Below are 144,179 nucleotides of genomic sequence, written 5' to 3' on the forward strand. Positions count from 1 at the left end.
CTTGGCCTAAATATACCTTATCTTATAAATTAATGTTACTACTCTCTAATTAATACTTATCACTGTAAGTGTACGATGCGTTAAGTTAACCTATCATGTTGTTTGTAATTATTTGTTATGCCCATGTTTATCCCCCAACATGGAGCAGACGCTTAAGATAATAAGATAGTTCTTGAAAAGTTCTGTAATACAGGGTGTTTATTACCCCCTGCGGCAGGGGGAATGCCGGGATTGTATAAATATGCAATTCCATTACTAATATTAGACAAAAACCAATCTTTATGTCGGAATGAAAACTAAATTTCTTTTAACAGATCTATTTTAACAGAATAAAAGTAAGCTTTAGAAATAATCGAGGTTTTTGTCACAATGGAGATCATTTGATATTTGCCTAAAATATCTCCCCGTAGTTATCTGTATATCATAGCAGATTCCAATGAAATTTCAACATCACAAACATGCTTTATGTTGGCTAAGTTTATTATCTACGATAGTATAAAATATAAGCTACTTGGGCAAGTCCTTCTATTAACCCTTACATAGAGACCGATATATATATATATATATACCACACATAATTCATAATACAACAAATACAGAACAATATACCATGAGAAGACATTTGTTATGTTATAAAAAATTAAAATAATTGTGCGACAGACATACCAACTATTAATTAAAGGCAAAGAAATATACCCAGTAGCTTCAAGCCTGACGAGTTTATGTAAACAGTTGGAAAACATACACGAAGTTAAAATACTCGATATAATGGTGGACTTTTATTGGTGGATAATTAATATGACAAACTGTGGAAAAGAACTTTAGTTGGCTACGAAGTTTGAAGTGAAAATATGTCTTCTAGAAGGCGTATACAGTTTAATTTTAGAGATGAAAGCATAGCGATTTAGTTATCTTGTGACGTCATTTGATAAAGTAAATTCAACCATGAGGTATTGTTACTGTTGCTAACCTGCTATAATTAATGTTTACCATTACCCCTAAATTCACAAAACATATACCTAATACAATAACGCTTTTCTCTGTACTATAACGTTTTTGCCCGTCCTTTTTCAGCCTAATATTTGGATTGAGATATCATTATAGTAAAAATAATAATAACAAGCCAAATAATCGTGTTGTGGTAGCGCATAGGCAAATCGTGGTAAATCAGGTAATTACCTTTAGGGCTCTATCCTATTTCCGTTTAATTATTTCTTCAGCAAGCTTTCAAAGGTCGAGTACTGCTGACTAAATAGCTTTTTGTTTAGTTTTAAAATGAAAGTAGTGATTTAATACCTGTAATTAAATGTTTAACTATTGTTAGCTTCAAACCAGTGACAAAATAACTTGTTTATTTGGTTATGATTAGGTTATTTTTTGTCAAATGTTTACTCTGATCGTGCTTGTTAAATCTGTATTTTTTATAGTATGTATCTACAATCGGAATATCTTAATATTGTAAATTAAGAGTGTAATTAATATAATAATTATTTTAAACAAACGTTTGTATATTTTACTGTAAAATTATGATGTTCTTGTATAATTAATTTTTAAATTGGTCCCTGTGTTAAACTTACAAACAATTTATATATTAACAGTTGCAATATTAACAAAATGTCAGTAATAACTGATACTAACAACATACTTATCATTTCTTAAATTTATATATTATTTATTATTTCAATGACCATTTGTGACATAGTTTTTCTAGTAATAAACTGGCATAGTTTATAATTCATATTAAAATTAAAAGAATTTCTAAGAAATACAAAATGCCATAACTGTAACTTAGTTTTAGAACGGTGTCTTCTTGTTGAAGCCCTTGTTGAATAAAAAGTAAAATTAATTTCTCTAGACAAATAAACTAGGGCTACTTGAACTTGCTAAAGTAATTAGCAAATTAACTGAAGGAAATAAGGGGATTACAAAGGGCTTGGGTGTCTGGAGTCTAGACTATTAAACTGCCTTGGCTGGCTACGGTCCCCAAACTAGCCTGTCTTGTGACACCCAATACTTGTCGTACCCTACGTTTCCAATTTAAAAACTCACTATAAGTATGAATTAGCCGTGATATTTATAAATTTAATCATATAACGCCTTTTTTACTTTTAAAGTTAAGTCAATTACTTTAAATACTTCCATGTGCGTATGTTTAGTCAAAGGCAAAGCTACCAGATTAAATTATATTTATAGCTGCCATCTACACTATAAAATGACATTCAGAAATTCCACGCTTCTGAACATATGGGTTTATATAAAACCCAGAGAGGTATATCAACTAACAATGTGTGTCAACAAACACCATTCGATATTCTATACAGTTCATTTTAAATTTTTATTGGAAATAGATCTTTACTCAAGTAAAGATAAGGTTATATTATGAACTATGAACGTATTTAGCTGCTTAAAACATCTGTTGATAGTTGTATGTACTTTTTGACATAATCTGCATATTATTAAGTTTCAACATAGTAAAAATACCTCGACTATTAAATTTTTTGATAAAATTGGTTAAAGCACATTTACCTGTTAATAATCAATGGAGACATTTGGTTACTTATTATTTATATAAAATACCGACAAAAATCTAAATTAATTTCAGCTATCGTGTAAAATGTTATGTAAAGGTTATCTAATTTCTTATACGATTTTAATCATTTTCATATCAGTGTTGTATTTAAAACCTAATCTCTAATGACAGCAACAATAATTTCCAAAAAAACTTGAATCACGTTGAATCTAAAATTTTAAGTCATTTTTAAAAGAAATAGTGATTACAAAATGCATGTTCGAGTTCAATGAATTTAAATTTAATTGTTTGGCATTTGAAAACAGGGTTTATAATACCAGTAGAAATCGACATGTGCTTGAACAACAATTCTCATTGGATAGTAAATTTTCATTTGTAATTTAAATGTATTTGTTTCGGTTGTTTGGATGGCTCTTTTAAAACATGATGGTGTAACAATTAACATATTTCAACATGGCCTGTGATACTTTGCAACTAAAAACGTTATGCTCCATTAACATTTACGATCCAATATGTTATAAAAATACTCAATATTTTGTATTATTCCAGTATGGTTTGTTAAATTCGTTTAGGTTTGTTGTACATTTTATTATAAACTGTAAAGTAAATTGATTTCAATTGTAAAATAAAATAAAAAGATAGAAAATGGTTATTGAAGGAAACAGTGGACTGTAATAATTATAATGTTGTTCTTAAATACGTATACAAAAAAAATATGATTTGAATGACACATTGGCAGTAACAGACCATTTAAAATACAGTCTTTTTGAGAATTAAATGTATATAAATTACGTGTTTATACCCTAGCAAAGCAATTTTTTTCCTTATTTTCATAAAATTCATATTTTTGAACAAGAATAGTAATTTTAGAAGTTTATTGCCTCATTTGCATAAACATACATAATGGTACAATAGTATTCGTCAGGAATAGACTCTGTTACAAAAATATAATTGTTTTTTTTTTTTACATCGATTATGATACTCATCAATAGAATCCTATTAATTCCAGACTACTATTGACTACTATTGATTTTCAGACAGTCGGATTAAAATTCTTATTAGGTATATTTCCAAATGCTAAAGTTTACTAATTGAGTAAAATGAATTACCGGTAATGACTTCTGATGAAGCCTACGTGAACGAATGTAGGGTGATGCCTTTTGCATTTTACCTCTTCTTTCTTCGCCACAGTCCTCGGATCGGGGAGTCGTCAAAGTTTCTCCTTTTTAATCCCCTTAGCAGCCTTTCACCTAGCCCAATGATAATGGGTGTAAAGTGTTCTGGTATGGTACATTAAGTTAACCACGGTGTTGTCCATTGTTGAGTAGTATGGTCTTTTAAATAAGGTAATTTTTTTGAGTTTTTTTTTATGTGTTGTGATTTTAAATATTTTTTATTTTGTCTGGTAGGAGATTTATGTTTATATCCTGTGTATGTTGGGGTGTTTCTAAAAAATTGTTGTCTGTGTTGTGGCAGGTTTATATAGTTTTTTTTTGTCTGGTGTTGTGGTTATGATGTTCTACAGTGTTCTAGTAAGTGTGTCCTGAATATTATTCGTAGCACATTCTTCTAAAGGATGAGTAGTCTTACCATGTTATTAGCAGATAATGATCCCACATGCTGCAATTCCGTAACTCGTATGAGAGACTAAGAATGACTTGTAGGCTATTCTGGAAGTTTCTTCGTCGGTTATGGTGCGGATCCGTAAAAAATGCAAAACACAAAATGCTCTTTAATACAAAATTATGCAATTCAATTTAGTTACGCATTAATGAATCGAAATTATAAAATAGCCATACAAACTTAATCTGGTGTAATCTAGCAGCAAAATAAATCCCGTTAATCCTATTGGTTTGAAATTTGATTAAAATACTCGGTGTGCAGTTTTTAGTTAGATGGTAGAATAATGGCCAAGAAAAAGCAGCCCTATTTTAATGGTATATTTTTTAATTACTAACTCATTATTTTAATAGTTGAGTTATTAATCAGCTATACATCTTAAAGATATTGGTTTAAGATAGGTTGGGTACCTATATTCTAACACAACAATAGCATAGTTTTTCAATTGGTATAAAGGGGAAAATATCAGTTTATAGAATATTGGTCATTATAATTTTTCAAAACATTTAAGAAGTTCAGAATAATGATTTAAATTATAAAATATTTAAATAAACCAATATTCAACGACATATTTCCTTAATATCAGTTGTATAACAGAGATATAATTACATATTTGTAGTATTTCTATTTTTACACATTGTTCTTCTAGTAGTTTACAACTACGGATGTTAAAACGATTTCATCCAAGTCTTTTATCTTACAAAAATGATTTAAATATTATAACTACTAAAGTTACACGACTTCTGATAAAGACAAGATAGAGGTGGTTAGTAGTTTAAATCGCAAACTTTATTATCGATGCAGTTAACGACATGAATAGTAAATAAAGTAAACCCGTCTTAAGTAAAGGGTCAAACTACTCACCACAAGAAATTCATTTTCATCTGAAAGTTGTATGAATAAATCTTAAGAGGTACACATTTTCTTTAAGCTATAAAGTCAAGTTTATTGAGCGTAAAAATACAAGGAGTTTGTTTTAGATTAAACATGTATAAAATAAGTTATATTTGAAAAAAAAAAAAAAAAAAAAACTAGGAATGTCTGATGGTATTTGTTTGGTAGAGTATAGGTTTGTCGTGTTATAAAATGGTTAAGCACTACAAGGTAAACCGTTTATGCTTTATAATTGAGCTCGATGATGTGAAGGCATGAATATTGCAGCAGTTGAACAAGTTCCGTTCCATCTGCAAGTGCTCTCAATTATCGCTCGATTGAAGCGATGTTCAAAGTTTAGTCATCATGCATTGATAATAAATACGTAATACGTATTTATTTGAATTCGCCTTTACTAATGTCATGATTAATTTTGTTATTAGTCATGATACGAGATCTCAAGTGGATACAGTAATAAGATAAGGTCCGTACCAGGTGCGTTTGAACAAATCAGAAAAGGCTGATGCATTGTACAAAAGAAATAAAATAAAATAACTGCATGTACTTTTCGATACACTACTGTGAAATGATCTGTTTTCGTTACATGTTAATCAACAGCAAAAATTCATCATTACATTGTTTATTACGGAAAAATAATGTTTAGTATGCAAAAGTAATGTTTACTATCTTTTTTAGATTTTTCCGATGTAAACAAACAAAGATTTGTAATTTTTCACTTGTTTAAATTTTCAACAACCAAAACTGTGCCACCAAGGTAAATAATAACTTTAAATTGAAGGTATAACTTAAAAAGGCTACGAGGTTTGTAATGTTCCTAACTACTGTAAACAATTTTGAATATCTGTTTTAATTAATAAGATAATGAGTCTTTGTAGTGTAGCGAAAAGTAACGTTCAAAACACTAGTGAAGTTATTGACCATTTAAAGCTCGATAAATCTCACACTTCAAACATGGTTTCAAATATGAATTACTCACTTTCTACTCTTGTTATGAAATATACTATTTCCATTTTAAGACATTATTATAGACTAATAATACGTTTTACATAAACACTAAATAGAAACGTTTAAAGTTTTATGAAAATGAAACAGTATTCAACGTGAGTCTCAAGTTCTTGAGATTGAAACATACGTTGATTAAAGTATAAAATCTAAACCATTATGTAAAAAACACCAATTACACTTATTTAGCTAAAAACTTAAAGCTTCTTCTTCTCATATGTGTTTATACAAGGGTAAGCAGATAACTAGGGTGGATAGTGTCTTTTCGGAGCCTCTCCCAAAGAACTGTGGAGTACCTCAAGGGAGTGTACTGGGGCCTCTGTTGTTCATTATTTACACTGCTGACATGGGTGAAGAATTATCTCACTGCTCACTGTTTACGTATGCAGATGATTCGCAACTTCTCTTTCCTTTCAAGCCCACAGATAGCTTGCAAGCACAACAGTTGATAAACCATGATTTGATGAAAATTTCTCACTCGTCTAAGAACCATGGGCTGGCTTTGAATGTTGAGAAGTGCTCGTTATTACATTTCACTAATTCTCGCAGCATGCATTCTTTAATTCACAAACACGATCTCAATTTAGTTCTGGAGAACATGATATTAAAGTCTACTGAGACAATTAAAGTTCTTGGTCTCACAATTGACGTGGATTTAAAATTTGCAAAACAAGTAAAATCAATCGTTCAAAAGGTCATGACTTTGCTCAGTGTGTTTAATAGATTTAGGAAAATACTGGCAGAAGATGTAAAACTACAAATAGTGAAGTCTTTGGTAATGCCTGTCATTAATTATGCTTTGCCTGCCTTTGGTTTCAGTCTGTCAATTGAACTAACTAATTTGATAAATCGTTTACAAAACAATGCATTAAGATTTGTATATGATTTGAGAAAATTTGACCACATATCTTCCTTCAGAAAGCAAAGTGGGATGTTGCCTGTGCAGACGGAATGTTTGTTAGAGACTGTGGCTATTGTTCATAGGGTCACCAACCCAAGCAGACCGACTTATCTGAAAGATAAGTTAAAAATTAGGAGAGATGTGACAGAGAGGAGTACAAGACAGGATGGCCTGCTGCACTTGCCTCGCGTCCAGTTAGAATATGGTAAAAAGGGATTTTCTTTTTTTGCTCCTCAGAAATACAACGAACTGCCAGAAAATGAAAAAAAAACTTAGTTATAAAGCTTTTTGACTGAACTCCAAAAAATGTCTTTTGTAAATATAAGTTAAGGTATTGTTAGTTAATAAGTCATTTATTGTTATTGTAATATTTCTTTTGTATGTATTGACTTGAGTACTTTTGAAAAACAGTATTGTTACTGAAAACCGCTTTAATTAAAAGACGTTTTATTATTATTATTATTACACATTTGGGTTAAAAATCCAGAAGAGACTAAACTTTTATAAACCTAAAACTTGATCAAGTTTTTGCAATAATTGCCAAAATAAATATTATTGGTTTGTTTCTCCTTTTCTTTGTGAAGGATCCAATAAAAAATAACTATGCATTTAAAACCTTAACAGTTATATACAAAATTATCCAAACATAATTTAGATAGTTGCATTTCCTTTCTACGGAAAGTAATCCTTTCTCACTTATCAGAAACGGCTACAGTTAATAATAATTAATAATATCACATGGACATTTTGCACTAGGATAACACAGTTTTGTTGGGAGAAATGAGGAATATCATTCATACAACAGTCGCCTATAAAGTGAAGTTTTTATCGGAACAGCATTAGCTGAGTAATTTGGTATTCGCTCAGAGTTTCCTTAATAAAATATTCTACTAAGGTAAAATCCGCGGGTCTCGCTTCTTAATTTTTTTTGGTGAAGAGGTCGCGCTTGATATGGGTGTGAATTAAAACAAATACCAATTCAAAATATTACTGTTTCATTTGAAAATTTTCCGTAAAAAGTTACAAATAGATAATAACTAATCGTTGATCTAGTTGACTGCCAAAGAACCTGTTTTTAGTGAAAATCGAAACAAATCTACAGAATTAATAATAGACATATTTTCTAGTGAATATTGGACAAACATTTTTCATTAATATTATGTCTAGAAAAAGATTTTGTCGGATATGAAAGCAGAACGTCCTGCATTGTTTTTAAGACAATATTTCTTTCTTAAACAATTACTACTGTAAATTCCCGTGATCGCTGGCAAGGGAGGCATACAGCACAAGCACCGTTGTTACTAACAGGCACAAGACAAATGCTTCTCATTGGTCCACTTAACCAACGCGTCAATCTTGTGCTGATCACTCCCGTATGTTTAGCGATGTCTCACCTGTAAATGTGAATTGTAACGATATCTAATTGATGCAATACGTGTTGCCTCAGATACATGGAATTTATTTCATTATGTCTACTTGCTAAGTTATAGAATTGAAAATTAATGTTCCTTGTAAATAAAATGCAATAACAATATAGATGAATACATTAAGAATTAGTTAGAATATATGCATATTAGGATAACATTAAGAGTGTTCTGTTAAGGATATTTAAGTTATCCATTATGTGTTAAAGTGTAGGACTTAAATAATTTAACCGATATTTATTATTAATGTACATAACAAATAAATGAGCCAATCTTTAAATGTTTTCTATAAAATTCATAATTACTAAAATACCTGAATTGGAATGTTTTTATTCCTTTGTCATGACTATTAATTTAAAGATCCTATGCCACAGTCAGATTGTAACAAAAGAGAACCGTTTATGAAAATTGATTTTACATAGTAGGAGGGCGTTTATTTAATTTTATGGGGTTTTTACTATAATTTTACTATTTATAATATGTAAATGTTAATTACAAATTATTTACATATAAATACTCAGTAAAATGAGCGTTTGTTGTTGGGGATCTCAACATTAACTGTTCGCCAAAGTTAGTTCATGAATATGTCAAACATTTCGGTTCAGTTGAGTCTACCATTGATCTAAATGATCTATTTGATATTGCTTCAATAGCCGAGTGGGGTTAGAGTATATCGTTAAAAAAATTAAAATCGGAATATGGAAATGGAGTAGTTGTTAAACTTATAACTGTAAGCAGACAGCAATAAAATAATAGAATTTGTAATAATATTGTAATGCCCATTTATATTATTTTACACAGAAACCTCAAAAGTAAAACAGGAGTTATGGAGCGCCAGCTGTTTTGTCTGATAGAGCTGTATCCTCCACAACAACGAACAATAAATTCACCTCTTCCTAAGCACGATAGTCCGTGGACATGAAACCTTTTGTTCACTACCTAGTAGTAGTTTATATTATGTCTGAGTTTGTTAATAATCCAATCTTTAAATGTACTTTATGCTTTAGGCGATAAATAAATTTATCCTATCATACATACGATGCACAGCTTTATACGTATGCTAAAAGTATGTTTTATCAGTACCAGTTATAAACAATTATTTCTAGATCCATTCATAGTAAAACTTATTACTTTATGTCATTGTTAAAATTTGTTGTATATATTTACCTTATTTTAGATATAATAATTGACTTTTACATTTAAGCTGAAACAAAACAATCCCGTTTTGTACATTTAAAAATTGTATTAAACTTATATTTCTGCATAACATACTACTCATTTTTAGATACCGTGCATATTTCCTTTTTCTTAGCATTGGTCAAGGGAAATTCTCCAAATTTATGAGTATAGAATAAAAACGTTTACTTATTGAAAAAAAATAATATGTTTGTACACAAAAATTATAATTTAGTACTTTATAGGTTTTTACTGATTTAATGGTGCTTTATCATGCAACTTTAGATCCAGTCATTTTAAAATAAGCATTTTTACATGCAGTTTACGCCAGTAGCCTTTAGCTACACACCTAGATATATATTGAATCTTTAGTTCAATATTATAATATTGTAATATTGTAAAAACATGTAATGAGTATAATGTAAAGTAAATTAAGAAAATTACAAAGCATTAATATTATTTGCAAAAGAAATCATTACGATAAGAAAAAATAGTGGAAACCATTAAAAATTTAAAATAAATTTACCAATTTTTTTAAGTTGGGTGGTTTTTAGGGGTGACGGAGTGGGATTTTCGGAAAACGATCAAGAGTATTTTGTAGAAAATTTAACTTCTGACCATGAAAATCCTTACAAATCTTTGTTAGCTCCTTCTGTTTTCTAGTTATAATTTAAATATGAATAATTAGAATAAAATAATAATAAATATCAATATATTGAATGGGGGTTCTCTTGTGGCAGAAATATTTGAAGATCCAATTGTAAAGTAGCTTATATAAGTTCTGTAATGATAGCTGATAAAATCAATGCAAATCTAGTTAGTAAATAACAAGAAAAATAAATTTCACTATATACTTTTAAGATATGAATATTCACAAGAAAGGTCTAAGATAATAATCATGTATATTTGTTGAGAAACATGAATACAAAACCCTTGTGTAGACTCAAGCATTATGCTGTTTTGTAGATTTTCAATCTTGTTTAGGTAGACATGACCTATGAACCACAGGCATTACAGATACCGAATACAATCATAATATGTCATATTAACGTTTGGCAATGCTAATATTGTAAGACATGTCATCCCATTGTCCCTTCTCACCCTGTGTTTCGTAATAACAACCTGCATAACCATTTTGATTGTAACATACAGCATTGATAGCTTTTGTGTTTGAGTTTATTGCATAGTACAATAGCATTGTACTTTATATTCAAGAGGATTGCATTGTAGGTGATTCGGAAGGTTGGTATGATAGTCTAATGTGCTAACAATATAACATAATTAATTATATACGTAATTAATAATTCCGTGTTTACTTACATTAAAAAAATTATAAACACATTATTAAATGTACCAAATGATTTTAGATCAAGAAGTATAATAACAACAACTTCTGGAAATGCGCAACGTAGAAATCCATATATAAAACTAATCACTAACTTTTGAGAAAACTATAAGCCGCACACCTATTAACAGCAAATTAGAATGGAAGATCTTGATGAGAAACTTCCAAGAAAAATATCAGGTTTACGACAAAAACCTCTCCCGAGGGCACAGACCTCAACGAGTTGAACACATGAATGATTTAGTACTTTGATGTGTTGTTGTATACCTACTAACTGATTGTAGAGGGAATGTCATATAAAATACATTTAAATTATACGTTTAAAAAAAGTCAAATTGTTGTGGCTTGCTTATTTACGAGTGCATTTTGTCCAAATTTTACAACAATATATTAGTTTCACTAAAACCTTACATTTACAAAAAAAAAAAAAAAAAAAAAAAAAAAAATACACCTTATAACCTACACTGTAATAGCAGCAAACCTACATTATATTTATTCATGTCAGTTTTGTTGCCTTTGACCCCTGGCTGCAATATAACAATCAATTTCTGAATATAATAATATTCGCCAGCACTGAAGTAATGTATTTTTCTTTTTATTACAGCACGTTAACAATCCAACACTACTAGACTTGGCATATGACTCTGTTTCCCCTATATTTAGAGGATGTAGTTGCTTGTACTATTTGGAAATGTTCCAGAGTTCTTGTCTCTATATTTCCCTTTCCGAGACATCCTAACTTCTATCATATAATGTTATGATCAGATTTTCAAGCTAAGCCTTTAATTTGTGTAACGTATAGTTTGCCACTAAATTATTCATTTAATATAAAAAAAAATTCTGATCAGTACAAAATATACTTTTTTTTTGTATGAACACTTGTTAACACGATGTTTTTCCTAATTCCCGAATAGATTCCATATTGTAGTAGGCTATATCTTGATACTACAGATTGTCCAGAACTCAAATCAGGTTAAAACGTATCGACTACGTATTGACTACTTTTATTACTTGCTTACTAAGAGAACTTAAAAAAAGAATTGTGTGGCAATAAACAGCTAAGTTGGAGGTTGAATAGGCTTTACTCTGCACATTAGAGAAATGTCTACGCACAAGCCACAGGCGAGTGTGGAAAGTTTCTCGAGTGCACCCATGTTACACATTATATCTTTCTTAGAGTTACTATAAAGCATATAATTAATAAGTTTTATAAACACTAAATAACACGATTTTATGTTAGATTAATTTCAAGCATTGGACGAAATTGGAAACGCTGCACCAGCTGATCGTAGTCGTAATATCTTTAAGTTTTGCCAATTTCTTTTCAAGTGTACACGTATTACGTGCCTTATAAAAGCACCCTGTTTTGTGTTGATTGGTTGGAATACTAGAGTGCGGCAAATTAAATTTCCAACTCATCAATTAGTCACTTGGCGTACTGTTATCAGTGCAAGGAAGCCCACTTTGTCAGATAACTAGGGGAAAGATATTATATTTCATTACTAGTGCTCAGAGTGTTAACAAGAGCTGACTTTTACTCCCTAGGGACTAAAAATACTTTTTACCCCCTAAGAGAGTAAAAAAGCCACTTTAGACCTGCAACGCATGTACAAAAAATGGCTGTTTTTGATGCAGTATGACGACAAATACGTTTATAAGTTTTTAATTTACTTGTTAAAACTCTTTGAATCAAAACTGTTTACAAATTTATGCCGTACAATAAACCATTCTGGTTATGATAAAATATAAACATTGTAATAATTAATACTTATTGCTCCAAAATGTAATTTAAAAACTAAATTGCTTTACGGTGATATATTCGATGGCTATTGATAAGGACTGCCAGGGAACTGTTCTTAAGTAGGCTTAAGTCTAGAGGGTGTTATTTTCACAGGTTGTCATCAAGGTAGCAGGACTTTGGCTGTTTTTATTAAATATTAGTTACGTATGCAGCTCTATGTTAAAAACTGTAGGTATATGGTAAAAACTGGAAAAATGTTTGATGGTAAACTCTTAGGATTTGTTCACATAACGCGTAGCATAACTGTAATGTTTTACAGTTAATTAACTAGTTTTCAAAATCCTCCAACTCTTGATCTATGAACATTAATATATATTTATGTGTATATGTATTAAAAGTATGTAATGTTATACAACAAATCGGATTTTTGATATTTACTTTCAACAAAGCTTTGTGTTAATTTGTATTTGTTTGTCTATGGATGTGTGAATTACAGTGTGGACGGTGAGAAACTTACCGCTACATCCGTGATAACCTCAGAGTACTTAGCTCTAAGCCTCTTAATGGGATGTGGTAACTAGGGTTGGATTACAACTAAGCGTTAATGAGTTCCTAGCCAATGCCAACATTTACCACAAACAGATTACCACGTATATTCAAAAATCCAGGTGACAAATTATACCTTTGGTAATTATGTGCATAGAAAACTCATATGTGTATTATTTACTCATATGTGTACTCGTATTATTTTAAAATATAAATGTGTATACAATTTTAAGCAGAAAGTATGTTTTTCATATCACCTCGAACGAGAAAGCAATCAAAAACAAATCTTAGCTTATCCTGTAATTTTTTATACTTAGTTTTGCAATGCAATTTCACGCAATATTTTATGAGATATTAATTTCAAATGGATGAAAATAAAAACCATAGAGAATTTTACAGCGCATAAAAATAGTTTACACACAACTTCTGACACGTGGATATTTTCGTTTGTTTTTTTATTTAAGATATTACAATAAATTCGATTTATTTGGGGGTTCCACCGTACTGACTATGGTCAAAGCAAAGCAAATAGAACTGGTGGTATATATTATATGGTTAAATATAAGCAGCTGGTCTATTTCAAAACATGATCTTGACCCGCCAGCTCTATTTTTCTATTCTTTTACTTATAAGCAGTTCCTCTTATTATTATTTTAATAATTGCATACATGGTATGAACTTTATAAATAGCCTTTTATATATATTAATCTATTTTTTTCGAAATAGAAATAAACTTGTGTACATGTACTACCTGCGCAAAGGAAATTTAGAAAATTATTGGTTCTGCAAAATACTAACATTGGCAAGAGTATGCCCAGCAAACAACAGTGATAGTTTATCTAAATCATCTGATTCATCGCCAATATCGTTATACTGGCCTGTACAAACCAGCCGATATTGTCATTGGCTGACTGCCAACGCATGTTACATAACTTCGCTGATACTCATTGAGGTAAATTTTGTTTAGAGTAGCCGAGATAACCAAGCTTATCAACCCAGCTTTGAATGTTAAATTAACCTGTATCTTTACAATGAGTAAGTTGGTATCATGTTCATTACTGATGACTGGTTACTTAAAATACTTTTTCCTACAGTTACCAGACAAAGTGGCATTCCTTGTACTGATTATAGCACGCAAAATAGCTAATTGCTGCATGTACTTACTTTTGCCGCACTCATTTACTCTTGCCACACTTCAGGATTACAACTAAAACAACACCAAACAGTGCGTTTTATTAGGAACACGATACGTGTACGCTTGAAAATAAGTTGGCAACACATAAAGATACGATCAGCTGATGCAGCGGGTCCCATTTAGTTTTATTAAGTATTTTTCAGTAAAAGTAACATTAGAAACTAATTACTAGTACTAAAACTTGTAGCATAAATCTTGTAGTATCGTTATTAATTGAACCTTAATTTCGCCAATGTAACATCAACTTTTACTACGTATGTTGGAATTAAAAATACTACATTTCACTTATATTTTCCTAATCTATACCCTTTACAAAGACATTCATATTCCAAAGAAATCTGTCTCTGTACACATTGCTGTTTTAAACATATTTTTACCATACTTGTCTTTTTAGACCCGTCTGACATTTTATAGAATGCATCAGAGTGTTCCAGATAAAAAAAAGGTTTGGAGTGTATTGCAAAAATAAGTAGCAAGCTCTGCTAATTGTAACCTCTTTATGAAGCACGTCTAGGCAAAATGGACAATTGAAACATCAGCCTCTTCCTAGATTGTACTCCAAATAAATTATACCTACCTAAAAAAAAAACTACATGTACAAAACCTTAGTAGTAGCGTTTGTTGACTGTTGTGTAGAAGTCTTCCTAAAATGGCAGCTTTCTCAGTTGAATCTTGAACCTACATTCACCTTGTGGCTGTGGCCCATAGCTAATCATTGAGTATGAGTCAATAATATAAGTGTAATCATTATAAACAGCAGTACTTAAACACTTATAGAAGACCATGCTTTTGAACACTGCAAGTGTGTTAGGACTTTTTATGATGGCTATAATCTGACAAGGCTTAAGAAGTTATTAATGGGCCTGAACGCATAAATGGCCAGAGTCATGGCTCGCCAAACTGGTGTGTTTTGTCAGAAGACAAATGATGAATAAAGATGAGACATTGCAGCCATCCGACCGTTATGTCGGTCTACTGCGCCACACTAACTCCCTTATGTTATCATTTCACTATTGAGTCATTAATATACCACCCACAAATTATCTTCAAAATTCTATAGTAGTACAATGATTGCGTATTTAATATTTTGACATTTGTTAGGTTTGTCAAATTGTAGTGGTGCAGATAGATTTCAATTATCTTTAGGTATAAAATTATAATAGTTATTCATATATGATTACTAATAAATGAATTTCAGAATCTACATTATTTTGTTTTTCATATTAAATTTTTACAAAAAAAAGACAATGAGTGATATTGTCACTAATTTAATAGCAATTTAATACAAATTACAAATATATATTTGTAATACCTTTGTTTAATAACCATGATAACATTTTATTAGAGAGATGTAAAGTCACTGCCCATAACAGTTATTCATTTTATTTATCAAAAGGATAAAAGCCCTTTTTATAATGTTCCATGCCAACAGTAATTGTAAAAATGATTAAAGAATTAATAATTAATAAATTAAATCAAAGCTTTTAACAAATGCTTTGATTTTGAGATATCAAAAGCAGTGTAGTTGTGTTGAACAACTTTTAAATTTAATTGGTTATCAACAAAAATACCTTTGTATGACAATTAATTTATCTACCAAACGGTCAATTTGTTGTTTTTTAAATCTTTTTGAATATTTAAAATTGTTATACACATTTAAAAGGAGCTTGTATTATAATAAACACACGGTTAGAATTTGTCTGCGTACCAACGATAGATGCTTGTTGATTGTTTTAACAAACTACAGTAGCCAATGTTGCTGCGTTCCTGATAGTTTGGGGACTAACTGCAAACACATGCAAATGCCTCTATTTTACAGTATCACCGTGCTATTCCGTTACTGACACTGCCTTTGGAATTTGATGTTACATTGATAAAACAATATATTGGTTCACCTAAGGTTGCCTTTGATTAGTAATTGAGTGACCTCTTCTACTAAGCTCCTATAGAAATTTCTTAAGCTCCTATAGAAATTTCTTAGATCATAAACAAAGTACAATCACAAAGAAAACATCCTTAATTTATAACCTCTAATAGGAACACTATCTTCACCGTAGAAAATGCTCTACTCCTAATATAAGCGTTTAAAAATATTTTTAAAAAATCAAAATATTATCAATCTGGTCTCCTTGGTTGTCCTTAATAAGTCGAAGGATATCTTAAATAACCTTTCTTGGTTGACAAAGTTTTTTATAAAAAACTAACTATGGAATTTTTTTCTATATTGTAGTTATTACTAATGTTGCTAAAATACTTTTTTAAACCTTCTTCATAAGGTTGATCTTATAATTGTTATAAATCTTAAATCTGGATATTATGTAAAAACATTTTAAACATTGAAACTTTTGCAATGTTTTCAATTGGATTTAGGTTTATCATTGACATACCAATTTCTATGAGAATTGATCGTAGTTTTAACGTTGAAAATTTCTTCGTTGATATAGCCAACGTTGAAGTACCAACTCACACTTTGCTAAGAGAAATATTTTGGCGCTTATGTGTATTATTTGGTAAAATATATGCATTTAGGCAATCGAAGTTGTAACGAAAACAACTCATTTCAGTGTATCCCAAAACCATCCCCAACTGAAAGGCCAACTAGTTGATCTCGCAGCAACTTAGATTGGCAATGCAAATTTCATTTTAACCAATTGGGCCTAATAGTAATTCCTTACGGTCATTAATAGACCTACTGATTTGTTTAAAAATGAATCTGAATGTAGCAATGACTAACTTTACGGTTAAATCCACCTTATTGTTGTTACTAAACTTGCTAAATTAAGCTTAAGATAAGCGCTTTTCACAGCTTCACCATAAGTATAAACAATCTTTTAAAGTAATATTAACCTTAAACAACCAATGTTATTAACATAATTTTAATATTTTGACAACATTTCAGCTGTGTAAAGTTAGTTTAAAATATAATGTTCACGTTATATTATTTATAGTAATCTGATAATCAATGAAATTCGAACCCTTAATAAGTTATCGGTGTGGATAAAAACTAACGCAGTTGTATAACAAAACCATATTTATTAACAATATTACCAACTTACGTTTTAAACACATAACTCAGACATTTACTTCACTCTAGCCATAATAACATTACGTACTTCTAAATGAATCGACTATAACACAGTTACTAATGGTCTACCTACGCTACTTGTTTGCACTATTTTGACGGTTAAAATATAGCAAAATTATTTACATATCACATTCAATTAAAAGCTCAAGAGCCAGTCATTTATTTGGTTCTGTCATTTAAGTACATCCTTAATTTACCTGTTATGCTCAATTTTAAAACGGGTTACAAAATTATACGGATCAAAAACGGGGTTTCTTCTGGATGATTGTCCTGTGTAGGTTTTCTATTCAAATAACCATATTCGTGTTACACATCAAAGACGTATCCAAATTCTCCAATCAATATATACTTTCAGTAACAAAAATATATCATAAGAGTATATAAATTATTTTTAAGTGCATGCCTTACCAATATCAATTGTCATATAATTCTACAATTGAGTTTATTTTTCAAACTAAGTCCCACTTGGTAAACAAATTTAAAATATTTTGCACAATATTAAACCATAACTGTATTAATTCAAATTCTGTACAGTTGATCTGTTTCGCAATAACCTGTTGACATATAAACTATGGATAGTTCGGCAGTTGCGGCAGACACGTACATTTGCACCTATACCTGTAGTCACACCAGTGCTCTGTGTAGAGCAGCACTAAGATGCATCGTAGTGGAGATTGGGAGGAAGATCTAGGGGAACTGCCAAACTGCTCCTCTGGAACATGGGGCAACCTGCTTCACTTGCACACTGCGACTTACAACAGGTCTATAAGCATATGTAGGTAAATCCGTTACACATATAGGGCTATATTAAATTAATTCTGAGTGAAATAAACTTCATGTGCTTATATTTTCATTTTTAAACGTCGTTTGATTTTTTTTTTTTGCAATCTACCTAAAACCAAAATGATTAATGATTGCCTGAGGTGTCTAACACCGAATATACGCTGCCATAGCACTTATATGGTTAATCAATATAAACAAGATATGTTTTATCGGACTAAAGTACTTGATCAGATTTCTTAGATTTTACTTCTCTTACTTAAATTAATAATTAATAAGTAGGAATAGGTTTTGACAAAAAACTTTTACAGAAAACATAATGGTTGAATTTTATTATGATAATCAATATTATTAGGCATGTGCCGTTTAGCTTGTGAGTTATAAGTATGAGATTGATAAAAATCACTTCGTCACAAACCGCAATATACTCATGAAGTACAAGTATATTAAGATTATAAAAAGGTATGAAAACCTGATGATGAAGCCAATAGTGTTTCGAAACGCGTAGTCAACAAGACAACCATTGGATTCCTCTGGCAGATCCAATCCATCTTAAAGATCCATTCTACCTTTTTATAATCTAACAACAGTAATCCTGAGGCAAGAAACAACATGAAGACAAGTATATTTACCTGGGACCTGTGTATGTTATTAGGAGGGTGAGGGAGGTCGAAGGAGGCTGGCACGTATGTAGTGCCGGGAACACATTTGGAACACTGGCGCTTCAGAGCAGGCCTTTGTCTAGACCCTCTACACCTCAGTGCGAAACACAGCTCTTCAGCCATCTCAGCACAGAGGGACTGATGTGGCGCCGCCGGCACTGCTCTCTAGATACAACAAAAGTTATTGCAACAACAGTACAACAGTAGTCATGAACAGTAGTTAGGCGGGACCATATCTACAAGGGTGCAAAGCCAAGGCACTGTTCCAAAAGAATGTGCACGAAATATATCCGAAAACTCATTGTTCAAAAGACTTCACTTTAAAAAACCTTTCAGAGTAATTATTTGCTGAGCAAAGCAATCCATGTTACCTGGATCTTGACAGGACTCATGTAGCACAAAACTTGACACATAACTGGGTTTTCTCTCATTTTTACAGAAAGCCGAGACACAATAAATTACGAAAGGTGGTTATGTACTTATTGGCTAGTGCAATCAATTTTTAACAAGTCATATGTATTTAAGTATTTATTCAATGTTTAACACAAAACGTACAGATCTATTCTTTACAGAAAACTATAAAAAAGTGTAGGGAAAAAAGGGAAAAAAACTAAGGAAGAATATCGAAGCATTTGCTTGGTAGCCGTAATTTAAGTTTATATGTTATAAAAAGGTTTTTTGTTACGTAATTAATCCTTACAACAATTAACCTTACAAAAATCAATTCCTTGTTATTTTTGATTTGGCGGGCATTTGTGCCTAGGTTCTCATTTGTAAATCTATGAATTTGTGATCTAGAAGATAGGTTAGTGTAAAATATAAAATATCAGCATCAGATTAAGTTTCTTATCAGTAGGCTAATTTACTTAGGTTACTTATAGATGGATTTAGGCATTAGGAGATACAACAATGCATAAGTTATTAAATTGTGTTTAAATTTAATACTATTCTTAAATAGCATACCGATATAAATTTTAGTAGTTTTCCATTGTTAGATCGTGTGCCCTTATTATCAAAATGTCATGTGATTTGCTATTTAAAATATGATTTGTGTAATATGTACGTAAATCAAAAGAATGTTTCATTACAAGCGATACATGAGCATTTTCTCTTACCCTTTCCATTTGTGTGCTTCTTTTAGAATTGTAACAAAATTCAAAAATTGCTACTATCACGGCTAACGCCAGTCCACATAACAGCACTACAAACACTCCACCTGAAATGAATAAAATATTTATAATAAAAGAAGATGAGAAAAATTTTATTGTAATATAAAGAGTATTAAACAAGTCAAATCAATTTACTTATAAGCTCAAGTCGATGGTCATGTAATGTATGGCAAAACCAATACTAACTACATTGCTTGTTAAAATATTCATGGAAAGCGTATCAAAGGAAAGCTATGTTTCCTAATAAGCAATCTTAATTTGACAGCGGCCTCACCAATATTGGATACGCCAAGCGCATTTGCTTTAGATTCTTTCCCCTTTTCCGTTCTTGTGCAAGTATCCCCTGGGTTTTTCCACCACTTATTGTACAGCATTTGAATTTCTCCCTTTTCTTGTAATTCCAGAATTGCAAGGGAAATCTTGTCTCTCCAAGGAGATCCTGAAACAAACGTTTAAGTCTTTAGAAGAGAGAATCGAGTTCTGAATAAAAATTTCTACTTTAATTATTCTGTAAAATGACTGTTGTGATTGGGTACCAGTTGATCCTTCGGTAAATGTGGCTGTGTTTTATTAAGAAATTTCTCTTTTTAAGATCATATACTTTAAACTAATCATGTACGTAATTATTTGAAATACGATTTAGATCTAAGAGAAATTCAATTATGAAATAATGCAAACCAATGGATTTTAGAGCCTGTTTGGACTTTGAAAGGTTCATGTGGATGAATGTGTGGCTTAAAGTTACAATTCTTGATATTACCAATAATGTAGAAAATAAAATGTAATATAAATTAAGGTTAAAGTTTTAGTTGCTAATATTTTATGAACAGTTCTGCTTTTTATTGTTATAGGAAAACTCCTCGACATGTGGATCGTTATATATTAATATTATTAAAATGTAAAATAACATTAATAAACCTTTTTATAGTATTAACAAATAAACATTCCTTTCAAATAGTTGTCTTCCTGATGTCTCAGAGGACACTTGACGTTGTACTTTTAAAATAGTATGTAGACTCTTGATTACAATATTCGCATAAAATATTATAATTCACAGCATATTTTGGAAACGTTTGACATTTAGTTATCTAACCATAAATAACATTTATATGTTCAATGGTAGTATAAAAAATAAATAACAAATCGAAAATGTGTTTTTAGTGTGATTGTTGTTACTACTATCCTTTTGTTAAACAACTACCCAATAATCATTTCCGTACTTAAATGAAACTCGAGGATCTAAATGGCGGTTTTGCAATATGCATTTTGTTACTCTTATGTTTTTTTTGTTTATCTTAATAAATGAATTGTGTTAACTTTGGTTTAATGGCATACCCATAGGTGTGGCGATGCCGTAGCCTTTAGTATCTAGCAGTCCTCCTATTTGTGTGAGGTTACAGTCGCGCTGTACGATGTAGTCCAGCATCGTGGACTCCATGAGGAACGCGTAGTTTCCCTCCAGAACTCGCCTGATTCCCTCTTCGTACGTCGAGACAAATACTGATGGCTTCTTATTCTCCATAAACCTCCACATCTTCTTGTACGTTTCTATCATTGAGTCCTATAAACATTATAGCTACATTTAGATAGGTTTGTATTAACGATATAAATTATCACTGAAGGCCGAACTTTGATTATAAAATTTACAACTGATGTGAATATTATAATTCCATTATAATTTTATTGGCTCTCTATAGCTACGTATGTTTAACTCATCACTTAAATACCCCAATTACTTCTAGTGAAAACTCAGCCTACTTAGAGATAGTAATACTGTAGTTAATAATATGATGCTAAAGGATGTTTGCAAACACTGCAACTGTTACAACGTCATTGACGAAAGCCCGTCGATTTAAATCCACATTGACTATTTGTGAAGGTTGACAATATTTTCAATATTCTCTGGGGCTCTAACAACATATAAATATTACAAAAAGAAGAATAAAATACCTCCACCACAATAAACTTGCAGACTGAGCAATTTCAAATTTAACTACAAAGACTTTTCCATAAACAAGCCATATTTCTGGTTTACGATATCATTTAAGTTCATCCTACCCTAAACCTTCAAAATTTAATCAAAATCGTACAAAAAGATAATGTTTTTGGCCTCTGGGGACATCAAAATGAAAAGTATATCGGTCCCTGGTCTAGGCCATACTGGTACTTAATTTACAAACTTTTACCTTATATTTGACTAAGTAAACTTAATTTAATTATATGAAATTCATTAAGCTAAGTACAGTTTTGTTGATATTGATGGGTTTTATATTTTTTGCAGTAACTATTATCAATGCTTTAATATTTTATTTTAAGGTATTTGGGATTAAATCTAAACGTACTTTAACCAGCTTACATTGATGAATTTTAGTTTTCTCTAAAGTATGCTAGATAAAGTCGCATTTAGGTCAATTTAATTACTATAATATAATTGTACAATTACCTCGTCACAGCTCCGTAGTTTCCGTATATATTACGGCCGTTTCGGCATCAAAATGCCATCTTCAGATACATACATCCACCGGATTTGGCGTCGTCAAAATTTATACACACACGTAATACGATAACGAACATTTAAAACATAAAAAAACGAAAGACAGGCCTGTCGCGCACATGATGAGTACTTCCGTAATATATACGGAAACTACGGAGCTGTGACGAGGTAATTGTACAATTATATTATAGTCATCAATTCAGCTCAGGGGCTCAACCATGTCTATTGATTCAATTTAATTATTTTAAAAACCAGATGATTTCTCATCACATTGCATTTTAATATTGTTTATTTTAGTTGTCATCCGGAGTAAGGAAAAGTGCAGTCAAAGTAAAATTTTAATTTTCCCTACTATTTGCCTAACCTATATGGGTTGAACAAAACAAAATGTTGGCTTGGATTATTTCGAACTTCTTACTTTAATAAGAATCAGCAGGATGTGGCCCTGCGTAGATTAAATTAACTTAAAAAAAGATTTGTTAAAACAACGTTTTAGATATTCAGTAATTAAATTGAGAGTGGTTTTCAGGTTAGAGATCATATGAGTCATCAGATAAAAATCTATGGACAGAACATATATGCAAACCGCTTTCAAAGTCCATTTTTAAAACCAGCCGAAAGCGTCAAAATCTTTCTGTAGTTTAAGAAGTACCACTTGCTCGCTAGCTGCACAAATAGCTACTACTTACTCTGAAGAAGGTCATAGTAGAGCCACTGTCCAGGGTACCGTATGCGATCTCTGTCTGGCCAGCCAGATCTTCCGCGTTCTCTATGGGAGTGATCATCCTCTCTACAGTGAGGAAGGCTGCCAGATTGGCGGTGTAGGACGAGATGATGATCAGAGTGAAGAACCACCAGATACCTCCCACGATACGAGTAGAAGTCGCCTGCAACAGCCATTATATGCGGACCCTGACACTACTAAGGGGGTCTGGTGAAGATGATGCATTGTATACCTCCCATTGAAACGTATAATGATAATTCTTCTATAAAGATAACTTTGATTTGTCGTTATTTAAACTAAAAGTATAATGTTTTCATTGCGACACACAACATTTCCAAAGTGCTACAGTATTCAAACTTACGAGCAGTTGTTGATATCTTGTGTATTATAGTGATTGTTTTTTATCCTACATTACCAAATACAATTATTTTACCAACCCAAATTGATCTTCTTACAAAAAAATCACAAAAACTGTTTTATTTTACTGTAGATTTTCAAATGGGCTGTCTCACGTATTTACTTGATAATTATTTAAGCAATGACATCTTAGATAGACAGAATCAGCGATAGCTAAGAACCTGAGTTGGTATATTGATCGCCTGGCAATCTACCAACTCTACACTACATTCACTAGTTTGATTTTGGGAAAAGTTACTATTGATTTGACTAAACCTGGTCCAGCTCAGCTGTTCTCAGTTTTCAGTAAATGGAATTGGCTAAAGACCATGCTCTTAGTCTGCAACAAAGCTACACGAGATAGTGAACTATATTTTACACTCTTGTTTCATTCATATTTGGGTTAACATATGCTCAGATAGGGGTATATTTAGATCATAACTGGAAATTATAATAATAATGAGTATTATTATTATTATTATTATTATTATTATTACTTTTTTTAAATATCGTGTTAAGAATGTTTAAAGACGTAAAGGTAAATGTTAGATGACTATACAATGTAATAAGATGATCAATTATCAACTAAAATAAACTGCATATATAAAACTTAGTATTTATCATTGGAAAAAAGCAAGACATTTAGATCAAGGATAGCCATTATAAAGTGCCCCAGACTTATCTCAGAATCAAACTCTCGATCTCATTGCTGCAAAGTAAGCAATTTTACCATTTGGCCATTTAGCTTAAAGATAATACTATAGCTTAAATTATTTCAATGGTTTCAGCTTTAATTCATTAAAGGGCTTATTTATATTGTATTACATTTTAAAGTTATTTCATGAATAACTGTTATCCAATTATAGGTATATCAACAATAATAACATGTTTTCTTAGCCCTCAGGACTGTTTGTAGATTACGTACAATTGTGCATACATCTATTCTATGCCTAGACCACTAAGCCAATACGATATATGGCTACCAATGTCCATGGCGTACCTTTAAGATCATTTAAACTAATGTCTATAAACCATACGGACACACTTACTCCAGACTACTCAAAGAAGATAGAGAAGTTTATGTAGTGATTACTTGGATCAAAATAAGCAAACAAGTTTGTTAAACATGTCCTATCTAGTTTAGTGTCTGTCTGTCTGGATGTGTTTTTTTACAAAAACATTCATAGCGTAAATGGAGGTTTTAACGATTTAACGTAGTTTTAAATAGAGAAAACTGTAGGTACATAAAGCAAGCAAGACTTAAATAAACAGATTTTCAGAAATTAGGACCAATAGGATAAACATTTTTGCAGAATCACAACGCTGTGGGTCAAAACATTAAGGGAGCTATTTATGAATGTGTTTTGTAAAACACATACAGACGCTAAACGAAACGAGATAGGAAATATGTTTATGTAAACCCTTTGCATATTTTATCCTAAGAAATAACCATGGGGTGGAAATTTCCCCACCATATTTGAAAAAAAATTAAATTAAAATGATTTTTTTTTAATTTTAATTGAATTGTTTACACCTTATACAGGGTGGCTGAAAAGTAACTTGCACCCCCCCCCCCCCTTAACTTTTCAACCATTTGAGATATTTGAAATCGGTTTGCGGCAACCTTCTTTGATATAAGGGGCTACAATAATTATGGTCAATTTTGAAAATTTTTCCCTTAGGGGTAGCGGGGGTTAGGGGTAACTCAAAATTTTCAAACAGCAACATAACATACTAATTATTATAGTCGAGTTTGGTATCATTTTGTAGGTCTTGACAAAACATAATAATTAACATAAAGGAAATAGAAATCGGACCAATAATAACAAAATGGCAGTTCAAAATTACTTTAAATAACAATTTTCTTAATCATTTTTAGCTACCATTTCGTTATTATGGTCCGATTTCTATTTCCTTTATGTTAATTGTTATGTTTTGTCAAGACCTACAAAATGATACCAAACTCGACTATACTTGCTATTTGAAAATTTAGTGCTACCCCCTACCCCCGCTACCCCTAAGGGCAAAATTTTCAAAACTTACCAGAATTATTGTAGCCCTTTATATCCAAACAAGTTGCCGCAAACCGATTTCAAGTATCTCTAATAGTTAAAAAGTTAATAAGGGTGCAAGTTAATTTTTTGCTACCCTCATGGTTATTTGGATTTAAAGCGTTTTAGGGCGCTATTTTGTTATTAGTGAGCCGATTTTGATTTTCTTTATGTCAAATTGTCAATTTTTATGTTTTGTCAAGACCTGTAAAATGATACCAAACTCGACTATATTTGTCATTTGAAAATTTTGAGTTACCCCTTACCCCCGCTACCCCTAAGGGCAAAATTTTCAAAATTGACCATAATTCTTGTAGCCCTTCATTTCTAAGAAGTTTGCTGCAAACTGATTTCAAATATCTCAAATGGTTGAAAAGTTAAGGGGGGGTGTACGTTACTTTTCAGCCACCCTGTATATCTCATAGGTATTTATTTTGTGTGTTTTACTAAGGTGTTTAAAAGTGAACTACTGTGTAGGCTACATGTAGTGAATTAACTGATTTTTTATGTGATAACTAATTATCCTCATAACTAATTCACATTACTTATATGATTTCAGTAACTATTCCATTTTGTAACATTCTAAAATCTATGTAATAGAACATAACAAACTACATGACGGCACTTTGAACAAATAAACTAATTTGTAACTACTAATCTTCGTGGTTATTTCATGTGCAAGGCTAAAGATCAGCCATGTAATACAAGAGTACTTATAAATTTACGTTAGTAGCTCTTTTCTAATAATTAATTCTCTCCTATATAGAGCACAAGGCATTTGAAGTCCAAAACAGACAAAACATATATATTACCAAATATTGTTTATGACACATTTCTTTAGTTAGGCATTTGCATGTATAAAAACTAAATGTTAGAAGTGTGTATAATAGCATTAAAGTCATATTAACATGCTTTTATTAAAAAACAAACATATTCCACCGACGTCCATGACACTCGCTCTGTTGCAAGACATTAAATTCAACCGTAGTATAAATGTGACATCGATGCTCACATATAACATTCTAAAATGCTAAGGAATGGTACTGAGAAACGCCTTCAACACTTTCCTCTATATTTATGTAGCCGACACGACACTGGTTTGAATTTACTACCGTGTACCGTAAATTTCTCCGTGTATAAAATTTCAACGCTTGCTATTTGACGTAAACATACTTGTTTTAAATTCTAACGTTTTATGATTTTTTTGTCTAATTTTGTTTTGTTAAAATTCTCAAGGTATAATGCTACGAGTGCCCTTCTTCTTGAATATTTATTTCTACAGGCAAAACTAAGCACCATTGGACCAGAAATGGTGCAACACGAGTACTGCTTGAGAGAACATGCGAAGATAAAGTTGTAGTAAACACGAATGAAGGGGCACTAAAGATAGCAGGAAGTTGCTACGAGACGAAAGTTACAATGAACCATACGGGATATCTCTAACATGATTTACTTTGGTTTAACACGTGCAATACATTGTACAGGACTTATTAGAGATAATGCATTTATTAATTTTCATACCATGCAGCTGTCCACACAGAAAAAATCCCAATGGACAATTTCACAAGCAATGATAGTCTTAAATTTAAAGTAACCCTATTCTTTTAGGTAAGTCACAGACAAATAAGAAATAAGTGAGTAAGTATTCTAAGTACAGGTAAAACAGCGTACAACAGTAGGTTCAGTGTAATGCAGTACCAAACAAATCGTTTAATCCAACAAACGTTGTGCTTATGCCACAAGTCAAAGATGTCAGGATACGATTTCCCTGAAAACCTTGCGAAAATGTAAGAGCATTTTTTTTATTTTACAGAAAATTTGTGTTTTTTTATCAACACAAAACTTATAAACAAAAAAGTAAAAACTAAATATTGAATATGCATGCATAAGGATGTGAACTATAATGGTACTATTTGTGGTTTAATTCAAGCAAATCTCCCTTCAATCTCATTAGATACAAATTGATCTAGCAATAGTGTGCACTATGAAGGAAACCGTGATTAAACAGCTTTTGAGTTTATCAACTGTACATAAGCAATGGTTCCCTATTATGAATCAAATGGTTTACATTTTTGTTAGTCTCAGTACATACTTATGTCAATTATAGTCCAAGATAGAAATATTGCGATACGTGTGCTTCCAACGGCCGCATTTGTTATATAACCTATGGAGACGTATTAGACGTAATAATTTAGTAAACTTCCCATTTGTTATGATTGTACTAGGAAACCGTGGTATTTTAACAAATCTACTTCATGACAATGCTTGAATTTTAAACCATTGGATTTAGAGCGGGGTTAAAATCCAAAACTGAGTAGAACAAGTTTCTTGGTTAAAAATAATCTGGTATGGCATTTATTTAAATTACAGGTTATTTTTTCATAGTTCCATAAACTAAAACAAAATTTGCAAAGTTCATACAAGTAATTAATTCCATATATCTCCCATCACTCTCTTTAAAAACGACACACTCAACTCGCAAATAATTTAAATATTGCTAAAAGATGATGCATAAGAAATAAAAAAAAGACCCTGACAATATCTGTAAAGTTTATACAGTTTACACTTTTACTATTGAGAAAATAATTATTTAAAGTTCTAAACAGTTTATTTAAACTACAGAGCGAAAACGCTTTTGTAATAACTGTAGAATCCTTCCAAAGGTAATTAATTTAGAAATATAACGCTATAGACTATGCATCCATAAAAAATCTACGTAAATTACACAAATTTATACAATTTTGTGGTATTGTTTACCTCTAGACTCTGTCAATAGTCCTGATCATCAGTGTTTTTTTTGTTTCACATGATGTATCTACTTAAATACATCTTATTTAATATATTTCACATAAATATATTTTAAAACGAAAATTCCAGATACTGTTCAAGTTTCCTTGTCGACCAAGCATATTACCACCTCTAAGATAGCTAATCTTATGTAAACATTCTAGATGGTTTCTAATTAAAACTCTAAAACCGTTAAAGCAGACAGCTTTGATAGAATTTTCAAAGAATTAATTAAAAATCCTCCTCCAATGGTTGAAAAGTCTTTATAAACGTTTGAACAGCATATTAGAAACTAATAGCTCAACTCCAGGGAGGTATCAAAGAAGTTGTTATAAAGAAACTTCAATGCCATTAAAAATATGCAATAATTGCATGACACTATCAAAAATAAGTAAACTATTTCGGAATTTTTATTATAGCTAGAAGACTTTTAAGCTATAATTTAATATTTATTAAAAATTAATTAACAATTTAGTATTGAATTTGGACTGGTTAGTAAAATCGATCATAAAGGTTGTCATGCAGGTTTTAATGCAACATAGAGTATGAATCATATTCTTCCATCGATAATAGCATTCGCAACGAGCAAACATGTAAAGTAAAAAATAAAGTAAAATGGCATCCTACTAGTTGAAGGTAAGTTATGATAGCTAGTTTATAAAATAGCAATTACAAATCAAATGATAAGAGTGAACAAGCACAGTTAGGAGAACACTTTTCAAATTAAATTTAATTCAGTTCATATCACAGAGAATTATCAATCTTAGTGGTGCTTATTTTTGCTGAGCAAATTGGTTTGGTTCAAAAATGTATTGCCAAACAACCAGCAAATATAAACGCTTTACATTACTGTTGATAATGCACTTTGCCGATGAAGTTTACATTTACCAATTTACGTAATTTGATCCTATTACGAAAATGCTTTGGATGGATTCTGCCCATCAGCGTACTCTCTATTATTGGTTTTATTGGAATATATACCTTTGGCTTGACATAAAATAAGATAAGTCATTTGCTGTAAGCTAATTACTCTATTGGGTGATAAATATTAACACTATCTATATATATAAAAGGCAAAGCCCTCACTGACTGACTGACTGACTGACTGACTGACTGACTCACTCACTCACTCATCACTAATTCTCCCACTTCCCATTTACCTAGGAGGCTGAAATTTGGTACACTGATTCTTTAGGCATTAAATAGGAAAACTAAGTGGTTTTTATTCTGATCGGACTCTCGGGCTCCGCCCCAGTGGCTCTGGAGTTTCCCATGTTAACCTAATGAGTACTCATATTTAAATGGAATAAATGAATCTTAACAGCTGTTTCAATTAAACAAGTTGGCTTTGTTCTATGATGTTCAATAGCATTAAAGTTACAAGGATTACCAACAGAGTGCAGCACTATTTTTTTTTTTATATTTGACAACAGCTAATTTTAAACCAAAAGGTGAGTGAGCAAAGCGAACGAACTTCAACCCGGAGGCGAGTTAGCGTAGCGAACGAGCTAACCTGAAGGCAAGTGAGCGCAGCGAACGAGCTCCAACTTAAAGGTGAGTGAGCGTAGCGAACGAACTTCAACCAGGATGTGTGAGCGCACCGAACGTGCTTCAACCTAAAGGTGAGTGAGCGTAGCGAACGAACTTCAACCAGGACGTGATTGAGCCACGCGAACGAGCTCACATATGAAGTTAAACGGGGCAAAGCCCGCGGGTACAGCTAGTTGAAACATATGTACAGAACTGTCGAGATTTTTTGCTTTATTTGTTATCAATAAGAATATTACACACGTACGCATATTTGAATGAAGTCAGCAACCACCAAACAGGGAGGTGTCGAATAAGGTTTGTATTCAGTCTAAACTGTCATGTGAAAAAACTTAAATTTTATTTACTGTCAAAACCAGAATAAAAAATAATAATAATTTAGTATGTATAATTTAGTATCTTGTTCCAACTAGTTTACGAGTTATTACAAGTCATATAAACTTCATGATACCTTTTATACTATCGTTTAGGAAGGGGAACTAATTGAAGGAAATAACTTGTTTACGGACATCTTGATAACATTTTCAAAATTCATTTCTTTATGGGCTACTAGAAAACAGTTATTCTCGTTCGCGTTGTTGCATATACAAGTACGTATCAGGTCAATTTAATCCCGTGTCCGGACAAGAATAATATATTTTTCGTAACATACAGCCTTTTTAGTTTGAAAATAAATCAACATTTTTTATAATTAATCTTAACTGGATATTTCCTGTATTTTTTCAGTTTTCAGTTTTAGTTTTAAATCATAAATTAATTTTTTATGAGTAACATTCCAATTGCGTGAAAACTCTTTGAATTAATAACAGCCCAAAAGTTAAGCCACAATTCAGTGGATTTCTAAACAGGTCGTAATATTTATTTTATGTTGACTTAAATTTTTCACAGGGGGTCTTTGTATAACTTATATTTGCTGGTTGTTATGCAAAGTCTTTTCTTTACATTGGACTATTTATAATAGTTTTATGACAATGAAAGCGAAGAGCATTCGTGCACTTTACCTTGGGATTGAGGTCGGATCCTTGCTGCATCAGCGTACCGATCGTGAACCAGAAGCTGTTGGATAGCGAGAACTGGTTTTCTATTAGATCGTTCTCCTGGTCACAGGGGTGTGGGTTGTGCCACTCGTAGGGTGAAAACCTCGCCACAATGAACATGGTGATGGATACGAGCACGTACGCGGCCAGCACGTACAGCCAGATCTCCACGGCCAGTGGGTTCATGAACGAGAACAGTCGCGTCTCTTGCGATGTCGGTACCTGCAACGGACCAACCAGGCTACTGTGAATACAATAGTTAATCACGTAAAAGACCTGTACGTCCATCCAGATGTCCACTGAGTTGATGAAAGGGAAATTCTGTGTGTCTTATGTGGTTATTCGGACCAGCGACTTTAAACGTCACTCACGAGTATACCTAAGTTTGGTTAAAATAACTAAGGCGCGGTTCAATTCGGACCTTAACACTCACGGCAACGCTTAACTTGTAGGTCGAACGGAAAAACAATAACGGAGGTTAAATACGATGGTTTGAAACCCCGTATTCCTATAAAAGTTTAATTTATCGAGACCTGCCGAATTAGGTGTACTACAATTCGAGAAGGGAAAATTAAGATGACAACAAACAAAGACATAAAAAGCATAACTGAAAGCGTACCCTAGGACTGAGCCCAGAACCCTGTCTCAGCAAGGTACCAGTGACAAACCAAAAGCTGTTGGACAGGGTAAAGTTGTTGGTTGGAGTCTTGGGTGGTCGTGGACGGCGCCACTCGTAGGGCGAGAGTCGTGACATAGCGTAGAGCATGAAACATTGCACGAGGTATGCAGCCAGGGCGAGTAACCAAATGTCCAGTGCCAGCGGACCCATGAAGGTGAAGAACGTAGAGGCCTTGTCTGTTGGAACCTACATGTCGACCATAGAGCACAACATGAAAAATTACATCAGTTGGGTGGTCAGTAACGGTATTTCGACGTCCAGCACCAGCAGACCCATCGAGGTGTAGAATGCCTGTTGGAACTTACATGTTTATCTTGTTACATGTTTATTATAGAGCAGAACAAAAAAAAAACTGCATCAGTTACGTGGCAAAAATAATCAGCATGATAAAGGCCATAAAGGTCATTAGGTCCATAGTCTTTTCCTTTAACTTAAAAATAATCAATCTCTTTAAACTAATCTGTACTCTGTTTCCTATTCAAGAAACTACAGTAGTGTGTTTATTCCTAAAAGCAGACCAATATAAGATCTTAATATAACGATCATGAAAAATCACCAGCTAAAAAGGCTAGAAAAAACAGTTATCAAAGCACGTTTGAAATAAAGTGAAAATATATACAGCAGAGGGAGAGTTGCTGCAAGCGCAATAAAGAGAACCTGTTAAAAGGAATATGTTGTAGCACAATTCTCTCCGAGTGCGTTATTGGACTAATAGAATTTGATATTACGATTGGAATAAAAGAAGCGCGTATTGTGCGATACGGTTGCAGTAAAAGCCTGAATTTAAGTTCACATTTCTAAAGTGTAGCTCCGATTAGGGGTTTTTCCATCAACCCAATTGCCCATTTGCTGATGGTTTATTTACTTTTTTGGTTTTAACTAGAGTTAGAAGAGATTATTATTTTTTTTTTTAGGTATAGAATATGAAAATGTTGTATGTATACAAAATTATATATTGTACGGTATTATTAAAAAATTAAAATAAATCATTTCACATTTTTAGTATAATCACGCTAAAAGAATCCATTGTTCAGGATTCACATACTAAAAGTATAAAATATATTTTCCCGATGTCGTTTTTAGTAGACCTGATTATTAGACATGATTTTAGTAAGGCCAGTGTTAGAGGAAATTCCAACATCCTAATACCATAGATTAAAAGAATAGACACTCCATTAATATATGCTATGACTTTGGACATCCAATAATACAAACAGATACCTATTCAATTTGAACTCACCTTAAATAGTATGCTGATCCCAAGGTTCATAAAAGGTTTTGTAAAGTCAATAACGCTCTCTCTGGCATAATTAATTGTCATGGACCCAACTGCTAGATCTGCTTTCTATGGAAAATAACATTTTGAATTAATATTAACTTTTTTTCATTAATTGAATTGAGCCTACAAGTTAAGGCTGGTCATAGAGTTAAGGTAGAAATCTCCAAAATTTTAGAGTTCGGAAAAACACACAATAATGGAATCTAAAATTTCAGACATTATCATTCCTTAGTAAATTATAAACTACAGTAATTGTAACGCATTTAGAACAACAATTGAAACATACTGTATTGCACAATTATACTTAGGAATACGAAACATAAGCAGTTAACCAAATATACAAATACTTTATTAACCAACACATTCTACAACTAGTACCCTGTAAAATATCACAACACACAAGAAACATTAAATCATTCTCGTTTCATCGCACATTTCAAACACAGATTTCCACCACTTCATGTCAAATTGCGTGTGAGTAAATCCCACCACTCGGAATCAAACATTCTGGAATAAGTTTCTCTGACGAAGTATTCGATATTTTAGATCCCTGCAATATTCCGTTTGAGTGATAACGTTATTGCGTCAGACGCGAACGCCAAATTTCCGGAGTGTCGCTCGCGCTGAGCCGACTTCCGTCGACGTGATGAGCGCTTCTCCCTGCCTGACGAGCGAATTGCAATAATTATCAATGCAAAGTCAAATCCTCACTTAAGTGATACGAGTTGAAACTTTCCTCATTACGTTAAAGACGTATAAACAAGTTTTAATGAGCTCTTATTGAATTTACTTTCGACTTTACAAACTTGCAAACTCTGTTTGTATATACATGTAAAACTCGTCTCCAATGGATATTATTTATTCAGAATTCGTTGAAAGTTATGTCATTATTAATTGTTATCTTGTTGCACCGACTTATCCAAGTTGTTTGTGGTATTGTAGTCTGGTGTAATTTAAATTGAATAGATTTTTTTTATGTCCTGTTAAAGTAATCCTCTCTGAGACTTAATGTATCAATAATAAACATAAATGTATACTCTTTTAAGCTATTACTTCGGTTTTTATCCCATAAGGGGGGTTGCCCATGAGGACTCAAACAAAGTTCTTAAATAGCAGCATCGGTCGAGTTTATTACCGTATTAAAGGTCTTAGGTAGTACAACACATTGCCACAAACTCGAAGATTCATTGAATTTGCAATGCTATTGTATGCCGATTGTACGTTAACTCCTTAGAGGGGCACCCGCTAGAATTCGGAAGAAAATCACAAACTCAAGCATAGATCGATATGCATATCAAATTGAAGACCTTAACTATTATAATAGAATGCCGAACATTTGAGCTCAAAAGAACAACGAAGTAAACATTGGCAGCCGTGCAAAGATTCAAAATGTCTGATCCAAGAAATTAAAACGGCTGCCATTTTTTAATCGGGTTTCCGTTCAAGTTTGGGTTTGCGACAGTGTATGCCACCGCGCAAGTTTATTATGAGGTGATACTTAACTTGGCCTTTGCTGCTATTTAAGAATTCTTTCTGAATCCTCGTGTGCTATTCGTAAGCCCTTAAGGGATAAAAAGTAAAAATAGTTTTAAAAAGTAGACATGTATGAATATTATTTATATACCAAATCGCATTACTTTATATAAAACGGATAAAATATATACACCGTTTCGGGACTTTTCAATCATACTGTATACAGTATTAATCAATTGATTAGTTGGCAAGTCTTTGGCTCAGTCGCTAGCGTGACGTACTGAGGGACCGAGGCAGTGAAGTCGTGAGTGTGCGTCCTGGTGCAAGGTTGAAAGTAGTTAATAATCTCATGAAAAAAAATTAAATATAGCATACTATATTTCGGCCGCTTAGAAAGTGACCTCCTCCAGCATTGGTTTAGCATTAGAGCGCAGGTCGTTTTCTAAGCGGCCGTATTAATATTACTTTTGAATTGGTTCGGATTATGCCTAAGCCAAAGAAAACAAGTTAGCTCTCTAAATAACTCTGTTGTAATTTAAACCCGTATCTTTGACAACTATAGCACAATAATGGTGATGCCTCCCATGTCTTAATTGAGCAACGAACTCCAGACGAGACATACCAAATGGTGACACTTAGAATTTTACAATCTATAAATTTCTACAATTCTGACATTGCCGAACGTTCACTGTAACAATTAACCCCAATGTTGTACTATACCTTTTCCATAAGCTGACGAACTATGCCATTCCACTCGCCAGTGTCGGGGTCGTACACACCGTACTTGCCGTCCGGTACCAGCTGGATGCGGTACTCAAACCCTACCATGTCCGCTATCTCCTTCAACAGGTCGATACAGAACCCCTCGAACTTGGGGGTCGTGTCGTTGTCTACGGCACGCATCATCACATACGGGGTCTCCTACGGGTCAAACTAGTACATAGCCTACTGTGCTCACAACAGTTATAATACGGGGTGGCTAAGTTGTAGGTTTAAACAGCACTTACTTCAGTTTATACAATCTACAACACAAAGGTTAAAGCATATTAAAACAACAAGAAAGAAAATAGTATTGTGTCTGGAATCACACAGCCGTCGTGATATTAGATATTGATTCTTGCATGATAGAGATTTGTTTTATATAATCTGGGATGTTGGAGAAACGAAGACGATTCTTTTATACAAGTAGAGAATAGCTATAGCGTAGGTTCAATAAAGGCAGACGATGCAGAGTTTGAGAAATGTATTATATAAAATGTGATTGTATGGAAATTTAGTATCATGAGTTACTAGTGTATACTTTGTGAAAAGTTTAACAAGAATGGTTATGTAGAATGTAAAATGTTTTATATTTATTTGCTTTCAGCATTCATTTAGTAAATGTAGGTTTTCTAAGTCACTGTAAACAAAAATATGATTTTAAATTTCCGCTGTAACTATTATGGAGGAATATAAATAAACTGTTATAGCTTTAGTAAATTCGATTTAGTTTTATAATAAACTATGAAGCTGCTAATTATCTGCTTAGGGTATTATTTTAAATATATACAATTTGGAGTAATAAAAAATATTAGGATAGGAAAAGCAGTAAGTTTCACACAACCTAGATACAACAAAAATACATCAACAACAACAGTGGACCAACGATACAGCGGATAGTGCGAGTAATGTAGGATGTATAGCTGTAGTCATACAGATTATACATGATGTTATACATGTTTCATGAGCTGCAGCACCATGCCATTCCATTCGCCGGTCTCAGCATCCTGCGCCCCGTACTTCCTGTCCGGGACCAGGTCTAGGATATAGTCGAACCCAACTTCCTTGGACACTCTCTCCAGCAAGTCCACACAGAACCCGTAGAACCTAGCGTTGCCTGTGTAGTTCTTGCCGTAATGCATCATCACGTACGGTATCTCCTGCCAGGCAAGTGTGGTTGTACTTGGTGGAGTAACAAGACATATAATAATCATACAAATAGATAGACGTTGGAGAACACCTGGACGCGAGGGATGTTCCAGCTGAATAGTTCTTATCTTTAACAAAATAAATACATTTTATATTAGATTTACACTGCATGCATAGCAAAAAATAAGAACCGAAAGTGGCAAGTATACTGTGTGCAATTGTAATTGTTGCGAAGGGGGGAGAGTGGTCACTGGTTTTTGTATATGGCGCCATTTATAAGTTCTAGAGGAGTGGACGGTACAACACCGTATATTTGGTTAGATGTGTATATGCAAATGACAAGTCTATCACAGAATCATAGCTATTTTCTCGAGTTTATTTTTATTTGGGCCCATGTCATCATGCTCCTCTGCAATTCTCAAGCGTGTTATCGATAACCGAACCGTGATGGATGACTCTTGAGGATGCGGTTTACTAGGAAGTTGATAAATGCATGGTGCCAAGTGATGCTGGGACATGTAATTAAAGACTTTAAGGGAAGGTTTCAAAATTACATGCAAATAACGTACTTAACCTGGCGGACATTGTTTTCCATAAGCAATAGACATCTGAATAACATTTCCAACTATTTTCAGTAAGTAGTGTATTTCTGAAATGATAAGAGTTAACAAGTATTTTAGTGTAAATACAAAAGAGTAATAATTGTAATTTTGAACCGTCGGTCTTTTTGGTAACTTTTAAATAGTTAAATATTCCATACATGTAGTAAATAACCAATATATCATTTAGCTTGATTGAGTTAAACTTTGTTTGGTTTTGTGAACATAAAAACAAAGGAGTTTATTTTTATAATATTTGCAGATTGTATAAAGAAAAATCCGTAAACAAGCAATGTTAAATAATTTATTTTCTTCTGTCTTGGGTTGGACAGCTTTTAGTACTTATTTATGCCGTGTTTATCACTTTGAATTTATCGGTTACCAATAATGTAGGTCTCGAATAAAAATGCGATTTACAAACTTCTACCGACCAGACCTCCCTCGAATAATACGATTGAGCCAACAACCTTTACAAATAGTTTTGACTGTATAAACTCATAAAAATTTCCATTTATAAAAATTTTATCTGAGATGGAACAATTTTAATTAGAGTGATTGTGTCTACGGACAGGGTTGTAAATGTTGTTTAAGTTGTTCATTCATATATACAGCGTTGGTAAAAAGTCTGGAGACCTCCTGTTATTTTTTTAACGACCCGTACTAGAAAAACTAAACTCAGCACACCTTTATTACATGAGTTTAGTTTTTCTAGTACGGGTCGTTAAAAAATTAACAGGGGGTCTCTAGACTTTTTACTAACCCTGTATAAATTCAATAACAATGGTCAATTATACGGTTATTAAATAGATTACTTATAACAAAAATATTACGCATGAATATTTGTTTGTTTACTTAGTACAAGTCCGATTAATATGGATATGATGTTACTTTTAGCAATGTGTACCGTTTCCTCAAATCACTTTTGTTTGTGACATTTTTAGTTTATCATTTAAAGCTTTGGTATACAGCGATCCTTTGAATCTGCATACATTGGCAATGTTAGGCGTGATGAATCCGGATGATATTTGACATAACACCATGATTGTGTGCCTGTTAAATCTCTTTCTCAATCCTGGTGTATCACGGGAATTAATTAGCATCACAAGCGTGTTGCTTGTAATCTGCATTCAGTTTAGATTAGTTATTTAGCACTAATCGGATCATTTAAACGGGAACAAATTAATTTGATTAACGTTGAAAAAGTCAGTTGCATGGTGGAAGGGCTGCATTAATATAAGGGTCATATTATTAAATATTACCTAAAATTAATGTACACTTTAATGTTGTTCATAACCTATCCTGTCTTTGTAATGTCTTTGTAAATATATTTAAACTGAGATTAAAAGGGAATACGTATTGGTCATTACCGAATTGTGTATTCAATAATATAAATTTAAACTATTTATAAGCTTGTTTTTGCCCCAAACTAGGAGGTAGGTTCTGGACGAGAAATGTTTTTTACATTACTTCAGGCTAGTCCCGGAGGGTTGTGGCAATACCACATGGATAAAATCCATTGGTGTTTGGTGGAATTGAAACCCAGGACTACGTCTAGAAACTATGCACCGAAACTTACCAATATTGTGATGACGACTAGAGTAACATTCATGGAGCCAGAATCAAAGAAGGCTCCTTTGTCCGAGATGTTGACTCCACCAGTGGGACTCCATTCCCCCACCTTCACCAGCGAGTGTTGCTTCAGCTTTAGCAGGTCCAGCTTGAACTGGATACGACGCCCTTCCTTAAACTCTATAGGACCACTCAGACCCTTCAGCTCAACCTACAGTTAGAAAAGAAAATTTTGAAATTCTAACTTAGGTACTAAACCTGGATATGATTGTTTACACACCTTTACTATGTAAAATCAACTGAAACAAAAACAAAAGGTTTTCCCTACACTATACATAAAAAAAAAAAAAAAAAAAAAAAAAAAAAAACACTATACAAAATTATTTAGAACATCAGGCGGATTTATTTTTTTCATCTCATATACCAAAAGACTCAGTATAAAGTTATAATAACTTTTAATAGAATGTTATACTTACTACTATACAATAGGGACTGCAGATTTATAAATCAAAAGGAATTGTTATAGAAAAAGTAATCTTAATCTTTCACATTATACTTTAAATATTTCTACCGGAGCAGATCAAAGAATACATCATAGAGCTTAAGATATATGTAACGGCCAAATATATTTTAAGGAACAAATTTTTATAAATACAATTCAGCTATAATTTTGTTTTACTTACAGAGTTTATGTAGTTTATGAGGCTTAGTCCACCGTCCCAAGGCTGTTCAGCTTCACAGGAAACATTGGCTAAGGCGAGGGAGTGGCTCTGCTCTAGCGTCTGCAGTCCGAGGGCAAACACGTGTACAGAATCATACATCAGCGCTGGCTCTGCCTGAAAATGCCATCAATGTACGTATAGCTTTACAGGAAACATTGGCTAAGGCGAGGGAGTGACTCTGCTCTAACGTCTGCAGTCCGAGGGCAAACACGTGTACAGAATCGTACATCAGCGCTGGCTCTGTCTGAAAATGCCATCAATGTACGTATAGCTTTACAGGAAACATTGACTAAGGCGAGGGAGTGACTCTGCTCTAACGTCTGCAGTCCGAGGGCAAACACGTGTACAGAATCGTACATCAGCGCTGGCTCTGCCTGAAAATGCGATCAATGTACGTATAGCTTTACAGGAAACATTGGCTAAGGCGAGGGAGTGACTCTGCTCTAACGTCTGCAGTCCGAGGGCAAACACGTGTACAGAATCGTACATCAGCGCTGGCTCTGCCTGAAAACAACCAACAATGTACGAATTTGAAATAAGCCAGTAAAACAAAATCAACATCATTGTCTGCAATTCGAATAGATTTTTTTAATTATTACAGTATTATCTCAAAAACCCGAAAATTTTTGATCGATACTGGTAGTTGATGCAATACCAGTAAATGTCACTGAATAAGGTTGTTATTGTTGAGTAACATTGTTTTAACAATCTTTATCGCATTGTTATAGATTTAATCACATATTCTATGAAAAACCAGTCAGTTCTACAGAAGTTATAAGCGGGAGGAAAAGCGAACCAATCTATCGAAAAGTATTTCTATCGAAGAGAGAGCTAAAAGACGATGATTAGGTTGATGATTAGGACTGTGAAGCTGAACATTACTGATAATTGAACAATCCCTATCATACAAAGAACCAAACGGAATAGATTTAGTTTTGATGTTTGAAAAAGAAAGTCTTTACCGTTAAATCTTTACTGTCATGTTAGTAGGGATAATTTTACATAAATAATGAGGTGTAAAAAATTCAAACAACAACCTAGCACACATGACTATACAATTCCCAAATATCTCAAGTAAAAAGCACACATTGCAAAGTGAGGCTTATAAGATATAGTAGTATATACAGTATATAAGTATAAGTTAAGGGAATAAAGACTAGCCAAAGCATCGCAATTCTGGGGATACATTTCAATAGCAAATTAAGCTTTGCACAATGCACATATCAGAGGTAATACTCATCGGTTCCATGAAGCTTTCTCTATTAATTATAGCTATTCATTACTGATATACTGACACTAACTATGTTATATTACCTTACCTGTATGATCCTAGATTTGTTTAACAGATTTTGTCCAACAGGTTGGAACTTTTCCATATCTTTCAGTATTTCCATCACTCCAACATCCTCGGCATCCACGATGCGAAATGCAGTCATATTTACGAAATTGTACTTGAAGTCTTCGAGATCAAAAGTTTCTATATCCTGTTAAACAAAAACGATTCAGTTTTAATTCGTTAAAATGTGTCATACAATATACCTACTAAATATATATATTAGTAAAATGACTATAACTATTGAATTACAAAGTAAATTTCTGTTGATGTGAAGAGCGAGCATAACATGTTTAGTTCTTATTCATAAAATAAAATTGAAAACATATATATGCCTATTAGGAAAGTAAATATTTTTAAACTATTTGTTTGTTTTGTTATTGTGCTTGTCTGGCTTTGAGGAGAAGAATTTCGGTTTACACTATTAACAAGTAAAATACGAGGAAAGTAAAGAGAGTTTAAAGTTTCAGAAAAAAATTGTCGTAAACGTGAAATGAAAATATTACCATGTACTCAAGAGTATGAAAATCTCATTTCGTGTTAAACAAGGGTACGGTATCTGTACTTTTAAGCGTCACAAGCGGAGATGACTTGATAATGAAAAAATCTATTAAAGAGATGTTAGAAGGGAAGGCAATATACGGCAGCGTAATAACAAAGTTGTGATAAAGTTAAAAGTTGGGACAACCCAAAACTCTGCCTCACCGCACGGCCCAACTTCAACGGACGGAGTGTTTCGAATTATTCTACAAAAAGTTTATTCGTGTGACAAGGTACGAATATAAATGTGCTAATAAATCAGTTCCGGAAGACTTCCACTGGAAATTCATTTGAGTTCAAACCATTTGCAATTTAAGTATTGTTCAAACTTTGTAGTGGAAATGCAATAACTCAAATCTAATCATAAGTCTTACATTCACTTACAAATGTTGTAAATAAATAGTGATACTTGTAATCGTTCATCTGCAACTGGAGAATCTGAAAACAAATAGAGATTAAAATAAGCTATATTTGAATGTTTTGTTTGGAAAAATTAAGTTCAATAGTTTATTTAATATAAAAACAAAGACCAACTTATTACTACAATATATCTTAAATTATTAAGACACCTAATTTGAAAAAAATTACATATCCTTAAAAAGTGGTCAAATATTACAAATAATTTTTTTTTCTAACATATTCTTTACATAAAAGATTTCAACATTTTTAATCTTAAAGTATGAAGTACTGAGCTTACCCCTCGGAGGAAATGGTGCATGTTTTCTGGCTTGGTGTCCACTATCAGGTTGTGGATTTCCTTTATTTTGATCTCCTTGAGCACAGCTCGATAAGTATCAGGATCTGCTTGTCTCAGGTGAATCTCCACATCTCTCTTGGATGGTGCTCTGACAAGCTCTCGTAGCTTTATAAGCCCTAAACAACAACACGGTTAAATAGGTTAGTGTTAGTTATCAGACTGTTTATCTCTGTGAACATCGATTGTTGATATTCACAGCCAGCACGATAGAGGTGTTTGGCCACAAGGATGATTACGAAATCTCTATATGAGCTAAATATATATCAAAGATATAACAAATAACCCACTTGTAATTTGTTTAATAATTGACCAGGTACAATAATTACACAGAATGGCAATTACCTGGTTATTTGAGTTACTTTACTATCCAATGTATTATGAACACATTGGAACATTCTCCATATGCTTTTCATAAATTTAGTTGATCATTTTTAAAATAGTCGAAATATTTAAAATAAATCATACCTCCACTTCAATCTAAATATCTCTACTATTTTAATGTAATGGGCAAGGTATTCGTTATTTGTGACTCTAACTCCTTTTATGAACATTGAAAAACTGACGTTCTATTTTTTAGCTTAGACATGTTTGGTAAGCCGAAGAAATTGAACAAACACACTTTTCTGATCATTTAGCTGCTAAGATTCTGGAATGTACCTCTCATTTCAGGAGGTATGTCCACATATCAAACAAAGATTTAATGAGTCGTTCTTACTCTCAAAGCAAATGTAAGCACTATTTTATTAAAACTAAAGTCTATACCATTTTTCAAAGGACAGTCCACACCCTGTTCCCGTTACTATTCACGTTGGCCCTCTGTTAAATAGTCTGATGACAATCGGTATCTGGATCCAGCATTGATCCCTCGTGAAAACTTCAGATTTGGAGGTTAATATCTACAACCATTCAACCCCCCGCTGGATTGGTAATCTAATATATTTAGGTACTTAACCATAATCTTGTTCGTAAATAACAGCGACACGTGTCCAGTTGAGGTAGGTCATGACGTCTTGCAGAGCTTTGTTGAGGAGTGGTTGAGAGGGATGTAGGTTGATGGAGAACTCACGATACTCCGCCTCCAGGTCGACCCTGGCCTCCAGGTGTGGGATGTCCAGAGCATCACAGATGGAGTGGATGTGGGCACCCAGCAGAGGATCACTCGGCCCGAACACTGCCTGTACTCCGTACTCCACCTGCTGGCATGCTGATCCATGCATACCATTAGTATACTTAAAAATAGTTGTCTCATAGCTACATGGGAATTGGCAATATCTGGAGTTACAAAGATTTTTATTATATTTATTTTTCCTTGCATAACAAAAACACATTTAACCTATAATCTGCACGTTCCATAATCACTCTATCGCTGTTATTTAACTTAACTAGGAGCTGGAAACTATTCATCGAATAAAACCCTCAGAGAAACAGTACTGTTCCAAAACGTACAAGGGTAAATAAGAAATATTAAGATGTTTAACTAAACGTCAAAAATCCTGTACTTTTGGTTGAATGACGTCAGTCAACAGCTGATTTACAGAACCGCAAATTTTTTTATACCTCTCGAAATATCTCGAAGTCAGAACGGATGAAAAGTTTACGCAATTTAAAATAATAAATGTCATCAGGCTGTCGGATACATTAAATAACAAACCATTTGTCTTTACTTGCACATACTGCGTTATGCCAGTGATGCTTAACCACCTGATGATACAACCACGAGCTTCTCAACGGATCTTTAGCTTGTTTGCTTCATATTTATTACTTGTAAGGTAATGTAACTCATAAATCGTATAATATCTGGTAAGTTATGTAATTTCTGTATATTATTATTACAAATCACTCGATTCATTAAAATATGTTTCGTCTGTTTCATACTGTTTTTACTCTTTCAACCAGTGCCATTTTTAATAAAAGAAACGCTGTAAGGGAAGTTCCGTAAAGCCCCTCAAATACTTTACTCTGTCACCATGGTTCAAGACGTATACCACAAGGATGGCAATACAGCCGAAAATAATATACAACTATAAAGTTTGTAGGAATCATAAAACCGCTGTTTTACCAACCAAATTAAAATTAGGTAATGTCTCCCTCAACATCAGGCCTGACGCCACGTGTGTATGGTGAGTGATGGTTAGAAGTCCATGTTATACAAAGTAAAGGGCTCTTATCACACCTCGTCACTACAAAGTGTCGGTGGCCACAGCGTCTCGCCCTTCACTTTGAGCTACATCAATCGAGGGGAACTAAGTTACTATCAGTAATGTTTCTACTTTCGCAATAGCCTTCGTCCCTTACGCAATTCACTGAAAGGTTTTTCTTCAAAAGGAAACCGATCGATGTAAAGATCATTCAAATAAAATATCAGACATTAAGGTCAATATTGTACAATTTATAGAATCTTTTAAGATAGTCGAATTTCTAAAGTTGAGATATTCGTTTCAGACTGAAGTACTCGACCACATGTCAAAGGTTTTGTTTTATGATTCACATACAATATTTATTCAAAATAGCATATTTTATATCTAACAAAATATTGGCATAAAGAATAATTAAATATCTAGTTCCCTTTAACAAAATAGAAGCCAGTATATGTTGGCCAACACTCTCATTTATTGTATCTGCTAGTCTTAAATTTTAATTGTTTTTCATAACTTTATCTATTCTGATAAACAATCTCGGGAAATATTGTGAGTAAAACCTCGTACGTTGATAAGTAACAGTATAGCTTAAGTATAAATGTGACAGAATATTTTGTCTTCAGCCTTATCCCTTTTTTATTCGGTAAACAGAACTATAATATTATAATGTTTAAGACTAGGAGCTGTTGGAATCGGGTTTTAGGATCAATTTACTAAGGAGCGTTTCTTGCCAAACTCTTGCAGGCTCCCCTATTGTTTCTGTTTTAATATTTAAAAGTTTATAGGATATCGTGGTCAGTCTCATTTCCAAGAGAGATAATCTATGTGTTTTTATGCCCCTCCTTTAATGCAAATTACTGATAGAGAGATTGGAAAAACGGCGCAAGTCAGTGCAAATAACATGGGTTTTGTATTATGTTTAGTTTCTGTTGGTGGGTATGAAATACACGCTTGATATCATATACACGTTGAAAACTATTTATAAGACAGGTTTATACTATTTAATCAAAAGAAGACAATGGATTTTTATCATGCAGCGTTCGTAAATAATCGAACGTATGACCTAAAAAAAATTTAATAGCAGTATCTTCGCATCAACTATCTATAATCTTAGAGGAAAATCAAAACTTCCTCATCGCGATAAAAACAAGATATATGCTTAGTTAGGCTTGCGTCAACATATTAAAAGTAAATATTTTTTGAAACAGTGATCTTAAAGATAATAAAGTGTAAAGACCTTGGATAACAATGCATTTTCAACGAAAAACGTTCATACAAGCATAACAAATTCATGCTAATAAGACAGTATGAAGTTAAAAAAATAAAATATTTAGTGATAAGGAGTATTTAAATGGTGTTTAATCCTGGCCTCAGGGTTTACTACTAGTACCAGTGTTGTTTTTTTTATCGCTACCATAAGAACTCTTACCTTTCTTAGAGGCGTGGAAGCTATCATCCTTCGGCACGTACTGAATGTCATACACCAACGTGGTGTCAGGCAGAAGGTGTTTGTCCTTGTTTATTTTGTACACAGCGTATTTGAATGCCAACTCTGTACTGCTGTCCTTCTGATCCTGTGTGAATATAGCCCCTGGAAAAATAAAAGAACAAAGCTATGAGTGTGGTATATAATGTTACTATATTATACTGAATTTAACTTCCTCCAAATTAAGCCTTTTTTTTCAAAAGTCTGTCATAAGAAGTTATTACAATATTTTCACGTAAAACCCTTTAAAATTGGCATCGCCTGGTTTGCCAAGTACGATAAAAGCATCTAGTATCCGTTTTCAACATGGAATCTTGATAAGATTATGCAATACACAGTGTTTTTACCATCATTGAACTACTTAAAACACTTTAAGTCTTATTAAATAACATGATACGACAGTAGAAATATTTAGAGGACCAGCGCTATAAAATATCTTACTGATTGAGTCATAGTACTAGATTTGGTACATTTTTTATCTCTATTTTTATCATTACAACGTATCGTGCAGCAACCTACAGCAAAAAAAGTCATCGTTTATAATTTAATACCTAAACTTTACATCTATATTTATTATATGCTATCATTAATATTACATAAACGAGTATTGTAGATTATATTTGTTTATTGCAGGAGAAAGGAGAAGCGAACAAATTGTAATGTAAGGCAGGTGAACTATCGCTTGTCAATCGCCTGCCTAGGCATCTTGATCACAATAAGGGACGTGCCCAAGAGCAGACTAGGGCTCATGGTGACGTCATGAGATTGAGATCGATCTCATCTCGGCAAACTAGGGTTCACTAAGGGCTTACTCTAAAGTCTACAAAAATGCATACACATATTGGATCAATGTACTGAATAGGGAAAGTAGTGCTGAATGAGATTCAATCACGACGCCAGTATACCGGGCACCAATACACGTACCATGCATGTAAAGGGATCTATTTAATTGAATTGTACTAAAGTACAAAAATATTCTATTATAATGTACTTAACATTACATATGATATGAAGACTCGTTTTTATATAGAAGAGTGTAAGGTTTAGTATCTTTAAAAATCAAATCGCCGTAGTTCATGTGAGCCACCATTCTACTGATGTAAATGACTTAATTCTGTAAAAAACTTTTTACGAAGTCAAACTGATGGAACGATTTATTTTGAGCTAGGCCTACAGCAACTGTTAAAGCCCATCAACTATATCAGCAATAGATAAGTAAGTAGATAATAAAATGTTTAGATGCTTTACAGCTGGCCTATAAAGTGGGATGTCTACTTTAGCACTCAATAGTCAATATCCATTATTAATGTTTCAGAATAGGTATATATATTAATCTAAAGAAAATAATATAACAATAAAAAAATAATAATAATCGTTTTAAGGACTTACAGTTTTTCGACCCGTTAAACAACTTCGGGCTATTAAATCCATAGTATCGCCATTTTTTGAAAGTACAAAGAAACAATATCACGTTATGTCAAATATAACTAAAATATAATGCTGTAATATTAATTTGGTAGAGAAGTTTGAACGCTCAATACAATTCTAAATATTTGTGATAGCTTATAATATTTAGTTGCCTTGATACTTTCAGAATGCTTATCTTTAGCTATTTTATTGAGCTAAGACGTACAAAGCTACATAATGTAATGAAAACACTTATTTTTAGACAAATATAGATGAAATGAGTAGTATGTATAGCTGGTCTAAAGCTCCAAGCAGTGCAGTCTAGAGATGATGGGTATGAGCCGTGTCTTCTGCCGTCATTAAGGCCATTGTTAAAGGTTACTTGAGCTTTATAGCCTCCAATGGCAAAGGCTCAGGGTACTTATCACAGCGATGCTTGTCCCAACATGAAATATTCACGATTCTTTCAAACTTCTAAAAATGTAAGTCAATTCAAACGGTATAATTGCTAAAATATTTGTTATATTCCCCCTTAGTTCCTTATATTAATTTTATATTATTACATATGGATTATATCACTGTCAGTATTCTTTGGTACCAATGTATAAATATTATATTTATAAAATTCGTGATACTTAAAAAATTATGTTCGGTTAATTTCTGATTTATTGGACAAGGTAAGAATAAAGAGGTAAGATAAGATTTAAACTGAAGGGTATTTTAATTTATAAAATATATTATTTATCAGCATATTACATCATGATAATGTTTATATTATATCATGAAATGTGAAATCAAAATAGCAATTCTTAAGAAAAAACAATCAATATTATAAATGTCTCTAATTTATGAAATTTATTGTAATGATTGTAATATGAAGTATGTCGGCCAAACAAAACGAAAAATCTGAACTTTATTTAAGGAACACCAAGCCCATGCGAAATACTGAAGACCTGAAAATTTAGCCCTTGCTAGCCAAAATATTAATAGAGAACATATTTTCAATTTGGAAAGCCTTAAAATTTAAAATTAATCGTGAAATCTCTACATTTTAAGGCCTGGGAATCTTATTTTATAGAAAGGAAAAAAAAACTGACCAAAATTATTTGCTAAATAATGAAGACGGCCGAATTATGGACTTTGAATTACTAAAACTAATTACATCAAGAACGTTATTATAATATATGAAAAACTCAAAAGATTACTTTTTAAAGATGTTTTTAAATATTTTTCCAATATCCTTTATATCATCTGTTTCAACCTTATTACAAAATTAATTTATTATTAAGTAAATATATACTTTACTATTAATTTTTACCACAGCCTGAAAATGAAAACGTATTTTTCGAAAGCGTTTGTAGAATTAGCATTACATTACGTAAGATAAGTGTAAATAAATCTTACGTTAAAGGTGTTTTGTTTTGACAGCACATTTCACCTTCAGTCCTTGACACAAAGGGCACGTCGTTGTAATTAAAAGCTAGTTTGATCCACGCTTTTGTCTTTAGACCGCTCATCACAGATGATAATGAGGTTACCTCTAACATCAAGCTAGCAAGATAATGTATGTAGCAAAATACTTCAATCTAAGGTGTAAACAAGAATATTGTAGGCTGGATAAAGTGGCTCACCAACGGTAGACCACTCAATTAATTTCAAACGAAATTTAAAATGGAATGTTTGCTATTACATATTTTTATTAATAAATCAAAACACATTTAACTGTAGCTTTACAGTTTTAGAACTGTAAAGCTAAAGTTCGAAGAATTCACAATTTTAAATGTTATCATGTTAGGTAAAAAAGATTTTATCAGCTTCTTTGTTTTAGATGTATCTGTCTTTATTAAATTATATTTTACCTCGGATGACTAATAATGATCATTATTAAAATTGCATGAATCTAACCTAAAAACGGTTTAAGTTTTCAAATGAAAACGGCAAAATCTAGGTAGTATATGTTTTTGTCACATAAAAAAGCTGAATTGTTTTGAAAAGGGCCTTATCTTCTTTTGTTTCCTAAACCAGCCTTTGTGATTCTTTGTTCAATCGACTGTTCCGATCACCCTCATCCACTTGAATCTTTATCCTCTTCCTTGTATTTCCATCATCAGTCTATAAACTCTGCAAGTGATGCCAGTCGTCTCCGACTGAAGTATACATGAGTCGCACTTGGTCATAAATCCATCCATATTATAATTGAAAGTGTATTTTATTTATATTATATTTTATAAACAGATTTTTCATGTTACAATAACCTGTAAATTGTCAAGTAATAGTAATGAAGATAATCACTTTGATTCCAAATCCTGCAATTTAATAAATAGAAGAAAATTACCTGAAAAAATTGCTATCGTTGTTTTATGAACTAAAGTTATTTAAAAAAAAATAATTTCCGTGTTCATCTAATGCTTCTTGAGAGTATTTCCATAAACATAAAAATACCAATACGTTTAATGCTTTGTATAGATGGCAGTGGTATTAATCGAAATGAAATGAAATGAAAATCGTTTAAGTTAGGACCACATGGCCCTTTCTTAACCCACTCTTGACCCGCATACATATAAATATAAATTGCTATTTATACAGGGTGAATAAAAAGTCAAGACCCCCCCATCTAATATTTTTCCAAGTAAATATACAGAGATATCCTTTTGGGGGTCGTGCAATCTTAGCAGGAAGTTTCATTTTATGATTTTGAAATTTTTGAGTCTCCCCCCAAAAGGGGGGATTTGGGGGGTAACACAAATATTTTAAATGTAAACCCCCTTCAAGTGACACCTCATTTTAAAGTGTTTACCAAAACTTAAAGAATGGTGAAAACCAGAGTTCGCTATCTCTTCTCTATCCAAAATGGTAGCCCGTCAAATGTTGTGGAAAATCAATGGTAAAATTGGTTCGTAATTGTAATATTGGCTACCATTTTGGATAGAGAAGAGATAGCGAACTCTGGTTTTCACCATTCTTTAAGTTTTTGTAAACACTTCAAAATGAGGTGTCACTAAAGGGGGGTTTACGTTTAAAATTTTTGAGTGTCCCCCCAAAAGGGAGGATTGGGTGGGCAACTAAAAACTTTTTAATGTAAAACCCTATCAAGTGACACCTCATTTTGAAGTGTTTACAAAACCTTAAAGAATGGTGAAAACCAGAGTTCGCTATCTCTTCTCTATCCAAAATGGTAGCCAATATTACAATTACGAACCAATTTTACCATTGATTTTCCACAACATTTGACGGGCTACCATTTTGGATAGAGAAGAGATAGCGAACTCTGGTTTTCACCATTCTTTAAGTTTTTGTAAACACTTTAAAATGAGGTGTCACTTGAAGGGGGTTTACATTTAAAATATTTGTGTTACCCCCCAAATCCCCCCTTTTGGGGGGAGACTCAAAAATTTCAAAATCATAAAATGAAACTTCCTGCTAAGATTGCACGACCCCCAAAAGGATATCTCTGTATATTTACTTGGAAAAATATTAGATGGGGGGGTCTTGACTTTTTATTCACCCTGTATAAATAGCAATTTATATTTATATGTATGCGGGTCAAGAGTGGGTTAAGAAAGGGCCATGTGGTCCTAACTTAAACGATTTTCATTTCATTTCATTTCGATTAATACCACTGCCATCTATACAAAGCATTAAACGTATTGGTATTTTTATGTTTATGGAAATACTCTCAAGAAGCATTAGATGAACACGGAAATTATTTTTTTTTAAATAACTTTAGTTCATAAAACAACGATAGCAATTTTTTCAGGTAATTTTCTTCTATTTATTAAATTGCAGGATTTGGAATCAAAGTGATTATCTTCATTACTATTACTTGACAATTTACAGGTTATTGTAACATGAAAAATCTGTTTATAAAATATAATATAAATAAAATACACTTTCAATTATAATATGGATGGATTTATGACCAAGTGCGACTCATGTATACTTCAGTCGGAGACGACTGGCATCACTTGCAGAGTTTATAGACTGATGATGGAAATACAAGGAAGAGGATAAAGATTCAAGTGGATGAGGGTGATCGGAACAGTCGATTGAACAAAGAATCACAAAGGCTGGTTTAGGAAACAAAAGAAGATAAGGCCCTTTTCAAAACAATTCAGCTTTTTTATGTGACAAAAACATATACTACCTAGATTTTGCCGTTTTCATTTGAAAACTTAAACCGTTTTTAGGTTAGATTCATGCAATTTTAATAATGATCATTATTAGTCATCCGAGGTAAAATATAATTTAATAAAGACAGATACATCTAAAACAAAGAAGCTGATAAAAACACTTCAAAATGAGGTGTCACTTGATAGGGTTTTACATTAAAAAGTTTTTAGTTGCCCACCCAATCCTCCCTTTTGGGGGGACACTCAAAAATTTTAAACGTAAACCCCCCTTTAGTGACACCTCATTTTGAAGTGTTTACAAAAACTTAAAGAATGGTGAAAACCAGAGTTCGCTATCTCTTCTCTATCCAAAATGGTAACCAATATTACAATTACGAACCAATTTTACCATTGATTTTCCACAACATTTGACGGGCTACCATTTTGGATAGAGAAGAGATAGCGAACTCTGGTTTTCACCATTCTTTAAGTTTTTGTAAACACTTTAAAATGAGGTGTCACTTGAAGGGGGTTTACATTTAAAATATTTGAGTTACCCCCCAAATCCCCCCTTTTGGGGGGACACTCAAAAATTTCCAAATCATAAAAAGAAACTTCCTGCTAAGATTGCACGACCCCCAAAAGGATATCTCTGTATATTTACTTGGAAAAATATTAGATAGGGGGGTCTTGACTTTTTATTCACCCTGTATGCATTCAAATGTGCTATGTTTGAAACATCTTAACATATTAGTACGAATTGTTAAACAATTTGAGAGTTTAATATACATATGTATACTTACTAAAATAATGAAACTGTTATGACAATAAAACATATTTTATTGGACTAGTCTTTCTGTGTGATTAAAACAAAAACATTATAATACAACAAAGACATTTTATGACAAAAAATACGATATTTTTATTTAACAAACTAGCCTTTTTTATTCTTTGCCAATGTACAACCTTAAAATACAAACTGATGTGTGTGTTGAGAAAGAACGAAGGGTAGAACTTTTGAGGTACGCCATTAGGATTCATAAATAGCATTTTCTTTTAAACTGTTATTTTAAAGATAATAGTTTTTTCCTCAATTATGAAATTGTCTGACGGTGGATTTAGGTAAACAAGATTGTTATTCACCCAAGCGCTCTGGAAGGATTCCAAAGCCGGCTTTTTGTGATTTAACTCATGTCGAGTGCCAAGGTTACCTTTCAAATATCACTTCATCACAAACGGAGCATTGTTTAGTGCTTAGGCCCCCTTCAATTAAATATCAGACAAAAACAATGGAAAACATTAAGTTTCTTTAGAACCTTTGTATCAAGACTCCATTTCACCTCTACAGTAACCATGTTACGCTGTCGACCTTTGACCTTCGCTTTAGGCGTCAAAGGGTTTATGTGATGATAATTAACTGCAAATTCATCTTTTTTTGCTAGATTTATAGTATATCTGACTTAATATGCGTAAACAAAATGATTTTCAAAAACTGTTGTAATCCAATTCGTTTTATGGTATACGAATCCAGTATAGCTAAAATTTGACTTGAATTAAAATGTACCTAGAATATATGAAGACCAATGCTTTTCAAAAATCAGATAAAGGAATTTCTTAGTTCATATAAGAGCCAGTCAGTGAAGTGTGGTAAATTTAATATTTAACATTTATATTGTAATCTTCTCTTTTAGTAAAGAAAATTTACTTTAAAAAAAATTCAAAGCTGTATGTTAACAGATTTTAGTTTTTAAGGTATTTTGGGTCGTACAACCATGAAATTACGAAATTCAATCTAGGTTTGCCACATACATTTTATACTGAAAAATAAAAATAATATAAGAGAGTATTAATTATGGAAGGACCTTTTTACACTAAATTTATGCCTTGTGATACTGTAGATCTAAGAACTATAATTGATTAGTTATTGATTGTTATGATTTTAACTGGAGAATTTTTGTCCTCACAGTTGTATGCTATAGTATAAATATTATTATTTTGACTGTACATTTTTTTTTGGGGGGGGGGGGATGGGGCTATTGAGTTTTCTTGTTTCAAGAAACGCAGGAGGCAGTTTGCCTTCACGTTCTTATAATAAGTTTTAGATTTTTAAGTGGAATAATAATGACAATAGCATAACGTGATATTCTGAATATAAGGTAGAGCCAAGCACCATCGAGCCTTTATCATTCACAAATAATTATCCTACCTTCCATTATCGCCATACTAATATATTCCCTTATACATGACCGAACATAGAGTCTTGTCATTGTTCTACCTGCAACATTTAATGCTCGTACCTTATATCACAGCCCCGTCTGTATGGCCGATAGGTATAGGGCCAGAGGCTGACAGTGGGCTATCGCTGTTCATACCAATCGATGGCGTGTTGTTCCTCGAAGCCCACCAAATGTCACGAGCCGGTTATCCTATTACCGCCCCTTGTAGCTTTAACCCCGACATCTGAGGTTATCTTACCACAACTATATACCACAAGCCCGATAAAAAAACACTATCAATATTAGATATCATAAAAAGTATTCAAAATAATATTGTCTTTTTAGGGCTAGAGTTTTACTTGAAGTCCTGTTATCCTCCTTTGGATTTAATGTAAGCAAATATTAAAGAGATTAGGTTGACTATGTTGTCATAAAGATTCAAAGAAAAAATTACTGCATATATCAAACATAAAATAGTGGTTGTAGGTCACTGCTGTCTTTTGATACCATCTATAAAAGTATAAATAAAATGCCCAATAAAATGTCTCATTTGAGAAAGAAACTATAAATCAGTGTGGAGTAGAGGGGCGACCGTGATATCACAGTTTATCAGCAGTAATATATAGCTACAACGTCATGGCGGTTTCAGGCCACACATCCCTCCACACCACACCAACGTTATCTTCCTCGTATCCGATTCAGAACTGATGTAAGTGTTACTACTTTTTGCCCTTTTAAAATCTGTTTACCCGCAGTAAAACTAGCCAATAAACTTGTAAAAGCTTACTATAAATTTATTTTCTAAATGTTAAATTTAAGTATGGTTTATCCGCCGCTCGACAAAATGTGTTTGAATAAACTCTAATGCTAAAAACCAAACAGGTTACCTTTGAAAAATGATTGAATACAATTTATTTTCTAAAATACAATTGTTTTGTAACCGTAAAACAATAAACGATAACCGTAAAAAATTATCCACTAATAACTTGAATGAATCTAGGTAACAGTAGACTGCAATCTTGGTTTTTGCAATTGGTTGTTCATAAAAAATTTCTGTAAATGACACTTTTTCACATTTGAATTTGTTAAAACATTACATGCCTACTTGTTTGTAAAAAACATTCAACGGGGGTTTTCGCAGCATTAATTAACAATCGGGTATGTAATAGTTTTAAAACACAGTTTTTTGTTAACTATTATAGTTTAAAAACGTATACAGCTTTGTATAAATAACGAATAAATGAAGAAATTGAATAAACATTTCTTATAAACAATCCAATACTTTAATAAAAGTGTATACATAATGCATTAGACTCAGTAGCCTAACAAAAATGTAGAAATCTTATCATACTTGCTAAACTTATTGTATAAGCTTAATCTAGGCTATATATTGCATACATATTTTATTTGATCAAATTTGTATGGCTTAGAGTGAAGTAACATTTTGATGCGATTTAGTTAGACGGTGGAAGGAGGATGGAGAGATATCAGAGGATTTTTAAGTTTGAGAGGTCTGGAGAAGACGCGAAATGTCTGGGTTTGGCGCCACATGCTTGGCTCTGTGACAAAACCTTGCTATCCTCTATCAGTTTATACATAAACAATATCTCCACCTGTGCTCTTTATACTAAAATTACTTGTGGGTCTTATCTGCCGGAGTGTTTTAGTTAAAACCATTTAAGTTGTGGAATAATAATTTGAAAATGCATTAGGTATTTTAAACAACATTCGATAAGAATGAAATACACGTCAAAAGAGTGAACATTTTATTGCTTAGAAAAACCATAAAACATTGCTTTACAGTGATTAATACGTTCAGTAATCAATCTATCTATCAATTCCCCACATCAAAACACATTATTTTATGCGATATTCACAAAACGTTATTACCTGTTTTGTATTCAATAATTATTGTACGCTATGACTAACACGTTATTTATCTTACAACAAAATGTAATTTTTCCCATGTGTTTACAAACATTTAATTAGTGTTGATTGGCAACTTTGGGAATTGTGGTAAGGTCAATAAAAAAGAAAAATAACTTTTCATTCGTTAAAACTTATAGAAGAGTCATACCCACTTGTTTACTCAAACGTAATACTTCCACAGTATAAACTGCCATTATTCTTCACATAATATGCTACTGACTCCAATAAAGCCCGGAGCTATATCCCGGGTCATTAACAGCTTTTAACGCTCGGTTCTGGGCTGTGACGCGGTGTTATCTGCTATGGCAACTAACTGGTCATGCAATGGCTGCCCGCCATTGAGTCGGCCTTATTTTATGATTTAAAAAATATAGTATGTGATCTTCAATCTTTTTATCATAAATGAAATTTATTTGTATCCTAATTCAGAATCTTATAATCTCTGGTCTAAGATTTGTTTATGTATTAGAACCGTTAACTACTTTTTTATATATAAATGGCATTTTATTGACTATCAGCAGCATTTTTTTTCTTCAGTACCCTTAAAAGTGGGAGTAAAGTTATAGCTCTATCTAGTTTGGGGTTGGCTGACCAGGATTTGCTTTTTAAATAATGTAATATATAAGACTTACCGTCTTGAAGCGATCCAGTTTTTGTACTCAGTGTACAGCTGTTTCGGCTTCATAAAGCCATCTTCAGCACACTCAGGAACTAGTCCTGTCACAAAATTATTTTGAGTTTTAAAAGCCATACTATAACCAGAGAGAAGGGTTGGCCATGGGATTTCCACCGTCATCTATCTTGGAAGAGGTTTTCTTGAATAACATCGAACAAAATCGCATACTTAAAAACAATAAGTACCATGATAAAATCATTTACTGGAAAAGATATGTGGATGACATCCTGTTTTTGTACAAGGGAAACACCAGGCAGATAAACATACTCAGAAACTACATAAACAGCCTACATCCCAAGTTAAAGTTTACTCAAGAAATAGAGCAGGAATAACAAATAAATTATCTAGATATAACCATCATGAAGCATAACCAGCACCACAAATTTAACATTTACAAGAAACCAATTCACACCGATCAAGTTATTCATGCTGACTCAAACCACCCACATTCCCACAAAACTGCAACATTTAGATTCATGCTAAACCGCATCTTTAAAGAACCACTGTCCAAAGAAGACAAGGATAAAGAGCTCACAACAATTAAGTATATTGCTCAGCAAAATGGCTATAAATCCTCACTTATAGACAGAATATATAGCAATATTCAGTAAAAGCCCCCTAAAGAGATATAGAGCAAGAGATTTGTTACAGTAGAGTATAGTAAGACTGCCGAACAACTAGCTAACCAAGCTTACAAGAATACTCCTGTAACAGTTGCCTTTAGAACAAATAACAATTTATCTAAAGTGCTAAAGCCTCTAGAAGAAAAAAATCCCAGACATAGAAAAACAAGGAGTTTATAAGATAAGATGTGGCAGTTGTGATTCCTTCTATATAGGCCAAACAGGGCGTAAATTCAAGTTAAGGTACAAGGAGCACATAAAAGCAATTGGTTCCAAGCCCAGCCTTCAAAGATCCAACTTTGCAGCACACATCAGGGATTCAATGCATGATTATAAACCAGTTGAAGATTGTTTAGAGGTTCTGGACACATGCAACAAAATAGGCTTGACAGGTTAGAGGAAGTGGAAATATATCGCGCTCACAAATATGACAACCAAAACCTCATCAATGTCCAATCCAATTTTACAGCTAATGTATATATACAAAAATAGACAGAACGGACGAAGACACACAAAAATTATCATGACGGCATTGATGCTCCAGCAACTAGAAAAAATCGAAATTGCTTGTCGTCTGTTGTCTGTCAGTTGAGCACATATAAAAAGTGAGGTTATGTCGCGACATACAAGTAGGGTAGGCCTACCAAAGTTTATGTTTTCATCTCTTGTGTTGTGTAAAATGTTTTGTAAAAAGTTGACATAAACCAGAATGTTCGCATATATATAATGAATTGACCTCTAGAAGAATGTGCTGAAGATGGCTTTATGAAGCCGAAACAGCTTTAAACTGAGTACAAAAACTGGATTGCTTCAAGACGGTGAGTCTTATCTACAACTTTATCTAGTTATTACTTGTATTTAATTGTAAGTTTGTCACCAGCCTGTAAGTAATTTTTAGGATTGAGCTAGATGATAAAGCTCAAGTTACTTTGCAGCCAAACAGAAACATGACAAAATAATCAATAAGCAAAATAAATATCACAATTAACTTAAATAAATAACAATTATAGCATTGTTTATATGATAGCTGTAACTCTAACCAATAAATAAAATACTAGGTAAGTAAGTTTATATCGGAAAAAGGCTATTACATTATGAAATATAATTGAACTTTCCGGTGTAATTTTATGAATATGATAAAAATAAAACTAGGTTTTTTTATTCTTGCAAGCTAATTTCACTAGTTTTCTATTTATTTGTTGACAGCCAATTGAAATACACTGTAGGCCTATATATATTAGTTATTAATTAAAAAGATGCTTACGATTGCTACAATTACGTCACCACTGGTATCTTGGAAGTTAAAAATCTTCATGGTGTTCTTAAATCAAATATAAAATATTATTGGCAACCATTTTGTTCAATTTATTTAATTTAAAATGTACAAAGATCATCAAAGTACGCCATTTTGGCTATAATCTAAACAAGCATAATTTTAAACCTTATGCTCACTATAACAATAAAGGTAAAGCAGTGTTCCAGTGAGGATATTTTAAAAGCCCGGATATGCACTTTAGTTAATGTCGCGGCCTTTTTAATTCAGAGTTTATGAAACAGGGGGAGGGGGTGGTAGTTGTAACAACCACCCTTGCATGGTCATATACATGTTACAACTTTCCAAGCAAGAATACACGTTTGAAAAAATGAGTAGCCTACACTAAAAATCATATAACAAATTGAAGATCTCAAACAAGTAACGTATGTAAAACAAAAAAAATTTAATCGAGACATTTTTTGAATTAATCATAATTTTCTGTAATATTCTTACCATAAGTGCATCTAATATAGTGCTTTAACAGTGAATTTAATTTAGGATAAACTTTCTAGTTGAAAGCGTACAAGTGCACAAGATACTAAAGCTTAAAGCCAAGTCTTACTTTCTCGTTACAACTTAAATTAAATTAACTGAATTAGTCCGTCCGGAAATGACTGGGTTCGTGACCCTCTTGAGACTTCGCTTTTAATTTGGAGACATTCAATGAAAGTCTTGATTAGCATTTGGCTGGTTTTCTTAGAAGCCTAATTCTTACCCAGAGTTCTGGATTATAATATACTAGGTATAGTAGAATACACATTTTCCTATCCCATATTTGGACAGTTTTTAAGAGTATTTTTTTTAATTCTTGAGTTAAACTATTGAGTGACTTGTTTCCATATCATTAGTTATTAGATTATAGTAATTCACGTTTCCCCAGTTTAATAATTTTACCATAACGTATGTATCATCTCTGTGACCACCAACCGCCTCGTTTAGTACCAATATTTGACGTGAATCATGTATTATTAAAATGTAGTATATAATATACGATTTTTTATGCATCTTATGCTAAACAACTAAGTAACCATTAACAATGCAATTTTAATGTCGAATCTGCCCCAGTGCTCGTGCTAGGACCGCTCGTAGCCTATAGGCCTAGTAGTGCTACTTTTTTTCGATTTGTGTATCATGTCGTGTATAAGTTTATTTATTTTGGATTTTTTGAAGTGTCGAAAGCTTGACAGTTTATATTTTCAACAAAGCCAATCTGTGGCATTTAGCTAATGAGTATTTATAAAATTAGTCGATATAGGTTGGGAGGCTAAAGTTGTGCAACGTTTATTCTTAGAAAATACAAAGAAATTACACCACATTAGTTATTATAAATAACACTCATTTTATTGTAAACAAAATTGTATTCTATATCTAAAATGTTTAAAAATTAATTTTTTTTTACGATATAAGCAAAAATAATATGGTGTTAATACCACCATATTATTACTAGTATTACTAGTATTATTATAAAAATACTAGTACTAAGTGTTAATACTTAGTATAGGGGTTCTGATCGAAAAGTTTGAGTCTTAATTTTTAAGTATTGATATACAGGGTGAAAAAGTCTCGGAACTGTTTAATATATAGCTACCAAAATTGGAAGAAGATTACAGATCATAAAAACCATTTTAAAACAATATTCAGTGTTTCTAAATAATGATTTACAAACATGAATGTGCTATGGGGCTGGAGTACCGGGGGGCTATAGGGTGTGTCAAAGTATAAAAAATACCACCTTAGGGGACGCCCTACTAGAACAGTAGTTAGAGAACATCTTGAATCTAAGTATATCATAAATTTAAGCATAGGTCAGTATTCTCATAAATTTAGTGGTATTTTTTTACTAAAATCAAAATACACAAATTTGTGCTCATCAGAATAGTTTATAAAAAAATGTAACCCGGACACAACTTTCTAGAATTGTCGATTTTGGAATTTTGGACGACTGTTTTTTTGGCTAAGTTGTTCTTTTGATTTCAAATTTACGCCATTGTATTACACTAATAAAGACCTTTAATTTTATGGGCATACTAAACTATGCTTAAATTTATGATATTTTCTGGCTTCTAGCAGACGCTCCTCTGAAGAGGTAGCTTATCATTGCATAGCTAATTCAAGAAATATTTGAACGGCTGCAATTTTTGACTCGATTCACTGTTTCAGTTTTGTTTGTAGCATCGTATTTCATTAACAACGAACTTTAAGTTGATTTACATGTGATCATATGCTTAAGTTTAAGATTCTCTTCTGACTCCTACCAGACCGTCCCCCTGGGAAGGTAGCGTATCACTGAATAACTTTTCCAAATTCCTTTATGACCAGTAATCTTTCTTATATTTGGTAGCTGTATCTTTATTATTCATTAAAATATTAAACTGTACCGAGACTATTTTCTATCCTCAATAGTACATATATATATATTTAGATTAAGCAGTTGTAATTTACATAAAAAAATAAATCCATACAGTAAATTACCCAGAATTATATTTAGACAGAAGCTTGCATCTCCACTGAACATAGCATGCTATAAATTAGTTTTGGATAACACGTGTACAGTGTACAACTTGTATTGAGTAAAATATTTTACAAGCTGATCGTCAAAACAGAATTATAATCCAAAGTCGATTGACCAAGTTTCAAAACTATTTGGCGCCTGTCTTGCGTTGAACGAGTTTCATTGAAAAGACTTGATTTGAACATAAAATGCACTCTCAGTCTAGATATTTCTAACACAATTCCTGGTTTGATAAAATATATTGAATATATGTCAGGGGTTTACTTTTACCAATATACAGTTAACATACAGTTTTAACAGTAGAGTTCAAATTTACAAATTCCCTGTAGCTAAACTGCAATTCGGTGACATACTATCAACATTCTATACAAGATTCTTGTGTTTTACGTTTCTCTAAGGAGATTCATGTTATTATAGAATAATTATTGAAGACGAAGGGCTTGTCTTTGGTATTTTATATTTACAGGTAAAGAATCACCTCAGCTCATAAGGCAATACAAATTATTTGTGTTTTGTGCTAAAGGAATAATTCAGAGATACAAGACTACATCTCTATTTACGTATATACATTTATTTTATTTTAAAGAAAAAACTGCTATACATCTAATTGGACTCAATAATGGTTATAAACACACACACAGTTACACAGTCTTTTATATTGCAAACGATGCATTGAAGTACAATAAGATTATATCTTACGAACTTACGATTATAAAATGGTTCAATTGAATAGTTATATAACATTGAAGTACGTAGTTTACCACTAAAGAATTTAGATACCATAGATCATGTTTAGATAAAGCTATTCTTCTAACTTTGTTTTCCTCAGTAAACGGAAAACAAAGCTTAGTCGAGCAACACGTAAACCAATATTCTCGCCGAGTTCAAGAAACAAACTTACTCCCTTCCTTAAACGCTAAATCTTATTTCAGGACCGCTTCTCTCTCGACGTGACCTATTTTCCAACAGTAAACCCTGCGACCCAACTTGATGAGTGCAAATCCTGGAGACCACAATTGACGTATTGCTAAAAGACTTTCAGATAACAAAAATCAAATCTTTAGTCATTCTTTAGATACTACGTATAAGCTAAATATGAAATAAAACATTACAAAATTCAATTATTACATATACTGTATTATAATTTGTTTAGACAATAAATGCATGATTATTATCCTCTACAACTCTTGTTATGAAAATATGGTATTTTTAATGGCCTTTTTGGAATATATTATTTTAAAACCAAAAGGATTCAATTATCAGGAATATATTATAGGTATATACGTTAAATCTTTGAATCTTTTGACAACTTTTCATAAACTTTGCTCGAAAACATCCAATGGTAAAAAGTGTTTTAAAGATAATTAGTTTGTATATCAATTCCCTACTTTGATAGGTATTTCAATACGTTACAAGTAATTCAAATATAATATAGAATAAAACAAAAATTAGTCTCTTTGAAACAAAAACTAGGTTTACCACGCACGGCTTATGTCCCAAGGGAAAGATAATCTAAAATTGTATGTAATGATATCTAATATGGAAACAAGATGCACTAATACTGATACCACTCAGGCTTGTGATTCTTCTAATTTGGGTCTAAATCTCACTTAAAAAACTTGTAAAAGTTCTTGTAATGTTTATAAGACAATGAGAAAATCAAGAACTATCCTAGATTGTATTTAATGTAAACGAAATAAAAACGTGGTCATAAGAATGGATAATTAAACTATAAGCTTTTAAATGCTAAAACCTGGTGTTTTTTGTTAATAAACTAGTTGAAAGAATTGAGGACATGAAATTTTAATATAACATAAAATATGGAAAATCTTAAAGTCATACAAATATATAAAATCTTACAAATCGAAAAAGAAACCATTCGATCTATGTTATGAAATTAGTAATTGGTATTTGTGTTGAAGTCAGTGTTTCACGTTGTTTGTCCCATATGTATGATTTAACTACTTACACGTTTCAATAATTACTGATATTATGATGTAAAAGAACCGTGAACGCAGAAAAAGTGTCAATGTTTACATTTTTGTAACAAGATAAAGAGTGTATTCAAGTTTCAGCCTGAGATATCATCAAAAGAGTGTAAATGTTATTTGCTGAGACGGGGAAACAAGGCTTCTTAGACTACTCTTGAATTTCGCCAGCTCAGACCTCATTTACATCTGCCTGGTATGAATGAATTCATTTTAAGCCAAATTTGTTTTCATTCACCGAATTTATTTGACCTTTTACTTTTCCTTTCAAACGTAATGTATCATTCTCTATTTTCTAAAGTATACACTTTTGCCAAAAATACATTTCGAAATCACAGAGACAAATGCTACAGTTGAATATACAAAATATAAGAAATATACAGTAGTTCAAGTGAAATATGCTAAAAGGGTGAAATTTCAAATCATATAATGAATCACGTTTGAGGGTAGGGAAATACGATATTCCTGTACGAGCATAATAGTTCGTGTGCGAGTTTGGTGATCGTAGGATTTCATTCAAGTACCGTAAACAATTTACTCTAACAGAAAAAAATTTACACAATGTACAATCCCACAAATTATGTTGTGTTGTGATTGTACAGCAACGTACAATAACAACTGCTTTGATCCAATAAATAGTACACTATTTTGCCCAATATTGCGACGGAATATATATATATTTTTTTTCAATGTAACATGTTTTTTGCCTTTACATTTTATTTTACTGAGCAAAGTACCTAAAAAAACTTAATATTTATTATATCTTATAATCATATTTTTATCTATACTATTATAAAGAAGAGGTGGTGTCTGTGTGTGTGTTTCTATGAGCTAATCTCAAAAACTACTGGTCGGATCGGGCTGAAATTTGGCATGATGATAGCTCACATTCCCGATTAACATATAGGCATATTTTTATCCCAAAAAATCCTTCGGGGCTCCGCCCCAGTGGCTCTGGAGTTTCCCATGTTAACCTTATGAGAAATGGAATTAATGAATCTTAACAGCTGTTTCAATTAAACAAGTTGGTTCTGTTCTATGATGTTCAATAGCATTAAAAGTTACAAGGATTACCAACAGGGTTCAGCACTAGCACTATTATTTCTTTTACATTTATGACAACAGCAAAAGGTGAGTGAGCGTAGCGAACGAACTTCAACCTGGAGGCGAGTGAGCGTAGCGAACGAGCTAACCTGAAGGCAAGTGAGCGTAGCGAACGAGCTAACCTGAAGGAAAGTGAGCGCAGCGAACGAGCTCCAACCTAAAGGTGAGTGAGCGTAGCGAACGAACTTCAAAAAGAACCGAAATTTCTTAAACCATGTCCTCACTCATAACTGCTATAAGCATTTGATACTTATATGCCAACCCCGTACGAAGGACGGGTACTCTGCTAGTAATAATAATAATATAATAACATCTTTCACAGTAATATTTGTTATTATATATAGTAATATATTTGTCCAATAACTATTGTGTCCAAATATTCCAATAAATTTACCGGTGTCCAGCTGACGTTACTTTACTCCTGCAGCTGAATTTGCCGGTAACTTTATGAAAAAACCGGCTTCTTGTCCTACAAAGAGTGAACAAACTAGTTGCGTACTGTGTAGCGTGGAAGAAGTTTGATTATAATTTACAAAAATATAATTTTTGTAATTAAATTAAAAATATATTTTATAAGATAATCTTTGTTCATACAGCATTCTTTGATCATAATCTGTGATAAACAACTAAACTTTTAAGCCTTTTTACAGCTTGACACTTTTCAAATGTGGTTTTAATTAAAAGTAATAATAGTTACAAAATCCGAACAAGAGGATTTTATCATTATTGTTTTCCACTCCAACAGAACTCGTGATGGATGTAGGAAGGTTTCACGCATGAAATGCTGAACGCTGAGCTGGAGCCAACCAGAAAGTTTATTTACTGTAAAATTACAATAATTCAACAAATGATCAATGGACTTGATGAGAAATCCTTCCGATTCGTTGGTTAGTATTATGTTTTTTACGTGGATTAAAACTTTGTGTTTGTTTTTTTCTACATTCAAATAAGTTTGTGTGTGTTTGCGAGCAATTACACGCATGAACATACTGCCTTTGTTTTTTTTTATTTTAACAAAATTAGTTATTTAATGTATTCAAAAGAAAATTTAAAAAAGAAATTCACTTCTTTAAAATGTTATTCATAGAGTTTCAGTTAACTGTGAGATAAAGAGATGTTTATTCCATTATCGTATTGATTTTAGTTTGTTATTTTTTGTTGATGTTCTAAGACGCTCGACTCCAGCCAGACTTACATATTATTTCAGGCTAGACCAAGAGGACAAGGCCCCATGGATAAATTTCATTGGTGATTTCCAGAATTAGAATCCGGAACCTCTGGGACAAAAGTCCATTTCTCTATATAAGTATAATAACTGACTATTACACTGAAATTATTATAATTTCATACCCATTGAAATATCAACGGTCTTAGGGATGGAGATTGGAGATGTTACAAGTTTCTTTTTCATAAAAACCACAAAACTTAAAAACGAAAAAAAATCTATTTGTTGATGGTCAAGTTGCAGTGATTTTACCCTTTTTTTGTAATGTGTGCCATTTATAAGAGAATTCCTGTTGTATTCTATAGTTTACAGAACGGACATTCCTCTAAAATATTGCCTATTGTTTCTAGCTAATATAAACTTTGTGCGTGTGTATTTTTGTTTGGTTACCTATTTTGATGACCGGCGGAAGTGAGTGAACCATCGCCGCTGAGATGGCTAACAGAAGCAGGCTCAGGGGCATTCTGACATCTCGGCCTTATCTCCCCTCTCATGGCATACTTCCTCTGAAATAACAACAAAATTATAATAATTATCTTAAAAATTATTGTAAAAGGACAATTTATTTCCGTTTATGTATATGTTATGGTCATGCGTTTTCCTACTGTAGCGTATGTAGCCTACAGTTCCCTTGACTAGGGGAACGGTAAGCAGATCCACTTAGAAGTCTTCCCGGCTAGGGATCTACTGACCAGGCGGTGCGGTCTTCTATGTACATTAGGGGTTAATCCTAGGGCCAACAACCCCACCTTGTAAATGCTTTTGGTTCAGGACCACCATTAAAATACCTGAGAAAGAACGATGATTCACAGAAATATACTCCTGATACGTGTGAGGGACTTAAAGTTGTAATCATGGATCGTACTCTCACTAATTAGTTTTGAACCACCTTTAAGTTATTAAATCCCTTGGGACAACCTTTTTATGTTTTATAAACCGAGGAAGTAGGGTATAGTGTTTTTGATTCTTCAGCTAGTCACTAGAGATAGTTTTAATAGTAAACATCGTTAAAGTACGACGAGTTTGCATGGCTTTCTGACACAAATAGAAGAAATTAACCAAAGGATAGCCTGTTTCTTTAACATTTATGATATTGACGCCCAGAATCGAACGCTATTCAAGATTAGTTTTTTTCAGTGACCTTGAAAGTAGAGGAATATATAAATTTTTAAATATCCTTAATTTTATTAGGTAAATAAATCCATACAATGTGCATTTTCCAATTGTTTTCATTTTACCGTGTAAAATTTAAATACATTTCATGCGAAGGCAGTTTTAGACATTATTAGTAGTAATAGATCAAACACTATGAAAACAGGTTTAAACTTAACATTTTAATATGATCAAATTTGAAAGTTGTAGCGTCGAGTGGGTACAAAATAAGATGGTAATGGCCAGTGTCCTTGTGAATCATTCATATAGGATTTAGAGCAGTCATCAACCATGGTTTGGTCCTCTCTTTGTATGGATAATGCAACAGATGTGGATATATTCGTAAAGGGAAATGTCGTTTCAAAGCTTCTTTATTCAAAGCGCCCTTGGTGGAAACTGTCCAATCCATCAAGAGACTGCTGGGATATCCTTTACAGGATGTTACGAAATGTTTCCGTCCTACTTGTTCATGAACAGGTTCAGGAAATGAAATATGAATTGAACTATTATAGTTTAAATTTGTAATGAACATTGAACATTTCTCAAAAACAAATTGAACTATATGTATGGAATTATAATGTTGGAATGTTAAAAACATGTTTTTAATAACTTAAAACCTGTCCGATAATTAATTACCATACCAGATATCTACCATTCTGTGTTTTTTACATAAACATTTTTATCTTTGGATTTTTTCAACCGATCTTTATGAAACTTGGGATGTAAAGGTAGAAGAGACCCATGTAAAAAATGTATCTTGATTTAACCTAAAATTTCAAAATGTCGGCCATTTTAATTTTGTAAACTTAGTTTACTTGAAAATAGTGGATTTTATTGAACAATTTCAAAACGAATTTTATTTAGGATTTTTAATTTCCTATCAAACGATACCAGTATCAAAAAGATCTAATAAGAAATAACTGAAATTTAAAGATTTTTTGCTAGTACAATTTGCCTCATTGTACAAATAGAAATCTGAATATTTCAGCTATTCCTTATTCGATCTTTTTGATCATGGTATCGTATTATAGAGAGTTATAAATACTAAAGCCTTCTTGACATGTTTTCATAAAATCAATCATTTCCGAGCAAGGCCACCATTTTGAAATTTTAAGTTGAATCAAGGTAATTTTTTCTAACATGGGTCTCTTCTACCTTAACATACATACTGAGTTTCATAAAGATCGGTTGAAAAAATTCATAGATAAAAATATTTATGAAAAAAGTACAAAACGGCGGATATTTGGTTAGTAAAGTGATTTTGGAAAATATATAATTTGTGATTTTCTCTTTATTTTGACCCAAGGAATGAAAACGTAAATTACCTCCCCATCTTTTTTGAACACCCTGCATATAAAATATTGAGTTTTAGGTAAAAATAATTAATGAACAACTAATATCGACTACATCACGACCTCAATACAATTGGATTCGTACTAAAATGTTTAAAATAATTGGGATATTTGAGCAGTATCGGAGATAGTTTTAAGATAAATATTTACTAAGCAATCATTCACTAAGGGTGAAATACAGGTTGTAGACATTTACATTTATCGTTTACACGTATATTTATACCAAACAACATGTAAACCTATTAATAGTAAAAAAATATTGCTAAAATACCTAACATATGTAACTCAAGTTCATAACTCCAGTATCAATGCACAAAGATTAACGAACACCACAACATGTTTAGATTTACCACTTAAATAATTTAACAAGTACCAGCCGTTTAGACTGTACATGTATTTTGGTGAATTTTCTAAAGCTTCTACTATTTTTGTAAAACTCTGATCAAGTAAATGCTGTCCAGGTGTGTTTTGAGGGTCTTAGAAGCCGAAGTGGCTAATCCATCTTGCCCAGAATCCAAATTGACTCTCTCGTCTGGTGAAATCTTTGGAGAGTCTCCTACTTCTGTGTAACGTATTACTCAACCTGAGTGTTATTTAGGATATTTTCACCATTCGGTAGATTGTGACATTTGATTGTTTTGTATTTGGTTTTCATTTTTAGAAATAAATGAACTTTTGAAGAAGCTGCAGCATACATGAGAACACTTTACTTTTCTTTCACAATAGTTAAAATAACAAGCTATCAATCGCATCAAGAATTTAAAAATATCGATTGCAATATAAAATAAATTCACGATATTTATCTTTAACAGGGGTTTGTGTTAAAAATAATAATAATAGGGATATACTAATGTTTATAATGTACTGAGGAAAACGGTATCATATTTTTTGGTTTTTATAGTTACGGTGATAAAGTTCTTTAAAATACATCCAGATCAAACCATGCCATACCAGACCAGACCATATATCCAGACCACATGTGGTAATAAACAGACCATGGCAAAAGAAGTAAACTATTGATATTTCTATACTTTCAACAATCACTATTGCATAGGAACTGAACGTGTGTTGCACTATTTACATGTGCTAAACGCAATATAACAAAGTCTTTAGTTAGTTGCCTCAGGAAATATGTTTTAAATCTATTTGTCCATTATACATTTTAAGAAGAAAAGGTATAACCCCTTTTATTGAGTCTAAAGCTAAAGTCATAGGACATCAGAAAACGCTATGAGAAAAAAACCTAAAGAGGTTTTCTTATAACACAAATAAAATTATACAAATTAAATGTACAGAATATTATTTTCCAAAATCGAGTATCATTCGATATTAGAATAGATGTAAAATAACAGTGTGATGTCTTAAAAATATGTCTTTGTATATTGGTACAATTAAAATATGTTAATTTAAATTACGTTGATTCCATTTAACATACTACGCACTCAACGTTATTCTATTTTTCTACAACTTTCCATTACGGCAGTTGACAAATATTAGACAACAAAGAGAGCAAACAGTTTATAACACACTACAAGAAAATAAATGGACGTCTCTACAATATACATGAAATAAAGTCAAAAACTAAGAGTAGGGTAAGGGAAGGATTTGTGGTGATAAATGTAACATGAGGGTTGACATTTGTTTGGACAACACTTGCCACGTTCTGCTCACCGCCGCCGATTTACAAAAATACTTTCTCTCAAACTGGCGACTTTGCCAGCGTTAACTTTTATGAAAGCTTACTTAACTGTGAATTTATTACCTCTATAATTATGTAAGTATATTTCAATTGCCTCACTAAAAGTATATTAGTTTTATGTTTATGGTGACTTAAGGTGTTACATGATTGTAAAAAATAAACAAGTGTTTATTTAATATTTCAATTACGAAAACAATTAATTGCTGAGTTTTATTTGTTGACATTGATAATTTTCTTATTACTGTAAAGTTTATTAAATAAAAAAAAACTCATGACTTGAGCATTGGTGTGTTATACCTCTTAAATCCTCTTACGTCGGTATATTCTACTGCGGACTATATAATCAAACAACAAGCTATAAATTTTTTGGAGTGACATGACATATCATCACGAGACACATCATATGAGACACTGTATTGAATACAAGGGCCTAAACAAAATACCTAACGATAATCAGCCATTATTTTTGTGGATTGTTCAACAGATTTCATTTGAATTTTTATATCAACCGTTTTATTTTTAATTTTTCTTACGTGGAAAGCAATGAGTGGTGAAAATATTAATGTATACCTCGGGCAAGAGCAATGTACCTCGGGCAAGGCAATGTATACCTCGGGCAAGAGCAATGTATACCTCGGGCAAGAGCAATGTATACCTCGGGCAAGAGCAATGTATACCTCGGGCAAGAGCAATGTATACCTCGGGCAAGGCAATGTATACCTCGGGCAAGAGCAATGCATAGGCTACCTCGGGCAAGAGCAATGTATACCTCGGGCAAGAGCAATGTATACCTCGGGCAAGAGCAATGTATACCTCGGGCAAGAGCAATGTATACCTCGGGCAAGAGCAATGTATACCTCGGGCAAGAGCAATGATACCTCGGGCAAGAGCAATGTACCTCGGGCAAGGCAATGTATACCTCGGGCAAGAGCAATGCATAGGCTACCTCGGGCAAGAGCAATGTATACCTCGGGCAAGAGCAATGTATACCTCGGGCAAGAGCAATGTACCTCGGGCAAGAGCAATGTATACCTCGGGCAAGGCAATGTATACCTCGGGCAAGGCAATGTATACCTCGGGCAGGAGCAATGCATAGGCTACCTCGGGCAAGAGCAATGTATACCTCGGGCAAGGCAATGTATACCTCGGGCAAGAGCAATGCATAGGCTACCTCGGGCAAGAGCAATGTATACCTCGGGCAAGAGCAATGCATAGGCTACCTCGGGCAAGAGCAATGCATAGGCTACCTCGGGCAAGAGCAATGTATACCTCGGGCAAGAGCAATGTATACCTCGGGCAAGAGCAATGTATACCTCAGGCAAGGCAATGTATACCTCGGGAAAGGCAATGTATACATCGGGCAAGAGCAATGTATACCTCGGGCAAGAGCAATGTATACCTCGGGCAAGAACAATGTATACCTCGGGCAAGAGCAATGTATACCTCGGGCAAGAGCAATGTATACCTCGGGCAAGAGCAATGTACCTCGGGCAAGGCAATGTATACCTCGGGCAAGAGCAATGCATAGGCTACCTCGGGCAAGAGCAATGTATACCTCGGGCAAGGCAATGTATACCTCGGGCAAGAGCAATGCATAGGCTACCTCGGGCAAGAGCAATGTATACCTCGGGCAAGGCAATGTATACCTCGGGCAAGAGCAATGCATAGGCTACCTCGGGCAAGAGCAATGTATACCTCGGGCAAGAGCAATGTATACCTCGGGCAAGAGCAATGCATAGGCTACCTCGGGCAAGAGCAATGTATACCTCGGGCAAGAGCAATGTACCTCGGGCAAGAGCAATGTATACCTCGGGCAAGAGCAATGCATAGGCTACCTCGGGCAAGAGCAATGTATACCTCGGGCAAGGCAATGTATACCTCGGGCAAGAGCAATGCATAGGCTACCTCGGGCAAGAGCAATGCATAGGCTACCTCGGGCAAGAGCAATGTATACCTCGGGCAAGAGCAATGTATACCTCGGGCAAGGCAATGTATACCTCGGGCAAGGCAATGTATACCTCGGGCAAGAGCAATGCATAGGCTACCTCGGGCAAGAGCAATGTATACCTCGGGCAAGAGCAATGCATAGGCTACCTCGGGCAAGAGCAATGTATACCTCGGGCAAGAGCAATGTATACCTCGGGCAAGGCAATGTATACCTCGGGCAAGAGCAATGCATAGGCTACCTCGGGCAAGTGCAATGTATACCTCGGGCAAGGCAATGTATACCTCGGGCAAGAGCAATGTATACCTCGGGCAAGGCAATTTATACCTCGGGCAAGAGCAATGTTTAGGCTACCTCGGGCAAGAGCAATGTATACATCGGGCAAGAGCAATGTATACCTCGGGCAAGAGCAATGTATACCTCGGGCAAGAGCAATGTATACCTCGGGCAAGGCAATGTATACCTCGGGCAAGAGCAATGTTTAGGCTACCTCGGGCAAGAGCAATGTATACCTCGGGCAAGAGCAATGTATACCTCGGCCAAGAGCAATGTCCAAGATTTTTGTCTTTCAATGTTCTCACACAACTGTTTTAGCGAATTTTCCAATAAGGAAGAAGCTATTGCACGGGGTTATAGGAACACGTTTTTAAATGAGATTTTAAAATCCAAAATTGTTTTATTTAAGTTTTTTCCAATAAAAAAATTTATATTTTTACTACCATCTCGTGTAAGCCTTAAAAAGATATACAAATGTGTGCATTGAACCTTAATAATGGTCTAATTGTAAGGTTACAGATTACGCATTACGTTCAATAAGCTGTCCATTCTACACTCTTATGGGGAAAAAGTAAACTACTTGTTTATGAATATTTGTTATCCAATTAGGTAAATTTATTTATTTTATCATACTATTAGGAGTATTTGACAAAATTATACTAATATTAGCCCTTAATCATATCAGAAAACCTAAGTACTATCAAAATATTACGTAATGGAATATTGTTATACGTATGGAATATATCGGGTTTTTTATATTAAAGTAAATATTCAAATACCCCCGCCGCAGCAAACCTGCCGACTAAGCGAATTTCCATTTGCCTGAATTTATTTTCAGTTAAATATATTTTAATAACATTAGGTTTAACGAGTACCTAGGTTTGCTGCTACAAGGAAAGTAATAAAGGGTTTTTTTGAGTAAAATATTGATAGCTTAGTACAAAATAAATAAATTTGCCAAGTTTGTTTAAAATATATCCATAAACAAACAAACTACAACATTTGACAATATTCTCCATAAGAATAACATGGGAATTTTAAATTTACAATTTTTTTTATTTTCTCCGTTACTAATAATCAAACAAAAATACTTTTATATACTAAATTATTTGTTTTTTAAGCTCTTTAAAAAGGTCTAAAGAGAAATCGGGAAATTTTGTGTTTTGAGGGTCAAAAGTGAGAAAAACCAATTTTTACCCCATAAAACCCCCCGTAAAGCCCTGTTCCCATGGTCCGATCGTGCTGGTTCGCGAACTCATTCAAGTTTATCCCGCTTTACACCTTTAAACCAAATTTCATCAAAATCGGACAAAAATTACTCAAGTTATCGCGTTTACGGACGTATATATATATATATATATATATATATTTATACATATATAAAAATTTGAACGAATGGTGTTTTTGGCCTCTGGGGACATCAAAATGAAAAAGTAAATCGGTCCCGGGTCTAGGTCTTACCGTGCCACCTACGGTAATAGCTACTTCCCTATAGGGAAATTCGCTAACAGACGAATTACAATTCGCTTAGTCTGCAGGTTTGCTGTGGCGTTGGCATTTTAGTAGTCATGGACCTGTAACACAATCATTAGCATGCAAAACGTGTTTTCACCTTGGTGCAATATGTACTGTTACTAAGCCTCCCATTCTAGGAGGCGGTGATTGAAATTATAATTCCTTTTGAAAGATATCAAATGGTCGATCAATGATATAACTAGGAGTACGCTCCGAAGTCGCGTATGAGAATGAACGAAGACAATTCTATATAGGCTACCTTAATATATAATCTGTCTTTAGTCTTTGGTGCCCCTTAACCCTGCCTCTGCGGCCCGCCGCAAGTTCGTGCGGCGACAGTTGCAGTGATGACCAGCGTTGCTAACACAACTTGCTCATTTTACCCGCAATACCCGGTAGTAATCCCCGGAATTAGCCGGAATCAAGTCTTGATTACCCACAAAATCCCCTGAATTCAAATTTTAAAGGATTCGGCAAACTTTTTGGTAATAACCTCGTTGTAACCACGTTGCTACGGTGAATTGAGAGAATTATTAATATTGTTACTATTCTTTCTTACATTCAGCAAACCGTTCATCATTCATTTCAAGTTTTTTTAAGGCTACCAAATTTTTTTTAACTGAAGCCAAATGAAATGTAATGAAATATCTATTTATGTAGGTAACTATTTATGCAAATATTTTTATCTTTCTGAATGAGAGGTACCGGAACTCCGTTCCACTGCATTCCCCCCAAATCGAGCACTGAATAACAGTAAGACTCTATCGCCTATATCAACCATAAAAGTTAAAAAAAAAACATAAAATTTACAAGATTTTAAACCTTATGTGATGGCCCCTGGCCCTATCATAAATTGAATTAATAATGTTAATTATAAAAGCTAGAGCAAGTAATGCAAGAGTACCCTAGGTCTATCGCGAATGGCAATTTGAGTACTGTGGTTAATTCAGAATTCTTATGAATAATATCACACAGCCACCTCTAATACATGATGTAGGTGGCTGTGATAATATTCAATAGTTTGATGCCATAAAATGGTGTTAGTAACCCTTATGAGAACAGGGTTAATTTGACTAACACCATTTCATGGCATCAAACTATTGAATATTATCACAGCCGGGAAAGTGGACTGGTCCCAGATCTGGGATGACATATCTGGACATATTCCAGATCTGGCACCCATATATAACCAGGTATGGAATTAGTTCAGATCTGGCATCACAGATCTGATCGTATCTGGCATCCAGATCTGACCAGATATGGAATATGAAATTGGTAAAATTTGTGTTTTAAGAGACAAACTAACATTTTATGTTATCCACACTTTATTCTTATAAAATCGAAGCCTAAAAAAGATAGTAACCATTGACAGAGAAAATGAAAAAACTTTAACTAAATTAACGCATGAGTAAAAAAAATAGTTTTTATTTGTTTAGTTTGTAGAGTGTTGTTTATTGTAGGCCTTTCACAATCAATGTTGTTTTTGTGTCATATGGTTGCCAACCATTTGTTTTAGCATAAGTAAAGGACCATTAAAAAAAAGTAATAAAGTACTTAAGTTAGCCTACGATAACATTGTGTGTAGGCCTAACTTATCTATGGCTTACTTTTTTTATTATTAATTAACTGGTGAACCCCTCTTGACATTTTCTTTAAAATATTCCAATTTTTTACTTCATTGATAGATAGGCCTATGAGATCAATAAATGATTAAACCTGTAGGAACTGTTGTAGTCAGTCGAATTTCGTTTGGTAAAAGTTCTACCGAGCAAGACAATTTTTGGGAAATGTTATCTTACAATTACGAGACCTAGATTCTCGTATTCGTAATGGCTTTCGTTACCTTACTTGATTAGAAGTGGCCGTGGTGTAGTGGCTAACTGATCGGAGTTCAATGCTAGAGTCCCTAGTTCAAATCCCGGTCGGGCATGTTCAAAACTTTTACTAACAATTTTTTCACTTTTTAATTTTTATTGAATTTTTAATGCATAGTTCATTAGGTTTTAATGTTAAAACATCTTATATTCTTTTTTATTTTATAAAAATCATTTTCTTTATAAGTAATCTGGAACTCCTTCTTAAGGTAAGATGCAAAACAATGTTACTATTTAAAATGCATAACAATGTTATTATTTAAGTATTTTAACCTGTAGGACCATGTTACCAGAAGAATAGAAGCCTGTATATAGAAACAAATAAAGTACTGTAGGCCTACCTATGGAAATTGAATTTAAGGTAAAAATAACAAGATAAATATTTCAATTTGTTTTGTTTGCAAGCATTTTTTATATTGTTATTTCATTGTGTTTCAACCACTATTTCAATTGTGCAAAGACAGTCTGGAGGTAGCATAAATTAATGAGCCGGTTCGTTATAACCTAAACTTTACCTTCCTAATCGAACCTAACTTCAAAACACTTAATACAGTCACAAATTCACATAAAACCCATCCTACCTTCCCCACATGCCTACTTAACTAAGAGCTGATTATTTAGTTTCAAAACAAATTGATTTAATTCCGCATTGAGTCAAGTATAAACAGCTGTTTGCTTTGCTCACACAGTCCTCAGCCCACATTCGAACCCGTCCAGACCACGCCATATTACCATCCGAACCGCGAAATGAACCTTAGATTCGTAATTTTAGCCTTCGTTTTACATCTACTTAGGAATCTTTCCGACAAAAACGGATTGCATTTTTGGAATCAGCGTGAAAAATACTGTAAGGAAACATCTAAAAATTGCATCATTTCTTAATGTAGACATACTATATAATTGCCAAATATTTTATCGGATGAGTAAGTTAAATACATTTCATCTTAACAATGCATATCAATATTTATCCGATTCAATTTTTCAATTTAAAAAAATTCTTTTTTTCCAATGTATGTCGCTAAACATAAAATTGATTTATGGTTGGTACGGTTTTTGTTCATACCTATTTAAGAAATTAGGCTAAACTACTGTCTAGGACTAATTTACAATTGACCAAAAATAAATAATAAGTTAGGCCTATTAAAAAGAAAGGGTACAGTTTCATATCTTTGGCACAAACAACCGAATGAGTAATATTAATTATTCGATTGTTTAATTCGATATATCGATCGATATTACTCATTCGGTTGTTTGTGCCAACAGATATGGAAGTGTACCCAAAAGAAACAAAACAAATAGGCCTAGGCCTACCTAATAGCAAAACAACCAAGGATAAAACAATAAAATGCTTCTTTAATGTTTGGTTACCTCGGTAGGTGTACCTATGGCTCTGGGAAGTGGGATTTTTTAAACGTTATTTTTTTATATCATATGGTAAATGTATGATGAACTTAAATTCAATAGGCCTAGGCCTACGACATTAAGTTAAGTTAAAATCAAACCGATAAGTTTCATCTGATAAAATAATTAAGTTATTGTTGGTTCTCTGCGGAACTGTAACTTACCCAGTAGGTAACATAGGTAAGAAAAATAGCCTAAATTTTTATAAACTCATGAAAAAGATCAAAGTTAACTTACCGTAGCCTAACTTATGTAGGCTATTTAAAAATTTATCTCTTTAACAAATCATACACAAAAGATTCATGTTGATTTTTAAAAATGTTACCTTTGTTATTAGGCCTATTATAAACTAAAAAGTAGGCTACACAGTGTAAAGAGTCTCCTTAAAAAAAGATCTTAGGCATAAATTGTTCAATATTGAAATAGGCCTTGGCCTACATGATAAATAGGTACGGTAAGTTGTATCGCCTAAAAGTGAACCGATTACGATAAGTTATCGCATAGGGTATAAAAAACAAAAATACGCATAGGGGGTAGTTAAACAAAAATATTTCATCTGATAAATTATCGTAGGCTAGGTTCTCTGCAAAACTGTTCCCCTGAATATGGGTAACTTAATCTAAGTAGGCGGCCTACTATAAGGACACAGATATAGTAGCTAAAAGAAAGTTATAGGATACATTACTTTTTTAGGTCTATTTAGGTAAGTTAGGGTTATATTAAGGCCTACCTTTCTTAGTTTAAACTTTCTACCGTAGGCCTACATTCTTTGACGGTGAAAAACACATTAAACACAGAAAGATTGTTGTATGAACAAATAAACATAGTACTGTGACATCATTAGACACAGATTTTTAACAAAACACTTAGTTAAGTAAAGTTACTTAGTAAACTTAACCCTACATCTGGCAAGAGGCTCAATGAGCCGAATTTGGCAAGTGTAGTGTGAGATGGCAGAGGCTCATTGAGCCGAATTTGTCATTGGCACACTCAAACACATATTTCGTTGTGTTATGATGGAATAAATTACTAACAACCTATACTGTTGTGAAGATGAGATTACGGGCTTTATTTTTCATATATAAAACATCTACGGGCGTTTCTATATACGCGTGTGGGAAATTTTGAAAACAGGTGATTTTTTATAGTGCTGTGACAGTGCAGTACAAAACTCTTTAGGCGACTTATTAATAAAGTTTTTTTATAATTTAGGCCTATTTCTTTTTTGTTTGTACAGTTTATAGCCTATAACCATGCTTGTAAATATACTTTCTTCATTATAAGTTTATTTCTAATTTAGGCCAAGGCTATTTCATTTTTTGGTTGGCAGCCAATTTTTTGCGTAGGCTTAGCCGATTTTAATTTTGTATGCCAAATACAATGTAGGCTTACTTTGTAAATATTTGTAATAATCATATTTAGTCATAAAATATATATTTCAATGTTTTTCAACCCAGTTTATGACTTGTTTTTTTTTCACCATATCACTTTGTAATGACTTGTCACTTTTTTCGAAAATGAATTTTTCGGTTGCGACTTTCTACAAAACACTCTATAGGAGACTTATTACTTAGGTTTAGTAAAAAACCCTATATATATTATAAAAGTACATAAAATTAGTAACAAAATTTATATCTCAGAATTTCATACATGAGGTATTGAAGATTTTATAATCATTTCATTCATGCGAATATGTTATACATTTTTCATAAAAAATGTAGAAGTTGTTTATATTTTGAGTTTTTTAATTTTTTCAGTTGCAATAATCAGTAAAATACAAATATTTATTGAAAGCCCTATGGTTTTTGAGTATAAACATGCAACTTTTATTGACTCTTGGAATTTATTACTATTTTTGACATCACTCAAAATTTTATTTGCGTTTTTTTTGTGAAAACACATTTTGAAAGATTTATTGACTTTTTACTAATCCTTTTACAATTATTCCAAAAGCCTTTATATTACTATGTAGAGTACTAAACTGCCAAACCTTTTCCAATATATCTTTATAAGAAAAAAAAATTTTAAAACTTCTTATAATCAATAAAATTTCAAATTTTATTTTTCAAAGTAAAAAAAAAATAAACTTGTCTCTTTGTTACTATGACAACTATGAGTAAAAAAATAAATAACTTTCACTAAATTGTTCATTGTTTTGTGCTGAATCAGAATATATATAATTTATTGTGTTTTCCATTCAATATAACAGAGTTATTAACAGTTTAATGAGGCCACTACCAAAGTTGACCAAAACCTCTGCCATCTCACAGGTGCACGGCTAGCAGACGACGCCGCCAGATCACGACCTTCTCACCGCAGTATTTCACCTTCCTTTTTTTAGAACCTTTGGAACAGTTACACGGAACTGTTTGGGATAATGTTCAACGCAACTGTGACAAAAAGTATAGAATAGGTTTGGTGAAACCGTTATATTACAAATAGCTCCGTTCCTTCTCAACTTGATTATTTTTCCTGCATAAAAATTTAATTATTATGATAATATACCTTTTTTGCTCCTCCTCATAATAATAACAAGTCTTTTATAGACATAACCTTTAAGTTAGTTAACTGGTTTCGTTTATTTAATTATTCTTACATTACATCACGAAAACCGGCTTATTCATAAAAGATAATATACTAAAGAAAACTATTCAAAGAAATTGCACAGTTTTGTTAAATTTGCTAACAATGAGAAAGGTTATAAGGTATAAGGTATTGTTGATGGAGCAGGAGTCATAACGAAAAAGCACACAAATTAAAATCAAAAGTGTTATTATTATTTATATTTATGGATACAGTACAATTGTGAAGTTCATAATTATAATAAATTTAACTTACCTTCTTCTGTTTCGAAATTCAGCTCCCCAACTATTATTTCAATGGCATGGGCTTCTTCCAGATGCTGGATCAAGTTTTCAAACCACGAAAATTGATGAGAGCCTTTTCGGGTTGTTTGAACAGTCAGCTTGTTCACTACAACAACTATCATGCACATTACGTGTATGGCGCGTTAAATTAAATTTACTAGCAAAGTGTTTGTCACAAATTGAACATTCAAACTTTTTTATATTAATATCAGACATACTGATCCCGAACTCTTTAACTTGAAATTACACCATCGATTTAAGAGAAAGTTTCCAATCACTAGACAAAATGGAGGTTGAAGACAGAGATCCACGAAAAACAAAATGAACACCTTATACCCTCGCCGCAGCAAACCTGCCGTCCAAGCGAATTTCCATTTGGCTGAATTGATTTTCAATTGATCTATTTAAATAACATTAGGTTTAACGAGTACTTAGGTTTGCTGCTACAAGGAAACTAATAAAGTGTGTGTTTTAAGTAAAATAATTATTGCTTAGTATAAAATGAATATATTTGCCAAGGTTGATCAAAAGATATCCATAAACAAGCAAACTACAACGTTTGACAATATTCTCCATAAGAATAACATGGGAATTTTAAATTTACCATTTTTTTTAGTTTTCTCCGTAACCAATAACCGTACAAAAACACTTTGATATACTGAATTGTTTGTTTTTTAAAGCTCTTTAAGAAGGTTTAGAGAAAATTTAGGAAATTTTGTGTTTTGAGGGTCAAAAGTGAGAAAAACCAATTTTTACCCCATAAAACCCCCCATAAAACCCGGTTCCCATGGTCCGATCATGCTGGATCGCGAACTCATTCAAGTTTATCCCGCCTTACACCTTCAAACCAAATTTCATCAAAATCGGATAAAAATTACTCAAGTTATCGTGTTCACGGACACACATATATATATATAAATATACATATATAAAAATTTGAACGAATGGTGTTTTTGGCCTCTGGGGACACCATAATGAAAAAGTAAATCGGTCCCTGGCCTAAGTCTTACCATGAGACCTACGGTAATAGCTACTTCCCTATAGGGAAATTCGCTAAAAAGGAAATGGAATGGAACTCTTTGTTTGTAATGTAACGGTTTTAACAAATCTATTCCAAACAGTTCCGTGCAACTGTTCCAAAAGTTCAAAAAAAAGGAAGGTGAAATACTGCGGTGAGAAGGTCGTGCCAGACCTAGGGTTAACGTAAGGCAGCATTACTGATTCTGTCTTAGTTAGCGAGTGAACTGCAGACGACCGATGAAAAAAAGATATATTAAATGAAAAAAAACCTTATTTGATAAAAAAAAGTCTTAGTACTTATGTTATATCATTATACAGTAATATGAAAGTACAGTAACTTATCTAAATATTTTGGGGCAACATTTGAATGACTGACTGAATAGATAAAGCCACCGACGCGAGGCCTTACGGAAATTTAATTTAGAACAACCAGAACGAAAATAACTAAAACCATTGATTATTAGATAGTGAAATCTTATCTAATATTAATTAGTCAAAGATAACACTTAACTTTTAGCAATTTAGGAAACAATAAGTTAGTAGACTTTCACCCACGGCATCGTTTACCGTCGCGTCGTACTTATTATATAGCATTGCCTACTGAAGAAACGTAGCTTGTAGAATAAACATGTAAATATTTATTTTTCAATCAATTGCGATACATTTTAGTAGATAATTTGTTAACTCCTGCCAGTATTTTCGTAAATACATTATTATCCTAGAAATTGTAGAGTTATAATGTGAATACGGTTTGACTGTTACTCTATGGATGAAAGAGTAGTCGTTCTCTTTGTCTCAAGTAAACGACAAAATTGTAGGTCGTAAAATGTAAACAAATAAAAAGAAGAAGAAGGTAGCTCATAATGTTAATCTTATGGGACAAAATTAAAAATGTTTTTTTAAGATTTTATAATAATTACGGAACAAATATTTTTCAACAACTAATGGTCGCAAGATAAAGTGGTATAGAATCTTTGTGCAACACATCAAGTTGATAACTTTAGGCATTCTCGAGATTTCGATCAACATAAAGATGCATTTCACACCAGTATGAGAATTCACTTCGTTCATTCAATGAACGAGCAAGAATTACCTGAAATAATAATTTATAGAGACAACCTACTACTTATGATCATACTTAAAACCTAGTACTACTTCCTATTTATGAAAATATTTTATAAAGGCATTTCAGAAGTATAATGCCCCCGAATAAAGCAATAGCTTGTTCAGCATTGTCTACAAAATTACCGCACAGCATTTTGAAAGGTTTAACATCTTATGTTTTTTATATGGTATATGAACCCTAGAAAATTTACCCTCCTAATACCAGTTTTCTTAAATATATGTATAAATATTTTAAGTAGTATGGGATTAGTCCCCGTAGCTTTCTCAGGTACTTTAGTTTTGAGTTTTAGTAGTACGGTAGTACGACGGTTTACCAAGACGATTAAGTTTTATATTGTTTAAAATACTCTGATCATTCGGAAATACTTCATTTTATGAAGAAGTTTTGAATATTTAATATATTCAATGTAAAATATGTTCACTTATTATACAACGCTACCACAAACGAATCTCGAAAGTAAACATAAAATATATTGAACCCCCTCCCAAGAACCAATTTTTATACAACAGTATCACAGACTATTTCTGCAAAACCAAATAAATTGTGGAATGAATCCCCCCCTATACCAGACAAGTAATACCAACCAGATCAAGACGCTCAATGCAATTTACAGACGTCCATTGTACAGCTCCATATATCTCGTCCAACATTATTGGTCTCGGTCAAACTGAACATTATCAAGGCCTTCCATCTTCTTTATTTCTTTGTCTTCATTACAAATTTTAACCGAATAAAAAACAACGCAATTTAAAAAGCCTATATAAGAACTTTAAAAATTTGCATTCGCAGTAGTTTTGTAGTGACATTTAACTCAACAAATTCAACAATTCATATTAATATAAACTTTTGTTAGAATAATATTTTTAACTATATATAATACTATGATAAAATATAGTCGTTTTATTAGTTGGTGTAAGATCTATAAACGATTATAAGCAGCAGTAAAATAGTCGCAGCATGTTAAAACGATATCTTAACCTATACAGTTAGAATGTTAAACTGATAGAACGGTTGCGTGCTACCAAGACTTACAATATTCTGTTACTAAATTAAATTTTACCAAACGAAATGTATTTCTTTTACTATAATACGTTTAGCTGAATCGTTAATGAATTAATAATTCAGGGAATGCATGTACTCTACGTCTTTACTAAAAAGAAATCTTAAACATTACAAAACGTACTAAATTACAAATTCCTCCTCTTCAATATATATTTTTTAAAGGAACTTACAAGAATTAATTTTTTTCCCTATCATAAAAAGTGGGTCAATAAAACTTGGCAAGACTTTATAATTTGATAATATGATACTCATACTAAAAGGAAGAAACCCCTATTTATGTAGATGGGTCCGAAAAACCAGGTATTCGCCATTTTGTTTTTCATACATAAACATATGTATAAAAAAGGCAAATTTTATGAACAAATCTCACGGATACCTTTATTGCATTATACTGTACAATTCCATATTAAACGACGGCAAGGTAAAAAGGCCGAATGACAAGTAACTGAAATGTCACGTAGTTTAGTTTTAAAGTAAGGAAAATGGGGGTGAACCCTTATTTTACATCTAAAACGTGATATTTCAACTACTAGTTATTCCATCTTTTTTATCTTGGGGTCGTTTAGTTGCGAATTTTAAATGGTAAATAAATGAGTTTATTAAATAATTTCATACAATTCGAAATTCTTTTATAATTTAAGTCATACAAACTCAAAAGGCTACAATCGTAAAAATTTATGTTGGATTTTTTCCAACGTAAATCTCTTTAATTTATAATAATATATACCAAGTTCCTTAAAGAACGTTTGCAATACTACAAAGATAGTATTGTTCCCGTATAAAAAAAAATTCTAGATATCTGGGTAAATATCCATAATCTGCATGTATGGGATTAAGTATAAGATGTACTTTTTTAAGTTTTACGATGCAAAATCTACATAAATGCTTCTTTATTATTATTAATCAGTTAGTTGTCCAAATAAAATGTATGTAACCAATCACGTAGGAACGATTCATAATATGATAAAAGTAGATTTGAAAGCTTTTAGTTGATTTCTAATCATTGTTAATGCGTTTCCTAGGTGTGGAAGTGTCTTCTGTGTTCTGTCATCTCTAGACTGAGATGGTCCAGCTCTTAACCAACATTCATCATCTTGACACTTAACACATGTCCCGCCAACTCCCCATGTAATATACATTAGACCTTAACGATTTCCCACCACACTGTCATTTTTTTTACAATCTTTCGACTGAAAAATTGAAATATCTTTTGTTGCTGCCAGATTTAAATGTTGGCATAACCACACAAATGATTTTTTAAAGGTTTGATGTTTTAAGGGAGTAATAGTTATATTTTTTACGAAAAACCAATAGTTTTTTATTGTAGCGCCTTTATTATCGCTTATATGTTCTAATTTGCCTATGCTTGGTTATTTTTCTATTCAAACAATAATCAAATAAATTAAACTCAAATATACATGAAATTTAAAATAAATATTCATTTACTAGTATGTGGTATTTTCAAATATAGTAGTAAAGAAAATATTTGAAAAAATAATGTTTCACAGAGTTTGGGAACTTTCTCTTTATTAAAGAGGTATTAATCAAAACGAAGAATACATGGCTTACTATCTGGTGTTCTAGATTTTAAGATCTCTGGACTATTTCTGTAAAGGTAACGGGAAATCTTGCTCCAAAGCCATGCATGGAAAATGTGCAGCATTATGTTCACCCTGTAGTAAAACCTCTTGGCAGGGGTTCCTCTTCGTAAAACGGGTTATAATAAAATTTTATCTACTAACTACGCAATATCGATTAATTTTTATATAACCATTTTAGATATTGGAACACAGTATCTAGGGTTCTAACTGCAGTGACAATAACGTGCTCAGAAACCTGAAAATGTGTGTACCTAAAGATTATGTCAAAACTGCTTACAAATCCTTTTTTGAAAGTGTAATTTTATATGGTTTGAGGCTATGGGGCAGTGCACCAGATGTAAAATGTGTATTGCTACTGCAAAAGAAAGCAGTACGTCTGCTGGCTGATGCAACGTCCATAGACCATTGTAAGCCCATTTTTGTATCTGAGGGCTTGATGACATGTTTTAGCTTATATGTATTTGTGTGCCTATTTAATTTAAAAAGTAAGATAGACAATGTTAATTTGAGAGAGGATTATCATGAGCATGACACTAGATTTAAGAACCTTTTTGATGTGCCATTTGTTGGATTAAGAAAAAGTCAAGTTCAACACAGCTTATTAAGTTTAAGATTTTTTAACAGACTCCCATGTGAAGCCCGAAACCAGAATTTTTCAAAATTCAAAACCAATTCAGAAACCTTTTATTGGCCCAACCCACTGTATTCCTGGAATGATTTTTTTAATATACCAGCAGCATCCGTAAGTACCTATTTTTAAGTTTTTTACCTATTTTTAAGTCTTGACTCTTGATATGTGATATTTATGACTTGCATGTGTAGTTAGACCTTGAATTTTTAGTTTTTTAGTTGTGAAAATAAAGTGATTATTTATTATTATATATTTATTTATTTATTGTAGAAATTTTGAGAGTTTTGTAGAAGCATGTTGATTGATATTGAATTTGCCTTGTGAATGCCTTGTGATCATTATGCCTTGTTTAACTGACGATTCCAAATGCATGTAATTTGTCAAAAGGAAAATTAATATTCTTATTCTTCTTATTCTTATTCTTAATGTAGTTTAAGGCAAAAACAACGTAATAACTTAGCAATTATTTTTGGAAACCCCCAAAAATGGGTTCATTAATATGGAAACTGTTCAGTTGCCCCTTTTTATAAACATAACGGAATTTATACGATGTTTCATATATATTTATTTTAAAAGAAGTATTTGGTAGTTTGTTAGGTTTATTGACGCGCCAAATACCTATAACTTTACTCATTGTTGTAGCTTGCCCCTGAGCTGGTAAGTCAAATAAATATTGTGGTTTACTTACTTTCGTTCAAAGAGTTCAAAGATAGTTTTATTGTATACAACCATAGTTTCGACGATAGTTGCGTCATGGTCATGTAGTCAGCAGCAATTCGTGAAGTATCTGTTCATCGTCGGTCGCTTGGACGTCGTCAATGCCACACAAACATAAACAATTATGCGTACATTGTTACAATAAAATAGGCAAATGGTTCTTGCGGACGGAACACAGGCCTGTGACGGACAGTGTATAATTATTTAATTGAATAGTAAAAATTATAAATTTGGGGCAAATTATTTCAACTTGATATTTAAGAAAGCCATTTAGGCTAATAATTTAAGGATTCTAAAAGAAGATCGGGATATCACTCATTGAATTCTTCACGAGCAAGCAATTATTGAAAAGCAGAAGATTTCCGTTGTCCAATTTGGGCTGAAAACTAAATTTTCAGGTATTTCAATTAGTAATTTATTAACTAATTGAGTATCAAACTATTGATTAGCCATTTCCATTAAAGAACGTTTTAAACGTACGGAAATGTTTTCATCATTTAATAGGAAGTTAATTTCAGTGTTTCCAGACTTTACAAGTCTCTTAAAATCAGGGAATTGAATCAAGCTTTATTAATAAATTTAATTATATCTATTTATGATTTAAGGATTGCCATATAATTCAATATTAGCTATATTTTACAATGCATTTTAACTGAATCCACTTATTATTTTTACATGCAATACTATGCCATTAGGAAGTTTTGTTGATTTTTAATTGATCATATATATATAGTTGTGTTAATAGAGTAACATAGTACAGTATATATGTATATGTATATATGGAATATATGTTTTTCAGGTAATTTAATAATACGTACGATGCTGATAAAGAAGTTATTTAATAGAGTATAACATTACACGTCTGAAACATGTTTAAAACTATAAATTTATTTGTAAATATCATTGATACCTTAAGAAATTCAGTTTAAGATTTAATGCCAGCTGTTGGTGGTGTATTATTTTAAGTGGGCCATCTATTGCAATACAGAGCTCCACGCTGTCTATTAAGATGAGTTGTTGTAAAAGTTTCGGATTGTGCGATTTATAATATTGCTATTTTATACCGGTTCTTTCCAATAAAATTACTATAAACTTGTACTCACCATGTGGTGAGTGTTATTTTGCAAATTTTTTTATTTATTTAATTAAACATGTAACCACTATTATTCTCTTGTTTGGTTTAATTATCTCTATAATCACCATTATGCTATAATAGTTACTGATGATCAGACTTGGGTCGTAAAAATAATCATAAATGACAGTAAGAATACCGGGGAAACAGTAGCATTATAATGTTTCAAACGACATACAAAGCCAATATTCACCTTGTGTCTGAAAGTGTGAGGATCGGGTTATCACAAGCCTGAATGTTGGCGTAGTGCTTTAGAGAATGGCCCTCAAGATATCACTGTATCTCTTTACATATGCAAAAAAATCCAACAGCTCACAAAAGTGTTCTGTTTTGTTTCATTTATGAAATTGCTTTAAATATACTATGTTAAGTTGATGTGTTATATTTATATATTTACTAGTATATACACACTTTAAATAATTACAACAAGAAATCCCCCCCCCCCCCAAAAAAAAAGGAAACCTGTATAATTTTGATAAGCTACCTTTTTATCAATTATATTCCGTAGCTTGTTCATACCATAGAAGTCATTGTTAATTTTTTAGGAAATTAATTATAGACGCATCAATCTTTTCACATATATATCTTTATCTTTTTAATGGAGCATTAACTGAATGCATACGTAATAAAGCTACATAATTGCAAATCTACGAACAAACAACTACAACTTTTGTAAAAGCCGAAAAATACTACACGTTTACTAAAACAAAGCTTTGTTGAGAATGCAAGTTAATGCCTAGCAATTATATAAATTTAGTAAATATTATGTATAATGGAATAAGCAATTTTGTAATAATTAAATATCTTAACTCGGATTCCACTATCGGGAAAATTATAGCTCGAATGATCGAGGGTGAAAAGAATTTATAATGACAAATACTGAGGATTCCTGGCTACAGGAATCCCTTTATTGCGTGTAGTATACCATTCAAAATAGTTTTGAAAACAATTCTTCGCAAGCATATATTTGCTTTGGTAATCAAGTAAATAACAAAAAGAAATGATTAGTAAACACAAAACTTTTTTTCGTAGAGGGACTTTGTAAATGAAAACTCATAATACTATCCATAATGACAAATTGTGTAATAAACATTCGTCTATACCTCTCATACTGTATAACATTTTACAAATAAATTTAGGTAAATATTCGATAAATTTGTCTCTCATAACTCTATATAACTTTCCAGAACTACCAATTTTTTTTCAGATTTGAAATAACATTTCATATTTTTGTTTGTTTAGTTGATTTATTAAATTGTCATAATATTTTTCGTTATCTACTAAAACGTGCAGCTTGGTATTTATATATAATGGCAGCAGAAACATTTAGGTATTTTGACATATGTATAGATCTAGCTAACTTTTACCACTCATAGGATGTATCTAAGTAAGTCGTAAACCGTAAAAAATCATTAACATTCTCTCTATTGGTATTAATAGGTAATTAATTGGTATTAAAATGGTAAGTTACAATGTTTACTTTAAATTATGTAAGCTTGCAGTTAAATAAACATATAAGGTCAGTCCTGGTTAACAGTTTTGTTTAAGTAAGATTTATCTAGAATAAAAAAAATATATAACTTAGTGTAGCACTTACAAGCATTGGTTAAAAGTTAATGAGATTTACTACTTTGAAAGAGAATGAGAATTAGTTGGGGTTTAATTTGGTAGTTATTTTGTGTATTTAAGGCTTACACAAGAAAAGATTGCTACCAATTATAACGATCTTGTTTTTTAGCTAATTTCCCATATAGGGAATAAGCTGTTGCCTTAGGTCTCATGGTAAGACCTAGACCCGGGATCGATTTTTTTTTTCGTTTCGAGGTCCCCAGAGGCCAAACACGACCTCAATTTATATATATATGTGTGTGAATGTGTGTGTGTCCGTTAGCGCGATAACTCGAGCAAAAATGGTCCGATTTTGAATAATTTAGTACAAACGTGTAAACCTACATTTATTTGAACGAGTTCACAAACCAGCATTATCGGACTACGAAAACGGGGGTTTATGGGGGGTGTTATGGGGTAAAAATTGGTTTTTCCAATTTTCGACCCTAAAAACACAAAATTTCACAATTTCTTTCCAAACCATTTTTTAGAGATAAAAAATATGTAGTTTTGTATATTGAAGCGTTATTGTATGCCTAATGGTTATGGAGATATTTAAAGAAATTGTAAATAGAAAATTCCTATGTTATTCGTATGGAGAATAAATAAACTGTTGTAGTTTGCTTGCTTATGGATTAGTTTTTTTTTATCAAATTTGACAATTTTTTTATTTTATACTAAGCTATCAACACATCAATACAAAAATACAAAACACCTCAATACCTTCGCTTTAGAAGCAAACCTAAGTACTCATTAAAATTAATGTTATTTAAATAAGAAATAAATCTGAACATTTTACGGGAATATTTTAGTAGAAATCCAGCCAGGTAAATGGAGATTCGCTTAGTCTTCAGGAGTGCTGCAGCAGGGGTATTTACATTTAAATTAAAGTTAGCTATTCAAAGCTCATTTTGGGTATTAGCAAAATCCAGGTGTTACAATCAATACTGCATTTACTTCCTTTCGTGAGCTTTCCTTCTGTCTTCTCTGATATATTAAAAATTACTGAAAAAACTAGAGCATTTCCATTTTAACAGGGCGTTGTTCAAATTATCAGTGATGTTACTCAAAACCTGAAAACAAATGTTGACTTATAAACTCCCTAACAAAACTAATTGCAGAAACTAGTACTTGCACCAAGTTTATATTGGAAGGACAACTTATCTTTACAACAGTCTTGAGTGTTCGTCTTGGAATGAGGACAACGATTATTTTACTGCTTGACCCAAAACTTTACCAGCTTTATTAGGAATATTGAATACGTATTAAAAAAAACTTCATTTGGATGATGTTTGGAAATGTTAGTTCATATACAATACAAAAATATATGAACCGTATACGTCAATTATTATATAACTTTTTGATCAGCATTGTACGTATTGTACAATTTTACGGAAAGTAAATAAAAAACGTCTTATAACACTTAAAACATATATTTACGCTTATACTGTTACTCACAAGACGGCAAATTTACAAAAAAAGATGTTAAGTGGTGATAGATTTTGACAGATAATTGGAGTGTCCAATCGAAATCGATCACCACTTACCATCTTTTTTGTATATTTACTGTCTTGTGAGTTACAGTATAAGCATAAATATATGTTTTGACTGTTATGAGATGTTTATTTTATTTATTTTCCTCAATTATATGTATGAATGTGACAATACCCACTAAAAAATACAATGATTGGTATTTAACGGTAAAAAGAGCAAAAATAAATTACGTTAGTTTTACGACTGAGATTGAGCCTAACGAAAATTTTGTCATCTCACCACTCAATAATGGCTGTACCTATTTTATCCAAACTTTTGAAGGTAGATAGTTTGAGGAACAGTAGGATTGTTTTAACAAAACTATTCTAATTTGACATATATTTTGCAAATTTAATATTGGCATTATAGGTTGGTTTACGATTTACGAATCAACAATTATAATATTAAATAAACGACTTATGAAGTATGGTTTTGACAAACTGGCAAATTACAGAATACAGTATTGAGTATTAGACAAAATACAATGAGTATTGAGTATCAAAAAATATTAAATTTGAGTTTGTTGTTGGTGAAAATATGTGCAGTGGCCGTCTATGGTAGACACGGTTTTATAGCTTTGCGTAACGAAGTACAGCTGATAATGAAGATGATTTACACGTAAAAGCAATACACGATATGTTCGTAACAAGAGCAAGACTTAGTTCCTAATTAGTCTATTTTAACTCATCTTGTTTATTTAATTTAGACCTATAACAAAAATCGTTCATTATAAAACTAATCTCTTGATGGTAAAGTAAATCCTTTATCATTCTCAAAATGAAGACTATGGCAATTTTGTTGTCTCGTGACCCCTAAATTATAAGCATTTGAAACTATATTTTTAGCTTGAAACCATATACCAGAGTACATTCTAAACGCATTGACTTTAAACAGTGCAATAAATTACTCATTCTGTTGTTTAATTGGAAGCCGGTTTAACGAGTGTATCGTGTTGGCAGCAATTAAGTGCGCTGATGTCGACTAAAAAAATGTTACTCTAATTTTAGGCCATATAACGTACAATTTTAGGATTTGTGATCAAAAATTTACAAATATTACTAGAAGACATACAATAGTTTAGCTGATCCTAGATTAAAAGTTGTTGTTCATCATGATAATAGAATCTTGGATGTACATTACCTCGCCCTTTTATTACATATATGTAGTAATTTGTTTGTTAGAATTGTAATATCGATAACACAAAAGTAATATAGTTAACTAGTGCACCTGTTGCTTGAATTCGAGAAATTGCATAGTATTGCAGGCTTTATTTCAAAACGAATAGCAGTCATAATTTCCGATGACTTAAAAGAGTCAACTCAAAGATAATGTAATCAACCACTCCACTCCATTTATCGAAACTGAAAACTATCTCACTCTGAAAACGAACGCTCTTGTGTCTACTATGATCATATGTTGTAGTACTTAGTTAATACAAATTATATTTGTCTGTTTAAGTAAGACAATCTTTTCTTCATAAGAAATACATTGGAATTTTGATGGTCTTTGGGGCAAAGCCCGAGGACTTTTATTACAGGAATTGGTGAAAGGGGGCGCCTACACAAAAAATACTTAATTTTGACACATCGTTTGTAACAATCCGTCCACTATTAACGGAGGAGTAGTGTTTCGTAGACACTGCCTTCACGTATAAGCATAACAATAATATTTACTACACAGTTGAATGTAATTGATATATCTATGTATTTGTTGTTGTGTATTCTTTTCACTTTATGTTTGCGACTCGGTTCCTGCACTCAACCTTTGCTTTACAGGGACTTAATTTCACAGTAATTTATATAACAAATGATCTGTAATGTTTCTTTGTCTGAATGAAATTGAATTAAAAAAGGATTACACATTTATATATTCTACACAGGGTAGGTATATCATATATTATATTATGGGGTATAATAAGAGCAAGCTAAGCAGTCTCAATGTACCTGTATCGTGTATTACTACTATCAACAATGCCATGACTGCTACCAACGCGACATAAGATGACTGCCAATGATGTCAACAGCTATTAACAAACACCTCTTTATTTCAAAATGTTGTCATGTGATACTTTGGAATTATCTTTGGACCTCCGCGATCCTGTGTATTGATGCTGTAGTTGACATCGTATACGAAATTGGCAACAGTGAAAATTACCTTGAAAGTTTTCCAAATTGCATTTTAGTGCAGTTTGTAAAGTACATTGGACCCATCACATTTAACAACGGGTTTTTACGGGGATTTTCTATAAGAAACTGCTTCAATTAAATTGAAAGGAGTAACATGTTCACGAAAGCAATTCCCATCAATTCTCACATATGCGATTCAGGTACATTTCATCAGCCAAGGATACAATTTAGATCAGGCTGTGGTAAACGTGTGAAAATCAAATTTTACCCTAAGCCTAGCGTTGTCAAAAGCAAGAACTATTTAGGGCTTGTTTTTGAGCAGTTTTTGAGTCAATTGACTGTTATTATGAAGTATTGTATTAATTATTAAAGGTTCTCTTACGTTGTTATGTTATAATACAACTTTTATAGAAATATATAATGGAAAAAGATTATTCGTTTACTTTTTTGTTTGCACCCCCTAATTTTTGGACTTAGGACTGCATAGCTACATCTGCAACCAATAATCAATTTCTCTAACCAACCCCTATGCTACAAACGTCATTTTAAACCATTTAAAAATACTAATAAGCTTAAACAATGTCTTTCATACTAAAAATGTATAAAAGAAGACTTTTTACAATGAGCTGAGTTTGGTGTTCAAGAAATATCTTAGCTTGGCAGAGAGAGAAATGAACAACAGCAAGATTAGAAGAAATCCAGACGATTGTTACGCCCTTTTACCTAGAGCCATAAAGGAGAATTGTAGCATTAGTAGCAAGCTGAGCAGAACAGGAATCCACGCAAACTGTGATTTAGTAATCAATGTATTGTGTCGGTTTTTTTTAATATATCTTATATTGGACACAATGTTGGTTTAAATTAACCCTTTTATCTTTTCTTAAAATCAGTATAGCTATTTTGACAATAATTTTCATTTAAATTTCGATGTTTTATTTGGGGTTTGAGAACACATTTTTATATAGAACTACTTCAAAGTATAGTTTAGTGCTTTTGAAAAAAACTAAACTTCTACGTTTAAACTAAAGCATAACATTTGAAGATTTAAGTGTAATAAAATTAAACAAAAGGAATAAATCTTACTCAATAGTTTTCCTATCATGGATTATATACATGAACTATTTATTATTGATCGTATGAGTAAATAAATTGAATATATATATGTGTATAAACATTTCCTTTTCAACTAGTAAGAGGTCGCTACATTGAGTAAGGATTGTCTAAAATGATCAGCATTGGTAGGTACAGAAGACTAGTGAAAAATATATGTGAGTTTGAAAACCATCCAGTAACTTTGGGTGTTGTGGGTATCAAACTGTTAAAAAAGTAACCAGTACCCTTGGGTGCGATGAAGAACATGGATTTGCTTAGTAATTGACGAGATATGCTGCAACAGACGTGTTTTAGGCAGTTGTAATACTGCCGATGCTTTTACCAGTACGACTGAGGTGCCATCTCTCTACGAAACTGGTCATAGAAACTGTCATATTTTTTGGGAAGAAATACATGATTTTACATTCTTCAAACTTATTTCAAAAACAAAAAATGACATTCTTCTAGACATTAGGTCTAATAACTTGTACGAGTGCCTAAAACGTTCCAGTTTTGAATTTATTTATATGATGACGACCAAATTTATTATTTGGTGGCTTTATATATCTGTACAATTCAAACAAAACGTGTTTATATATCTTGTAAAATACTCATGGTACCATAGTCCAAGAGATGTGCAAGCTATTTCTAACAATGCGTTTGGTTTGATTTCTCGTGGTCATTCAGAAAAAAAATGATGAGGTATGGGTAGCCATTTTATTAGCAAAAGAAATTTGCTTATTGAATGATCGGTGCGATTTTTCTTTTATATAACCAAATCCTTTGGCATGTAGATTTATTTTATAACGACTTCTAATACTGAGCAATTATATTCTTTTGACTCTAATTTATTCAGTAGTCTCCATAATGTTCGGGAAAAGTAAAACCATTTTGAGGTACAAGGTTGGGGGTGGGGGGAGGGTTGAATATGACAATTAATTGCGTTCAACAACTACGTGACTTAGTCCGAAGTATACAATTTAGTATTTTAAAATAAATTTAAACAAGAATGATCCTCTAATGTTGCTGAAGCGAACGGTTACAGACAGAGTTTGACTATTTTTCCAAGGAACAAGGTTCTCAGTTTGAAAATAACCGAATATAAAGATTAAATGAAATTGACATATTGTTTAAGCAAGTCCTGCGAGCTGAGTCCCGATATCACATGTCCACATATAGGTCGGTAGAAGAAAGTGGACCTTTAGGGCGTTATTGCAAGTGAGGTATTATTCGCGTATGGTTCTTTAGAACAATTCTTAGATAAGACCTTTGGAAGCCTAAAAAAAAAAAAACCCACCGGAAAGGGGCCCTTGCTGGTTGTCGTTACTTCAAAAGGTTATCATTAAAACTCAAAGGCCACTAAAACACAAGTCGCCTTTATAAAACACTAATAAATCAAAAACGTTACACAAAAATAGGTTCCTTGGTAATGAAGTCACATGTTTAAAAGCGTTAAAGATTTTGAATGTCTAGGCTTTACCTTTTGTAACTATGCAATCATTCAATTTCAAAAGCTCATGATGGAGACTATATTCGCTTAAATAAATCGTAGATTAATTTTATAAATAATGTATTTGACGCATAATTCACATAGTATTATTGAAACTGTACTGAACTACTTAAGAGTCAAACACTGCTTTCACTATTTAAGGTGAGGTTAAACAATGTTGTTTATGTTTGCACTGTGACTTAATAAATCCTACTGTGATTTGAATGATTACAAAAATATTTTATTATTACGGGCCTATACGTATAACATAATATAAATAATTATTTTTTACGTTTTAAATGTGTAGGAACACACATTGTGTACTACTTCTGATTGATCTGTTTAAAGGGAGTGCAAAACATTATTTTGAATTATTTACTTCTAAGTTTAGCATATAGAATATTTCTTCCCAATTCGATAAAAGAAATTGATATTTACATAAAATAAACCGAAACAAACTTTTTTAAACAATAAATACGTCCAACATTTTCAAGAATTTTCATTTAGCTAATGGCATAGGCGCAAGAGGAGCCACTCTTTGAGAAATAAACAAACGGAAATAAAAGTTGTCATCTTGCCATACAAATATAAAAAATATACGTTTCATAATACTATTTAGAACAATTTAAAACCAAAAACATTTTGCATACAAATTAAATTATTGTCAAAAATATTAACCTATTGATTTTTTTACACCTAAGGATAAAATGTAGAAATGCTACCTCAAGAGAACATGTCTCAGCACAAGCAGTTAAAACCATCCTGAACGTTGTTCGTACTGTAAATGGGCAGTAAAACCCCACTGTTACTGGTTCTGCTGAATTCCCCGCATGTAGGACTCCGATACCTGATGTAAAGACACATTATCTGCTCCAAGATAGTATTGAGAACTTGTTTATCAACAACAATCTGATAACAGTGTTAAAATTATAAGAATTTTTGTATATACTTTAATTTAAATACTAAGATAAAAAACGTAGTTATGAGTGTTTCATTTCTTTAGCGTAGTTTTTATTAACGACCAAAATACTACTAATTTGGTACGTTCATGTATGGCTGATTATGTTGGAGTTTAATTTATTGTTTTATGAGTTTAAATTTAATTTGTAGAGATATTTTTATCTATGCACAATGATATTATGTTCGCAATTTCAAAGAGTTTTATGTTTCAATTAATTAATGTTTACAAACTCCTATCCGTTTTTTATTCTAGTATTTTATTCCTTGGGGTCAATATTTTTTCATGTTTTTGATCAATGTATTTTTGAAATATTTTATTGTAATGAAGTTTTGTTAACTGGCCGCCATACAAACAGAGTAGGTCTACTCAATAAAAGGTAATTTCTTAAAAAAAGATTATTACTTTTAACCGATGTAAAAAATTTAACACGTTTCATTCAATGACAATCGTTTACCTCATTATTAGTTGAGATAATATACCTATTAACTTATTACATTTTATTAATTATTTTTGTAGTTATACCTTGCGTTTAGAGTTATTTGTGTTGTTGTGTTATTATTTTAATATATTTTGAGTTTTAATCCTGAAAACATATTCATTTGAGCGTCGATACCATTGATTTATTAACCACCAGCTTGATTGTATCCATTTCGAGACAGTGAACAAATATTTTGCACTTTAATACATTCAACGGATTAAACAACATTTTTGAAGAAACGCCACATTTCTCATTACACCAATTTTATCAGCTTAGTTATACAAAGTTGGATAATAAATAATACTTCTTAAAATCAATCTTATTTACCCAGTCTTAAACCATGGTGATTACTCTCTATAAATCAGTGAACCAAAACTCCCAAGAACAGAACAGCTTGAGGACGAAATTCTTTTTAAAATCTATAATATATTCATTTATTCATCAATTGGTGATAAAACCGCTTGATACGACTTCCAAACTGAGCTTGATGGTGCTAATTTTAATTAAAATTTGACCTGGGGTAGCGAGCTGGTCCAGTGGTACAGCGCGGAACATCGGACCCTGAGGTCCCGGGTTCAAATCCCGCCAAACCACCAAGGATCTAAGTTATACTGCCGCAACCTTTAATGTGAAAAACAATCCCAGGCTCGTGCCTTATGGCCTAGGAAAAAGATCATTAAAACTGGTTTGGCATGAGTAACATTTTACTGTATTAAAATAAACGTAGGCTGTTATTTTAGTGTACACGATTGAGGATTTGAAAAACTGCTATGGAGTTGTAGGCTCGTTCTAGTAGGGCGTACGCTGAGGCGCATGCGTGTTTTATGGTAGACACCACGCGTGTAAATTATATACAAGTTAGGGCTTATAAACAATATATTATATAAATAATTCAATAAGCTACAAAATAAAATGTGAGAGTTGGAACTATTTGCGGTATGGTAACTGAGTTGTATGTACAATCAACTGTCGAGGTAGCTATTTAATCTAAGATAGTAAAAACAAAATTGGATAAATATTAATATCTATCAATCATTAGATTTTTCTTTAGATAATATCATTAGAGTTTAGTGCGAAATGCAGGTAGTTTTAGATCGTTAAGTTCTAAAATAACTTTGTCCGAGGTATTGTTGACACCAAGGGCTCATTAGTTATTAATGTTAAGTTAAACTTGACAAAGCTTGTCGTTTGACAAGGAAAATAAATAAACTGTTCTTATTACTCATTAGTACTGATTTCTTTTGCCAGTTTAGTAAATATTAAAAACTATTTAATTTGTTTATATAGTTTGAGAATTTACATGTTTGTGTTTTTTAGCGATCTAGTACACCACATATGGTGGCCACATGTGGGGCCCCTGACATACTCACGCGTGTGGCTGGCGGCGTGGTCTGTAGCGGTGCGGAGGGGCGGCGCCGGGACGTTCAGCGACGCCGAGGACGCTCAGCTGACTGAGCCCGCGTCGGCGTCACCCCTAGTGCCCGCCACCTCCACCAGGCGCGCCACCTATCACCTACTGACATTGTTATAGATATTTATCTGCACTCAGGTTTTCCTTTATTCTATCCAATATTTTCATGGATTTGAGTGTAAATATTTTCTGGAAAGGAAGGATTCGAAAATACCGAATGTTATTGATACTAGTGATATTCCTTTCTAGTAAGTACATAGCTTTAATACCACTAATAGCATTAAGATCTTTAATTCTCGGAATTCGGAATAGGTATGTTTGTTAGCTACAAACTTAATTCTTTTACCATATTAAGTTTCATTGTTCTGTATGTATGTATTTTCATTTGAAATGTAACTGGTTTTACACGAATTTACTTTTTATCATAAATATCCTATGTTTTCTATAAGTATATTGATTATGAATTAAATTATGTCTAGTTTTAAATCTACCTTCCAAAGTGTCTTCACTTATCTTGATATTGAAAATCAAAACACGAGTCTCTCAAATAAATCACAAGTGTGTATGAAAGGTGTAGTGTTGCCATATTTATTCCACGTCCCCAAAGAGGTCGTTTGCTGCTTCCCAAGTCCATTATATCCTTTGAACCCATCGGCAACTTTTCTCGTTATTTTTCCCCGGGATCTCTGGAACGTAAACAAAGAAAAGCCATCTGAAAGTTTGATCGAGATTGTGAAGTATCTGTAACTCCTGCATCAAAGTAGTCAATCCATCTCGATTGCCAAAATCACCCAACTTTTCTTCATTGCCTTGGTCAAAAAGTAAAATAAAAAGATAATCCTACTTATTGTAATAAGTAGCTTATGGGGTTTTAAGATAAAACTGAATTGTATTTTTTTACCAAAAACCCGAATTCGAACTCTTAAATGTAAAATTCATGCAATGTGTTTTTATCAATCCATTAACGAAATTCATTGTTCACATTTTGGATATAAATTGGAGGATATAATTGAACATTAAACAACCAAAATCCAATACGTTCACATAATATAACAATATGTTTCCCGGCAAACCTTATTAAGAACAAACTATTTTGGACTAGGATAAAATAGTTTTTCCTGATCGCCTTAGGATAAACTAGTTTGGCCTTATAGATTACAGGATGTAGGTTTGGCCGGGTGGCATTGGGAAGAACCAGATTGACCTGATTCAGACCAGACTAAACTATCACTAGAGAATAATTATTACTTGGATATTCTGAGGAACAAGACTAAATGTATTTATCGATTATTATTGTTACATGACAAACTCGATTGAAATTTTGAATTGCGCAAGAACATTTTACAAGTCATTGACCACTGACAATAGGATGTTTTTTGAACTCTTTCTTAAAGAAATCTCACTCTTCATATTCACGTCATTTTCAGAAATGAATCTTTGGATGATAACGTCTTACTGAAGTCTGAAAAAAATCCAATTGTATTCTTGATAGAAAATGCTGTAAACTTTTAACAACAAAATCATTAAAGGTCAACATGTTTTACAATAATTTAATATAAGTCTTGGTTTTTTATTAATTATTTGCAGTTTTTTTTTACCATCCATTATTTAACATATTTTTAGGTTTTTTTTATGTCATTGAACTTGGGGAGGAATTGAGAGAGCAAAGACGAGTTTAAAAAGCGTGTTTAAGACTATATATTGCACTGAACAAATGTTTAAGCTAAATAAATAACCTACTCAATATAATATACTAAATAAATTAAACGTAAGCTTATCTGCAAAATCGTGCTGACGCTACCCGTCAAAACTAGTTTGGCCTAACAGTTCAACCAGGGTAAACTAGTTTTTCCTAATGCTATAAAGCTTGGGAAAAACGAAGGCCAAAATAGTTTTTACTAGGGTGATCTGGAAAAACTAGATCATTCTAGTCCAATTTTACCTAGATTTGGATTTTTCCGGCAACATATACGTCGACATAAAGGTTATTATTAGATACCTTCGTTAGCTTTTACCTCTCATAGTAGATAACTTTTAGATACTTTTTATTGAAAAAGTAAAATCCGATATTATTGAACATAGTCTAAAGTGTTTTGTTTATAAACTGAATTCATTCCCTATTAGTATTGTAATTATATTATAAAATCAATAGGTAGAATTTGCGCGAGATATTTTTTCTTTAGAAATAAATTGAAGAGGCTCTAAACCCTAATATGCAGATGCAATCTAAAATATACATGAAAAGGATCTGGCAAGTACATGAGGTCAGTTTAAATGTGATACAGAGGAAACCAATATTTGTGTGAGCTATCTTCAAATATTGGTATTGACATAAGGTCGACCAACTGACTGGGACAAGATATTATTAGCCAGACTTTCTCTGTTTGTGTATCGAGGTCATCTTAAGTAAACATATTTTTGTGGCATTGATTTCGTTTTATGTGATGCTACCGCAGTTTTAATAAGGAATTTAGGATATTTGTTCACTTAAGTTAATTAAAATTTACTTAAGCTAAACGTAAAAATAATATAACTGACAAGCAAATTATGAAAACAGTAATAGTATTAACAGCTTTTGACTGCATTTATCATATTTTTAGTCCCACACAAGTACTTTGAAGTATTCGTCGATTAATTAACATTCATTGATTACTAAACAAAGTTAACTTGATAATGAGCTATATATGTTTTTTTCACATTTGTATTTCTAAGTTTAAAGAGTGAAATTTCACATAATTAAATTACTGGAGTAAAGGAAAGGCTAGTACTCCTACCATCCAACAACATTACATACCTACATACAGATAGTTCACATGTTTGAATATAAAATATTGATATTTTTAGAAGAAGCAATTTTTTCCACCTTCTTCCAACATTCTTTATTTGTTAACTTTAACTTTCCACACGTTTCGCCCTAGTCTCTTCAAGAAAACGCCGGGTTTCTACACAATATTTCCGTTTCAGGTTTCTGCTGGGGGCTTCTTCTTTATTCTTTTCCTCTTCTGTTTTATCTGAAGGTGTCTTTGAACATTTATTTTCATTGGGTTGAAAAACGTCAGAAAACTCATTTACAAGATTGGCAAGTTGTTGATCCTTATTTTCTACTTGTAAGGTTTGTTTATACGGTTCTGAATATATCCTTAGCAAATCGGAAAGCGATATTTTGTGGAAATATAAAGGTAAAATCCAATCTCTTCCCAAAATATTTTGTATGACACCCGAAGCGACAAAAACTCAGAGTTTGGTTTTTACGTTCGCAAAGCAGCTTCTACATACACTTCACCAAGAAGGTTAACACAATGACCCGTAAATTAAGTCAAATTCTGCATACTTAATAAAAGATCGTGGTTTCCTATCTGTTTCCAAGTATGATATGAGGTGATTGAAGCGCAGCTACCTGTATTAACTGCATCTTTACGATCTAGTTATTGAGTAAGATATTAAGAAAAAGGATCGGGTAAACATTTTCTGGCTCTCCAATTGAAAGAACGTCCTGTATTCCTACCAAAGACTTAGTACCACAATAGGTAGCTGCAGCATTATTGATAACGATACTAACGTATTCCTTTGACTTACTGGTTTGCTTGGTTTTTCTTAGGTCAAGTTTTGTATAGTGATTGTATATAATTGTATAATTGTATTTTTTGACGATGCCCAAATGCATTTTGTACAGTGCTTAAAGGAAAATAAATCTCATTTTATTTCATCTCATTTATTTCATTTCATGTTATCGATCGTTGCACCATTCTCACCACTGTCACTACTACGGTTACGTTTCATTATCATTCTCCATGAGTTTGAATATTATATTGGTATCACATATTCCCATTACAAAATTGGTAATAAGTGCTTGTTGGAAATATTGAATGGGGAATTGACAATCATTCACTTTCTGCCTCAAAACATTGGCAAACTCCGTCAGACTCTTGCAGCCCTGACGTGAGGAAAAAACTTGACATTTTCCGTAATAGCGATTTTTTTAGTTTTGAAGATGTCCAACAACAGTTAAAAAGGTTCTTCATATCTAAAGCTATTTAAATCGTTAGGTTTACAAAGGTTAACGAGTGTGCTTAGCTCATTTGTACTCAAAGAGTTTATGATTAGTAAGGGTTTGTTTTCGTCATCGTTGATTCCATTGAGTTTAAGACCTGTAGTAAACTTAATGTGCCACACATCAATCTGTACTGTTTATGGGTCGAAAAAGTCACACTAAAAATTACAAATATTTTTTCATTGCGTACTTAAGCGGCAACTAGATCGTCTTGATATCGTCTCGTAAAAAGCACAAATATTAGAAAAATACCGGTATGGATCATAAACCTAAACAAAATAACGTTGTTGGCCCGAATCCTATACTAATAGCATTGAACATGTGCAGTAAAAATAAGAGAAAAATTCCATAAACCTAAAAAAAATTAGCACAACCGGGGAATTTGGTACAGATGTTGGGTGTACCTTCCTTTTGAACATACTAAAAGTCCCCTAAAATTGAAGCTGTGCTACGGCCGCCATATTGGGAAATGGCGGCATATTTCTGTATTTTTCGCTATAGTGACTTTATTATTAGAGATACAGGAAAAAGCTTAATATACAAAATGTAGGTCATCTAAAAATACACATTTTTTGTTTTGACTATCTTTCTCTAAACCCGACGGTTTTTGAGTTATTTGTTATTAAGTCTATTTAGTTTTTTCTATTTATCAAAAATAGGTGAAACACATGGAAATTGACCGTTACTTTCAAGGATTATGATAATTTATCCCATTTAGTTAAATAGTGTGATACTATAAAATCTTAAAATAAAAGCTTATTTTATGAGTAAAACAACTCTGCCACAGCAAACCTGCAGACTCAGCAAATTTCCATTTGATTGGATGTTTTATTAATTGTATTTAAATAAAATTAGATTCAACAGGTACCTAGGTTTGCTGCTACAGGTAGGTTATTATAGTGTGTTTATTTTTTAGTAAAATATCAATAACTTAGTATAAAATAATTAATTTTCCAAGTTTGATCATAATAAATCTATAAACAAACAAACTGCAACAGTTAACTAATTCATAATAATAGCATGGTAGCTTAAGATTTACAATTTACAAATTTAAATATACAAATTTTGGTTGTGTTTACTGAAAATATGGCGATTATTATATTATTATATGGGATGAATAATTGTCGTAAACCTTGAAAGTAACCGTTGATTGCGATGGGTTTCACCGATTTTTGATAAATAAAACTAACTATACTATACCATACTTAATTAGTCACCAACATGAACTAGACACGAAAAACACCCTCCCAAATTTACAATGGGATGTCAAGTATAGTTAGTTAGTGTGGTGGTGCCATAAAAATACTAAAATGTTAACTATTAAATGGGTAAAAAATGAAGATAAAATATTAATATGACTATTGCGTACTTTACAAAATATGGTAGATTACCTTACTGCATACAATATTTTCGGTGCTTGGTACGAATTAATATTACTTAAATAACAGGCTCCATCTCCTTTTGAAACCCCATTTGGTTAATATTCTAATCGTGACGAATAATCGCCATCTTTTTAGTAAACACAACCAAAATTTGTATATTCAAATTTGTTTATTGTAAATTTAAAACTCCCATGCTATTCTAATGAATTAGTTAACTGTTGCAGTTTGCTTGTTTATAGATATATTTTGATCAAACTTGGAAAATTAGTTATTTTATAGTAAGCTATTGATATTTTACTTAAAAAAAACACACTATAATAACCTACCCGTAGCAGCAAACCTAGGTACCTGTTGAATCTAATATTATTTAAATACAATTAATAAATTTACATCCAATCAAATGGAAATTTGCTGAGTCTGCAGGTTTGCTGTGGCGGAGTTGTTTTACTCATGAAATAAGCTTAAATTTTTAGATTTTATAGTATCACACTATTTAACTATATAGGATAAATTATCATAATCCTTGAAAGTAACGGTCGATTTCCACGTGTTTCACCTATTTTTGATAAATAGAAAAAACTAAATATACTTAATAACAAATAACTCAAAAACCGTTGGGTTTAGAGAAAGATGGTAAATACAAAAAAATGTGTATTTTTAGATGACCTACATTTTGTATATTTAGCTTTTTCATGTATCTCTAATAATAAAGTCACTAAAGTGAAAAATACAGAAATATGCCGCCATTTTCCAATATGGCGGCCGTAGCACAGCTTCAATTTTAGGGGACTTTTAGTATGTTCAAAAGGAAGGTACACCTAACATCTGTCCAAATTCCCCGGTTGTGCTATTTTTTTTTTGGGGTCAAAACATATTTTTACTGTACTAAATAAGATCTAACACAGCAAAAGAAATGTGTATATTCGACATGTCAATCCCACAAGTAATAGCGAATAAGAAATCTAATATTAATGTTGAGCAAGTTTAAAACACAGAGAGTGGCATTCCCCCATTAACAGAAGTTATTTGTCAATTTCCTAAAGGTGTCACATCTGTTGGAGGATGTAGTAGGAAAGGATGATAAAAGTTATAACTGATAAAATAAAACTATAAAAAACTTGTTTTGTGTTGATGAGTTGCCAAGCACAACTATACGATTTACATTATTCGCAGATTCACAAGCAATATGAAGATATACGGTTTAACAAAGGTTCTATAATCCTAAAGCAAAACAAAAAAAAATGTTTTAAAAAGTAGGACATGGTGAATCTTAACATATAATTTACTGAGATCAGCAATAGATAATATAAATATATTTTGAAACATTTCAATATTGATGAATACGGCATTTAAGTTGGTGATATCTTTAAGATATCCAAACTGTATACTTGAAAAAAATTTGAATCTAAAAATGACACAAAACTATTGACATGTACTTTAATCATTAGCTTTGAAATGTAAACGTGTTAGATTGAGATATCTTGTTGTTATTTCAAGGAATAGTAATTTTCCTTTTTGGTTTCACAGAGGATAATTTCAAAGCTCACAGAAATTAGGTACTTAGTTAAATTTAAGAAAGGAACTAGCAAAGCAGACAGGTTGATACATTAGACTATCGTCTATAATTTTCAAAAGTATGAGATACGCTCTTCCAGGACCTTTTCATACATTTGTTTTCTTGTTTACCATTAACTAAACTAATCTCAAATAAACTTATCTACACTACGGTTACCTAACATAACAATGTGCAAAATATACAGGGCTGAATAAAAGACATCCCTTTAACTTTCTATAATGCAATAGATTATTTTTAATCAGCAAGAGAGACCCTGCTTAAAAATATAGATTAATATCCCCTATAAACAGTTTTATGGGTTGTACCAGGACACGTAATTTGAAGAATTTGAGCTGCCTAAAAATAACCCGCTTTAAGGTACCGGGCAAAATTGTCATACAGACTAAAAAGTACTTAATGGTTTCTTTTTACAGTAATACTACGTTAAGTTCGTACAATTTCATATTTAAACTAGCCTTTTGACAAACGGCTTCAAACTCATTTAATGGATGATATACTGAACCATCTTCATATGCAGTAATAACCTTGGCTCGTCGTAGTGGAAACTGCCACGGTCAACTGAGCAAGTCGGACATACAAACAGAATATATACATCAAGCAAAATCAATGATCACTGTGGTTACTGGGTCATAAGATCATGAAGCAAGTTGAGAGACAAACACATAATGTAACAGATATGAGGCAGTCTATCAGAACGGCAAACGAACCATATAAACCAAGGCACACAGACTATATCTACCGTGTAGGCAATCTATTAAGGAGCAGAGCTGCAAGTAGTGGCAAACAGGACGGATTGGTGTTTCCATCTGTTGCCTGAATTAAACAACAAGCTGTATAAATAGTTTTGTATTACAATTTCATATAGTTACTAAACTTGTCACGTCGTTTTAAATTAGTCTCGCTTTTCCTTCGCAATGAGATATGGATTTGAATTTTCAAAACATAGGCCATTTAATGACAATAATTCAAAAACTTTGCTTGTAAAAAGTACCTAACAATTTTATATTGTTAAATTGTTAATGTATATTTAATTATATTAGTCACTATTTCGGGGAATAAAAAAAAGCTAATAACAATATTATATTCCTTTATCAATAGCACTAATCTGATATTTTTGTTACAATTTGAATTTAACCGCCAACATATTAGTTGTTAATTTGATCAATTCAAATTCAGAAGTATCAAAACTTGTTTAGTGTAAGTACAACTATGTTTAATAATGTGCTTAGCCCTCTTACTTCTAAACTGGTTCCTAAATATTAACTACTTGTTTTAGAATAATTATGTGTTCCCTTATAAGGTATAGCTTATTTAAGTTATAATAAACGGTAGATTCCCTGCGAGTTGGTAAACAAATGCAAAATATATTAGTAACGATATGTGATTTAATAAAAGAGGAAAATGATTAAATTCCATTTAAATACAAACTAAAGCAGTTATACTGCACATAATGAGATTGGTTTAGTTGCCATTATACACAATAAACCAGATTACCATGATACAGAAGATATATTTTTAGTATATATACAATGTACAACTATAAAATATCTGTTTTAATTTTATAATCGTTTACGACACATGTGTTTCACATAGTGGTTTTCTAAAGGGTAGATAAACTGTTTACCGTTCAAAAGCTAACGGAAATGACGTTAGTAATAAAGTACACCCTTTTTTATAGTAGTCTTTATTATTTCTCTAGAAACAAAATAATGGCAATAGTAAGTCTAGCATTCGCAATAATGATTAATAGAGAGGAATTGCCCGCGAGGTTACAATTATTGGTAGGTCGACTGCGTGTGGAGCTCACGCTGTACTGAGCCTGCACGTGGGGACTAACATGATATGTATCCAACTGTCCACCTCGTCTCTCCAGTGACATAAGCTCATCAATGATTCATAAACTGACAAATAATACTCCGATGGCCCTTCCGTATTGTGAGAATATCATTTGTATGGTATATTGTATTGTTTAGAATGTCCTAAGCATAATTAATATTCTGATAATGTGATCAAGTTCTAAAACCGTTGCCAGTAATCTCCATTTCAAACTGTTTTTTATGATGTTTAGAATTTAGGAGTATAATTTTCATCCGTCCTGCGTGTTCATGGTTTACTTACGTTGACCTGATGCATCGAGTTTACATATACCCAGTATACACAGCCACTAAAAGCCCACCTTCCTTAAAACAACTGTTTACATGTGTTAATAATCACAGTTCATACCATGTAATGATGATTCAGAAGAACCATAACACGCAAATAGGTATTTTTTTTTATGTATAAGGTTGTTAAACCGTTTCTTGTATACCAGGACGATCATAAGAGCTGTTAGTAGATTAAAACGGTATTTTTACAATTATTAACATTAATAAACAAATTTACAAATGTACCTTTATTAATTTAAAATGACTATTAAATACATATTTTTCTATCTATCTACATATAAAAGGGGGAACTTTTTTGTCTATTCTATGTTATTTCCTACTGTAAGATTTGCTAAAAGAATTCAGACTGTGGGCTCTTTAAAATTTCCAATATAATTTTAGGGGTAGCGGTCCACGCAGACTTTGAATGAAATAACAGTTTTTTATTCAGTGAAATAATCAATAATTTAGCGACCAAAATATAATCATTTACAGTACCGTACTGCAAAAGCTGATAGTTGCTAAGGAAGGTCCAATAATAAAAATATCCTAGTAATAGGCATAGTTTTTAATTAAAATTGTATTTAAGAAGAAATTCTACATAATTAAAAAATAAATTGCAAATTATTAATTTATTAGGGGGCTAATATTTTATTACATCTTCTGACTGCAAAAAAAAAATCCATACAAAAACACATAAATCCATAGAGGTATTTATTCTCAAAATCAAAATAAAGACTATTGATTTTAAGATTTTATTTTAGCAATTGGCTTGTAGATTTAAACTTTGATGGATTAAAAAATTATTTTTATGATTCAAATATCGCTCAGAATGTTTTATCTTAAAAAGACATTCACTACAATTTATCATAAATTTTACATTAATTTTTAAGGACAAATCTTACATACACGATATAAACTATATATTCAAACATCGGCTTTTATTTTCGAGAGCCATTTTATGGGATAAAAAAATTGCCTGACAAAATCTGAAAGTCCTGTAGTTCATGCGCAGACAAATAAAGTACAGTAGTTCTTTGTTCGTTGATTTGAAATTCAATTAAGGTAAACGCACCAGTAGCTGACAGTATAAGAATCTATACTCACTTAATAATCCGTGGTTTTGAATAAATAGGAACTAAAGAGATATTACGGATTTTATGTGATTCTAAATTTAGTGTAGTTTTCAAATTTGTCATACAAAAGGGGTTTTTCAAATATATTTTATAACATTTTTAAACTTAGTTCAACCTTTGTACGTGTTCCAGTGGCTGACAGTGAAAAAAGTGCTTGTACCAGTAGCTGACTGTCAGTTGTCCCAGTAGCTGACACTGGAACTATATGTAATAGCTGCTAAACCTAAGGGTTTTATAATTTATAAGAGGAATAAAATCTAACTTCATAATCTAATATATAAAATTCTCGTGTCACAGTGTTTGTCTGCAAACTCCTCCGGAACGACTTCACCGATCGTTATGAAATTTGGTGTGTAAATTCTGTAGGTATGCGAATAGGAAGTAAACTATTTCCCGTTTCGAAATTCTTAAAAGGGCTCCGCCCCAGTGGCTCTGGAGTTTCCCATGTTAACCTTATGAGAAATGGAATTAATGAATCTTAACAGCTGTTTCAATTAAACAAGTTGGTTCTGTTCTATGATGTTCAATAGCATTGAAGTTACAAGGATTACCAACAGGGTGCAGCACTATTATTTCTTTTACATTTATGACAACAGCTAATTTGCAACCAAAAGGTGAGTGAGCGTAGCGAACGAACTTCAACCTGGAAGCGAGTTAGCGTAGCGAACGAGCTAACCTGAAGGCAAGTGAGCGCAGCGAACGAGCTCCAACCTAAAGGTGAGTGAGCGTAGCGAACGAGCTCCAACCCAAAGGTGAGTGAGCGTAGCGAACGAACTTCAACCAGGACGTGATTGAGCGATGCGAACATCTAACCTGAAGGCAAGTGAGCGCAGCGAACGAGCTCCAACCTAAAGGTGAGTGAGCGTAGCGAACGAGCTCCAACCCAAAGGTGAGTGAGCGTAGCGAACGAACTTCAACCAGGACGTGGTTGAGCGATGCGAACGAGATCATCTTGAAAATTAAACGTAACGGTACTTAAATTAAAAATAGTCAAAGGCAAGACAACAGACAACGTCTGCCGGGTTTTCCATCGGTCTGTCTTAGGGGAAACCTATAACTTAGGCGATACGAAGTTCGCCGGGTCAGCTAGTTAAATTATAAAATCATGTAAAACTTTATTAAGAAAATGTATTTTACATATTTTAAAATAAAAAATATTTACATTAATAAAATTACCATGAGACCTACGGTAATAGCTCTATTTCCAAATGGGAAATTCGCTAAAAGTAGTTATGGGGTCTTATTTCTTTATTATAATGACATTTTAAGGTGTGGTTGAGATCACATAAATTATAAATAGCAAGCAAATTTCGATGGGTAAAACCAATTTAATATTGTGGAAGTAGCAAATATCCCCTGTCAGCTAGTGGAACTTGTATGGCTTTTGTGTACCAAAGCCTGACATTGATATAATTTTAAATCCAAAACCCCTAACACCCCAATTTTATCATGAAATTGTCAACAAAGGTATAATTGATAACTATTTAAGAAATTTTGCGAAATGACAAAAAACCAAAATTACCTTCTTAACAATTTCATTAAGGGAATCGACTAAATGTGATGTGTACAGACAGGGTCGCTTTCAAACCACCACCATTCAGCGAGTATGGGCTAAATTTCACTGATTTGTTTGTAAACAAATCAAGAATAAACATATGTTCTTTTAACAATGCAATCATGTGTACATATTTTTAAGAGACGACATTATAATGTAAAGAAACTCAAACTGTCAGCTTCTGGAATACTGTCAGCTACTGGTGCATTTACCTTACGTTTAGTTAGTTTTTATTTTTCGAAGACAAACGCTTGCTGAAAGGGAAAAAACCTGACAACGAGATAAATCTATTTTCTTCTTTTGTTAATAAGAAATCGTTGGATAATAAAAAGAAAATTATTATTGTAAAACTCATGACAATTATTAAATTAACTAGAAATTTAAAAAAAATATTGAAATTTTAACCGTCAAAATTTCACCAGAATGCATTACCGATTTTATCATAAATCAGAAATGTATATATATATATACATATATATATATACATATATATATATAATATATATATATATATATATTTTATATCATAAATATTAGATATATTTATATTACAAATATTGTATTATTCATATATGTATATATATATATATATATTATAATTAAGGTTTACATACAAAAACCTTTCTACTAGCATTAATATACTTTTCTAGTACTATTACATTTTATTTTTAAAATACATGAACATGGTTAAGATCAAACACTTCAGAGTATATTGATGTATAGTAATAAATGGATAGTGCATCTTATTAACACCGGTTTGATACAAATATCTTTGGAATTTCATAAAGCGTAAAATATACTTCAGACAGTCCGTCACCAAAGTTAGATGAAAGTGATAAAGTGCTCCAGGGTCTCCAGGTGTTGACAGCTGTATTTGAAAAGTCTTGAAATACGATATTCACATACATCGGAAAGCAATGAAGGTTATTTCATGCTTTGTTGTATTTGTTCTTGTTCCTTCTTATAGATGTGACCAGTTTTATTTAATAATGTTGCTGAAATGTGTTGCATCGATAAGCGGTAGTAGGTTTCAATACCTATTATAATTTTAAAATCTTCATACTCCTTCACAGCAAATATTACTTTACCTCAATGATTTGAGGGGTCTTTAAAATTTACGTATATATTGTACATATGTCTAATTTAAATGTATACTTTGGGAAGGATTGATTAATGTGTTATACACTGGAACGAGTATACTCTGAAAACCTGGCTTTCAAGAAACTGTGGAGTTTTATGTAGTATTTTCTTTTCGTTTAAACAAAAAAATATTGTAAAAATACTTAAGGCTCAGTGAGTTTAACTTTCATTTGCGATACCAATAGGCCAGGCGCCCCACAGAAATCACGTGACACCCTAGGCAAATCAGCTGATCAGCTGATCCCACAATAACCCCACTTTACGTACTGTGTACGTACTAACCTCACTTGTGTACGCTGTTTGCTTTTCTGCCAACTGTTCCCGCCATATGACATAACCTAGGAGCTGTCATCTGATCATGTGACTATCCCTGCATACGTAGGTATTCTATTAAACTATTTTGTGGATAAACAGTGTGTACATTGACCGGGGATTGACCCCGGGCCTCCTAGATGATGGATCATTGCCATTGACCCACAACGCCAGTTATATGTCCGGTGTTTATAGTGGTGACAACATCAACCTCCTAATTTACATATACAGGGTGTGTAATATAAAAAAAACATTCTATTTTAAATCTATTTAATGCATATCTACATGCAGTAGTTCAAAATAAATGTGAAACAAATGATAATTCCCGGATCCACCGTTAAAAACGTTTGAAAGAGGGCTCAAGCGAAACTTTACCGTTGAGCATAAAACGGTCTTTGTAAAGGCCACCAATAGTTGAACGTTAAATGGACATTTCATAGATGTTATGAATTCTAGGGATGATGGGTAATCCGAATATAAAAAACCCTGTCACGTTTTAATATATATGATATGTTAAATTTACCTGAAACCACATTCCAAATATTGTTACCAAATTTTATGAAATAAGTGCGATTGGTCTATCTTTACGAATATGTGGAATAAGCCATTGTAGGTCTCATGTTAAAACATAGGCACTACGTTATATTAACACATATTTACAGATATCCCAATGTTATATTTTCATTCTATTGTTGTTAAATTTGTAGTCCTTTTATTTACGGAATTAAATTTTTTTGGGCCTTGACATATCTATGGTTGTCTTTTATTTATTTTTTATTTACTGTATTTGAACCTATAAAATAAATTACCAGGTGAAGAGAGAGAGCGTATTATCAAATAGATGACAACCGATAATTAATTATTTTTTTTACACGTATGTATATTATAAATTACCTATTTATAATATACATATATTTATATTTCTCTTAAAATTATGAGTGGGTTTATTATATAATGAGCTTAAACAAAAATTAAGAACTTATACAGATGCACAAGCCAAAAAATACGATTTAAATAATCATACTTCAGAACCAACAGCGTTTTTGTTATGAATAATATATGCCTATTTATACTTGCTCCTGATTTTTAAACCCTCATAAAATCAATTGGATATTTGAAAATTGTATAGGAAACATAAGGCTCAGTTAGATATTGTGCTTAATATTGACCGTTAATCAATGTTACTAAAATAATGTACCTAATTGTGCTGTAAAAAATTGTAGTTTAAGAACGACTTTTAAAACATTTAAAATAGAATGGATAAAAATATGTCTTTATAAACTTAAAGTAATATCAATCAACATGTATTATATTTTAAGATATTCTTATACATGTATTAAAGAGACATTTTTTGTGTGCAGAGTTTCAATTTCGTATCTTTCACTACTTTTTAGAAAACAATTAATAAGTGAAAAAAAAACAATTTATTTATTCTGACGACACGTCAAGTGGATCCTTTTGTTGGCCCGACGATGGCAAAGATGTTTAAATAACCGCCGAAACATATGTAGCAATTTCGACACTACATGTTAGGATTGTCAGACGAGATACGTTTAGCCATTATTTCTCAACTATTAAATATTAATTTTCTCATAAGATGTAATAATAAAATAAGTCATTGGAAAATATAGTTTACATGACAGTAAAATAATTAAAGTAATAAAGAAAATAAAAAAAAATACACTGTTTGGACAAAACATCTATCATGAACCAGAATAACATCAATACAATGCACTTCTAATGTTACACTACAATTATTATCTTTAAAATTTAAATAGAGTTTAGTGGTTTAACTGTTTAACTATTGTGGAATCCTAAAAAGTAATTTTGATTAATTAGTATTCTTCAAGTTTCTTTAATTTTTTATTTAGTAATTATTTCTTATGTTTACAAAAAAAAATGCATCCCTACCGTCCCATATTTCTTTCCTTAAGCCAAGTAATAGTCTTAAAATACCGTATATAAATAAACTACAAATTGAGGCGACTAACGGAGGAATATTTTTTTTCTCCAAAATGACGCGTTTGTCGTAGCTGGGTAGGAGTTTTAAACTACGGCTTTCTTAGATCTTTTCATATGAACTGTCAGCTTTAAAATAATCCAGTTATTGTTATTTATTAATTTTTATACCATATTTTTGATATGATGATTTGCTATCTTAATCCTAATTTAAAACTACTGGTTCATGCTAACTGGGTTGAGAGAAGAATTACCGATGATTATGACAAAGAAACTTAATATCTATATTAATATGTCTTTACGTTTGTCTTGATCCAAATAATTACACATGGTTTCTACAAATAATTTGATATAAACTTTTACAAATTGTAGGATGCCTTGATATTTGTCAGTTTATGAATCATTGATGAGCTTATGTCACTGGAGAGACGAGATGAACAGTTGGATACATATCATGTTAGTCCCCACGTGCAGGCTCAGTACAGCGTGAGCTCCACACGCAGTCGACCTACCAATAATTGTAACCTCGCGGGCAATTCCTCTCTGTAAATTATTATTGCAGGTAGCCCTACAAAACTGCAGTAATCTGTCCCCAAAGAAAAATTATAAATAAAGTAGCCTATATAAACAAAATAAAAATAAAATAAAGTATGAAGAGTGAAAAATAACTAATACATAAAGTAAGTTTACTATATTACTTATATTATTTCGACAACTCAATATGCATAGTATGCTTATCTGGTAGACCTAATGTTCTAAATTTTGAAAATCTACTTGCAAAATAGCTGCGTAGTAAATTGTTATAAAATCAATGTGAATAGTTGTACTATCAATGACCAACCTATTTTTAATACTTTCTAAATGTTTAGAGTTGTATAGTGCTACACATAAAATCCAACGTAATTGGTTAAATAAAAATATTATTTTAAATATTTCATGTTGGTTCTGGCTGCTCTTGTCATTAGCGAAATATAATCTTATTACTGTTACTTCCTACACAATACTTTCTCTTGCTAAATAAATAAATTAGTTTTACTAATGAAGATTACAGAACAAACCTGTTAAAAAATAAGATGCAGCATTTTATATTATTAATTTGGACACCACAAAGGTAATAAAATCACAATCCCAATAGATTGATGCTAATTATTAATTATGTAATTTAATGCTAATTAAGGAATTATTTACAAGCAGTGTGCCTAGTCTACGAACGAGAACATTTAGTCAGTTGAAACCTTATTATAATTTAGAATATCAGTTTGTTTGCATATCAAGTTTTCCCTTCTTTAGATTTGCAAGATAAATAATTAAACACACAACCGTCGTAAACACAATATCAGACTTAAGGCAAACCCAATTCTTAGCAAATAAATTTCCCTTGTATATATTTTTTAGTCGTCTATATTTTAAATTCGATGATTAAAGTAAAACAGGTTTATAGATCTTTGAGGCTATATTGCCTATACAAGCCGTGAGGTTAAATTAGAAGCTACTTCCACATTGATGAAAGGTAGCTTATTTATTTATTGATATAATTGATATTATAATTATTTATTATATCACCTTACCATTAAAAATTAAAATTTCTCCATAAACGTTTTTAGGGACAAAATAAAATAACATTTCTTCACTAGGGAGTAAAGTAACTCTTTTTAACCCAAACTTAAGTTTCGGAAAATGAGCGAGAGTTATAAAGACATTCTTTGCCCATCTTTCTCGTCATATTGCAATATAATTCAATAAACTAAGCTAGAAAACAAAAATACTTTTAATCTAAAGATAACTTTTTAAAACAACTAACAGATTTAAATTTTGATAATGTAAACAAACATAGGAAAGATTTCAACAATTTTACATATTGTGTTAGTGTATACTATACTATCGATATGTCAAACTATTGACAAGACTGCAGCAATAAACTTCAACAGATTAGATCAAAATATACATAATTTTGAAACATATGATTGCTTACAATTCGCAACGCATGTAATAAAAACGGCTGTTTTTGCTGAATTATGAGAAAACAAATTTAAGTGTAAAATTTCCAATATATATTCCAAGGGTATATTCCATGCAGACCATGATAAGCGGGTTATCTCACTGTTCAAGCTGCCTTTAGTTGACCGTCTAATTGTAAACCCCACGGGCCTTTACACATCTGCACTCGTTCTTTCTCTCTGATTTCATTATTTCTACAAATCCACGGCAGCAATTATGACCTTTTGAGATTAAACACCAGCCCAAGCCTTGGTATGTAAAGAATTGATTAACTAAGGTGCAAGTTAATATACTCTACTGTAAAGTGCGGTAACGGTTAAATAGATTGTAAATTTCACACGGTTAATTAAAAATATTTTTAAGAATTTAATACTTACATACATTACTAGGAATAAATTCCATAAAAATGTATGTTTGCACTAAAAATGATATTATTTTTTGCTATCTTCATTTTGGTACTGTCAATAATTTTTTACATATTTTATTTTTTCACGATTTATTGCAATACTATCAAGTTACATGCAAAGCCATACAGTTAGATACAAACAAAATAAATCCGCATAAAAATGGGGTTGACAAATGTAGAATATTTTGTTTAGTGTAAAATCCTCTTTATTATGTGAAATAAATAATTAATTTCAAGCTTTAAGGCCATTAAAAAAGCACAGGAGACAAACATTTTCATTTTATTTTTAGAATAAACTCATCACAAAACTGGTGGTTTATTTTATTTTATACTTAAAAAGAATAAATCCAGAGTAGGCTAATAAAGAGTTATATTCCATAATAAAGTATTGAAAAGTAGAGTATTCCATAATAACACAATTTAAACATGATATTATTTATAAATGTTATTTATTTATAATAACACAATTGTTCTTAGTAATTGCACAAGTAAAGTAAATTTTGTATCTATATGTTTTTACTCAAAAACAAAATCTACCCAATATAATTTTATAAACAATTTCTCTAACATATAAAACCATATGATATTTTCTGTCCAGATATTTCTTCAGTGAACTCATTCATCTCTGAAGACAGCGAAGTTGTCCCGAACACGACTTAACATTCACATCACGCAAAAACTGAATTGGGGCAGCCTCATTGTGATTATACCATACCTATTTGTGGGGAAAACATTTTTTTTCGAAAATTTATGATAAAACTAATATTTTTACTGATTGACGTAATGAATTATGATATAAACGCGACAATTGAAAAAAGTCGTTACCTGTTAGTTATTTGAATGATGTAGACTATATATTTTTTGTAAAGTGGGTTGTACAAAAAAGATATTCGGTATTGAAAAGTGTATGATTTAGATATTCCAAAACCTTGTTTGAAACCAATGCAATCTTTAGTAAATATATTTAAAGTACAAGTATACAATACAATAACCAATGTGCAATATCCTCAAAGTATGTAAGGCATAGTTTAAACGTCAAGAATTATATTCTGTAAGAATTTTACGCCATCATGTAAAGTGTGGTTTATTTTTTTTACTTTAAAATAACGTGCGATATTTAAATAATGGGCTAGATAAATATGTGTGTTAAATCATGTTTCCTCATCTCCCTTAAAAAAACTAAACACTTAAGTTTAATGGTAAATTCGCCAATATTTATTTTATTTTGTAATATTCCTTAGTTAACACATGACGTTTAATTTTAAAAAATAACCAGAAATATAGACCTAAAAAGAAAGTGAGAGAGAGAGAGAGAGAGAGAGAGAGAGAGAGAGAGAGAGAGAGAGAGAGAGAGAGAGGTGTTTGGCCGAAGCCCAGCGGTCTCTCCACCACCCATGGTTTTAAGTCAGAGACTTATTCACCAGGCCGCATTCCTGAAAAATCTTCGGATTCGTCTTCCAGCTGTCAGCTTCAATTGTTGTCCTTCCAGGCACATTCTGTGCCTAACCGAAATCTCTCCCCTCACCTAGTACCCTCTGTACTAGGATCATCGGATTTAAACTATATCCATTAAACTATACATTTAAATACAAGGTTGGTAAACGGTTATTGAATAATAATCAATAATTAAATATTCTGAACATGTTGTAACTATTTGCGATGTAGACGATTTGTTAGACTGCAGTGCACTACGAATTCACGGCAGTATATCAGTCAACCCTCATAGGTACAGATTGCATGTAAAGGTAATTTGAAATACAGGACATGTGGTGTCTGTATATGACGATCTTAGGGGACGTTTAGTATTGTCATGGGTTATATGCTTAAAGATATAGAGCTTGATTGCGAATAAGCAACTAAGCATATGCGAGTCAAATTACTTTGTAAACAGAAAAATGTTAAGAGTGATACTGATTATTAAAGTGAGATTAATTGTTCACCATTGGCATCATTATAATAGTTAAATATTTCAGTATAAATTGATTTAAAACACACATCATTACAAAATTAAGGACTTTTTCACGCAACTACTATCCTAATGACTAAATCAGTTTTTTTTTTATTTGACTAATTTCTCTGATCAATTTTTGGATACTGACGTTTTTTTATCAGCTGCCAAAGGTACAAAATAGATGTATCAACCCTCAAGTGTTTATAATTTGTTTACTAAAAACACGTCAAGAAAGGATGCTTCATTCAATCATCTGTATCGAATAATAAATTACCAACTCCGTTAGCACTGAGTTGACAGCAATCTTTTCTGAAGTCAACAAAAGTAAAAATATGCTTCTAAAAGTCAGTTGACCAAAGTTAGATGAAAGTCATAAAGTGTTCCAGGCTTTTCAGGTGTTGACAGCTTTATTTGAAATACGAAGTCTTGAAATGCGATATTCACATGGGCAAACGTTGAACATGATTTGTAAATAATTGTTAAAGGTTTTGTATAACTTGTGTAAATGATTTTGCCGTCTAGTATAATATGTTTTTTTTGTAAATAATAATATTGGCTTTAAATAAAAAAAGTAAATAATAAAATTCGTTTTACCAGTTTAAAATTGAATGGGTAATTTTTGGATGGTGGATGTATGGTCTATGGTGGGTGGTATAGTGTAGGTAATATGTCGTATGGTAGTATCCATGGGATTAGGTGCTGAAACTAAGTTACATAGACTAGTTTACCATTTTGAGAATATGGTTTAGTGTTTGTATATGCAAGGATGCTTATTTCTAAATTCCTATTGCTTTTGCTAAGTTCCCACAAATATATGGGCTGAATTGTATGTGTTTAACGTCATCTTAAGAGACGTCACATACAGAGACCACAACGTTCTGTTTGTCTGAGCTCCATTACATGCCATATGTACCTCAGTGTTGGCTGACGTATCGTAGTGAGATTGTAGTATATCACAGGTTATGCACTCTGCAACCTTCCTATTAAACACATGGTGTTAGCTAGGTGTGCGATGCAGTTGTCTGCTTGCAGTAATGAGCGGAGCAAGTACAGGGTACAAATGAGAACGGGATAAGTACAAAGGATGTTCATGATTTCAAGCACACATAAAATATAGTTTTATTTTTATACAAAGACATAAAATGGTTACAACTCACAAAAACCCACAAGGTTTGGTCACAGGACACCATTGGTTTGGATTTTGACACCATGTCTAAGATAATTATTTTATTTACTATTTATTTTAATCAATAAAAAGGTATCGTACACTTTGTTGTAAGCGACAGCACTGCACGCACGTGCTCAATGTAAACAATGTGGGTTCTCTGAGCGACTTATTCTGACATTATGTCCGTTCACATTACTAGGACGATCTTCATTAAACATGGTTGTAAAATTTCGTCACACTCTAATAACAGATTGGTAACCAAAGACACAAAACGCTTTCCTGGTTTCTAGTTCAGCCGTTACACAAAACATAAAAAACTTGACTTGACAAACAGCTGATATGCACCCAAAATATGATGAAACTTAATGAGTTTTTCTTTCCAATGGTACCAACTAAAAAGTCTTAAAACAAATAAATTTAGTTATAATTATAATCAAAATCAGGAAAATCGTGTATAGAATATAAAAAATCCTGTATATTAATCTAATTCTTTTCATAATGTACAGGCATTGAATTGTTTCCAAAGGGGGTTCACACTAATGAGGTGTCTACTTGTAGTATTCAAAGTCAATACTAAATCTAAATCACGTAAATGGTTTGTCTACTTACTTTAAGTATCCAAAATTAATGCTACATCTGCTTCACATCATCTTAAAAGAATATTTTGGCTTATTAACAATAACTTATATTGCAGATATTGGTTATTAACAATGAAATGTATAGCTCAATTTAAATGTTCAAAAAGGCAAATATAATATTTTGCATTATTCACAATATTTCCTTTTTGTACTATTTTAAAAACAGCCTGATGATGGAAACCTAGTTTTTGAAAGGACTTGTGAATAAAACAAATTATTAGGTATTGGCATTTTTGAACATTTCAATTTAGCTATACATTTCATCATTAACAATATTTAAGATGCCATTATGTTTCCTTTCGGTTCATAACGCAATATTGGTTATCAAATGAGGCTGGCTTGCTCTCACCTCGATCCATTCTTCTCATTTTAGGATTTACAGTAAACATTCACATGTTATTTAGTGTCTTTGAAGCGATGAAAAATACCCCCATCGCAGAAAACCTGTATACTAAGGGATTTTTCATTTTCTAAGTTAGATTTCCACTAAATAAAACCATTAAAATCACCAGATTGTTTTCTATTAGAATAACATTAATTTTAACAAGTATTTACATTGCTGCTACAAGGAGAGTAATAAGGTAGTAGTAGGCTTGGTATAAAATAAATAAATTGACTATGTTTGGACAAAAGATATCCATAAACAAGCAAACTATAACAGGGTGTTTACTCTCCATAAGAATAACATGGTGATTTGTAAGATTATCATTTTCAATGACGGTCCCCTAAGGAGTAAAAATCCTTCGTTTGTGTATCCAGTAACGTAAATCTTTTACTTCCTAAAAGAGAAAATCATTTGCAGTCCCCCTTTCAGTGAAATCATTTATACTCAATTTTGGTTATTATTTAAAATGTTGCTACACGTTTACTAAAACATCACGTAACACAATATAGTGATGTGTTTTTAATATTAACTTAAACTTAGGGAATCCTGTATAGCATAGCCGTTATAATACGTATAGTAGCCTACGCAATGATCACGTAAAGATAGTGCTAACGACACGAGTATAAATCCAAGGTGCAAGCCTTGACGAGTGCCTTATAAACTTCTACGGGTGTGGTTAAGACTATTTACACGAGTTGCGTACACAACTCTGCCTTTTTTTTTTTTTTTTTTTTTTATTACTGTACTAATAATCCCTGCTCATAACTTCTAAGAGAGGTTAGGTTTTGGTTTATAACCTCTCATTGCCTCTGACAGTGATGCAACTACTCATTGTACCAATCAATAATTGCACCAATAGTTAACAGTTAAATTTGTAGCCAGTTGATTAGTTGAAGTTTAAAGCATTACAATTTTACTTATTTACACTCAAGGCTTGCACCTTCTTGTACCGTTACCTGTGTTGTTAAGTAAAAAAACAAAACTGTTAAGTAATTTAACAATACCGTTAAGGGATGTTTTTCAATTCTAAGAACTGAACTGAAACGGCTTGTAAAAACAACAGTCGTAGCTAAAAATTATAATCTTATAACAAATCAAAAACAGCTATCATTTACCGCATTTATTCTGATACAGAATCTGTATCTTATTATGTAACTGGACTGCAAAAAAGTGTTTATTCCTCGAGCTTTGACTGGAGGACAACATTTGTGAAGGCACTCTAGTGGATTGGTGGTGATCTAACAATACTGTTAGTTGTTGAGATCAATGTAATATTTGCATGCTGTACACTGGAGGTTACAAGGAGGTTTGTACGTACAACTAAGCTTTAGCAAATATTTTGTTATGTTACCTTTAAATGCTTATAATTTCAATCTACTCAGTTGACTTGAACACTTAATCATCCATAAATCATCCATAATTGCGAGAGTTACTAAACCTACAAAATGAAAATATTGTCAGGAATTAAATAAATTATTTATTACAATTTCTTATTAGAAGTAATTTTATTAAGTAATTTAACGAATGACTCTCTGTAGTTATTTAAATAAACGTCCATTTTGATGTAAGAGTTCGTAATACAAATATTTTAAAATATAAATATTCTAATCTTACCATTTTGACAATCAAGACGATATAATTAAATGTAAATAGAAATACAATGTATTGAGGGTGTTTAATCCACTACCTTAAAATACATTAATTTTTCCAAACATTTTATTATCATTTTTTTATCGTTTGCAAACAACATTTAAAATAAAAATCCGAAATTATAGTTATTATAGTTAACCTTTTATTTGACGTTATTATTAGTTATATTTAATACTCTATTGGATTTAAAATTTAATACGTTAAACCATAATATAAACCTTACTACATTTTTAGAATTGTATCTTCATATTGAATCTCATCTTAGAAGACAAATTGCTGGTTTGAAGTTTTCAAAAGATGTAGCGAGCTAGGTCTGGGGTTGACAGGTGAAGTTCAATAGGTTTCTTTTTAAACGTTTTAGAGGACCAAATTTACGTTGTAAAATAGTTTTTTATATTTGAAATTGACATTTACTGTAAACACGTGTATAATTTACTTTATGAATTAGATTTTAAGATTTTGATTGTAAACGGTTTATTTTATAAATAGTTTAAAAGGGGTGAAAATTCAGGTATTTTTTTACGACTGCAATAAATATTCCATTTAAAAAAAATCTAGTAGTTTTTCCAATCCAGTTTCTTTCATGGTGTGTGTTTTTTTTTTTGTTTTTTTGTCAGTGGTGTCTGGGAAATCATTGCTGTCTGCAGAGTTATTTTTACAGAGAAAATGTTATAATGTATTTTGTTGCTTGAATCAGGTCTGAGACTGTTGAAAACAAACTATTTAGCCTTTTTTAATAAGAAGGTCGCTATAACCATATTTTACCTTTTTTAACAGACAAATGACAGAGAGCACGAATAACCATTTACATCATTGTAAATTTGTTTCCTGGACATATAACACAAATTCTTAACTTTTATATCGTTAGTATTAACTCTTGTTTGTCATAAAATAAACTAAGCTATCGAAACCATCTAAATACCACATAATACTTTCCATGGATGCAACCCTATGCTTGAAAATCCTAAATACTCTAATGAAATCAGGAATAATATACTCACGCCTAACATGTAGTTAATTTTGCGACTTATATTTATATAACGACTTTGAAGTTTTTAAAATCAATAAACAAATTATATAACATAACATTTTAAAAGTAATGTATTAAATAGTTTTTTTTTATATTTATTGTGTATTTCAATATAATGGCTGCCTTTGTTTATTTTTTTTTCAATTCATAAACTCTTAAAATTTACAATTAAATAAGGTCGAAAAACCTTGAACCCATAAATCTTTTACCAGAAACACATTATTATATTAGATTCATAATAGACCATTAATAAGAGTGCTAACACGTTGCAGATTGTGTTTTACCTTAGGGTAACATCTGCAATGCAATTTATAAACAACGCATAGAAGTTAATCTAAAACCCTGCCTGGGATTGTTATTTAACATCAGAGATCAAAATTGTTTTCGTGGATTTGTAGAAACTAATTAACAGAGGGAGACCACAGTGATGAGAGAAATGCCCGCGGGGTTTACAATTAGAAGATTATACGGTCAACTGAAGGTAGACCACCCTGTTAGCCAGCCGGTTGGAGTCCCCATGAAATACCATATGCCTTTTGGTACATTTTTTTTTCTTTCTATAATATGTTATATTTAGTATGAATTGCAGCTTCAATATATTTTTGAATTAAATTATATTTAAGAATGAGAGTCTGAATCAATGAATTGTTGAAAATAAATTTAACTTTTTTTCTAAAGCAGGAGTGATTAATCAGAGAGGGAGTTGGTCTGGGATCCGCTAAGAGAGATTTTATTTTTACTGTTTTTATTTTTAGAGTATAATGACATTAATAATCATATAAACATGAAAGCCTTTTACTTACGGATTAGAAAAAAAATCTTCATTGATAAAAATGCACTTTCTAAATTAACCACAAAACTATTTTCATTTAAAATAACTAAATAAATAAATAAAATAAGTATTTCAATGCTATAGTTTCAATATTCAGTACATTTCATAAAAGTTCTCTAAGCCCTTATACAGAACATAATACCCTAGCCTTTATTAAAAAAATATTTTTCTCCGTCAATCTAAAGGCGTAAGGAAATATTGGAAACAGAAACTTGCTTGATTCAAGGCAGTGGTTGTGACGTTTGAGTTTACGATGAATCAATCTTCACAACTTGCTCTCGGTGTGATATTGAAATGTTACAAATGCATTGTACGTATATTTGAGGGGATTTTCAAGACGGTAAATACAAATTTAGGAATTCTCAGTTACGCTTTAAAACGTTTTATACAGTGTTTTTAATCAAACAAATAATTCTAAAGCGTGTGCAAATTTTATTTTAAGACCACTTTACACACACTACACAGCTTTTAAGGCTTGAGATCAATTATGATTAGGGATTGAGGTGAGGCAATTATATCCTTCGTACAAGTTGCCCAACTAGCTGTGTTGTACGGTTTGAGGTTACTTGCCAAAAACTGCCATCACAGTTACCATCACAGTTTAGTAGCAGAGGTGAGGCAATTATATCACTTGTGCAAGTTGGCCAAATAAGCTTTGTTTGAGGTTACTTGCCGCAGATTGCAACCACAGTTGTACCATCACAGTTCAGACGCTGAGGTGAGGCAATTATATCACTTGTGCAAGGTGGCCAAATTAGCTTTGTTTGAGGTTACTTGCCGCAGATTGCAACCACAGTTGTACCATCACAGTTCAGACGCTGAGGTGAGGCAATTATGTCACTTGTACAAGTTGGCTAAACTAGTTGCGATGTACGGTTTGAGGTTACTTACCACAGACTGCCATCACAGTTGTACCATTACAGTTTAGTAGCAGAGGTGAGGCAATTATATCACTTGTGCAAGTTGGCCAAATAAGCTTTGTTTGAGGTTACTTGCCGAAAATTGCAACCACAGTTGTACCATCACAGTTCAGTCGCTGAGGTGAGGCAATTATGTCACTTGTACAAGTTGGCTAAACTAGTTGCGTTGTACGGTTTGAGGTTACTTACCGCAGACTGCCATCACAGTTGTACCATTACAATTCAGTAGCTGAGGTGAGGCAATTATATCACTCGTACAAGTTGACTAAACTAGGTGTTGTACGGTTTGAGGTTACTAGCTACAGACTACCATCACAGTTGTACCATCACAGTTCAGTAGATGATGTGAGGCAATTATATCCCTGGTACATGTTAACTAAACTAGGTGTTGTACGGTTAGAGGTTACAAGCTACAGACTACCATCACAGTTCAATAGCTGAGGTGAGGCAATTATATCACTCGCACAAGCTGGCCAAACTAGCTTGGTTGTTCGGTTTGAGGTTACTTGCCGCAGATGGCCATCACAGTTCAGTAGCTGAGGTGAGGCAATTAAATCACTCTTGCAAGTTGGCAAAACTTAGCTGTGGTTTAATGTGCCCTAATCATACCTTAATACAAATGTAATTTAATATATAACTAGGGGCCCATAGCAGCAATTTGGTTTCCTTCACCTCCGTTGTAATTTTTTCTTAACCAATCCACGTGTTGTGCAGTGTAAACCATTCCTAAATACTCTCCTTTGTAGTCGCGGGCTTCTCCTAACACGATACATTTTAACACTGCATTACCATTTCAACCTAAAAACAGAAGACTACATCAATAAACAAACAAATACGCAATGTTTACATCAGCTGATATATTTAAAACAGCGTATAGGAACACTTTAGTACTTTCATTAGAAAATTACTGGATCTTTGACGGCCTGTGGGGCAGAGCAGAGTAAATTTTTAACACTTCTGATATGTTTCCCACCTTAAGCTTTTTTGGCCCTTAAGCTTTAAAATGAATCCCAACAGCCGTGCTACCTTATTCCTAGCTCGAGACATTTCGTGGGGACCAATTCGCTTACGGAATTGAATATATAGATATAGCAAATTATTTATTTACGTTGCAGCCAGACTGTTTTCGTATATAGTATTTTAACAGTCATTGTGTTACTTGCTAAAAAATATAACTAATTATCATGAGACCAATACGTAATATTGTCATTAGCACGAACATGCAAACATATTACTACCTATTTATAAAATGACCATAGTACAAAGAAAACAAGGTGCGTTACCCATTCTAATAATTTTATTTGAATTATTAACTGTTGGTTGTAGTCTAAAACGATTCGGTTTTAATTTTGGAATAATAGTAATGGTTTTAAATGCAATAAAATATTTGTCGATATAACAAATAAATGTTAGAAAGTATAAATATTTTCTAGCTACCTAAAGGATACGATTCAATTTATAAAAACATTACCTGATCAGTGTTAAGTGACTAAAGTGGTATTATGTTAGGTGGTACGTATTATCAAGTAGCATAAGTGTCAAGCATCCACTGTCATCCTACCTGGTGACATGTGGTTAATGAAGCGACGGACTGGTTACTGTTTAACCTCTATGCTTATTTAACTAATATTTAACCATATGATTTTATTTACTTTTCTTTAATAATATTGTCTTGTATTAGTGTCTTGATTAAAACAGTTTAGTTTCTTTTGATCTTTTAATTTTTATTTAAATAAGAAATAGAACATGGCGCAGTCGAATGAAGAACCCGTATCCCTAAACATTAAGCCTCCTGAAGCCTTTTCCTTCAACCCTCAGGACTGGAAGACATGGAAGACTCGTTTTGAGAGGTATTATTCCCTTAGTAATTTAGCTCTACATTCTGGAAAGCATCAGATTGACATGCTTATCTACTGTATGGGGGAAAAGGGAGAGGACATACTTAATTCATTCAGTTTAAATGACAATGACAAATCTAATTTCAAAGCTGTTATACAGAAGTTTGACGATCATTTCCTTCCTAAAAAGAACTTAATTTTTGAACGGGCTAGGTTTCTAAAACTTACACAAGGTTCCATGCCGATTGAGAACTTTATCACAGACCTTCACAATCATGCAAAAAACTGTGATTGGGGTCAAATTGAAGAGGAGATGATTCTGATGGTTTTGATTATTGGTATGCGGGACGAAACACTAAGTGATCGTCTTCAACTTGAACCCGAATTAAAACTAAACACAGCTATAAACACTATCCGTAGATCTGAAGAACTATTAAGACAGAAACAAACTCTTAACTTGACTGACATAGCATTAATAAATAAAAATACTCAACATTTAATTAAGACAAACATTATTCCCAATAAATCAAACAATGATCAAAATTTTAAACGGATTAATGACAATAAAAGCCTGTCCCATGTCGAAAAGAGATGTTTTTGGTGTGGTTCGACAGTTTTACACAAAAGATTCAACTGTCCAGCTAAACAATACAAATGTGGGTTTTGTAAAAAAGTTGGTCATTTTCCAAATGTTTGCAAATCAAACAAAGTCAGTCAAATTGAATATGATGATACTGACCTTGAAACACCCATTGAAAATGTTTGCTCGCAGTACATAGACCCTCAAACATTCATTGGCATTGTAGGAAAAACCTTGCGTGATGATCCATGGTCTGTAGTGTTAAATATGAATGACAGTGATGATGTTCTTTTCAAAATTGATACAGGAGCAGACGTAACGATTTTGCCTTCCGACATTAAACTGAATAAGAAAATCAGGCTCACTCCCACATCCAAAACATTTAGTGGCGCAAATGGTCAAGCTCTGTCAATTTTAGGAACTGCTACTGTAAAATTATCACATAATCACAAAACATGTTATGAGACTATATATGTTTCTAAGGGCACTTCCCAGCCACTTCTAGGTAAACCTGCAATAACAAGTTTGCAGTTACTTAATCGAATCAACGAAATACAGCCATCCAGTAATGACTGGTATGACAGACACCCCAAACTGTTTGAAGGCTTAGGTTCCATTGATGTCAAATACAAAGTAGAACTGAAAAATAACGCCAATCCATTTGCAATCAACACGCCTCGTCGGATTCCTCTTCCTCTTTGGGAATCTACTAAAGAAGAGCTTGAAAGAATGGTGTCAATGGGGGTGATCGCTGAGGTACACCATGCCACAGACTGGTGCTCTCCAATGGTTGTTGTGCCAAAGAAGGACTCTAACAAAGTTCGCATTTGTGTAGATCTTACTAAATTAAACAGATGCGTCAAACGAAGATACTATCCTATTCAACGGATACTATCTAATAACGGATTCTGGCAGATCACATTGGACGAAGAATCCCAAGATTTGACAACGTTCCTGACACCGTTTGGACGTTTTAAATTTCTGAAACTACCCTTTGGAATAACATCTGCACCAGAAGTGTTCCAAGAATGCGTGAATCGAACCCTTAAAGGTCAAATGAATGCACTTGCGCATATGGACGACATAATTGTTTGGGGGAAAACTCAACAAGAACATGACTATTTCTTAGAAGAAGTACTTACCAAACTTGAAGGTGCTGGCTTCACCCTAAACAAAGACAAATGCTTGTTCTCTCAAACCTCGCTAACCTACTTAGGTCACCATTTATCTGAATCAGGAATCAAAGTCGATGAGACCAAAGTCGAAGCTATACGAAAAATGGCTCCTCCAACAGATATTTTAGGAGTTCAAAGGTTACTTGGTATGGTGAACTTCATTGGCAAATACATACCTAACAAAAGCCGGTTACTAAAACCCATTACCGACCTACTAAGCAGAAAAAACGAATGGTGTTGGGGTTGTGAACAACAAAAAAGCATTCGATGAATTGAAAGAATCATTGTCTTCTCCACCTCAACTTGCATTCTATGATAAAAATAAACCGACTATGATTTCTGCTGACTCTTCTACACAAGGCCTGGGTGGAGTACTTTTACAACAACAATCAGATGGGAATTGGAAGCCTATTTCTTATATTTCACGCACTCTGAGCGAAACCGAACGAAACTACTCTAACATTGAACGAGAAGCTCTATCATTAACATGGAGCTGTGACAAGTTTAAAGACTACATTGTGGGCAAGCACATCACGCTAGAAACAGATCACAAACCTTTGGTAAGTATTTTGACTACTAAAGAGATCAATGATATGACTCCCCGTCTTCAAAGACTAAGACTTCGTCTGATGAGATATTCCTACAATGTGACATACACTCCTGGCAAACATTTAGCCACTGCTGATTGTCTCTCAAGAAGTCCTGTAGCAGCTAATGAGAGTTATGATTTAGATGAGGAAGTTGAACTGGCCATCCACACAGTAACAAGAAACATTGCCTATGTAACTGACATGGTTCTTGATAGAATTGCATCGGCACAGCGGGCTAGCTCAGAACTCAGGGTAATTAAATCTTACTGCTCAACTGAATGGCCTGATAAAACTAAGATTCCCGATAATCTTAAGCCATACTTCACAGTTCGGGATGAAATCTCTTTTTGTGACGGACTATTGCTTAGAGGAGAACGTCTCATAATCCCGACAACTCTTAGACAAGAAATGTTGACAAGAATACATACAGGCCACCTAGGCATAACGAAATGTCGACTTAGAGCCAACAATAGTATGTGGTGGCCAGGAATGTCACTTGACATTGAGAAATTTGTTAATGATTGTCCTAAATGTACTGAACATAGAACACAACATCATGAACCCCTTTTGCCCAGTGAGCTTCCATCTCGTCCTTGGGAAAAGGCAGCGATTGATCTCTTTAAACTTGAAGGAACATGGTTCGTAGTAATCACTGACTGTTTTTCACGTTATTTTGAAATAGCTACATTAAAGAACCTGTCAACTGCTGAAATAATCGAAAAATGCAAATCTGTATTCTGCCGTCACGGTATACCAATTGAGCTACGATCTGATTGTGGTACACAGTTTGCTACCAGATACACTGGTCTTGAAAACTCTGAATTCAAAAAGTTTGCTCAAAACTATAACTTTAAACTTGTGACAAGCAGTCCAAGCTACCACCAAAGTAACGGTGCAGCTGAAGCTGCAGTCAAAATAGCGAAGAGTGTACTAAAGAAAAACAAAGACGACCCATATTTAGCCCTCCTAACCTACCGCAATACACCTCTATCCACAAGTGGATACAGTCCTGCTCAGCTAATATACAACAGATCACTGCGAGATAACCTGCCTGTTTTACCTAAAAAACTTGAAATCAAACCCGATCTCTCTCAACTAAAGGAAAAAGAAGATACTTACAAAGCATCTTACAAGAGAAACTACGATAGGCGCTACGCTACAAAAGAACTTCCATCGCTGCCTGTAGGTAAAAAAGTATGGATCCAAGACCTAAAAAGAGATGGTATTATTATCAGCTTAGGACAAGAGCCAAGGTCATACTGGGTTAAGACAGGAAACACTACGTTGAGAAGGAATCGACACCACCTTTTGCCTTACAAAGGTAATACAACCAAACCGAACAATCCTATTCCTTTATCCATCAAAGATACAACGTCAGATCCTCTGCCATTTACTACTGTTACTCAAAACAACTCTTCCCCATCAAATACTGCTGAAAGAACAACTACTACACCATCTAGAATAACTCAAGATAAAAGTAAACCTTTTTCACGATCAACTACTCCCAATCAAGAAGCTGCAATAAAACAATCATCAAGAGGCAGAATTATAAGACCTACGAAACGTTTTCCTGACTAAAATCTGAAAAGAAACTCAAAGGGAAAGATGTTTAACCTCTATGCTTATTTAACTAATATTTAACCATATGATTTTATTTACTTTTCTTTAATAATATTGTCTTGTATTAGTGTCTTGATTAAAACAGTTTAGTTTCTTTTGATCTTTTAATTTTTATTTAAATAAGAAATAGAACAGTTACCCTTCAAAGATTAACTCGATACAACACTATGTCTCTACAACAACACTGTTATTGTCACGTAATATGTTGACCGGGTGAGGCATAAAGAAGCAATAGGTTTACTGGCATTTTCTACATCAAATCTCCTAGACAGATTTTTATATTGCTGCAAACGTGTGTATGAGTTACGTTTTTGGAAAATCTTAATATTATTACACTAACCCACAGACTATCACAAGAAAAACATTACTGCACATGGCATTCAATAAATAAGCTCTGCAATAACAACTAGTATCGTAATTCTGACGTAATATATTCTGAAAGAAGCCTGTAAAGTATCAGCAAATAACAAAGGGGTGCATTAGATTATCTAAATAATAAGAATACATCAGATTATAATAAGAATAAACATTTGTTAAATATTATTATGTATAAAATATTACGTGGATTACAGTATTAATTTATTTTGTGTGTCTTGGTCAAATTCATTCCTTTTCCTTCAGTTTTGGTTTCATTCGTGTGGTAGAAAAAGTAGTAAATATTTTTTTAATGCAAATATATTTTTGAGATATAATTTCAAAACTGCAATTTCATGAACAAATAAATTAAATAAAAAAACAATATTTTTTCACATAACGCAAATTTGTAACAAGGTTCTCTGCTTCTCTAATTGTTCCAAATCCTGCATATCACCCAGTTGTGTACTTTTAAAGTGCATAAACAAACTCGTATACATACAGAATTAAATATAAAAAATATAATTATTTTTGCGAATAACATAATATAAATTTATATTTTAAAGGAACCATAAAATGTATACGCAAGCCAATATACGAAGATGTCAAAATGTAATCCCAGACGACGCCACAACCAGAGACCGCAGTATTCTTAACTGTCAAGGGAACAACACAATCACACACATGCCATATGATATATACAACACTTCTGAATATTTTAGGAATCCTATATGTCATTATACACTTCTAACTGTTTAATGGCCTAGATTTTTTATAAAATATTCAATGTATACCTACCAATCAATACAGGACATGTTTATTGAACGCTATTATTTACGTACTTATTAAATAAGCATATTTTATACATGTATCGTTAGCCTATGTATACACACATTTTTAAATTACAAGTTATGGGTATGAAGAATAGTATACGCAAATTAAAGTAAGTGATACAGATTATAAACAAAAAAAAAATACACTGCAAAAGAAATAGATCAGATAAAACAATCATAACATCAATCTTCACTTAACATTAATGACGCTACTTTTAGCTGACAGTGAAATTCACAGCCCAAAGCACCATACATTTCCAAGAAGACTTAATACACCAGCTGATCGCACGGCAGTCTAAGGTATGTTCTCGTCTTATACTGTATATAAATTGAACTAACTTTAATATAACTGTATACGACAACACAATATGTCTCCGATTAATGAGTAAAAAAAAAACTGAATTATAACTTTAAATTACTATTTGTGTGAAAAAACCACACCCTATGTAATATTATACCCGAAATACCTAATACCCCAACTGACTCATACACGAAAGCGGAGACTTAGCAGATATCCTGTACATTTTTCTATACTGTTTTCTCCCCTCAACTTACAGGCGTTAGGAAATATTGGAAACATACCCTTGCTTGATTCAAGACTGTGGTTGTGACGTTTGAGTTTAAGATGTATCAATCTTCACAACCTGCTCTCGGTGTGATATTAAAACATCATGCATATAAACAATGTTGGGGTTTTTTATGCTTGGTAAAAAAAAAAAAACATTTAGGAACACCCAATTAAGCTTAAAAACGTTCCATACAGTGTTTGAAATATCTAAATGAACACAATCCTATATTGCATGGCAGAATATTTTATGTTCGCTTTACACCGTTTTGGTAATCCGCTGTGTCCGTGTAAGCCTATCATATTGGTTAACCTCAATTGTTTCTGGTGGACTGATTTAGAGACAAAAAATTACAACTGTACTATCACAGTTTACTTGCTTAGGTGAGACAATTATTATCTCTCGTCCAAGTTGGCCTATCCCACATCTGGCTACCTGTTCTTAAATAAAAATTATAAAAATGCTTTGATTGAATTTATATAAATAAATTATTATATGCCCATTTTGTCACCAATCTGTTATCTTAACTCAACAAGCAATCACTAATTTTCTAAACCACCTTCTTTTAATATTATTATTATAATTTAACATGTTGTTATTAAGAGTAAAAACTAACTAGCATACTGAGGTATAAAGATAATAATATGCAAAATAATCAACATTACATGTCTGATACATGTCTGAATGAGCTATATTAATTATTCTGAAAATCTTATTTCCACATGTTCAAAGGAATTGTATTCCTATTGTTGTAAAATAATTTAGTCCTGATTGTGTAACCAATATAAATAGTTGTAATAAATCTAACTAGATTTTATATCTTTTTAAGTGTAAAATGCAACATTAATAAAAAAAATGAAATAATTTCTAACAAGCCTAATAAAGAGATATCAGTGTAATAGGGGCCCCAGATATATGCTACCTAATGGAGTTTGGTTGGTGAAGTAATAGAACAGTGACTATCCACTCTCCTAGACAGGTTTTTATATTGTTACGAACTATGTATGAGCAATTTATTTTGGACAATACTAATGTTGTTCCACTAACCCCCAGAAAATCACAAGAACCCCCGATAAAAGAACGTGACACTCTAGCAATCAGTGTTGTAATAACTGCGAAAATAATAGTGCTGACATGTATGCTGAAAAGGCTTAAAATTACCGGCAATTTACAAAGTGATGCTAAGAAATAGAATCATCCAACAAATATGTCACATAGTGAGTAGCCTCGAAGCCTTTAACGTTACCTTTTACAAGATAGCTTTACTATACAACTTTCAAGTTGTAAAAAATGTTTTATCAGTTATTTGTTGTAATACTATCACAATAAATATTAAGAAGTATTTTTTTTTTTTAGAGGTTGGCGGCCTCTTTTAACCTTGCATTTGCCCGTCCACATAGACTAAGCGCCCGTGCGTGGAACGTTTACAGCAAAGCAAGGAGTGAGCCGATACAGTACAAAGGTGAACTGTACTGATAAAATGTTATCGGCAGTGACCAGGATCCGAACCGAAAAAACATATTACATAAACATATATTGTTAAGAACGATGTTGAAAAGTATCGTTTTATCAAAGAATTGTTAAAAAACAAAGAATTTTAGGAAATTTAGGAATAAATTATTTAAACTTTTAAACCGTTTATACTATTAATATCATTAATAAAATAGGTCACTTAACATATTGTTATTTGGTATTCAGACATATAAACGTAACCTCAATTATTTAAATTTATGGTAGTAGCTTTGGCCTGACACTGAATTGTGTTAGTACTAGACCAGCTCAAGACATCACAGACGGCTAAATCAGCTCCATTAGCCTACCAATCTTGTGATCTGTCATGGTCGAAAAGTTACATCTCGATTTGTTCAGGATTATTTCGAGTTTTTATGCTTGAAATATTTGATATAATTTTGAATTTCAAGCAATTTATAAAATATGTAATATCATAAATAAAGCGAAGAAATGAAAAAGAATGTATTGTAGTGTATAAGAACCTTGGATTTAAAAACCAAAACCACAAATGGGTTTAAGAGAAATAGAACAAAACACTTATACTAAACTAATACATTCGCGTTCCACATGACACTAATGGATTTCTAGTTTAGAGTAGGTAAGGGTGAAGCAATATGAGCACCCTAATTATTTTCCGTCGCTTTTGCATAGTAAATATTATAACAATGAAAAAACTACTGGTTTTATAACACGAATGTAGCTATTAAATTAAAGGAAACGTGGTGTATAAAATCAAAACCCGTTTTTTTTGCTGTAGAACCTTTTTTTAAGATCATTCATTCATTTTAATGTTTGATACCCTATTGTCCTGTAAACAAAAGTATAATGAATAAAAAATACGAATGGTATAATAGTGTAACTTTGTTCAATTTAAACTATATACCCAACTGTTGGTTGAACAATTGAGGAAAACGTCATTCAATTACGAAAACATATAATTGAGAGATGGATTCCACGGTTGCTAACCATCTTACAGTTAACATATGTTATTTTTCCCATTATCGCATGGGTCTGATATTAATAAACTAATGGGTACAAAACGAAAAAGATTTTTATTCCGCCCTGAACTCTACACAGCACAATGCTTCATATACGGAAGAAAGTTTATGAACATTCCAGCGTAAGGTTGGGAATTTCTGTGGGTGAGAAGGAATGTGATTCCTTTAACACTAGTGTTCATTTGTGTTACTTTCTCCTTAATCAGGTAAGAACTGTTAATTTAATAGGACGATGTTAAGTTAATCCATGCAAAATTTTCGATGAAATATGATGTTAAATATGTAACGTTTATTATTTTTTTGAATTACTCAATTGATTAATAAGTCATGTCATTATAGTGTAAAAAGGTCACGTTTATGAAGATAGAGGCAGTTAAAATACGGACAATTTAATTATTTCGACATTTCTCAACTATTATATTTTATAATAAAACAAACGATGTTAAGAAAATACTTGAGAATGAATAAATAAATATAAAAAAATGTGTTCTATCAACATTGGCTTGACACAAATCTCATGTAAAGTCCACAAGAGTCTATAATATTTTGCTGAATGTCCGTCGACCAAAGTTAGATGGAAGTGATAAAGTGCTCCAGGGTCTCCAGGTGTTGACAGAATAAGTCTTGAAATACGATATTCACATACATCGGAAAACAGTGAACATTATATGATGGTGTGTTTTTCAAGTTTTTTTTTATATTTTTTTCGTTTTCATCCAGCAAGAACTTACTTGCCTTACAGACTTTTGTTTTCAGTATATATTTAGAAGTTAAATAAATTATTTTGATAATTAGAACTAATTCGAATGTATTTCTTGACTTTTAAGTTTTGTGTTGCGTTTGAATGCTAACAAATATATTTTTGTAATTATGACGTCGTTAGTCTAACATTTTATCCTTGACAAATATTTTAATGATAAAATTAAAATATCGGATTTCTATGTGATTGGAATAAACAGGGATTGACCTTTAAAAAAGATAAATATCTACGATTTCACGCAGTTTATTTAAAGCAATTTAATACCGAAATTAAATTTCATAATAATTGAATAAGTAATTGATAAAATAAATTATTCATTGATACAATAAGTTAGATACTATGACCATTTACGTATCAACCTCGGCTGTTATCCTGAGTTTTGTGAGAATTATATTGTGTTGATATATTTTTGTGGAAACAGTAATAAAATACCCCAGCCACAGCAAACTGGCAGACTAAGTGGATTTGCATTTACCAGATTATATTTTCACCAAAATGGCCCTTTAAATTACACAATTGACAGGTTTTTAACTATTGTGGTAGCTTTTCGTTTACAGTAAAACTATTCAACATGTTTTTTGATTATGCCTTAAAATCGAGCATTTTTTGCAGATTAGGTAGCCTAAATAAGGGTTTATAGTCTGAGCAAATAAAAACGTACTATCATCAAGTTAATTAATACGGGTTCAATTTAGTTTCTTATGAAAATGGTAGGTGTGAAATAATTTTTAGGCATTTTGAGAGAACCAACATAATCTCTTTTGCATACTTACTCGTTACAAGGCACGGGTATAGCTGCTAGTATATGTTTAAAGTAAACTCTTATTGATGTACACAGGTGTAGAGATGTGAGATTGAAAAGACGGATTTGATCATTTTCCTGGAGACATATTGCAGGCATCTCAATATGTCTCAATAGAGTAGGTTCGCCCTTCCAGATACAATATCCCTACAAATAACATATACAATACTGTCTTAAAATATAGTATAGATTATTTGTTTCACCTTTATTTAAAATAATAATTGAACAGAGTTTTTTTATTAAATGTTATCCAATATATTTCACCGGCAGTGGCGTGCCCAGGATTTGGCCCTGACTGAGGGAGGGGGGAGTCAGATAGGGCCTTTCCGGTGAGCCTAGGGTCCTCCACAGTGAAAATATTTAAAAATACGAATTCAATATTTCTTGCCTTATTCTACCCCATCTTACAACTATAGATCGTAATATTCCAACTACTTCTTATTCGATCTTTTGAACTTGTTATCGTTTAATGGGCTAAAAATGCTAAATAAAACGTTCTTGAAATTTTTCATAGAAGCAGCCATTTCTGAGTAATTTAAGTAAAAAAAAATCAAATGGCCACCATTTTTATTTTGGTTTTAATCAAGATAAATATTTTTCTAACATGGGTCTCTTCTACCTTATTATACATACCAAGTTACACAAATTTCCGTTGAAAAAAATTCAAAAATAAAAATGTTTATGTAAAAAATACAAAATGTCGGATATCTGGATACGAAGCTATTTGGTAAAAAATATAATGTATTCTGATTATAATGATTTTTTTTTTTATTTTGACTCAAGGAATCACTACGTAGATTATGTCCCCACCTTATTTGAACATCCTGTATATCACGTGGTTTATTTAGCATACGTGCGTGCTTGCCTATTTTTACCAAGCCTCACTGTTCCTACTCCTGTACATATGCTGAATGTCATCTTCGGGGACGTCACTTACAGAGCCCACAGCGTTCAGAATGTCTGAGTACCTTATATGCAAACTGTACCTGTGTTGGCTAATACCCTGCCGTGAATGTGTAGCACAATGCAGTCTTACAGATCGTATACTTCCTATATAGTTATAGATATACCACGAACAAAACAACCTGCGCAGAAACGAAAAGATCACGTGGTTCGCGCAGGTAGGTGGGCCGTACCATTCAAACCTGCGCGGCTCGAAACGGCCCAGGGTTCTTTTGTTTCTGGTATTACTATATAAGATATTTTCTATGGTACATTTATTTAATCATCATCAGATTACATTAATATACCTGTTTTAGTAATATTTAACCTTTAAACACAGTTCTAATTAAGTCAAAGAATACTGCCCGTGAAAAATATGAGATTCATTATGGTAAATCATAAACTAACATGGTTTTTAGGCGTTGGAATATCTAAAGGAGTCAAGTAAAATCAATAAATGTAAAAAGACATTGGTAATCTTAATAAAGAATAAATAAAAATTCCATGTAGGATAATTACAAAATCCGCATTGGCTATTTAACCATTTTAAAGTTTTATACCTTCATTATTAAGCGTTAAACTTATATACCTTTATGACAAGAGCATTGGAAAATATTTCATTAGAAGATTTTTAGGTTCATCAATTACCAAAATGGCCTCTGTTCATTCAATGTTTTGATGGTAAGTGTCAATGTAATCTTTCCCAGATGTATCTACTTCTTACTAAGAAAATTTAAATAGAAAATAAAAGTAAGTACTGTACTATAATTTTAATAGGAAATAAAATGTACGCTAATAAAAAAGTTTACAAATAATGCCTTATCAATGGTTTAAGTTTTCTTTTCCATTTTTGATTTAATTAACCTTAGGAATCTTCTAAATTGTAAGGCACCATTTGGTTTCCTTTCAGCTCATAATCCAATATCCGTTAATCAAATGAGGCTGGCTCGCCATCACCGCGGGCTGGCTTAATTCACGGCACTAGAGTTATCTCTCTCACTCTTTCTACATCCTTCTCGTCATTCATTTTATTCGTAAACTAAAAAAACTAAAATAATTTGCACTACAAACCGTTTACAATAATGGTCATTGGGCTCGACCAATAACCATAACTTAAACTTACCAAAACCCAAACTTTTAGTATTAGTCTGGTTGCCGGTCAAAAAACCTGGAAGTAAGGTCCACCCGAAGTTTTATGGTGTTTTCTGTTTCTTCAAGACCTACATAACTAAAATCTGCAAGGTGCCACTTTGTCACCCTTGAGCAAATTGAAATATTCAAGATGGCGGCCAAGATGACTTAAAAACTGTATATTTGCTACATGTACTACTACTGCTACAGCATAAGTGCTACATTCAAACAGAACACAGTCATCAAATCAGTTAACTTACAAGCAGTTCTCCTAATTGATGCTTTTGCTGTACTGGGGACAGTGCATTATCCTTCTTCAGGAACAGTGAATGACTTTATCAACTGCTTTTTAAATTATAGTTTTCTTGAATAAAAAAAAAACCATGTTCTTTAGGCTAGTCAAAATACGGTCCAACGTCAAACTTAAGGTAAAAGAAATAAAATATATTTCTTCCCCATATATTCCAAAATATATGGGATTTTGTCAACAAAGGTGTCAAGAATATTATACTAAAAATCAAGAAAAATCCAAGTGGTGGAAAGCCGCCATTTTTGAAAAAACTTCCGCCATATTGGATTTATGTAAGTTTTTAGTAAAACATCAATTATGTACCATGGGAACGGGATTTTACGCGGGGTTTTATGGAGTAAAAATTGTTTTTTCTAATTTTTGACCCTCTAAACGCAAAATTTTCCAATTTCTCTTCAAACCTTCTTAAAGAGCTTAAAAAAACAAATAATTTAGTATATCAAAGTGTTTTTGTACCATTATTAGTTACGGAGAAAATTTAAATAATTGTTATTTTAAAATTCCCATGTTATTCTTATGGGGAATATTGTAAAATGTTGTAGTCTGCTTGTTTATGGATATATTTTGATCAAACTTGGTAAATTTATTTATTTTATACTAAGTTATTAATATTTCACTAAAAAAACACTTTTTTACCCTCCCTGTAGCAGCAAGCCTAAGTACTCATAAAAATTAATGTTAATTAAATACATTTAATTGAAAATCAATTCAGGCAACTGGAAATTCGCTTAGTCGGCAGGTTTGCTGCGGCGGGGGTCTTTTATTACTAAGATAATCAATTATTGGTATTCTCTGACCCTTAAAACATAAAATTAGACACACAAATTATTATCCTGTCTCTTCTATAGGGAAAGATACAGCAAATATACAGTTTTTAAGTCATCTTGGCCGCCATCTTGAATATCTCAATTTGCTCAAGGGTGACAAAGTGGCACCCTGCAGATTTTAATTATGTAGGTCTTAAAGAAACAGAAAACACTAAAAAACATTGGGTGGACCTTACTTTCAGGTTTGGGCGAAAAATGCCTTTTGGCAACTAGACTATATGGATTGTAACAATCGATAGTGATCAAGCACGGGTCTTCGATTTTTTAGATCTCCTGCTCAAATCCCAGCAATCACTGGATTTTATTTCATGGTCATAATCCCATAATCTATATTACTAGTCTGAAGGAATGTAAAATCTAATGTCATACTTATTGCACAGTAATGTGAAGATTGGAAGAACATACCATCACAGAATTTAATTTGAAAGCCCATAGTAAATGGTATGTTTAACAAATTAGTTAACAACAGCATACAATCTTTTTGTTATTATCATTTTTCTCATCAAACGTGACTTAACTAAAATAATCATTTGATGTTGTTGAGATGAACGTAATTTTTCAGTACAAATAGGACATAAAGAATGTAGAATCAAATGTATCGTTTAGTCAAATACGCCAGTGTGAGGCAATAATGAACTAAACAATATTCAAGCTAAACACACAGTTAAATAAAGAAACATTTGGAAGACTAAAGATCATATTTTAAATCGCCCCGAATGTGGTATTCTTTTTAGTTACACGAGCTATAAGAATTTATTAACCTTTGCACAACATACAAATATGTTATAACAGTTAAAATAAAACACAATCGAACCTATGTTTATAGAAACAGTAATATAGTTAATAGTTATTTGTGCAACTAGTGAGAAAAGTGAGCAATTGACTCACTCGAGAGAAATCCTTACTCACGAGCCGTAGGCGAGTGAGGAATGGTTTCTCGAGTGAGGCAATTGTACTTTGAACTCGAGTTGCACATTATACTTTTCCTACAGTTACCATAAAACAAATAAATTTGTGAAGAAACATAACCTATTTTTACACAGAAGTGAACTTTTAATATAACATTTAATGTGAAGTGACAAATACAACAGTACAACAGGTGACCAGCTGATTTATAGCCAGTGCTGCCAATATTTCGCGCGCATACGACGTTGCCTGCATGTTACGCGCTCACTATTTCGTGCCTTCACGTTGCAAATCTGGAGTGAGACAAAGTAATTAGAGTGAGACAATGTTAACATTGTCTCACTGATGAGTGAATTGGCCACTTTGCTTTCTCAAATCAGTGCGAGAACGTGTACATTGTTAGGTGACTGTAGGAAAAAGACCATTCTGACAATTACTTCAACTGTGCAATCATATCTTGCGTCTTTATTGTTTGAAAGTGGTAAACAATCATAAAGAGTTATAACACGTAATGAGTAAATTATTACCACTTGAAAAGTATAAAAGTTAAAATGATTTTTATTTCATCTGAGCTAATGTCTAGTACTACAATGCGATATAAAGTGTTCATTGTTCAAGCTTTGACTGCATGACAACATTTGTGAAGGCACTCTACTGGATTGATGTAGCCCTCACATTACAGTGAACTGGTTGAAACTAGCGCGTAATATTTACATTTTTACTCCCAAGAGTAGTTCCTTTGCCAACTGAACCGACCTCAACAAAAGATATTGTTTGTTTCCTGAAATTGTTTCTTAGCTGAGTCACTTGCTTGGATTTCTGAAATAACTAGTATAAGCTATTTAAATCTCATAAAACAAAATTGGTGTAAATTCTTTTAGAATATGTAATTGTAATCAATCACATATATTTTCAACAACTTACTCTAGTGAATTGTCCACATACAGTTTATGTGGAAATCTATGGCTATGGCTATTATAATCAACGAGTAATGGTAGTAAAACAGTTAACGGTTGTCTTAGCATACTTACGTTTCGCTTACCAAATTAAATATGCATATGAATTATGAGCAATGGTTGGAAAAGTAATTAATTATCATGATATAAGCAATGTAGATTCAAATTGTATATCAAAACATAAAATATCTAAACTAAACATATTTGAAGGCGCGTAAGGCAGAGGACTTATTTCGGGCTCTTGTATGTCCTTTGATTGGTACCCGCGGGTAGTTAAAACACGAACATCCTAGGTATTTTATTTAGGTTTACGTAGCAATCATTATGGGTATGTTACCAGTGTTGCCGGCCTATGCTGTAGTTTAGCGTAACGGAGTCCGGTGCAAGTAGTTCGGGTTTGGCCCTAAAATATAAATGACGGTTTAATGGGTTTTGATCACTTTTCCTGGACATTGTTAGTGATGCTTAATTTTAAATTTTCCCTGTCAGAGTCAATAAAAAATGTTCAATGTTTATTTATAAGTGACATTGCAAATTACATAAAATGCAGTACCCATATGTCGTTGAAGCTTTTAAAAAAAGGTATAATACCAATTAAAAGAGACAAACTACTTCAGATAAAAAAATAAAGTTCATACAGTCATTTTCTTTTAATTTTTTTTAAGCCTATGTGTGCACCAGTATCATTTTTGTAAAATGTGTTCTATAATTAGTTCATTGCGAAAAGGATGTGAAATGAAGTTATTTAAAACCATTAGCTATAAATTTATGGAAATGCTAATGTTGCAAAAGCAACACTATACAAGTGTATTACGGGACATTATACAACTCTGACTTTATATGAGTTCTAAAGTAACTAATGCTTTACTGCTTTACTAATGCTTCTATGTGCAAATATTTGACTACGTTGTTCAGTAAACTTCTACATTCTATCTAATCCAATAAATATTAAACCAATAATGAAGTTATAATTATGGAATATAAAAGGGTTGCTTTAGATCTATTATTTTAAAGACATTACATTATTTTAAAGAAGTAACATGACTCGTACTGTGGAAAATGATGTTAACATATTCTAGCATTAATGGTCACTTTTAAAACACCACTAAAACTATAATGCTATTGGTTAAATCGAGGATTTCTAAAACAATCACTCTATTGTATTAACGTAACTTACGTACACAAACCAGATGGCGAACTTGCATTATTTAAATTTTCCTTTATTGTGGGTTATTACAAATACATTTTTACAGTTATCCAACTCGTGCTTAATAAGGATTTGCCTCTTCAATTAAACTGTTCAAGGTTGCGTTGCAATATAAAGCTTATCCTTGAGACGGAACAAACAGTTTGTCAAGGCTTTAGCCATGCCTCTTTACGCAATCCCTCTGACAACGTGATTAAAATCAAAACACTATAACAAGAAAATGTTTTTCACACTTTTAGATGTCCAGATTTATTTCTAAAACATTTATAAATATTTATATCTGTATTTTAAGCAAATTAATAAAATCTATTATTTTTCTCATACACGTCTTATTCATTAACCTAGTATAAGAGAATTTACATTTTAAACTTAATTTCTTGTTCTATTTATGTGCTATAGTAACACAAATTCCTAGTAATCATCAATTTTAGTAAACTAAAATTATTTTAAATACAGTAATATGTGTGTTAGGTTATTCTTCGCAAAGCTAGTTAAGTTTGTACCAAGTAGATTGTTGGTCACTAAATGAATAATCATTGCTTTGCATGTAATTTTTTTGTAAAGCATATTTTACGGTAAATGACATAATACAGATTCTTATATATGATATGAAATTGTCATGAAACGTATTATAGCCTAATTTGTTTAAAAATAAACCTCAAGTTTTATAAAGGTTATTTGACCAAAGCGAAGCTAACCAAAGCATTGATCTATGACTAGTATATAGGCCCACGCACAGTAGGATACAAAGCTGATAATGGTTAGACAGACAGACTGTTAGCGTCAGGAGGGGTTTAACTCACCTCAACTATTTTAGTTCACAAATTCACGTTCATCTTGTAAAGTTTTTTATTTGTAAAAATTTAGATAAAAGAGAGCTAAATTTAATAACTAGGATTGTATTTATTTATCAGATTATAGCTCATTACTTGTCGTTACAACTGCTAAATTTGTAGTTAAATATGATGTCAAGACAATAATTGGGCAAGGACGGATTGCTATATATATTTTTTTAAATAACAGTTGTATTATTTGTTCGTTATCAACTTATAAATACGTTAAATCATGAGATAGCTACACAATTTCAAACAGAGCAACACTAAACAAAAATACCCCACAGAAATTAATATACACTTAAAAAAAGGAACTTGTATAAGAATAAGAAGAGTCATCCATAAATGTCCATTTAAATACACATTAAAATTGCTATGTTTAAAAATTCATCCAAATGCTCTTACCACATTCTTTTAATTAGTTTCCTATTTTACATTACATTTCAATTATTTCCGATTCACCTCCGGCTTTAGGTTACGGTGAACAAATGGACAAAACCTGGAAATTGCATTAAATAAAGTAGGCTAGTCTATCCGATAGGTTTTTTGTATTGCAATAGTTTTTTTTTTCTAAATATGCTTTTGTCGTTTTTACACAGTGCAAAAGTTGCAATGGAATGTATTTGTGGAAGCGAATAAAGGATGATAATTGTAAATATATTTGATTAATTTTGAAATACATTTCAAAGATTAACGTTTACGTACGTAAAATTCTTATTATAGATGTTCAAATAATGTATTAAAGGATCTCATTGGCATTTTAAGACGCTATTACGATTCCTTTCAGCTCATAATCCAATATCCGTTAATCAAATGAGGCTTGCTTGCCTTCACCGAGGGGTGGCTTAATCATGGCGCTAGATATCTCTCTCCCCCTTAAGCTTTAAGAAATAAAAACTCACTATGATAGCTAAGTTTGCCAGGGGTTTCATCACGACAAAAGGAACATAATAACATCAATATATATATATGTAACTCTCGGGTTCGAGCTAATGACATATATTATACAAATATAAAAGAAATTGCTGGCAGTCTCACCAGTCTAACTTCTGCCCGCTTCTGCCCTGAAAGACTTTTATGGGATATTTTGACCTGTGATTATTGTAAAATACTAAGAAAATTATGTAGAAAATACTTTGTGAAAAATTGTTGTGTAATAACTAAGGTTTGCATACATGGTGTAATACGCCGGGCATGGCGTTCATCACATGGTTTAATTAATAAGCTATTAGAAATTTTAAATCCAAAAAGTATTTTGCCACACATGCTAGTTTTACTTGAGAATGTTCGAACTCCAGATCAAACAAAGTCTAAATAAATTTATAATTATTAAAAGCCTGTTTAATACTATTCAAAGCTTAATCTTAAACTCCATTGAGCATTTTAACCACTCTTAGTAAACCTGTTGTATAATTAACCTTTCAATCTATTGTTTTTTGTGTAAATTGCTTCCTCGTGATTAAAATACATGAAGTAACAAGCGACGTCGCCAAACTATACACAAACATCACATATCAAGGCCAAACTAGCTGTGCTGTGCGGTTTGAGGTTACTTGCCACAGACTACAACTGTACCATCACAGTTCACTTGCTTTGGTGAGACAATTATACCTCGTGAAAATTACCTGAACACATCTATATCATCTTGTTTAAAAAGTAAAAAAAAAACTTTCAATAAAAATACTGATTAAAATACCGAATAAAATAGTGACATCTGATTTCTGTACGACTACCAAAACAATGCATTAATATTTATAACAATGCAATTCTGTCACAATTTTCGGAACGAATGGAAATTACTATTTGAATTGCTTGGGAAAAATTGTATTTACACTACTGAAACTGCCCGCAAGATATCCAGCCATCAGTGGTTAACTAAGTGGAACGTTGTAGATTGCTTAAATACAATCTTTTGCAACATTGTGGTCGTATAAAATCAACGTTGACCCGGTGGAATATTTAGAAAAGTTCCTCACATTGCCAAATATGAGAATCCTGCTTAAAAACATAGCGTTAGTGAGGTAACAACATAGTGTTAGTGAGGTAACAACATAGTGTTAGTGAGGTAACAACATAGTGTTAGTGAGGTAACAACATAGTGTTAGTGTGGCGATAAGTGGGTGATTGTTCAAACATCAACTATGTTCAAGTGTTCCTAAATCATCATTATTGCCACCACTTGGTATATGGGTCAAGTCTCTGTATCGCAATATGTCCCAAACAGTCGCGTGTGTAATGTGTACATTATTGAATCTCTAAAACATCATAAGTGACTATTAGAAAATTTATTTTGAACAAAAAGTTGGTATGACTATAAATTACTTGCCTACATTTTTAGTCTAAAATATGTTTTTGAACGGGTGGTGTTTTGCCCTCTGAAGACATCAACACGAACACGTGAATCGGTCACGGTTATACGACGTACCAACAGATCTAAGGCAATA

The 144,179-nt window shown here is 32.3% G+C and overlaps 1 protein-coding gene across 5 annotated transcripts; it reads right to left on the reverse strand.

Moving 5' to 3' along the window:
* Positions 1-17,418: 17,418 nt before the first annotated feature.
* Positions 17,419-96,797, reverse strand: LOC128985705 (glutamate receptor ionotropic, kainate 2-like). Of its 5 annotated transcripts, XM_054405499.1 has the most exons (19): positions 96,722-96,797; positions 65,085-65,200; positions 45,534-45,695; positions 42,919-43,170; positions 41,907-42,082; positions 41,594-41,647; positions 40,656-40,820; positions 39,298-39,450; positions 38,622-38,825; positions 36,254-36,457; positions 35,259-35,459; positions 33,027-33,131; positions 31,072-31,329; positions 23,254-23,451; positions 21,406-21,631; positions 20,345-20,509; positions 20,017-20,117; positions 18,872-19,066; positions 17,419-18,222 (listed from the first exon to the last, which is right to left on the reverse strand). In XM_054405499.1, exons 2-19 carry the CDS (start codon positions 65,155-65,157, stop codon positions 18,112-18,114), a joined length of 3,003 nt encoding a protein of 1,000 aa, XP_054261474.1. In that variant the 5' UTR covers positions 65,158-65,200; positions 96,722-96,797; the 3' UTR covers positions 17,419-18,111. The 5 variants fall into 5 exon arrangements, with proteins under 5 accessions (XP_054261474.1, XP_054261472.1, XP_054261473.1 ...); XM_054405497.1 differs by lacking the exon at positions 35,259-35,459 and having other exon boundaries at positions 17,419-18,171; XM_054405498.1 differs by lacking the exon at positions 35,259-35,459 and having other exon boundaries at positions 17,419-18,188.
* Positions 96,798-144,179: the final 47,382 nt, after the last annotated feature.

This window comes from Macrosteles quadrilineatus, unplaced genomic scaffold (assembly GCF_028750875.1).
Source record: "Macrosteles quadrilineatus isolate MER2022 unplaced genomic scaffold, UCM_ALF_1.0 Scaffold_2__2_contigs__length_208266976, whole genome shotgun sequence".
NCBI classification, from domain to species: domain Eukaryota; kingdom Metazoa; phylum Arthropoda; class Insecta; order Hemiptera; family Cicadellidae; genus Macrosteles; species Macrosteles quadrilineatus.

What these genes read in the sequence shown, in the direction of transcription:
- LOC128985705 (XM_054405499.1), bottom strand. Translation starts at nt 65,157, where the DNA reads ATGCCCCTGAGCCTGCTTCTGTTAGCCATCTCAGCGGCGATGGTTCAC. An exon ending in TCCGCCGGTCATCAAAATAG is followed by an intron (nt 45,696 to 65,084) that starts GTAACCAAACAA and finishes TTATTTTTCCAG; the next exon opens with GGGCTATATTCACACAGGAT. An exon ending in ATAACATACACAGGTCCCAG is followed by an intron (nt 18,223 to 18,871) that starts GTAAATATACTT and finishes ATATGCTTATAG; the next exon opens with ACCTGTTGTAAGTCGCAGTG.